Here is a 144179-nt window from a genome sequence, read left to right on the forward strand (position 1 = left end):
AATATATTAATATCTAGCATGATCATGTTAACTATGACCAACTACTTTCTTTTAAAGTTCAGAAAACCCAAATTCAGTTTGTTATACATACATACATATATATATATGAATATTTATACATATGTGAGGTAGTACATACATCTATCTATACGTGTACATATATATTTATACATTATTTCTGAAGAAGAAATGTGGTATAGAACTTCAATGGACAATAAACTATTACTATTGGAAACCCACTAATCTCCATATAAACATTGTGGCAGAAATTGTTTTTAAGTCATATTGTGTACTGTACTTTGCAGGGCTCAGTGTTGTTATTTTGCTCAGGAGTTTCCTTATGCTGAATAATGCATATAGTATTGTCAGAAAATGTATGTATTTTGTAGGAAAATTTACTATTACAGAAGAATATGTATTATTCTAGAATCTATGTACTTGTATGTCAGTGATAGAAAAGATTAAACTTTTGTGAGTACAAATGCATTCACCACTTTGTTCATAAACAATAATCTCACAAAGTTTCATCTACAACTATAAATCTGAAAATATATGTTGTATATTCTGTATTGTTAATAATAATTATCTACTCTGTTTATCAGTTATTGAATTATTGCTATATTCAAAGCCAACTCTGGACATAATATTTTTGAATAATGTTTGCAATTTTCATGAGTTACTTCATGATAACCCTAACACCTTTCTATAAGATTTTTAAACATGGCTAGAAGAATCAGTCAACATTTCTTTTCCTCCCTAAGCATCTGGTTTAGTTCATTTTACCCAATGTATACTCACACTGATAAAAATTTGTTAAATAAAAAATAGTAAAAATGAAACTTCTTAGTTCATCACAAAAAATCCTATAATTACAAAAAATAAAGAAATAAATCTCACCTCTTTACAGCTCATATAATTCAAAATTGCAAGATTCACATCAATGTGAAAGTGTAGGAGCCCCATAATAATGTCATCTCTGGTTTGCCTTACACTCATGTCAAAGATCTCTATATAGGTTAAATGTATGTTAATTACAGCAAGTGAAGCATTAACCCCCTGAAATCTCACAGTATTAGAAGCCAAACATAGAGGACTGAACGGTTTCTTTGAGAGATAGAACCTATACTCATAACTGGTAGAGAATCTAAATGGAAAAAAAACACCTATGCAAAACATGATGGGCTGATCTCGCCATGGGTATTCACAGAGGAATATCCAAGGCTGAGTGTAAACTTGAGTCAGCAAATAAAACTCAACATTTTTATAGCAATTGACCATCTACCCTTCCCCCCAACCCCAGAAGTATCTATTTTCATGTCATGGATACCCTAGATCTTTATAAGGAACCTTATACCTCTAATAGAAAGCAACAGAAAAATGGAGATGCTGTTTTCGTGGTGATTAAAAATATTCTAGGGCTGGAGAGATGGCTCAGAGGTTAGGAACACTCACTGTTCTTTCAAAGGTCCTGAGTTCAATTCCCAGCAACCACATGGTGGCTCATAACCATCTATAGTAAGATCCGGTGTGCAGGCAGAATGTTGTATAAATAATAAATAAATTTTAAAAAAAGATGTCTAAAAGGTGCCAAAACCAGAGAAATACCAGTCATTTGTGACTTTATAAAAGAGATTTTCAGACTCTTTCCAGAGCAAATTAGAATCAACAGAAAGCAGCATGAAAAACTTCAACGCCTATATTCAAATTACAGGGTGGAAAACAAAGGAAGTCAGATTACACTGCTTTACTAATATTATTCTGCCAAATAAATATGTCAGGTGGAGTTCTGAAATGAAAATATAAGTTCAAGTAAAAGTTAAAAAAGAAAAACTTCACATAATGCGCTGCATACCTTTAATCGCATAGTGAACATAAAACAAAGCAGATTCTTCTATGTTGCCATTATTTATTACTGTTAAGATTTCATGTCATTAAAATGGGACACTATGAAAATGCTATTCATTTGTATTTGAAAGAATGTGGTTATGGATGCAAGATACAGGCGAGTTTAAAACTTTTTTTATGACTAATTAAATCTGAGATTTCTTTAAATGTAAAATCCTCCTAAAATTATGATACACTTGTCAATCGTAGACTGCTCTAGATGATGCAAGTTATCAGGTTTTCCTGTTTCCCTCAGTTGCCCTTCTGTATGACCCATGATAAAGTGGACACTTTAGAACAGAACAGTGATTAGATGCTGATCACAGGGCTGGGGTCTTCCCTAGTTTAAGGAATTAGCAAGATGATACATGTCGTGTGGGATCACTGAAACTCTCAAGTTTTCATGAAGGTGAAACATGATGCATGTCCTTAAGTCCTTAAGTAAAAACAAAAAGTTCACAAATTACTAATCAGCAAACTTGATTAAATGAAACTACTTGCAATTTCTGAGTATTCTTTGCTTTCTACCTTAGAAAACGGCTGCTGCAAGTAGCTTAAGCCTGAATCTCAGAAGCTCAGTAAATTTTGATTTGTTAGCAAAATAAACCCACACTATCCAAAGGAAGCAACATTTCCAAGAGGACAGAGCTAGCGTGGCTTGTAAATGAGGAGCCACATGCACTGTTTGTGAGCGCTCAAGAAAAATGGAGATCATTTTGCATTTTCTTTCAAAATCAGTTTCTTACAAGCTCTTAAATGCACTGCCCTTCTCCACAGCCATGAAAAACAGCAGTGTTTCTAACTTTTCACCTTTCAACCAACTTGTCCCTGCAGTATTCACAGTACTAATGAAAGAGATTCTTGACAATGTCACTACAGACCACCCCAGAAGTGGAGTTCTGCCAATGTAAACCATCATTACAGTCCTGACTGCTGGTCTCCCACTGTGAGGTCATTCAGAAACTTCCTCTGCTTCCCCGTGGCTCACTGTGTCTCTGAAGAGTGACATCCCTGTTGAACCTCAGACATTGAGGCAAGCCCCCTGCTACTGATTCCCATCCAGATCTCCGCGGACAGCATCCACTTTGATGCTACTGAATGAACTTTTCTTTCAGGAAGAACCAAAAAATATTCAAAGGAAAAACAACTTAGTGATGGCACAGAAAAGCCCTTAACAGGCCTCACTTTCAAGTTCCCTCACATCCCAAACTTACAAAAAGAAGTGGTATTCTTGAGTGTTAGTTAATAATAAGTGTTCAAATAATATAAGATGTATTCTTTTTGCCTCATTCATGTTTAACTTCTGGAGAAGAAAATTATCTAGATACAAATTCAGTTCTAGTTTCTGACCTAGTTTTCTGACTTCAGAAAAACAGACTTGTAAGAGGGTTATTCTATACTAAGTAACTCTGACATGCCCCAACAATTTCTAGGGAGTACACAGTATTTAATTTATTTTAAGACATCTCAAAACACAGTCAGAGGCTGTGAATAAGAATTCTGTGTTGATAGGACACAATCGGTCTCATCATTTATTCCTTAAAATTACTGAGAAGCATCAGATATTTACATATAGTTTTCCCAGATCTTGCCTGCTTACCTTTATGAAGATAGGAACATGCTTAGCATGTTTAATAATGATGTCTTTAATAACGATGTCTTCTCCCTTTTCTGGCCCCTAAGTTTTTATTTTATTCATTGCATTTCCATTTCCTAAAGCTATTAGTTTAAGCTATTTCTGAGTTCAAGGATTTTCTACCTTACTCATAATATATTGCAAGCAGGAAAGACAGATGAATCTTCTTCCTACAATGCCATAGGGGAGAAATATATGTAATTTGCTTGAAAACGAGGCAATGATACATTGGTAAAAAATTTGATAAGTAGCTTGTTAGTGATCAGAACAACAAAATCACCTTCATGGGCACAAAGGTCACATAGCACTGGGCATCAGGGACCAACAGGGTGAGTTTAACACATAGCTGCCAACTAATTCTAGTTTCAGTTGTGAAAGTGCCTGTGTGTGTGCTTATGTGTGTGTGTATAAGGTGTGCTTATGTGTGTGTGTATAAGTGTGTTTTGATGTCTCCAACCACCAGTGTGCATGATGAGTTTACCATTGACTACTGTGCTTATATTTAACAATATCTTTGCTTGTGGCTAATAAAAATGTAACCAGGATTGTTAGAATAAAATGTCAGGTTAAAGTTACTAAGGCAAAGTTCGTGAACTACTGTTGACTTAAAGGGTTGAGTCAGAACAGATATTACCCAGACATGAGATTACAGTGCATGCACAGAAATATTTTAAGGAAGACCATTTTTTTTTTCTGGAAAAAAAAACCTGAAAGTGACAATCCTAGCAAAATATTCATATTTTATTGATAGTAAGACAAAGTTGTAAATAGTGATAACTGAAGTGGAAGTTTCTGGTTTCTTTGAAGATTCAGTTGAGTCATGTTTTTTTGCTAGAAGCTTTCTTGTCAGAGGGCATGTGATGTTTTGTTGGAGGCTGGGTTGTGAGAGGGCATGTGATGTCTGTCTTCAGTGAGAGGTATGACTTCGGTCAGCTGAGAACATCCATCAGTGGACAATGAGGAGAGAAGTTATATAGAAGCCCAGAGATAGTGAGACATCATTTTTTGGGCTGACATCCCTGCACTGGTATTTGTGCTTCAACACTTGACTTTGTAGAAAGAAACATTCCAGAGAACTTCTCTGGGCAATCCAACTGAGTCTTGCAGCTTTCGCTGACTTGCCCCTAACTTCTGAGTCATGTTGATTCAGGTTGTTGTTTTGTGTTGGCTTTTGGACTGGACTGTGGTATCTGGACAGCAAAGAGTGGACTCATCCCAAAGAACTACTTCTAAAAAGTTCTACAGCCCCCTTTACCTAATAACCTTCTTTATCCCCTACCTCTGGTCAGGAGATGGAAGGGAGGTAGAAGCGTTTAGGAACCCTAAGTAGGTTAGGATAAATATCTAAGCCTACAGCTAACTCATTAAAGAAAAATTCTTGAGCACAAGTAAAAAGTAATACAAATAAAATCAGATGGCAGCGAGGAGCCAGTACTCCGGCCTTACTCTTATGAAATGGGGTATTATTTTATGAGCTTGGACTTTTGTGTCAAATTTTCTGATTCTCAGAGTTTAGCAACGAATTCAGATTTTAAATGTACAGTGTTGGCCAAACACAACATGTTAGCAAGCAAGGTATTGCCCATTAGCCATGACCTTTATTTCCATTCATTTTAAATAGTACAACGTGGCTTGTATTATGTTGGGTTAGCAGGTGGGCGTTATGAGTGACAAACATTCCTAGATTTGTTTTATTTATTAATTAATTTTTATCCTGCCTCTTCCCCATATGTATTTGAGATAATTTGTTAAAAAATATAATATGGTGGAATACTGATTTGAAAGGGAAGAACTATTTTATAAGAAGTCTTGGAGAAAGGTAATAAAAGAATGAAAGGACACAAAGTACAGTGAAATTACTTAAAAATAGAAATATTCTAATCTTGCATATATACCACAGGCAAACCAAGGAGACCAACACCAGAAGGCCTGCTAACACTCCCATGCCCGCCCATTCCTTCAGATGATTCATGGCTGCAGCAATCCATGATGATAATCCTGTGGCTAGTCCTGCGTCCACTCTGGTAGAATTTACTGTGACAATGGCCACTCTCAGCTGCTCCATCAGAGTATCGAATTCCCCAGTCCAATTACCTAAAATATAGCTCGACAATTGTTTAGACAGATTTGCAGCACAGGAAAAATTCTCATGTTGTATGCTAGTGACTCAAAGTCCAGCATATTTTCATTGACAGCCAAGTTGAGCGATTTGCCATAGGGTATCAATTTGCTCCTGCACGAGGTCAATCCTCTGATTGAACACCATCAAGCTTCCTTTTAGTTGAGCATTAATTCCTTTATGTACAACTAAGGCATGAGCTACATTGGCTAAATGATTATTCAGGGTCTGAGCAGTCTGCCCAGTATGACTCATGGCTACTGCCCCGGTGGTAGCTCCAACAGCCGCCAATGAGATGGAAGTAACAATGGTGGCTGTAGTTCCAAGATCCCTTTTCTGTCTGAAGAGAGTCATAGCGTGAGGGGCATCAACGGGCACAGGCACGCAGTGAGGCATGCGAGTAACCAGGGCATACCTAAATTTACTAGCATTCCAGCATTGGGCAAAAAAGCAAGTATCATCACCACAATTACTTGGCTCTATCTGGCTAATAATGAATAAAAATGGGGGATATAGACAAACAGGTGTGGGCTTATAGGAAATATTATGAGAAGCCTTAACCCCCTCGTTGGAACATCCTGCGTCAGTTCTAGAACTAGCAGTTGGTGGTGTCCGAGGTCTGAGTAGGTTCAGGAGACCATTGCCCCCAGGGGCGAGACGTGCTCCATGCCAATTGACTAACTCCATGTTTTCCTCCACTTTTGAAAGTCATTTAAGGTTCTTAAATTATTTTCCCCCCTTTTTTTAAATTTTTCATCAATTACACTTTATTCATTCTGCATCCCCCCATAAGCCCCTCCCTCCTCCCCTCCCAATCACACCCTCCCTCCTCCCTCTGCTTGCATGCCACTCCCCAAGTCCACTAATAGGGGAGGAAATATTCACTGAATTCAGTAACTTCCAAGCAAAGAATAAAAAAATAAAAATCCCTTACAAAATTTTTATATACCATATGTGGGACAAAATATACTAGGTGTTTATGGAAAGATGGGAATTTAATAATAATGTCTACACAGGGTCTTTATGGCTTTCAACAATCAAGTAACTTGACCCTATACAAATAGTAAAGGATATCATATTCATTAATTGAGGGCCATGAAGCAGTATCAGAAGTACAATATTCACAGATTCTTGCAAGGTATAGTCGTCAAAGTGCACTAATTTTTCTCTGTATCTAAACAGATACCTAAATGAAGGAAACTGCTCATGTTCCCAATAATACTTCCATTTCTGTATAGTGTGAGTAAAGTTTGTGGCCAGAATTTGTAGTTAGAACAAGCAATCTATCAGAGGTAAATCTTATTTTACATTTCTTAAATATTTACATGTCAAAGTGTGAAGTACTTAGCAATGTGTAAAATACAATAAAAAATCTAAAATACTAGTAGCATGCCTTTGGTGAACCTCTCTTCGAATACGGAAAAAAAATCATTCAGAATCTTGCAAGATGAGGTAAGTGTTAAATCATATTGAAAATACATTCAAAAGCACAAAGGTAAACCAGAGAAGTAATGAAAATATATTTAGAAATATGAGGGGAAAATACTTGTTGTTTCTGTATGTATGCTGTGTTTTGTGTGTTCTGTGTGTGTGAGAGAGAGAGAGAGAGTGAGAGAAAGAGAGAGTGTGAGGAGGAGGAAGAAAAGGGGAAAAGAGGGGAATTCAAGAGAGAGAAGGAGGGAGAAAGAGAAACAGAGACAGAAAAAGAGAAGAGAGAAAATTCCCAAGTTACTGTATGAAAAGATGAATCTTGTTCACATACCTGTATTAAAGAATTGATTGCTCTCCTTTGATTTTATGAATCAATAATCCACATGATTTTTCCTTGTTTCACAATTCTGTTCTTTCGACTATCCTCACACCTATTCTTATTTCTACATACATTTACGTACAAGAGACCTACTATTTTCTCTTCTGATTTTAAGTCTTGATAGCTTCAGTGTATACAGCATATATGGAAAGCGTCCACATTCTAGCCATGAAAAATTTCCTTAGGAACTTATACTCACTGAAACCTTCAACTTACTGTTTTGTTGCTGAGTTTTCCAGGGTGATTATATCATGCTCAATGACTTGATTGTTTGTTTTTTGGTACTTTTTCTGCTACTTATAGTGGCATCCCTCCCATATAAGTAAGCAAGAGCTCCTGATTCTTTTTCAAAGCTTATAACTTTGAAATATCCCACTACTTCTTTGAACCCTCCTAGTTTGCCTAGTGAGATGAACTTTACTCTTCTTCAGGAAATATTTTAACTTTTCCTCATGAATCTGACAGTTTCTCAAAAAAGCCCTGCCTGACCCAATGTTACTGGCTCCAGATAGCCTGACTATTGTTTTTTAATACTTCTACTCTCCCCATGAATTCTTTTCTAGTATAAAATATTGTAATGGAGAGAAGTTTGATCAGAAAGAACCAGTATTTTAACTACAAATTTTAATGCATGGTTTATTTATCATAAGTCAAGGAAGAGCAGATTAAGCAAAAGTAGATTAAGAAAAAAAAATCTGTGATGATTTCTTTCTCAAATGTTTTCAAATTGATAAATAGGCCAAAGAGACTTTAGGAGATTACAAATTAATCCAAGTGGTCTGAATTGGCAAGTAAATACAAAGTTTAATGAAGTCCATAATGTTTAACTGAAAACTCAAAAAGCCACCTTCAAAGACCATATGGTTTTATAAACTCCATTTTGGGACTTTGTGCATAAACATGGTTTGCATTTTGAACTTTGGTTATGACCTATGTTCTTAGCAAGGTATACACAATCTCTGTTTTAAAAGAAAGAAAATCTGTTCTTTTCGGAAGGAGCATGAACCTCTTAAGAACAGCGAATGCTTCAACTTAGAGAAAATAATGTGTCAGAGATTTACCCAAATTTTAGCATGAAGCACCATGGTCTAATGAATACAAGTACTTATGTTATAAAATTGGTAGTCTTATAGCTATGGTGGTACACATAAGTAATCCCAGAATTTAGAGATACAGTCAAATAATATCTCCATATTCACAAGTTTGAGGTCACCTTGAACTAACTATTGAGTCCCGACCCACCCACTGCTATATAGTAAGACTCTGTCTCAGAAAAATAAAAATCAAGTGAGCCAACAAAGCACAGATAAACAAACATCAAACTACAATAGCCACATTACTTAAAAATCTAGTATGTTTTGATTTGAATTTTTATTAATTGTCTTGTTCTCCTGCCACACATTAAATCTGTGACATCTTCCTAGAACATGTTTCTGGGGACAACACAGGCTATCAAAAGTAACAAGAGCTCCACTGAAGGAGGTTCAATAGGTCAGAGTGTGAGCGCACAGCAATAAAAGCTGCATGCAGTACTCGCCACTTCTTTGTACTTTGACCAGGTGATATTATCATCATTACCTCTTCCACATCATTCCTTTCCACCAAAATCAATACCAATAATTTCAGTGGAGAGAAAATACCTGTGATAGTTTGAATAAAAATGGCCCCCATGGGTCTATAGAGAATGGCACAAGGAGTTGTGGCCTTGTTGGAGTAGATGTGGCCTTTTTCTGGAGAAAGTGTGTCACTTTCTCTTCCTGCTGCCTGTAGATCCAGATGTAGCACTTCTAACTATTTCTACAGAAACATGTCTGCCTGCTGATTGCCGTGCTTCCCAGAACGATGACAATAGACTAAATCTCTGAACTGTAAGTCAGCACCAATTAAATATTTTATAGGAGTTGCCTTGGTCATGGCGCACCTTCACAAGAAGAGAAAGCCTAAGGCAGCACCTGAGAAGAACTAGGGTCACTGATACCACAGAGAGATCCTGTGCAGCAACTCCCCTAGCTACCATGTCGGCCTCACTCTCAGATACACTGGCATCTGGAAGGGCTGGTATTCCTCCAGCTTTAAGGAATCAAGGGCGAAAGCTTCCTCAATCAAGAAAAACATGGAAGAGGCTTTCATTCACCTGACATTGGCTTTAACTAAAACAAACAAACAAAAAAGTTTAAACAAAATCCATTAATTAAGGCCCATAACAACTCTTTTAAGAACATCTTGGGTCTTTCCTTCCTTAATCACAGAGTTTGCAAAGCTGCCATGAAAGACACCAGAAGAAATGAACTCAGTTTTTCGTTTAGGATACAATTATCATATTATTAAATGTAAATGTAATTCTATTGGAGACACATCATTTTTATTGTAACCAAAAGTATTATAAGCATGTTGAAACCTTCTAATTAAATCAGGTGGCTCTATTTTAATAAAGAGAGAATTTGGAGGCAATACTGATTGCAACAACAAGCTGATTGTTTCGTTTTAAAAGTCAACATATCATTAGCTTTTGGACACCAGAAAAAGTAATTATTTTTAAGTAAACTTTAAAATTAAAGAGTATCAAACTTTTTGGTTCTGCTGCTCTCCTTGTGGAGCACCTGTACCCTCCAGGTCTTTCTATCTCCCCCTTCTTTCATAAGATTCCCTGCACTCTGCCCAAAGTTTGGTTATGAGTCTCAGCATCTGCTTTGATACTCTGCAGGGCAGAGTCTTTCAGAGGCCTTCTGTGGTAGGCTCCAGTCTTGTTCCCTGTTTTCTCCCCTTTCTGATGTCTATCCTCTTTGCCATTCTGAATGAGGATTGAACATCTTACCCAGAGTCCTCCTTCTTACTAAGCTTCTTTAGGTGTACAGATTTTAGTGTGTTTATCGTATATTATATGTCTAATATCCACTTATAAGTGAAAATCTGAACACAGGGGTATTTTCTGAAACTGATACTCCAACCATGGACCATTCACGGAGATAACCTAGAACCCCTGCACAGATATAACCCGTGGCACCTCTGTGTCCAAGTGGGTTCCATAGTAATGTGAACAGAGACTGTCTCTGACTTAAACTAATTGGCTGGCTCTTTGATCACCTCCCCCTAAGGGTGTGTGTGTGCAGCTTTTACCGGGTCACAGAGAAAGACAATTCAGCCACTCCTGATGAGACCTGATAGACTAGGGTCAGATGGAAGGGGAGGAGGACCTCCCCTGTCAGTGGACTGGGGGAGGGTCATGGGTGGAGAACAGAAAGGGAGGGTGGGATCGGTAGGAGAATAGGGAGGGAGCTACAGGTGGGATAAAAAGTGAATAAACTGTACTTAATAAAAATAAAAATAAATTGTTATAATAAAAAAGTAAAGAGTATCTACATATAATATACCACCCCTAAAAAAAAAATATATATATATATATGTATATATTTTTTAATAGCTATTTGAGGGAAATGTAGACTAAACAAATTATAATGTGTAAGAGCACACCTGGTCCTTTTTTGACCAACAGCTAAACGTTGGGATAAGAGCTTCATAAACGTAGCAGCCACTTCCCTGGGGTAGTTAGTGTTGTCCTCTGGTTTATTTTTTAAGTGTCAGGTTATTCTTGGTAACCACTGAGATGTTTGAGAGTTTGTTCTGGCATTTATGGAATAAAATATAAATTGTTTACTGCATCAGGGTATGAAGAAAAGAGCTAAATTATCTCACTTGTAATATTTCTATTTGAAATCTGTCCTCCTGGACAGAAATTTCAAGCAACAGTTCTCTGCAAGCATATGCGGAGGCCCACTGGAAGCACTGTAAGGTAAATTAAGAATGTCAGATGTTGCATGTCTGGATGGTGTTTATGCCGAGGAGTCCCGCATTCTTTGTGTTTTAAAATTATTCTGTTGTAACCATTTTCAGATTCGTTTACTTTGGCAATGTATTCTGCTCTCCAAAGGTGTCTGCATTTATTTGACTACAGCAAATATTTACTTTAGTAAAGGGCAGCTTAACCTTTGTTTAAATTTGAGGTGAGTTAAAGGTCATTGTAATTATTTGCTGTATTATTTGTGTCAGATTTGAATTACTATGAATACAGCACATGCATTGCCCTTTATTATGAAATAAGCTAAAAGAAACTCAACTGCTGCGTCCAGCCAGCATATTTTATGGAACCAATCAGCATTGCAGAACACTGTCAAGGTTCTCGCTTGGACTGTGATTGACTGAAAGTACTTGAGGTCAAGGTCCTTTCCCAGAGGGAGGGAAGGAGGCGATTTAACATGGCAGTCAACTCCTGCACCCCACCTCCAGCTATGTTTTTGATGGCTAGCAGCCAGCATCCGGACGGGGTTCAAGGCTATTAGTGAAACACTGCAAGCAGTTACATTAGAAAAATAATACATACTCAGAGAGGATAAGAGAGGTGGGGTGCAGAATAGAGGGCACTTTCAGCAGAGACACATGGGGATCCTCAGATGAGATACTGAAAGCTAAAGCAAGAATCGTTAGACGTGAAAAGTCAATGGAAAGTAAGAAGATATTGGGAAAGTTTTCGACCAATATGGGTTAGTGCATCAAAGTGAGTGAACCTTCGTTCTTGCTCTTTAGTCCTTAATTATGGAGAGACAATATGCACCACAACAAATCCCCACTTTTAAACATATACACACGTGACGACCATGGACATTTATACATGGTTCTGATGATATGAAAATATCAAGGTCCAGTTAGCTACTGAGCCACACTAACAGTGCAGGCTTGCTTAACTGGGAAGATGCTACAAATGTGAAACACAAACTGCGTTTATTCATGGAAACGGAGTATCAACCTTCCTCGTGCATTATGTGTATAAACAGAAATGCTGTGTTTAAATACTTAGAAAACAAATGATATGGGTTGGCATTCATTAAAGACTAGCCATAAAATATTATTGCTCTACTATTAAAAAAACTGAAAGCATATAAAAAACAGGCTTCTGCAGCAAGGTAAGGCATATATAAAATGGATCTTCTCTTTATGGTGTAGAAGTTGAGAAGGAGCAAGATTTGCTAGTCTTGTCCTGCAATGGAATGTGGTCCTGTTATGATTAATGTGGCTGCAAAAACCAGATATTCCCATGCAGGAAAGAGAAATCAAAACCATCTGGAAATGTTGGTGCTAATGATGATTACTGTGATCTGAGAGCTAACAAGCATTTTGGTTCAACTACCAAGTAGTTCCTCGGCATTTGGGTATAGCCATAATTTTCTTTCCAAAAACTCTTCAGATATCATTCTCTACCCCAATAAATAAATTACCTGGTGGCAAATGAACTATTATTAATAGTTAACCTACTGTTAAGGTCAGGGTTTTGAAGTTTTATATTTATCATAATTTATATACCAATACACCCACTTATTCTAAATATGTAGTAATTTGTCCTTTCAATCAGCGAATCTTAATGGCTTTGGTAATATGTACTCTACCTACCCTATAGTTCCATCTATACAGTCTAGAAGTCAATGACTTTCTTCACTCAGTCATGCAGACATTGCAATGGAATTCTAAGCATCTTCATCACTCAAAAAAGGAACCATTTACTCAGTAGGCATTCCATTCCCCAGCCAGCCTTGCATGCAGTACCATGATCCACCTTCTTACTTACAGGTCTGCAATAAGAACAGTTTATATATTTTGAATATATATACAGCATTCATAGTATTTATATATGAAATTCTCCAAACTAAAAAAAAAAATGTTAGAAGTAGGCATTGATCCCGGCTTTGAGAAGAAGGCCAATATTCTGTTTCCCACAGGGATATATTCGAATAAGCTGTGATTGGAATTTGAAGGAAAAGGACCCCATGTTCTCATATGCACCTGCTCAGAATAGTATTCCCATGATGGTATGGGACAAGAGAAAATGATCTGCTCTTGCTTGAAAACCACCAAATCTTATTCTATTAAAAATATGGAAAAAAATGGTAAGATTTTTTTATTATTTAAATTCATTTTCTTTTAACTTATTCAATTTACATCTCAATTGTAGTCTTCTCCCTCATCTTCTCTTGGTCCCACCTTCATTTTTGTTCATTCTTCTGTCTCTTACCCCTAATCCTCAGAATTGGGATTCCTCCTCCTCTACCAACCCACACCAGAGTCTCATCAGGACTGCCCGCATCCTCTTCTTCTGCGACCTTGAAATACTGCCTCACCAGAGGGAAAGTGATCGAGAGGCAGGTAACAGAGTCCATATAAGTAAAACAGCCCCTGCTCCCCATATTAGGGGCCCACTTGGAGAACAAGCTGCCTATCACCTACATAGGCAGGGGACCTAGGTCTTTTTCATGCATGGTCTTTGGTTGGTGCATCAATATCTGCAGCCCCACCCTACTCCTGGGCTCAGATTTGTTGCTTTGTTGGTCTTCTTGTGGAGCCCCTGTCCCCTCCTGGACCTTCTATTCTCCCAATCTTCTATTAGACTCCCTGTGCTCTGCCCAAAGTTTGGCTGTGAGTCTCAGCATCTGCTTCGATCCTCTAATGGATGGAGTCTTTCAGAGGACACCTATGGTAGGCTGCAGTTCTGTCCCTTTTCTTCAGCTACTCCCTGGTGTCTATTCTATTTGCCCATATGAATGAGAATTAAGCATCCTCCCTGCTACTTAGCAGTCTGTGGATTGTAGTATGGTTATCCTGTATTGTATGACTAATACTGCTTATGAGTGAGTACATGCCATTCTTGTCTTTCTAGTTCTAGATTACCTTACTCAGGGTGATCCTTTCCATATCAGTCCATTTGCCTGCAAATTTCATGATTTTCTTGTTTTTAATAGCTGAATAGTATACCATTGTGTAGATCTACCACAGTTTCTTTATCCATTTTTTGGTTGAGGGACATCTGGGTTCTTTCCAGTTGAAATGCAAATAGAAACGACTCTGAGATTCTATCTTACACCCATCAGAAGGTCTAAGATCAAAAACTCAACTAATAGCACATTCTGGTGAGGTTGTGGGAAAAGGGGAACACTCCTTCATTGCTGGAGGAGTGTACTCCATTGTACCACCACCTTGAAAATTTATCTGGCACTTTCTTAGAAAATTGGGAACCAACAGCTCTACCTCAAGACGCTACTATACCACGCCTGGGAATATACCAAAAAGATGCTGTACCATATACAACAAGGATATTTGCTCAACTGTTTTCATAACAGCTTTGTTGGTAAGTTTTCTTGATTAAATGTTTTCAATTGTTTTATGTCCTTATTACATTCCACTTGATCTTCATTCTACCACAAACATTACTGCCATAACAGTTCTGGGCTACGGAATAATATTTGCCTCACTTTACTAGAGTGGTAATTGTGGTTTCCATCTGCACTGTCACCCACATGCTCATGGCAGAGACGAAATAGATAAAAGTTTCATTGGTTCAACCTCTCCATCATCCTGAGCATCAGCACAAGATTTATGTAACACATGATTCTCTACTTAGGTGTAGAAGTAAGTTATCTTTCAGGAGAGTGAAAATAAACAATAATCGAAAATATTCTCTTTGACAAAATGAATTGGGATGTGCAGTATGTGGGCAGGTCAAAATGTGTTTTGGTAACTTTATGAAAGTATATGGTGCTCAGATGAGGATGGTTAAGGAGGATGGCATTGGACGGTTATTGAGACAGCATAGGTAAAAATATTTGCCCGGCCCAAGGTAATAAGGCAATTATAAAAGCTAACAGGTGTCTGTGTCTTATTATTTATGATACTGGGTTAAATAATTATAGGGCTAATAAATAATAATGAACATTAAATAGCCCAATATTTTTATTTACAACAACAGATCTCTCTATATAATTTTATGTTTATGTGATTATGAGATTTCAAAATACTTAGGGTGACTCTTCAAATGGCTAACAATGTTACCTTTTAATTTCTTAGCATATGTGTGCTGGGTAGTTTTATGTCAACTTGACACAAACCAGTCATTTGAAAGGAGAAAATCTCAATTAAAAAAAAATGCCTCCATAGAATTGGACTATAGGTTAGCTTATATGGCATTTTCTTCATTGGTGATTGGTGGGGAGGGGGGGCCCAGCACATTGTGAGTGTTGTCACACCTAAATGGTGGTCTTATTATATAAGACAGCAGGCTGAGAAAGCTATAAAGAGCAACCCAGCAAAAAACACTTCTCCATATACTCTTTGTCAGCTGTTGGCTCAAGGTTCTTGCCTTGCTGGAGTTTCTGTCTTGACTTCCTTCAATGATAAACAGGGATATGGTATCATAACCCAAATAAGTTGCTTTTTATCATGTTATTTCATCATAACAATATGAAAATAAAAAGTTCCACCTATTTTCTGTACTCATAGCTGTTCATAATCTATAAAGACTGATCATTCTCTAGATCTGAAGGAGCAGAATTCAGACCTCTGAAACTCTGCAGTTTATTAAACCATACTTCTATTTTCTATATTGCTCTGTTTGCATAAACTGAAAACTTGAGCTTCTAAGTAGAAATAAAACAGTTCTGGACATTTTAGCAGTGAGAGATTTTACATCTGCCATTACATACATTAAGAAATTGGATTCAGTACTATGGGGTCTTAAATAGGGCTGCACTTTAAAATACATCATCTAACAATCTTTTACAGATAGATCATCTCACACCATTGAGAGATCAGTTTCTTTTTTTTCAGAAGGTACCTGGATGATTACATCAATAACAGTCCTGTGGTAGAGTGGGATGTGATACCCAATCAGAAAATGTCTGCATCCTAACAGAGTTGTGCTACGTAAATATGAATTTTAGACAGTGTGTTAGGTTTAATGCAGAATCATAATGCTTTTGTTTCTCTTTCTGTCAGTACTAAAGCATTTGTATCATAATTAAAGGGATGAGAAGGAAAAGTAGAAAAATGTGTTAAAATGCATGATGGCTCTCACATGAGCATATCATATTCATGTGATTTTTTTTTCTTTTAACCCCAATTAAACTCCATTTGTAATACAAAGATTCGTGTGATCTTTTGCTCTGTTAACTTTTTAGGATTAGAAGCAAAGAATAACTTTAGCAGTGCCTTGCTCTTACTGACTCGAAGATTCATACAACTGAAGAGTTTGTTCATCTCTCTCGGTAAGTTCACGGCCTGTCCTGAGACGAGAACATCCTCACTGCAGTGCAGCTGAGCACATGTGTAAGCACAGTGTGGTTTCACATACTGTATATCAGCTTTGTTAAAACAACAATTGGGAAAAGGCAGTAGAGCATTACGGACCAGAACTTTCGGTAAAGAATACCAAATAAACACAATAATAAGCTTTCAGCAGATGGAAGCCCATTTTGAATTTATACGGATGCCCAAATGGTATTAAAGAAGCAAAGATGATAAACTCAAGGTACCCAGATGTTGTTTTATTGCTAATCTAGTGAAGAGAAAACAATACAGCTTACACTGTAATGGGAAATTGCAAGTAGTATGAGTTGCTATTATAGAATTCTTTCAAATTGTTTCTGCGTCACATAGACATGATCATAACAGAGCATAGAGAACACTGAAATCGATTGAATAAGCAAATTATTAGCCACTGGAAAAGTCTCACTTTAGAAGGTCTTGTGAATCAAGAGGGGTCAAAAAGTTACACAGAAGCAAAACTGTGCCTTCAATCCAATATCAAATGTTTACAATGCTATTGGACGACGCTTTTTCCTCTTATCCGCAAAGGTAGCCCATCTGCCAGAGCATACATCAGTTTGGCCAGCCTTTAATAATTAAAATAGAACACAAAGCAAGTCACATAATACCAAATATGTCTTGATTCAGTTTAGCCAGCCCAGCTAAACGCTTTCCTTCAGAAGAGTTGCCATGTTCATGGTGTCTCTTCAGATTAGCAGGAACCCTGAAGAAAACAGCCCACAGGTAGCTTATTGAAAACTTGACTTTCAAAGGTATTTCAGTTTCTGCTTTTAAATAGCATAAAAACCCACTTCTTACTACCATATACTGACCAGTAATATCCTACTTCCTAAATTATTTTAGTCAAATGCTTTTGAAAGTTAAAAAAATAGTTTAATTAATACATTAATTAAAGATAGGATGAGAAGAAGAGAATTTGGTCAGTACAGTCTTTGCCTTGCAAGCATGAGGTCTTGAGTTCAAGCCACAAAATTCCTAAGTAAGTTGATCATGGCACTTCAAACTTTCAATCCAAGTGGTAGGAAAATAGACAGAAGGATCTCTTGAACTCACTGGCTAGTCACTGTAGCCTACTCGGTCAGTTCTAGGTCAGTGAGAAACCCTATCCCAAAAGCAGATAGCACCTAGGAATGACACCCAAGTTTGTCCTCTTATTTGAGCACATGAATGTGCACAGCTTTGCGTTTTGAAAACACGCAGATAACCCTCCACACACACACACAGTTCTAATTCTGTGAATACTGACAAGCCCCTCTAAATTTAAAGAAATAGAATAACAGAAATGCTGAATTAAGTATGCATGCCGGAGTCAACAGTTTTAAAGCAGCTGGAAGCACTTCCCTGGCCAAGGAGTGATTAATTTGGATGCCAGTTATTTTGAAAAAAAAAAAAAAAATAGTAATGTGCAGTCATGATGCACTTCTGTTAGGAATCCAGTTACTTTGAAAATGTCCTTAGTTTAAAAGATGTGGAAATATTTTCAATGGCGTGCTTTCAGTGACTAGACTGGCAAGGTGGGACATAGTTATAGTTACTCTGAAAGAGAAGCAAGGGGATTGCTGTGCAAAGGATCTTTAAGTTTGCCTGGACATCATGGTAAGACTCTGTCCCATAAAGGGAAGCAAAAGAGAGAAAAAACAAGGGACAGGAAGATAAGTCGGTTTAACTGAAACTAAACTTTGCCTTGTCTTTCCTTTATGACATATTCCAAGATCAACGTTAATTAACTATTAACATAAAAAATTTAAAATGGAAGCAGCTATTACAGCATCCTCAGCATGTTTTGTTGTAATAATACTAGTCACTTTTTTGAAACGGGATTTTTTTTTTTTTTTAAGCAAAATGCTTAAGACCAAATGATTGGAAGGACATGACACACTCACATTTCAGTACAATGTGAAGCAGAGGTATCTATCTACAACTAGCTTGATTTTAAGTTTATTTTATCTGAATTAATCATGATGGCAATCTCCTGTCTCTTTTTCAAAGATATAAATTAATGAATTTATATCCTGTTTCATTCACAGATGAATTGAGATCTGGAATTTTAAAATGCTCTTCTTAAAACTATTAGCTGTGTGTCTGCTTTATGGGATGCTCCTACACAAGCTGGCTGTTCATCAATTTGGTGTCCATACATTTCTTTGAAAGCTATATTATAATTAGAGTTTAGGTTAATACTATTCAGTAACCATAAAACAGACATAAAATAATTATAACTCATTTAGTGAAATTAGAAAAAGAGCAATTATTAGACTCCCATTGTGAAGCTTTGCTGTGAGGGATAGATAATCTATCTGCAAGATGTACTTTAAGAACACCATTTTCAAAGATATAAACGAGATAGATTACCACTCTGTTTTTGTGCACTTGAGGCAGAAGGGGTGGGACGGAAAACTTGTATTATATTTATGAGTTGCCTGAACTTTTGTGAGTTTTAGACAAAGAAATGCAATAGCATAGCCTCCTAAAGCATTGCTGCTCGATCTAATGTTTGCAAAGATACAATACTGTGTATCTGAGTTTGCAACGTTACCAAATTGATTACTATTTATACATTATATTTTATCCTTCAAATTAAAATTAATCAGATTGAAAGGAATTCAAATTGTCAGAACTCCTGAAAACCAGCCCTTCATTTCCATCCAGTCCAGAGGAACTGATTTGCATGAGCATCAGGAGAAGTGCACTGGGGTTTAATATTGTTGTCATTATACAAGGGTCTTCCTCCTGGCATAGAGGTGTTCAGAGACAAATGAGGAGAGACAATATTGGACTCAGAAATATAATGTAGTGAAAAGGTTTTTCTTGCATTCCCTTATATAGCACCTTTATTTTGCCCAAATTTTTGTGAGAAGCCTCTAACATTGAAGGAAGAAACAGACACTAAATTAATTTTTAAAACTCCCTCTGTATCTATGTATCCACTGCTCAACCTCTGTGTGTAACTTCCATTCACTTACCTGTTATATAAACAAATATGATAGAAAGACCCAGTCTATTTACACATTTCATTCCTTGTAACAGCATGATGAAAAGCAAATATGCTGAGAAGATTTCATATTACTAGGCTGAGATGGCTTAGTAAACAAATAAACAAGCAAACAAAACAGAAGGTCCTGGAAGCACATCTCCACCAACTTCATGTGGCACAAAGAAGAAAGTAAAATTTCTTCACGTCAACATCCAAGAAAGGAATCAAGGGACTGGAGAGATGGTTCAGTGGTAAGAGTTCCTAGTTTCCTCTTAGAGGATCCATTTTCAGCTCACAGTATCCATACTGGGAAGCTCATAAGCACTTGTAACTCCAACTCCAGAGGCTCGGATACTGTTTTCTAGCCTGTGTGGGCATCTGTACATGCCCACCATACTCACTCAGAGATACTCACACAGACACATAAAAATAAATAACACAAACAGACGAGTATGATGATGTTCGGTTCTTCTTCCTTACTCTCAGTTATCTGTTAGCATTTGCCTGATGCTACATAGTTGTCAAATCTACAATATGATTTCAGAATAACTGGGGGAAAAATGTCAGATATTGGAGCTGGGAAATCCTTGACTGGAAAACAGAAATCAAACTATGGTCAAAAACTGCATGAAAGTTAATCACTTATTTTATTTTTAGAATGATATATAATTTCTATTTTGATTTTTTTTTTTACAATGAAAGCAGCAATATACTCAGAGGATATCACTGACAAATTTAAGCAAAAAAAAAAAAAAAAACAAAGGGTGGGAGGTGGGGTGGGGGGTGGGGAGTGCAGGTTCCCTGCAGATAGTGCTTTTGTGTCACTCAATCTATGCTTTCCTTCATTCTCATGCTTTCTGATCCCATGGGATCCTATATTAACACAGGATCACAAGGAGCCCTAGAGAGACCCTGCTTTATGTAGTCAGGGTGTCAGGACAAGAGATTCCTAAAATGCACAGATAAATTCTCACCAATGCTTACCTGTGACATTTAGAGAGAAGATGAAGCAAGTCACTGATTACTTTCAACATTGTTTCCCTTTCCTCTGAGTGCCTAGCTGCCTTTTTTTTTTTTTTTTTTTTTTTTTTCCCACCTCAACACAGTTATGAGTTAGCAAACCCCAGCACCAGGCCATGTTATTCATTCTGTGAAAGAATTTCAGGCATCATAATTTATTTTGAGCCAAAAGAAATTAAGACTTTTGAGATGAGTTCAGTCTTGCCAGACAAGTAAAGGGAATTAATTGCATGAAAATGCAAAATTAAAAGCAAATGATGAATTTGCCTAATTTCCTCGCTTTCCAATGTTCCAATACATCCCCCTGACCACTCTCCAGGAGCTCTGCTGAACCAACAGCTCTGAATCATAGGTTCCAGAAAACTAGAGAGGGTTTATTTTAATTCCCTTAGAAAAAAAAAAAGGCAACTGATGAACAGTTGTCCTGAAGATTTAGAGGACTCATTCGGGTTTTTAATAATCCCATGTGGCTTTAAAATATTTTAATAGTTTCTCTCAACATGTTTCCAAGTTTGCAGCTGTGAAATTAGTAAGCAAGTGACACAGGAGTGTTTTTATTTATTTTTTTTATTTGTGCCACAAGTATTTTTAGAGACCAGGTAAGAATTTAATAGCAAACAGAATATGTTTATTATTATTTGTTTAATCAATCAAGTTTATCAATTATTTACTTATAATAACTAATCTGATTTTCAAAATTGAAATTACTATATATCTTTAAAATGTCAAGTCAATTACTTAGAAATTATCAAATAAATATATATTGTATTTTATTAAATATAAAAGACATAGCATAGAATAACAAACTAACTCATCGTGAGAAGTTCTTTCATATTTTCTGTGAGTGCCTTTCCTGCCTTATTTCTCTTAAATAAATTAATATACTGGCATTTTGTACTCATAAAAATACTATGTTCACTGGAGAAGTGTTCAAAAGAATGGTTTAAAAGAAGTGCTAAAAGTCTTCAACAATATATTCAAATTACAGTCATCAGAACTCCACAAATATGTGGCGAATACTGACTTAAAAATGCCAATTAAAAACCTAGATGACAATAAGAAAAAAAATTCTGAAAATTTTTAAATAATTTCTGTAACTTCTGGATTTTCTCAGTAACAGTTAAGAAATGGTTGTCTATTCTCTTAAAATTGAAATTTTTACTTAAAGACAGCTATATTTTAGGTAGCTGGCTTTTGAAATTTAATATAAGCTTTTTTCTCCAGTTTAAGTTTCCTCAATTATTAGATAGCAATGTGAAATATAACAAGAAAAACTGATCAGAAGGTTATGGAAAGGTGACTATGAGTTTAATTTTCATATTTTTTTTACCCTTCAATTATCTTGATGTCCTTCCCTCAGCATACCAAATACTTAAAAATATGTTATACATTTTATGTAATACTTATTTTTAAAATTTATAACTTACACAATTTATTTATATATAACTGTTATTCGCTTACAGAACATTATCACAGACATGCATAATACTTATATAGGAATTAATTTTTACATGCACAATAAATATCTAACCTACAAGAATTAAAAACCTGTAACTTAATATGTTCTTAGAATATTTTAAATGTTGGCACCTGTTGTGTAATCTATCTCAAAGATTTTGGTGTAAAATGACACCAGTTTTCACTGAGAATGTGTGAGATATGGTCTGTGTGTATAACAAGAATTGTAACATGACAAAAACATGATCTTACAGCTCTCTTTGTTGTGCATGTATTTAAGAGCCGTGCCTTTGAAATAAATAAAAATGCATATTTTCATAATTTTGATTATTTTTGCTCTCTAAAATAACTCAGTAAAATATTTTGAGCTGGAAAAAGAGCAGACTCACCAGGGCCTCTGCAAAACAATAAGTGCAAAAATCCCAAAGACGTCCTGTAAAAGACTAAGCATATTTTTCAAATACTCTCTTATGTCATTCTTGAAATCACATAGTATACCCATTTGTTTGATATAGAGAAGAACTTCACTCTTTGAAAACAATCACACCTTCGGAATTTACTGCATCAGGACAAAATATGAGATTTAAGTCAAAGCAAATTAAGATATAACTCTGTCATTAGAGCAAACATATGTCCAAATGCCATGCCTTTATGCTTACTTACCAGCATAGAAGATCAAAACTTTCTATTTTAGAATAAATTTCACCTATAGAATGGATATCAACATGAAGATTTTAAAATTGGCTAAGGTAATTAACATTTAAAACTGCCAATAAAAACAATGTTCAGAAACATCTAGAATTTGTTTACCCTTGGGACCATATGAATAACATTGGAAAAATATAGCTAGGTTTTCTTTAAGGTACAGTAGTATAATCTTAGTTGTTTACATTTATATTAGATCCAAAGAAAATTAAATAAAACATAGTGTGTGAGAAGGCATAGGAAGAAAGAAAAGAAAGAGGAAAATTTGAAAGAGACAAATAACAGAAAATTAAAAAACACATAAGTACTCCTCTTATGTATTTACATAAATATATATACACATACATGTATAAGTATATATGTATAAATATATATATATGTGTAACAAAAGTGCTTGATTTATGTTTGAAGCAAAACCGAATCAATTAAAAATTGGTAAAAAAAAAATTGGTGTAGTATCAATTCGCTTTAAAATATCAAGCTCAAGATCCTCTTTGTTCAGCTGTTGTGGTCCTGGGCTTACTCATGTGAGCCACCCTGCCTGCCTCCATCTTTGTGTTGAAGTAAATATTTCACCTGACATACTGCCAAAACCAATTTTGTCATTAGCTCAGAACATTAAAATAGGTTCCTTTGTATTTATGGAGCAGAAGATAAATATCTTGGAATTCATCAGTGCTACCTGATAAATAATATACACTCGCAGGCAGACACTGACAGAAACACACACACACACATACACACACACACACACACATACACACACACACACTTTAATTTTATCTTTAAATCCCCTCAAAATAAAAAAAAAAAACATTAATTCATGGTGCGTTTTACAATCAGAAACTTATATAATATTTGAAGCAGTGAATAGCTTTTCTGTGTCAGGAATATATCCTTGGGTTATTATTTAGAGCACTGAATTTCTGTCCTAACATTATTCACCTTTCATTTGAAACGCTTGGTCCAATCTGTAGTATCTCTTACCTTTGCCTATTAACATCAATAGCTGTTCTTTTTATTAGTCTCCCGGCGCTTGCTGATGTTGCATGCATAGCAATGCTTACATTTAATTGAGCTGTAAGTTTCAGTTTAATTATGAGGCTCAGTGTACCTTCAGCACTCACTGGTTTTCTTCTGTGATTACTGCAATGTTTTCTCCATTACCTCTCCAAAATTCTTTTAATAGGCTCTTTTAGAAAAAAAAATCAGTAGAATATTGTGGATATTCTAATATACCTTAGTAATGTTTCATTAACTCTCTGAGAATTTCATACAATGTATTTTGATCGTATTCATTTGCCTCTCACCCAACTCTCCCCAGATCCACTATGTGTGCCAACCCACCACAAAACTTCTCAATATCTTGCTGTCTTTATTTGTAGCCCACTGAGTTCTGTTTCTGTTGTTCAAATACTCTGAGAGTATATCACCTCATTGGTTAACCATATTCTAGGGCTGGCCCCACCCCAAAAGAAACTGACTCTCCCACAGCCAGCAGCTCTGTATTGTCAGTATCTTCTCAGCTAGGTGTAGAATACCCCTTACCCTGCCCTTTCCCTGTGCCGGGTTTCATCTGGATTGAGAAGTGTGCATGCTGTCACGATTGCTAGGAACTCATAAGTGCTACTACCCTGCCATGTCTGAAAAACACTACTTCTATGAAGTCATTTTAAAAGAATATCTTGTAGAATAATTTAAACGTTGGCAGTGTGATGAACTAGATTTTACTAAGAATAACAATACCCTTCAGTTTGAAAATCACAGTGTATGTATACACAAAAAGAAAGTATCGAAAAGGATGCTCAGAATTTTTCCTGATTTCTGTTTCAGTATGAGAGAGCTGATATGACATCTCAGAGGGATGTAGTTTGCAGCTGTGATAGCTATTCATTAACCACCTAGAAATCTGCAGAATATCCAGGTACCTTTACAGCAGGATGGCTGCGTTACATACAGTGTTATAACCTGAACTCTGTATACAAGCACTTTAACATTCACTGTGCTTTCCACGCTTGTGGACACCCTGGAAAACTCAGAACTTCTGAGGGAATGGTGCTTTCTGTCTTCTTTCATCCTAAGACACTATTCAAATTTTATTCATGTATATTCAGTCTAAACTTGGACACTTTTGTCTAAATGGTGGCGTACCTGTAGAATAGGTAATTCCATAGGAAAAAAAATAGATAAACATAACTAGACATTGTTGCATAAGATCTAATTCCATATAAATTGTATATCTTTAGATAAAACTTCAGAAATAAATAAATAATGGTGATTCTCATGTTCAAAGTGGAAAAGAGTTGTTTGGCCACACTGATTTCAAGCCTGCTAATTAGAAATGTAGGTAGTTACTTTTACTTTAGATTTTGAATTGTGTGCTGGTACCTCCTTAGCACTACCTCATTTCCTGTCCTCTGCTTTGTTTTAATTTTTTAAGAAACTATATATAATCAGGATATAAATTGTAAAAATATAAAATAATAATAATGATAATAATAATAAAACAGATTATTTCAGAGTAGGTATTCTGGTCCTCTGGCTCTCATGATCTTTCTGCCCCATTTTCTGCCATGTTCCCTAAATCTTAAATTAGGGGTTTTGTTAAAAATGTATTAACTGGTGGCAGGAATCCCTATGGTTAATTCATCTCTGCAATTTGACTAGACTGGACTTTTTGTAATTGCCTTAATTAAAGTTACATTGCTGTGATAACACACTTGACCAAAGCAACTTAGAAAGGAAAGGTTGTTTGGCTTAGATTTCCACATCACTGTTCCTCATCTAAGGAAGTCAGTGTAAGCACTCAAACTGTGAAAAGCCTGGAGGGAGAGCTGATGCAGAGGCCAAGCAGGAATGGTGCTTACTGCCTTGCTCAGTATGCATTACTCTGCCTCTGGTTTCTTTATAGAATCCAGGACTATCCGCTCAGGGATGATGCCACCAATGGGACCTGCCCCATCAATCGCTAGTTAAGAAATTATTAAAAAGAAATGATTTATTATTTGTAATAAAAAGTATATAATAATTGTTATTATTAAAAGAAATAAAAAATCACTAGTTCAGGCTTGCCTACTGTTCCATATTTTAATCTCTTTTGTCATGTTGACAACAAACTATGCAGAACACTTGATCCTTTGTCAGCTTGATACACAAACATATCACTGTTAAGCTACACCCTTTCTGTTTTGGTCATCCCCTAGGTCACATAAAATCAACATCACAATAGAAGGCATTCTCCAAATGTAAAAAGTCTCACAGTCTTTACAGATGAAAACAATTTAAAATTCACTCCCTTTAAAAATCTAAAGTCTCTAGTCGAACTAGCCCTGGTGGCAGGGCCTGTGGAGAGTTGGCCCAGGTGGCGTGAGATCTGTAGAGCTGTCCCCAGCAATCGAGGAGCGTTTTCTTTGCTCCACCTCCTCACCAGCGTGAGTACCTGTGCATTTGATCTTAGCTATTCTGACAGGTGTAGTATGCAAATCTCAGCGTCGTTTTAATTTGCTTCCCTGATGGCTAAGGATACTGGGCATTTCTCTAGGTGCTTCTTGGACACTCGAGAGTCCTCTGCTGATAATTCTCCATTTAGATCTGTACCATGCTTTTTAATTGTGTTGTTTAGCTTGTGAATGTCTAAGTTTTGAGTTCTTTACAGTGGGAGCAGTAGCTGTCTCTGAGTCTGCTGCCTGCCTTTAAGAAGCTTTCCCCCTACTGAGCTACCTTACCTAACCTTAATAGAAGAGGAGGTACCTAGTCTTATTGCAATTTAATATAACATGGCTGGCTCACATCCATCAATGCATTAAAACAAAAAACAAAATATTAGAACTTAGAAAGCCTTTGCTTACTGTAGTGAACTAAAATTTTGCTAACGGACATACGAATAATATTGAATAATTTATTAATAAAATATCCTTAAATATTAATACTGGTTACCTATGCATTAGCACTAACTTTTTGTTTGAAATAGAGTCATCCTATGCAAGTGTGGCTGGCCTAGAACTCACTCTGCATACCAAATTGCTTCCGGTTCACAGAGATCTTCCTCCTGAGCATCATGATTAAAAGTCTGTACTACTAAACCTGCCTTCAGTAACATGAAAGGAAAAGTTAAGCAATCACAAAGTAACTAAAGACTCAAAGAAACGATAATAATAATCCTTCACTTCCATAATTTTATGTCTTGGTAGGTTCTAGACATATAGTGTTTTTTTTTTAATTCCAACTGTTTTTAACATGTAGAATTATGAATTACTCCGTAGATTACTCCATAGATTGCAACATGTTTTTATAAAAGAATCATTTTAATTTGGTTTTGTTATACTGTTGTTAACCAACTTGTTTGTGCTGGGAATCTCACCTGGGCCCGCTAGAAAAGCAGTTGGTATATTTAAACACAGAGTCACATCTTCAGCTCAATTAAGTTTATGTATGTATGCATTATCTATCTATCTATCTATCTATCTATCTATCTATCTATCTATCTATCTAGAGACAAGGTCTTGCCATATCACCTCTGGCTTTTTTTTCTTTCTTTCTTTGTTGCTTGCTTGCTTTTTTTTCTTTTTCTTATTTATTTATTATTTTTTATTTATTTATTTTATTCACTTTATATCCTTGTAGCCTCTTATCTCTTCTTCCAGTTCTACCCTTTCTCTCTTCCCCCTTTTTCCTCCCCTTTTCCTCAGAAAAGGGGAGCTCTCTTTCTCATCTACCCCAGCTAATCAATTTCATAAGGGATGAACATACCCTCTTCCTCTGTGACATGTCAAGGCAGTTGCACCAGGAGAAAGTGATGTAAAACATGGCAAGTGAGTCCATGCCCAGTGCAGTCTCCACATCCCTTACTAAAGTACCTACTTGAAGCCTAAGCTGCCCATCTGCTACATCTTTGTAGGGGGCCTAAGTCTAGTTCATGCATAGTTCTTGGTTGGAGTATCTATCTTTGTGGCCCCCATGGACCCAGGTTTTTTTGTTCTGTTGTTTTCTTGTGGAGTTCCTGTTACTCTGGACCTAACTTTTTATCTAGACATGTACATAAATATAGATAATAACAGTAGACTTAGTTTTTTAAAGCTTAAATGAAACTTTAATTTGTAAAACTTTACATATGTAAAGTTTTTAGAATTATCCTTGGTAAACAAGAAAGGTTACAAAATAGTGTTATTAAAAATAAATGATAAGCTATATGTTAACATTAGCAGCTTAATTCCTTACTCTTTCGCACAAATCCTAACCTTTCAGTAATATATTAAAAATTACTTCAATATGAGCATTTAAAAAGAAGTTTCATCATATGATGTTTTAATATCAAATCTAGTTTAAATAAAATTTCATAAATATACATTATAAATAATTAATCAAATAAAGGATGGTATAAAACACATAGATAATTGCCATGAGACACCTGAATGGGTTAAGATATATTTGCAGACACAAATGACGGGAGATGAGATAAACCTCACATAAAGCACGATGCTGCTTTTTAAAGTATTAGCGGTTTTTGTTTATATTTTATCCAAACAGTACAGATACATTTATGATTATACATTTTGCCAAAACATTAAATAAAAGAGAGAAAGAAAGAAAGAAAACAAAAGAAAAAAAAGGACACCCTTGTAATTTATCTATATGGATCCTGCCCTTTCTGACAACTTAAAAGCTTCTGGCAATTTTTTCTACTGCACATTCCTTGGTGATGTTGCAATAGAACAATTTGGTTTTGTAGCTTTGATGGTCAATATTTTACCCTAGTTCTCTTTAGGTCAAGGGTAGTTTGGAGGATGAGCTAACCACATTGAAGAACACCATCAGAAAGTGAAAAGAGTTAAGAAGCTGCGTTACAAATAAATTGTGCTTGCTATTAAAATGCTCAAGAAAAATTGGGTGGACAGCCAATAAACCATTAGCGGGAAGTGTTAGAAGACAGGAGGTGAAAAGGGAAGGAACGTTTCTTATGACTCAGAAGAGTGGTTGTGTTCTCATGCTGAGATACGCATTCTCATCATGTCTGTGACAGAGAGTAAAGAAAACATATTTACTACATGCTTTAAGAAGTATAAAATGTGAAAAGAGTTTAGACAAATGTCTTATAATGGTAACTACATGATGGCCCTAGGATGAAATTTTCACTTTCTGTTCTAGACAAACAACCCCTTACGTGCTTGAGCCACAGGACTCATTCTTGATTTTAATTTGTTTTCTTCCAAGCTGCCCTGAGACAAATGAAATCGCTTCTTATAACGCTGACCCATTTGATTTACCATCTCAGTGGAATTGCTCTCATTGTTCCCTTATATTTACTCTATGCTTTAAAAAGTGTAAAAGGTGAAGAGAGTTCAGACAAGTCTGATTTTCCTGTATGATTCTTTCACAGCCCAGTATCTTTGCTAGTTTAGGCTTACAGTGTCTGCACTAACTATGTGAGTTGTGATTCTTCTTTGCCTCTTGTGTTTGTATTACAGGATACAGACCAAAGAACTAGCTCAGTTTTAGAACATACTGTTCATTCGCCAGGAAAAAAGACAATGGCTGAGCCATTTAGTAAATTATGGATTTCTCTGCAGATGGCACAACACTTCCACTCTGTTCCCTGGGCCAAATTAATTCCCATGGCATACTTTGTGTTGCCAAGACATAAAGGCAAAGGCCTACTTAATGGAGTACATACTTTGAGTATCTAGGATTAGGAAGATGTGAGGATTAACGTTATATGGACTTGAATGGGTTAAGGAATGTTTAAATTAATAATACAACTATTTCTTTGGTGTCTATTCTTGAAAGAAAAATCACTTGAACTGATCAACTGAGGGAGAAGATTATGCTCAAGAACATGAGTAGATAGATATATTGTCCACTGAGAACCTGAAAGTAGACAAGAGTGAAGGATGGGTACTTTTTTGAGCTGGAATGTAGACTCTGACTGTGGGTATTAGAGCTCCTGGCTCCAGGTCTCTGCCACACATGGTAGTAGCTTCCCAATTCATAGCCCCCTGTGGCAGCACTGAGTTACACTACTCTCTTTCCTTCTTTTACAACTCGCAGAGAGAATAGGAAGCAGGATTTCATAGGCCTCTATAACAAAATGACCTAAATAATGTAATAAATTATTCACACACACAACATGTATGCACCATTTTCTTGAGATTCTTAATACAGGTCCTGCTCTAATGAAGGGAGAAGAATGATTGGAAAAAACGTAATTCACCAGAATCAACCATTTTGGATATATATGTACATTTTTTTTCTATGTACATAAAGAAGAATAATAAATTTTTTTTTCTTCCCAAAAGGAGGTTTAAAATATCTTAGTCAAGATTACCGACCTGTGCCACCATGTAGGTGCAGGTCTGTAATCCCAGCACCTAAAAAGCAGAAGCAGGATGGCGGCAAGTTTGAGGACAACCTGTGTTACAGAGGATGTCCCTGTCCAAAAACACAGATATCCACGAGCCATTACCTGGAACTCAAGTCTGATCTCTAGTGTTTATAGCAGATTAAGGTTTGTTGTTATTTCATGTTAGGGAGAGGATTGGCATAAATCTATTAAATCCTCAAAACAAACCAGTGCAAAACAAGAGAGCATCCTAAATGAACACAAAGTTCAGAATTCAGACTTGATAACAAATAATGCCTGATTTTGCATGCGTGCATATTTAGAAATTAAATGATACAGATGAAATACTAGGACCTTACTAAGCACCTTGTTATGATAGTTTTACGAAACTGAAACTGTTTATCACATTTAAAAGTTCATATATATTTGTGCCACCCAAAGAGATGTGCCATAGAGATAGAACATTCATATTTAGACTCAATTAAGCTTCTCCCTAGAACAGCAATGTTTTCTCCATGCACCAGGTGGCTGAACGGCAACAATGCCCACAACTAATGGAAAAAGTGACTTGGGAGCCTGATTCCAGTGGAACCACCTGTGGGGCTTGTTCTACTCTTGCTAAACTAACGATAGTCTTCAGAGTTCTGAGCACAGGCTACTGAAACCCCAACAAGAAATCACAGCAATTATAGAGAATCAGCATCTGAGTCTGGACAATCGTGGATTGGAGATCAGAGTGATCAGACTGTCCTTTGTAGTAATTTGACAATGATAGAAAATGAGCCTTGGGTAAACCATAAGGGATTTCAGTGCATGATAGCATCCTGTGTTGCGTGTGAATGCTAATACTGGAGTAGTATAGAATTTTTCACATTATACAAGACTGAAAGAAAATTTAGGCTTCAACATTTCCAAAGGACTTTCTGTTCAATTCAAATTTTGTCATATGACAAAACTAGTGTTTTTATGGTGCTTCAGATTCAGAGTAGTGAATGTAAGAGTATGGGATATAGAAACAATATTTGCCCTGGGAAATGATACAATATGTACCCATAAAAGACACCGAAGTTAAATTCATAACCCATCCCAGTCCTTCGCATAAGCCAGAGGTGGACAGGACCAATAGATGAGCTTCTGTATAAATGTAGACAAGAACAGATGGAATCTAGAAGTTTGAATTGCTGCTGCAACCAGAATTCTTTAAATGCATAGCCACTATCCTTACATGACGTTTACATGGCAGCCTGCCACAATTCTCACTGGATAGGTTCAATGTTAGCCAATTTAAAGGCAAGGAGAACTAGTGACTCCTCTTTCACTACCTTTGATGCTGAAAGAAAAATGCAGGTCAGAGGCCAGGCAGTCCAACCCGACATCCTGTTGCGAATACTGCTGCATTTCTTCTGTTGCTATAATGCAGCTTCGTAATATGTTGCCATCCTTTGACATAGGGAGCTAATCATTACACAACCACTGAAAGGTAGAGAAGGCCAAGGAACCAAAGAGGCCTGGTTTTGAATTCTGGTTCTTCCCACTTTCACCTGTGCCTTTTTTAGTTCTATCATTCACAGGCAAGGTGTAAAGTTGTGCTGGATGACTTTTTTTTTTTTTTTTTTACTGACCCTTCTTGCAACCCTTCTCTACTGGCCTTTTGAGGTGTCCATAACTGGAGTACTTAAATGACCTCCGACTCCTCATGGTTTCAACTAACATTTGACTAGTTAGGCTTTGTATATACAAGTGGAAGTGAGAGTGCCAAAGAGCACAGAGTACAGATGTCTTTTAACTGCTGTGAAATGCCTACTCCAGGAAGGCCATTCTCTATCTCACCAGATTTTTTAAAATCTAGGTGTGACAGCAATCCTCACTCTCATTCCTAACTTCCAGTTAGGCATTGTCCCTTGGGGATTCCTGAAACTCTGCTTAGTCATTTGGATTAATCTGTTTATCAATTAATTGAATAGTCTTAATTTGCATGTGGCATCTGTCTCCTTGGAAGATGATAATGGCTAGAGAAGGTATTTCTTCCTAGCTTTTTCAAAGCATGCCAACTCTTGGTGTATAAATTTTATTCTTAATGCATAGGGTGAGTAGTTTTACATTATACTCTCATCATATTTTCAATGAATCAATTAATTAATCAATTAAGCTAGAAATAGAACTGTAGCTATTTCAGAACTATCATACAGGACATATTCTATGCTCTAGCATATTCATCTGCTATAACCAATTCATGAGTTTCACATCAAGAGGATCATTTACTCTTAGATGATCCATAAAATTCAGTGCCTTCTGCTCATTTTTGTTTGATAAATTAATCCAAAATTATTAGTGCAAATTTGATCATGAGTGCCCTGCCTTTACTTTTTTTTTTTCAGTGAGCTTAACGGAATTAAGGGAATTCCATAAAAATGTTCTGTCAGTGTAGAGCGACAAATCTGAACCTCTCTGCCAGTGTCTCTACATTTGCACATCTGTGGAACAGCATTTCACTACGATGTGCCGCAGGAACCTGCTACTGTCCTGTGATGCCACCAGATTAAAAACCTTTTCTCAGTGTTAAAATAGAGCTGCAGTTAAGCAATTGCCATTTATGATTTTGTTATTCTCCCAAGTAATCAGAGACATTATGCAACTTCTTGATAATGTTAATACGTAGAAGACTATACTCTCATTTCACATCAAACAGTCAAGTGTAAAAAAATCAGTTCTTAATGATAATCTGTATATTACAAAATGGATTTGTCAAAAATTTGTGTTTTCACAGTAGTTTCTCACATATTCTATGCCACAGCTTACTTCAAACCAAATTGAACATGCATTACAGAAAGAAATTAATGAAGCCATCTTTAAAAAAAAAAAAAACAACAAAAAAGAAACAAAAAACTACCTACTTATCTGAATTTCCTGCAAAATATTTACAAGTAACAAACACGAAGTGCTCCAAATGATTGTAAAAATATTACTTAAGTTAATTATGAGAGGGATGAAAATTCATAAGCTATAATATGTCAGCTTGGGTCATTTCAACAAAGTCACAATTTCTGTGACAAACATCATTAATGGAACAGTCATCAACACATATGACTTGAGTATGAAACAGTGAAATATACTTAACAGTAAAGCTATACCTTTCATTTGTGACTTAAAAATATTTTTACTGATATGATCTAATGAGGATATGTCCATCCCATTTGTCTTTCTAAGTAAGGATTGATCACCTTACCACAGAACCTCTTGTTGTTTAGCTTCTTTAGGTGTACAGATTTTAGTATGTTTGTCCTATCTTATAGGTCTAGTATCCACTTATAAGGGAGTATAAACTGTATGTGTCTTTCTGCTCTTGGGATACCTCACTCAGAATGATCTTTTCTAGATCCTACCATTTGCGAGAACTTATTGGAACAGAAGACAACTTCCTGAAAAGAATTTCAACAGCACAGGCTCTAAGATCAACTATCAATAAATGGGACCTCATGAAACTGAAAAACTTCTGTAAAGCAAAGGACACTGTAGTCAGAACAAAACTTCAGCCTACAGACTAGGAAAGGATCTTTACCAACTCTATATCTGACAGAGAGCTAATATCCAGAATTTATAAAGGACTAAAGAAGTTAAAAAGCAACAAATCAAGCAATCCAATTTAAAAAATGGGATATAGAGCTAAACAGAGAATTCTCAGTAGAGGAATATCGAATGGCAGAGAAACATGTAAAGAAATGTTCAACATCCTTAGCCATCAGGGAAATGCAAATCAAAATGACCCTGAGATTTCACCTTATATTCATCAGAATGGCTAAGATCAAAATCTCAAGTGACAGCACGTGCTGGAGAGGTTGTGGAGAAAGGGGAACCCTCCTCCACTGCTGGTGGGAATGTAAATTTGTACAACCACTTTGGAAATGAATCTGGTGCTTTCTCAGACAACTAGGAATAGTGCTTCCTCAAGATCCAGCCATACCACTTCTAGGCATATATCTAAAATATGCAACAAGGACATTTGTTCAACCACATTCGGAATAGCCAGAACCCAGAAATAATCCAGATGTCCCTCAACTGAGGAATGGGTACAGAAACTGGTACATTTACACAATGGAACACTACTCAGCAATTAAAAACAAACAAACAAAAAATCATGATATGATCTCCATTCTTAATGGAGTAACATGTACTGTCAATGCTCCTGTTTACAGTTCTGTCATGGCTAGAATTTCTTACATTTTTTTCTATGTTTTTTTTTTTTTTTTTTTTTAGCTTTTGTATGTGCTCTGCTGTTTACTCGATGCAAAATCACTTGTTAGGTCATCCTACTATTTGTTCGGCTATTGGAGTCCTATTCAGAAAGTCAATGCCTGTCTTTACATTTTGACCTACTTCTTTTATGCTTACCACCCTGAAGTTCAAGTTTCTACGGTTACTTTATGAAAAAGAAAACTGTTTTCGGTAATTTTTGTACTAAATGTGAAACAGGGATCTCATTTCATTCCTTCTTGTGTGGATGTTTGATTTCCTGATGAAATCAATGAATCTACCTTCTATAGTTGTTTAGGTTTGGTGCTCATGTTTTGTTCTAGTTCCTCAAGTATACCTCACTGACTATGAAAGACCCAATTCTTTCTGAAAGTCAATACTATGCTGAGAATACTCAGTCAGATAAGAAATCATTCTACTGGTTCCTCTTGCCAGGCCACAGAGGAGGACATTGCAACCAGTTCTGATAAGACCTGATAAAGTAGGGTCAGATGGAAGGGGAGAAGGACCTCCCCTATCAGTGGACTTAAGGAATGGCATGGGAGAAGAGGGAGGGTGGGATTGGGAGGGAATGGGAAGGCTACAGCTGGGATACAAAGGGAATAAAATGTAACTAATATAAAAAAAATAATCAAAAATGACATAAAAGTGAAAAAAATACATGAATGACTACAGGAAATCACACATGCTATGATATAGGATACATACTAATAGTTATGCTTAAAAGCATTTTTCTTTTAGAGGAAACAATTGTTAATGTCTAGGTTGTGAGAGCTGTGTCTTCAGCAGATGCTCAGACATGAAGAATCAATAAGTATTCAAAGCAGATGTCATACTAAAAAGTTAAAGAGGTTAATAAATGCCACAGAAGCAAAAATGTCAAATGTTAGAGAAATTCCACAAGCTTCATTGTTTATAGGTATATATATATATATATATATATATATATATATATATATATACATATATGTGTGTGTATTTATATATAGGTTGTTTATAGGTTATGTAACAGGTAAGTAGCAGAAATATACCACATATGAAAGATATAGTGGGGCTTTGTAAACTTTATTCTGTAGGTAATAGAAATCCACTGAAGACTTTTGAAAAGAAAAGCAAAAGCCAGCACGATTTTGTAAACTAAGAAGGAAATTTAAGAAAATGAGACTATGGTGGTAAATAATTCCATGCAAGAGTGACAGAAATGAATGGAATGCTCTTTTGTGTTCCAGGGCCTCCTGCTACTTTCATAGACACAACTGAGCTTAGAGCATCTACCACCAACAGGTGGGTTTCCGAGATAGGAAAAGCACTGGATATCTTTCTTTAAGTATTCTGAGATTAAAATATCCTTACATCTGTTCTCTCTTTTCTCCCTCCATTTATCCCCTGTACAACACTCTTTCAAACTGATGGCATCCTTTCCTTTAATTGTTTTTGTTGTTGTTGTTCTTGGTGGTGGTGGTGATAGTAGCAGTGGTGTGCGTTTTTTTTTGTGTGTGTGTGTGTAACTCCATACATAAATACTACCTTCTCAGTCTGTGTAATCTAACTTCTATGCACATGTTTTCAGGGCAAATAATTTGGAAATCATAAAGGCAAAAGGTAGAGCGAACATACCTGGGAGCTTGCACGAAAGTGTAACATCCAACAGCAGAGATCAGTCCTGTCTGGATTCAGTGGACTGGACATGGACCTATCTGGCAGAGTGGTTCCTAGTAAAATGAGCACCACAAAGGGGTTCAGAGTATCCTGATGGCCAACAGGCTACTACCTTTCATGTCTTCTCTCTTTCCAGCAGGTTTACTTTGAAAATATGAATCTGAAAACAATTCTTTGAGGTTTCCACTTATTCTGTTAATGATATCATAAGCACGGGTTTGCATTTCCAGCAAGGCTGCTTGCTGTTTCACCTGCTCACACCCTATCTGTGGAAAAGTTAAAACTGTTGATAAAAATGCAACTTAAAACTAACAAGAAACAGTTTTGTTCCTTTACGAGTCAAAAGTCTATAGTTCTCATGGCTTGGTTTTGGTTTTCAGACATTTCTCTCTGTGTATCCCCAAATCACTGGAACTTCCTCTGTTGAAACCTCTGCTTCCCCTGTGCTCAGTTTAAAAGCATGTGCCACAATGCTTAACCATAGAATTCTATAATTTCACTTACCCAAATCATGTACTGTATTACTGCGTTCACACTATCCCAATGTCTATATAAGTTAATACATTTTCCCTCTTTCTGCAGGGACAGGGACTACAGGTTCTTTCTGTAAGTTGCACGTCATGTGGTGAGAAGTATGGGTATCAGTGTGATGGATACTTTTTACTGCAGCACAACCAAGCAAATCTTGAAGATCATTCTGAAAATATATCCTGGTTTCCCAAAATTTCTTTAAATCCCGAAATGTTAATATTCCCAAAGACATAAACAACAAATTCTTAAGATATGGCCTCTGATGTACAAGTTGAACAGTGAGACAACGTAAAGGCTGTGAAAATGCTGACAAAAGTGAAAATGCTGACAAAAGCAGAAGGAGAAATTTTCAAGGAAAGTAAATTCCTTTCATTTATGGTTAAATCACAACAATATTCTCAACGTTTCTGTATGTGTTAAAGTTCCATCATCCCGAAAATCAGCAAATATATGAACACACTCTATCCTCATTACCTACACATCTAGTCTAACTATCGTTTATTTTTATTACCTGGAATTGAAATGTAAGAATTTAAATTTACACCTTTCTGTGTCATTCTTCCTATTGCTTGTATTTTTTTTCCTTCTCATTCTAAACATATTTGTATAACACAAACTGTTCTGATCTTTTTTCCTTTTTCAAATATGGGATACCTTTACATCATTCTGTTGCTTTTCTGTGAAATTTCGTTCTCATCATATAGTTTCTATGATAACGAACAGTATGGTAGCTATATTTCAATCTTTGCAGTCTTCTCATGAACTTCCTATGAAACAATTTAATTGACTATCTACTGGAGATTTCTTATCACTGCATCATTTTGCATTACTTGGATTAAACTCATAAAGCAATGGAGACTATGTTCTACCTCTAGATAATATGGATTACCAGTGTAGTTCCTACTATGAATAGCTGTTGATTTTTAAAGAATATGAATGTTACTTCTTTGGCCTACTGGGAAAAAATTCTGAATACATCAGAAAATGTTTAAAGTCATTAGTATACCAGAACAATATAACTAACATGTACAAATAAGGAGTTATTGAATAAATCACCTGCAGAAAATATTGAAATGAGGTTTACTACGCAAGCTTAATATCTTATTGAAACCTCTTTACATTTAATTAATCTAATTTCTAATGATCCTGAGGTTTCATTGAGTTAAATTCTCTATGCTTCCTGTTTAGCCACACTTTACTGATCTGTAGCTCATTTGCTGAATGTGTCAAAGAACAATAGTGTCATAATTCTCAAAAGACATATTTCTTTTCTGTTATATACAAAATTTAAAAATATAAGATATTTTGGGTATGTGTATATATGTATTCTTATATAGAATGATGGGTTAGTGTAAATAAAAATTCCGAAAATAGCTATGCTTATGTTATAGATACAATTTTATATTTGCTTCACTTTTCCTATACTTGGTAACTGAACAATTTATGTATACACAGAATTAGTATTTATGACTTCGTGGTAATACAGTTTTGCATTGCATCAGCTGACAATTATTATGCTAGATTTTGCTGTTTTGAAATTATCTTTCATATACTTTTTATTCATGTTATCTTACTCTATAGATGTTAAAACCAATTGCTACAGAAAAATTAGTTCAACAAATGTTAAAGTAAAAAAAAACAACAAAATTGAGTAGGATAGAAATGATGGTGACCTTTTTCTTTTATTTAACTCATTAAGATTTTTTTTCTGTCTGAGTTATGCAAAGAATACTAGAGGAGTTGACAAGTTTTGAAGCAGAAATTTAGAAAAAAAATATAGTTGGCCAAGATAACATTTATTCTATAAACTATATGTTCTATTCATAAATAACAAATTAGATACTAAAGAAATCATCCCTTTTGTATAGAGTTCTTTATTATTGATGTCCAGTGATTACTTGTGTTCTTTTATGAATCAACACTTTTCTAGAGCTTTCAATAAAGCTCCATGCTTTAGTTACACATTTTTCAATATCTGAGATGCCCAAAACATGTCATAAATGTACTTGATGCTTATTTGTCTTAAATTTCACATTTAAAATAAGCTTTAATTTGGCTCCAATGTTTATCCAGAACAAGTAAGTTATTCTGGGTGCAGCAGTTCCCTTGCTTTCCTGATGTGCGTGTTCTCTCCTCAAATCGCTAATCTAAAGGAATAAGGGCTTTCTGTAGGCATGATATATACCCATTGGATAGGAGTGAGTTAAGTTTTATTTACTCTTTGCAATGATAGATTTCCTTGAGAACACAACAGCACCCACACTCCTGTCTCCCCAATTCCATGCAATAAAAAGAACACATCTGAAAACCTCATCCAATAATAAACTTTCCTAATACTTTTCTGCTAAAGATTAATAAACTTCTCTTGAAACTTATATCTAATTTATGTGACTTTAAGGGTCATGCTTTAATAACAATGATGAAACACGATTATTACTTCCTAATGCTGAAATTACAGTTTTTACATTGTAAATTTTTCCTGCTATGCGCCCTGTGGCACTAACATCTTTATCACTCCATGTGTTTCTAGTTTTAAAACCTTTACCCCTGCTGTTTGAAAAATATTTCTCATTTTCGTCCCCTATGGAGTACAGAAATCCCTAAAGGCAAAGCCATTAGTGATCTCTCTGCCTTTTCCCAAACACGTATTATGATCACCAGTGCTGTTCCCCTGCCTCATTGGCTTTTGGTAAAGTATGCAAATGAGATGTTCAAAATACACACTTTTTGCAACCGTGCAAGTTCATACTGATTTATAAAATGGGAAGGCTATTAAAGTGACTGAAAATGTCAGCAAGATTTATGCATGGGTGACAAATTGTATTGGAAATGTTCATTTTTAACAGACTGCCCTAGGTTTTTTTTTTTTTTTTTTTTTCCTTTTCTAAAACAACCTAGATATGTCTTGGAGATACATTTGTTTTAGGACTGTTTTGCCCTTCCCAAACACACTTTTGACAGTGACTTTTTGACTGGAAAAATAAACAATGCTACTTCACAATCATACAAATTGTATTTTATCACTGAAGGGAGTATTGAGAAGATAAAATTTCCCCTTTGACACCCATTTTTTCTGTGTGTCATTAGTCCGTAAACAATTGAAATTTCCCTTTATAACAGATAATTCAAATTTTCCACATAAATAAAGGCTTCATCACTAAGATACGAATTTACTTAACAATCATAACAATTACCCAGTCACCCTTGAAGGAAATATTCATTCATATAAAAAAATGTACAATTTAGGAAACAAAAGATAAGAGTGCTGGGTGACATATTATGTAGAGTTTTTTTTTTAATCCATCTTTTAAAAATGTTACAGAAAAGAAATTTGGCCTCAGACACACGATTGCATTTCTTTATTTCTTGTGAATTTGTTTCAGTGTCTCCAACATTGTCTGTGATTCAAGCAAGCAGTGTGGTTCTTTTGCTGGTCCAAATGTGGTGTCTGGGCAGAGGCCATAGTATGTATGTCTGGATGGCAGCCATTCATTTAGTGAATGAAACAAAAAGAGACATGATCCTGGAGCCTGTGTTTGCCATGTCATTTCAGACATCCTGGCCAGCACCAAACATACATATAGATAGACACAACAGAAATGGCTTAAGAAGAACAGCATGGCATGTTACTTGCACAAATAAATAGATTACAGAAATCAGATGCTGTGAAAGAAGAACCACTTATGACTAATTTTTCAAAGAGCATATCTTGAAATGGCATTATTACATAGCTTGTTTAGTTGGAAAACTTTGGTAGTAGAATTCTAATTCTACTTTTTATATTCAGATCAGTTTGTACCAATACTATTATTGCAACTGATTTTCCTAATTAGTTCATTAAGTTGCATAACAATTGGTTTACAAGTAACAACTCTTCTTGATGTTAAAACCATGAAGATAAAATTGATTTAAAGCCCACTTCTGATCATTCAGTCTTCCACATTCATATGCCCTGGTGTTTGATAAAGTTCTCCATAAGCTGGTGCCAGCCTCTCCCTGTTTTCACTTAAGTGCCATGACAACATTCTTGATTATTAAAGAGGCTTAGCATTATTCATTGTACTGAAAAAACCCAAATACTGTGAAAGGGCAAAAGAAACAAAAGCATACGCTTTTCATCAAGAGGTGCCATCTTATAGCTTATGGGAGAATGAAGGTTTTTTTATGAGAAGGCAATAGGAGTTATGAATAGGAAAGATTTTTATAAGTGACAACAGAGAAACAACTGGAAGAAATAATTTTATCATTTTTATTGATCATTTCTATCTAAAATATTGCTTTCACTTAAACAGAACAAAAGCTAAATTAGTAAGATGTTGAAGTATTTAACTATTTTCTAAAACAAATTACCATAGTAGATTATTTTAACACTGAAAAACTTCATAGTTCTCTTTCTCTCTACATTTTTAATATTGCTTTCACGATTATAAGGCATTTCCCATCTATTCTCAATGATAATAGCTTGCCTTAAATTTATTTCCAAGAAACACGCTTTCCTTATTTAAACTTATTTTATTTTATTTTTACTGTATGTGTCTTCTGTCTATGAAAGCCAAAATAAGGCAACAGCTTCTATAGAACTGGAGTTTTAGGTGCTTTTGAGATTCCATGTGATGTAGAGAACTGAACCCAAGTCTTGGAAGAGCAGTTATTGCTTTTAATAGCTGAGCCATCACTCTGGCCCTAAAAAACATGCAGTCTTGTCTTACTATCCTTCTCATATTTCATATTTTAACCCATATTATACAATAGACATTGAAAAAAAGGAGATTAACAGAAAATAAATTTCACAGCTGTTGTAATATTAAAAAAAAATCGTCTTTTTCTTGACCTCTGTATCCAGATTCTCTGGAGGAATAATCTCTAAAAATGTTACATTTTAATATCCAAACCCTGAAGCTTAAAGGAAATATAATAAAGCACATGAGACTGGGCACGTAAGCATGTACTTTACATAAATTGTAAATATGTGGACAAAGTATTTTAAAATATAACTGTAAAATCAATCTTTATTTTCCACACAAAAAATATTACATTTAAAACAATCAAGACTGCATTCTGCATGTTAAGTATAAGCACACTCTTTACATTCCTCTGCTCAGCTGGAAATACCCTCCCTCTGGAAGCTGCAATGCCTCTGTTGACGAGGCTTCCTCTCAGAGCTGTATGGTTCTTGGGCCCTGTGTCTCAGGGTGCCCTTCCATAGGGACATTGACCCATTTCAGAGCTGTGTGGCTCCTGGGCTTCTGAATCCTAGGACACCATATATTAGAGCAGGAAAGCCAACATTCAGGAGGCAGATACAAGTGGATGATGGAGTTCAAGGCCAGTCAGGCTACACAGAGGAACCCTGTCTCAAAAAACAAACAACAATGAAAACTAAAAACAAAAAAACAAAAACAAAAACAACAAACAAACAAACAAAAAACAAAATAAAAAAGACCAACTGTTAGTTTAATTCAGGTTGTAGTGGTGGATGCCTTTAATCCCAGCACTTAGGAGGCAGAGTTCTGAGATCCAGGCCAGCAAGGGTATCAAAACAAAACAGAACAACCCTGCCGCTTTCTGCTTAATCCACTTACATTTAAAGTAGTTAACAAATGACAGAAGTGTGCCTTTGAGATTTTAAGCAGACAGGAGCTGTCCTGTGCCATATGACCTTGATGAAGGCACTATCCTCAAGAAGCTATGTGTTAGTATGGCTGCTATCTCTGAGGTTAAAGAAATGAAGGAAGAATTTTTCTTTTGTGTTTTATTCTTCTCACAATGCAAGGCAGTCTCTTGCATCAGTCAGTATATCTTTAATGAGATCACTTGTTGATTTTTAATCATTTAATATATACAACTTTTGTATGGCTCATTCTCCAAAAATATGGGTAAGTTTCTATTTTTTTTCTCAAAACATATCATAAAAAATATACTATCTAATTAACTTTCACACTCCTTGCAGCATGCTCATTTGTTTTTGGAAAACTCAGCCTTGCTGTTATTGGACAGTAAAGACACTGCCGTGGGACCCTGTCAAAAGACAATTTTCTTCCTTGAGTGATAAGCAATGAGACATGTAAGAATAAAAAGGCAACTGATTAATTGCATGCAATCCATCTACAATTATCTTGCCCATGTTACACTGTCATTGTATAGATTGGACTAGATCATTAAATTATGTGACAGCAATCAGCTATCTACCGTTAAAAGAGGTGGGAAGAGCCAATTTAAAAACTTAATATCTCAGGATGATACAGTAGCCTGAGCAAAGGAGCCAATTTAGAGAGAATTACCATATGTACCAAACGGAGTGATAGATGTGAGACTTCGCCAAGCATTTGTTCTTGTGCTGACAATGTTTGAGAACAAGTGAAGAGCACCACTTCAAACGTGTTTGAGAATGGTGGCCATCCATGAAGTCTAACACTTAGAAAAGTAGAATAGAGACTCTCGGAGGAAATGTGTTCTCATGATAGCAGGCTGCATGCTTTGCTTCCCCCTCATAGAACAAGTATTATAACCCACACAACCCCAGTGACAAATGCCATTATGTTAAGGGTTTGGATTTCAGTGCAAATACTCATGTCATAAAACAGACCTCTAGTTTGTATTCTATGATGATTTCATTGTACCTTATTTTAAAAGAATATTTTTATTTCATATGTACAAATGAGCTTATATTGAATACTTCCCTTTAATCATTTACATTTTATTAATGATATCAAGCATGTTTATAAATGCTACCTTGCAGCAAGGTAGCATTTAATCTCTCATAGTTTGTTCAAGATAATCTAGAGTAGTTTTTTTGTGACCGTTTTCTTCTGAAAAATAACAACTTGTCACCTGGCTCTGTTATGCAGATGTGATTATTGGGATTATAACAAATACAACTTAAGAAATATAATTATGTTTTAATAGTTTTGACAATCAGAAGGATAAAATCATATCATATTATTTCTTTATCTTGAAACTGAAAATATTTTTTGTTGAGTCCAAGTAGTTGACCACTGGCTGACAATATTTTTCCTAAGATTGAGAAGCTCTAGGGAAAAATATAGATACTGGACAATTCTCCCAAATTGCTGTACAATAAAAAGCTCTTGAGGTAACATTCTTACTTCTCAAATGTCATTAAAACATGCTTTACAAGGCTTTCAAAGTAATCTTACTGGTATTTGAAATTGCGATTCTCACAAATTACCTATTATACCTGTTCACTTTTATTGAATTATATTACTTATATTTTGGTTTAACACTATTAATAGTAGTATTACTCGGGCCTTCCTGAGGTTTTATTTGCCAGCTGTTCTATGAGTTATAATGCAGTAATTACCTCACTTAATCCTGACAACACTCTTACTGACTCCAGTGAAGCAAGAAAAAGAGGTAAGCCTCTGCAAGCCATAAGGGCAAAAGGAAAATAAGCCAAACTGCCATCACATATCGATAATGTTGGCTGACTCAAAAACCATAGCACTCACTTAGAAGAAAGACCAAGCACAGTGCGCCCATGACCTTAGACAATTCTGGATGGCGCTCATAAAATCATACTACGCCTTGGACTTCACAGTATTGGTAGACCTCGTTGTGAAGACTTAGGCAACATTATGGAAATGCGAATACTCATTTAAGTTTAGAGCACTCAAATATCATTCATATTAATATGATGAACAACATGAAATCTTTTTTTTTAAATTACCTTTCCCCCAATTTTTGGTTTGTGTTTTCATTGATAGTCTCTTTATGGAGTCAGACTGATTCTGATTTTGAATACAGTAAAGTGATGAATAAATATTTACTCTAGAATGGTTGGCCTTTAATTTGGGATTTGGAATTTAGAAAAGTTCTTCCCCAAGTCATTATTTGCTTGTCTGTTTTGTTTCGTTTAGTTTGTGGATTTTATCTTGTTTTTAAGAAATAACATGTGAATTTTAGGGATTGTTTTCAAATACTGGAACATTTCTAACTGCTGGGTTTATTACTTTGTTTCATTTTTTAAGAGCTGTAAGACTAAGAAAGTCTTCTCCAGGTAAGTTTCTGCTTTTGGAAGTACTGAATCTTGTTTCTCCCTCGAATTGCTTTCCAGTGCCAGGCACTGTAGGCTATAGTCATTTTGTGTATTAACCTCTGAAACTGCACCATTGGATTGGTCTTATTGTATGGAAAGAAAGCAAATTCCTGCATCCGTATAAGTGGCAGGACAAGAGAAAGAGAAATGTATGCTTCTGCTCAAGACACTTCCTCTAGTTTGTGTGTTCCAGAGCCTCAAGCTGTGAATGCTTTCTAAACTTTCTTAACTACCCTTTCTAAACTGATAAGGACCTCCACAAATATGCACAGATGTTTGTCACCTAGATGATTCCAACTATCATAAAGATGACAGTTAAAATTACTCATCACAAACTGAGCTCTTGTCAGCTTGAAAACAAATATGTCCTCTTTTAGCCATAACATTTAATGTCCTGTGCCAATGGTCTCATGATCATCTCATCATTTAAAACAGACTTCAGCATCAAAGATCCCTACAGTCTTTAACAGCTCCAGCATTTAAAAGTCCAGAGTCCATACCTCATCCATAATCTACCGTTTGTGAGTTACAATAAAAAAAAAATCAACATTTCTAACAAACACATAGGACAAATATCCCCATTCTAAATTGGAATAATTGATAATTTAACAAAACACAAAACAAAACCAACAAACCAAACACAAAGCTTGGCATCTCCATTTGTGATATCTGGGACTTGTGATGAAACTGGCTAGACTCCTAGGATTAGGTGGTTCCTCCCTCTTGCAACTGCAGCAAATAGCCTTTCTCTTAGACAAGCTCTACTCCACACTTGCCAAATTCCTCATCACATTATGTGATGGTCCTGGCTTCTATAACGTAATGAGACATCCATTACAATTTAGGTTTAACCGTCAGATCCTCAAACAATGGCTTCTCGGTGTCTCTCTACAGGGACACAGTCCCTCATTAACTGGCTTCTGCTGTTCTCTGAATCCATGGAACCAAATTCCATGACACCCTCCATCTTGCAGCTGCCATACCTACAAAACCAGTATCCTGTGAATGACATTACCAAATAAGATGCCAGCTTGGAAGGTAACCTATCCTGTATAAACTATAGTTTCACTGCCCTCTAAGTTTTGATGCAGCAGAAACAGTTTCCTAGGCAATTCCCTTTGAGGTGCAGCAGATTCCTTGAGTTCAGGTATTTTTATTGCAAGTGAATGGGATCTTTACAAAGGTAGCCTCAGAGACACTGGGTTTGCCCTCAGGACTCAGTTCCTTTCGTCTGAAGCACAGGAAGTTTCTCTTCAGTGGTGTTCAACTCTTTAATAAAAACATTGCTCAACGTCTGCCTAAGGGGCCCTGTGTTGAAACCTGCTCTGCAAGTAAATAAACAAGTAAATACAAAAATAAAAATAAATAAATACTTTGCTCATTACCTTTAAAGTCAACTTCACTGATATTTTTAAGACAGTAGCAGAGTGCAACTAGATTCCTGGCCAACCTATCACATGCATTGTCCCTGTCTCTGTTCCTCAGAGTCCTCTTTCCCCTCAGAAACCCTCATCAGTCATGCATCTAATGACATTTCTCTCAGGATTCTTATCTTCTAAGATCTCCCAAGAATCACCCGTTAAGTTCTGCTTCCAGAATTTAAGGGCTTTATAAGCCAGAACTGTCCACATTCTTCCAACAAGCATGTTCCAGAAACATACACAAGAGCCTACTCAGGTTTTGTGCAGCTGTGGCTCTACTTCTTGCCCACTGACCCCCTTTTCTTTTCCTACTTACTTTCTTGTTGCTTTCACAATATGCTCTGGCAAGAGAAGTTTAAGGAAGGAAGGTTTTATTCTGGCTCCCAGTTCAAGGGTAAAATCTGGAAGGTAAGTAATGGTGGCAGGAGCCTAAAGCATCTGGTCACTTTATGCCTGTAGCCCAGGCAGCAGATGGAGGTGAATGTTGTGCTCTTCGTACTTTCTCCTTTTTATATTGTCCAGGAGCTCAGTCCAAGGAGTGCTGCTAACCATGGTGTGAGGGTCTCCCTATCTCAACTTAATCAATATCCTTCCTGCCACACATGCTTAGAGGTCTGTCTCTGCTGATTTTAGATATCATTTGGTATGTAATTCAAATTTACCCATTATACAGACTTAAAGGTTAGATGGCCTGAGTTGGCAGAATTAGACCATTGGGGGTGTGTTTTGAGGATGATTATCACATCTGTCTCCAGTTCCATCTTTGTGCTTCCTGATGTATGTTCACCTGATGTGTGATCTACTGTATGTCATGATTTGGAAAGCTCACAGCAGGTACTATGTAATCCACAACTATAATCTATCATTCTCACATCACTATAACACAAATCTTAATTCTACTTACTTCCAAGGGAAAAAAAAATCCCTGAACTTCTTGAGTTCGATCCAACATGAACTGACCAGAGGAAAAAAGCAATGAAGAACAAAATGGAAGAAAAAACAGAGGTAGCATCAATCTATTAGTGTAAAAAATACTTACTTTTGTAACATTATGACCATATGTGCATCTAAATGACTTCAGAAAAACAGAAGCAAGAGAACAAGATGGACCAGGCAGGCATCCATCCAAGGAAAGAAGCATAAAGCTTAGTTTGGTTGCCTTGAAGTTCATCGCCATAATGCACATTTATAAAAGACACACTTTGCTCATATCAAAGTGCTGTAACTACCCACTTAAAAAGGCTTTGTAAGTCAGCTTCTGGATTCTAAATCTTTTACTCTTTATGAGTTCACCTACTCAGATTCTCTTTCATTAACTCATGGTTATTAATTCTTCATATATATTTACTGCATTTAGTGCGTTTTTCACATCATGGTTTACGTTCCTCAAGATATTGGGAAACATTTCCTAGTTCCCCTCCACTCGATTTTTAGGGTTACCTCAAAAAGATCCGAAGAGCAGAAAGGCACACAAAATTTAGAATTCATGTCTGCTAAGGTCTAAATATATCATCAAAAGGTAGTCTCAACAGAGTTTGTCTTAAGACAGGTAGAAACTAATATGTCGGGGGTACTTCTTGCAAAGAGACTGCTCTGGTTTTGGAGTATGATCCAATAAAATTAAAGTGTTGTAAAGAGCAAAGTACTTCCAGAAACTTGCCCAAGCTTCTTCTCTGCCTTCTTGTCCATGCTCCCACTATGATGCTTTCAATTATCAGGCTCCATTAGAGGCTAAAGTGATGGCAGTGCCTGATCTTAGATTTTTCAGTTACTAAAAATGTTCTCTTAGTTTATCTCTCACACTTACTAAGTACACCACCTCAGGTTTTTGGTTGTAGCAGTAGAAAATGGATTAATACAAGTGTATGGGTATTTTTGTAGTTGTTAGATATGTACTTACACCATAAGACATTGATTTTCACTTGGGCAATTTTCTAAAAGTGTTTGTTGTTATTCAACACAGTCGATCAGCTGTCACTTGTTAAGAAAGAGAAGAATACACATTCTGGGTGATTCTGAATAACTGCAATATAAGAGGGGGGAAATGTTTTTCCAGGTAGACCAGCCTGAAAAGGTAAGGGAAGCAGAAGTTAAATAAATGACAGAGTATAAACTGAGAAAAGTTTCACATGAAGAAACTAGAGTTTTATACATTTGCAAGACATTAGTAACTATATACTGATCAAGATAGAGAATGATTAAAAGATATCTAGGTAAGCAAATATTTAGTATAAAATTTCAATATTTCTTTTCTCAAGGAAATTAAAAAATCTTAAATAAATAGTCAATATTTTTCAGCCCTTTCTTTTCTAGTACATCCAATAAATCTGGTCTAGTATCACTTTGGAAGAACAAAACAGAATAATTAATCTATTGTAAGACAAGATAGACTATGGAAACAGATGGTCTAATTTAACTGGAAAGTAGCTGCCTTCTCAAAACAGTCTCAATTTTATGTGGGCAGGATGACCATAAAGGCCTGTTGAGATCAATAAGAAAATTGATTGAAACCCATAGACACAGAGAAACACACACACACACACAAAGTTTATCTAAAACTGTAGTTTTAAATATTCTTTTTTGTTTGTTTACTTGTTTTTATTTTTCCCAGGCAGGGTTTCTCTGTTGTAGCCTTGGCTGTCCTGGACTAGCTTTGTAGACCAGGCTGGCTTCTGCCTCAGTGAATGCTGGGATTAAAGTCATGCTACAGCCATCTGTTTGTATGAAAAGGAAACTGAAAACACAGAAGACATATAGACATTAAGACATGAAAAGGCTATGTTCATCGGCATATCAACTGTCTGTTCTCTATTCTCTTTTACTCCTTCCTATTACTTGGTTTTGTCCTTTTTCTATCATCTAACAGTCACTTGAGTGAAAAGTCAAGGTGTTTCCTAGCCCAGTATCTTCCTTTATGCTGGACCATCTTGAATATGTTCTGTTTCCTTTCTGCATCTTACTTACAGAACTCACAGGGTTGATACAGGTAAAATGTCAAATCCTATATATCTGATTTCCTAGCATGTTGGCCAGAAGATAGTAGAGTGAGTGCTTTCAATTCATCATGTGCCCTGAGTGCTCAGCTGTTTCTGTGATCAGTGTGAATGGCCTTCCCCCAAAAGATTGGAGCAAAATGGCAAAACTATAAAATGAAGAGGCCACATTGAGTAGACCTCGCAGCCCTAAAACTCTGTGTGGCAATGACTTCCCTCTACAAGTAAATGTTCAGCTCAGCACAGAGGTCACAGGCCTGACCTAGCTGTGCCTAATATTAAGGGCAACGCCAAGTGGCAGTTTTCACAACTCATGAATAAATATTTGTCAACCCAAGCTCGAATTTATTTTAAAATATAACATTTCTCAGAGAAGTCACAAAAGGAAAGTCTATCATGACTCTTTGTTGAACAAATATGGACTGAAATACAGGAGATTTTATGCAAGAGAGTCTTAAAAGCTTTATTTAACATGTAGTGAAAAGGAGCTTCAAAAGATATTCTTAAGGGTAGTTTTATATTTATTGCACTTAATTTAACAAATTATTGCAGGAAACACATAGACAGCACTTTCCCAGTAAAATTATTATAGTTAAATGAACTTTTGACAATGTATTAATTACAAGGACATGACCACATTTATTCTGCTGATCCAGTAATTACACACATTAAAGAAATATTTATCCACAAACCGTGCAATGTACTTCGAAAACAGCATTTATTGCCAAATTACATTTCCTGGATCTCTGTGTCCTATTTCCAGTTACTGGTAATTTTTTTCTTAACTTTAAGCAAATGAGGGAGATGATGAGAAAACATGAAAAGTACTGTATGAATAAATGCTTATTGGTGTGAAAATAATTGAAATGTTGATCTTTACAACAGTAGACCACTTTTACTTGGAAAAATAATCCTGTGACACCTAAATCCAAGTTGTTCAGGTAGAAAGAAAAATGAAAAATCCCTCCAGCTCTTTCTTCTTTCCTGCCAAGTTTTTAGCTTTTATAACAATTTAAAAACTCCAAATTTTAAATAATATTACAACACCACATTAGGTAATAATAGTGAAGTCTAAAGATGTGCAGATAATCCCAGAAAGCATAAAAAATTCAGAAAATGTTAGAAATGGTTCATAGCAGTATGTGGAAAATTCTGCCACAGCAATTCATAAATACAACTATCTTCTCTGTGGATATTGTAGCACGTTATTAAAGAAAGAAAGAAAGAATGTCTCTCTTTGAATGCACAGATAGAGGGGTAGAGCAAATTGTGAAACAGAGTACTAAGACATTGAAATTAACCAAAAGAATCATTTGTTTCCCAAGGTCATAGCTTACTAAGCTTAACAAACATACTGAATTTCTTTTCTCCATTAAAACATGTGAAGGCTGACACTTAATTGACTTCTTTGGAAGAATTCTTTCTTAATTGAAACCCTGAGAATATCACTTAAGGTTTATTTTAAGCCCATGAGCAATCTGGAAAAAAAGTGTATGATACATTGATTTTCAGTTTAATTTAGAACAAAATTCACAAATTTTAAACGTCTTATTACAGGTGAAAAAGGAAGCAATGTTATTAATAGGTCATCACTTAATTAACAAAGATGATAACAGCAAACCTAGAAATAATAAAGGAAACATTTATTAAGTAGTTTTGGAACTAGAATTTTACAATTAATTTGACTATATGAACTTTATAATTTTTGAACATTGACGATAAGTTTAAAAAACTGCCTATGTATAAAGCTTTAAAAAAAAGCATATGTCATGATCTGACCTAATCTGAGTGTCTCTTAAGAATGACAAAACCCCAGCTTATTTTTCTATGATTCAGTTTTTTATACATTAATATAGACATCATCAAACTTATGTTTATATTGAATGTGGCAGTGTATTTATTCCTCAGACAGTCCCTTGTCTATTCCCAAAATAGTCTGAGCATTTTAGTGTCAGTAGAGTTTCATGTAACGGGAAGAGACCAAAATACAGATGTTAATGATCATTATTAGAAAACACTAACTTTTACCTGGTGTCTCAGACCCTATTGAATAATTTGTTTCTACTGGGTCTATATGCGAATCAGGATTTTAGCTTAACAAGATTATTGTAAGGTTTTCACTACAGAAAGAATTTCTAATCTTGTTTTTTGTTTTCATTGTGAGAATGAAAATAATTTTGAGCAAAATAAAATTAGATACCGCCTAAATTACAACACACACACACATGTAAAGTTGCACAATCAACCTGTGATACAGTGTAAAGCACAGGGAGCCTCTCCTCTATTAGGTTTCCCTGTTGACTAAAGCAATAGTGGAAAGAAATAGAAAAAATTGTGTTTAACATGGGTAGACCTTTCATTCCTCATATCTTAAAGAGTAGATGTTAGCAACTGCTTGCATAGTTACCATGTGGTTTTCACATTGCATGTAGTCTAGAGATAGATACCAGACAGATTGCGCACAGAAGCATGTACAGAAGTTGTGCACAAATAATAAACTATTTTATGTAAGGCTCAAGCAGGCATGGGTTTTGACATCAGCAGGGGTTTTAGTACTAATATTGTCTGAATATACCGAAAGATGATACTACTTTTCTTACCAAAACAAAACATAACCTGTTATTAAAACCATGCTTAAAATTAATTTAAGCTAAAGGGTCAGAAAGATGGCTCTTGCTAGGAGACAAAGTGTAGAAATAAAAGAAAAATAAAATAGTGCTCTTGTGTCCAGAATTATAATTATTAAGGTTAGAACATGCCCCCTCCCCAAAGCAAACTTTAATAGCACATGTTCATTTTAGTTCTGTCTGGTTATGTCTAATTTGGTTTTACTGCTTTCAGTGATTGAAAAATAATATACATTAAACTCCATTAGATCAAACAGATAAATGTGTATGTAACCAAAGGGAAAATTAAAATATTAATTTGAATTTTATTTATTTATTTTAAATGTATCTGATGATTTACCTCTCTTTACCATTAAACACTGAAAAGCAGACAGGAGGAAATGCAGCTCAGTATCCAAGCGTGGTCCCTAGTAAGGGGAACAAGGACTTTCTCTGACATGAACTCAGTGGCTGACTCTTTGACCACCCCCACCCTGCTGAGGGAGAAGCAGCCTTGCTAGGCCACAGAGGAGGACATTGCAGCCAGTTCTGATGAGACCTGATAAATTAGGGTCAGATGGAAGGGGAGGAGGACCTCCCCTATCAATGGACTTAGAGAGGGGCAGGGAAGAGATGAGGGAAGGAGGGTATGATTGGAAGAAAATGAGGGAGAGGGCTATAGCTGGGATACAAAGTACATAAACTGTAATTAATATAAAAATAAAAATTTAATTATAAAACTAAAATGTATTTTATCATAAAAAGTATTTTAGATATATATTCTTGATGAAATTGTTAACTGCTCTTGACTTGTAAGTACTGACATTTTTGTATTCCAGAACACTTTGAAAAGTTCAAAGATTAATGCTATGCTTTGAGTTCATACACTAAAACCTTTAATTCCTGTTCAAAAGCCTGTCTTTGTAGGTGTCTGGCTATGAAAACTAAGCTTCTCTGTCTGCCTGTGTTCTAGGAGTAAGAGAGCGCTCTGGAAAACAGAAAGTCCACCTTGTAGGACAGAGTATCCGACTCTGCGCAACTAATTGAAAGACACACTTACATTCTAAACCAATGATGTCATCGCAAAGACCTCTCTATCTACAGCTTTCCTTTGTCATCATCTATCACAGCAGAGGTAAGTGCATTCTACGGAAACTGGACTTTTTTGTTTGTTTTTGTTTTTTTGAGACAACGTTTCTCTGTGTAGCCTTGGCTGTCCTGCACACACTTTGTAGACCAGGCTGGCCTCAAACTCGCAGTGATCTGCCTGTCTCTGCCTCCTTAAGTGCTGGGGTTACAGGTGTTCACCACCATGTCTGGAGAAAATAGGACTTTAAAAATAAGCAGTTGAATACTAATTCTATATATGAGCACACACACACATGTGCAATGCACACACACAAACACACACACACACACCCCTCACTCACAAACCAAAAGGTGTACCTATTTTTTCTCAGTCCAGAGTATATATTATCTCCATAGCGGTTTGGCTCCATTATCTTTAGAGGATAAGATTCTGCTTCTGAAGACACTATACCCCACTTACAAGACCTACAACAAGCATGCTAGCGCTACGTAGGACACTTTCTCCTTGCTGGCTGGCTTTCCACGTGACAAAAGATGGCCGATAATTCAGTTTGCTAGTGAAATAAGTCATCAACATTCTTACCCATTGTTTACCCTCAGGACTATGTGTTTTTATCTATACAACAGTGGTGGTACTGCTTTTATCCCCAACATAATATTTCTATTGATTCTTTGGTGATTTCACATCGTATACCAATTGCTTCTCAGTTCTTCCCTGTTGCCCCAACCTCCAACCTCCACACCAGAACATCCGCATGTAGTCAGGTGACAACACTGTTCTAAGACTTCAGGCCGGACCTCGGCCACTTCAGGGTCGTCTACCCACACGCGTTCCTCAGCAGCGTTGCTGGACGCAGTGATCCATCGCATAGGCGTCATCTAGAAAGTGGACCATTCCTCACAATGGGTCTCCATCATTGCCAAGACGTGCGATGATTCTGCATCTGGGCAGCTTGTTCAGAGGCTGAGTCTGCATCTCCTCTAGCTCAGTCTGTTGCACATCATCCGTTCAACTCCTGGCAAGGACATGATCCACTATTGACCTCTTTCTGATGACCCTGTCAGGTTCCAGTGAATATTCTGAAGCCCGTGGTCACGCAGACTCTCTCATTCATCAGCGCTGTCATGCCACCAGATCTGCATCTGCGGACACAAAGCTCTGTTCCTGCATCACGCCCATCTCTCCTCCAAGTGGCACCCCTGAGGCAAGCTGACCAACCCTGTCAGGTTCCAGTGAATATTCTGAAGCCCGTGGTCACGCAGACTCTCTCATTCATCAGCGCTGTCATGCCACCAGATCTGCACAGCGGACACAAAGCTCTGTTCCTGCATCACGCCCATCTCTCCTCCAAGTGGCACCCCTGAGGCAAGCTGACCAAGAGCAAGTGTGAGCTCTGGTGGGTAGCATGTCTTCCTGTCCCAGTCCGCTTCTGCTGGCATAAGTGCTTTATGGTAACCAGCTATCCCTGATTAAATTTAGAACCTAATTCACAGGAGGTAATCCGTGGTTAAACCCACAGGATCACAAAACAAAACAACCAGACATGAATGTGAGAAATTTGTAGAGAAAAGGGGGGCATTCGGGGATAAGAGGGAGACAATAAGAGGTTGGAGCAAGAATAATTATCATATATGATGTAGATATATGAAACTGGCGAAGAACAAACAAATTTCTGAGGAGCATAAAAGAAGAATGAAAGACAAAGTAAAGTTTAATAACCCGTCTTGAAAAAGTAAAGTCCGCTACAAAATAGTAGGTCTATTTTACTTTTTGCTTACTTACTAAGCAATTCTTGTGAAAGATTGAACTTGAACACACTTTTATGTGAATATAATTTTCAATATTTCTTTGGAAATTTTTGTCATATGGAAAAATCATGAAAAATAAAGAAAATCAGAGATAGAAGAAATTATGGTAAAGTATTTCTCCCATAAGTGTTCTCCACAATAAAAATGACAGTTTGGCAATAATGTAAGAAACATTACCTAAAATAGAAAATTTTCAAGATAAACAGATAAGATTATCTTACCAACATTCATAAAAATGTTTATATACAACCAAATTATGACTTTGAAAAGACTACCATAAAATGTAATGTGTAGATTTTAGTAGGCAGAAATCAGAATGTGCTTCTTTAGGAAAAAAAATAAATGTACAAACTCAAAATACTTTCTAAAATTGTAAAGTAAAGTATCATAGAAATATTTTTATGGGACTGTATTGTGACTATTAACAAAACAGTTCTAAAAGGAATTAGGAAAAAAGTAAAGTGTGTTTGTAATGTGCCAGGACGTGTTTCAACACAAAAGAGATACTTATCTAAATCAAAATAATTGAGACTAAGTGATCTGTCAGGAACCCAACGACAAATTATTTGTCTTTGGAATAAAAGAACACAGAAGCCAGAATTTTGCTGCAGATGAAATATTAGGGACTGATGGAAAAATGCCAGGAAATTTCAGTCATATAGCAAAGCACTTTTGCTCAACTCCTCTGTCACTGGTAACTTGGAATTACCTACAGACGGTTTTATAAAAAATAAAAACTAATGTTGACACGACTGAGAAAGAAATCAGATCATCATGTTACTGCTTGCTTTCCCCAATAAGTAGGAATATGAACAAATTTAAATTCATAAAGACACTTTTGACTCTTCTAACAATCCCAGTAATTTTTAGAAAGTATTTTGAGTTTGCACATTTATTTATTTTTTCCTAAAGAAGCACATTCTGATTTCTGCCTACTAAAATCTACACATTACACTTTATGGAAGTCTTTTCAAAGTCATAATTGATGGTATATAAATATTTTTATGAGTGTTAGTAAGATAATCTTATCTGAAAATTTTCTATTTTAGGTAATGTTTCTTATATTATTGCCAAACTGTCATTTTTTTTTTATTATTATTATTGTGGGGAACACTTATGGGAGAAATACTTTACCGTAATTTCTTCTGTCTCTGGTTTCCTTTATTTTCATGATTTTTCCATATGACAGAAATTTCCAAAGATATTTTAAAAATTACATTCACATAAAAGTGTGTTCAAGTTCAGCCTTTCACAAGAATTGCTTAGTGTGCTAGTATTTCACACATTCAATAATTTAGACTGTTGTACAGGTTGGAACACTGAGGAGGCCATCTAAGCACTACCAGAGCATGGTCTAGCTACAGGTTGCTGGGTACTGCTCAGGAGCAAGCCTTGCTTGGTTTTACTTTCAATATCGAAAGTTTTAACCTTTAATTTATATAACTTCATTTATAGCTTTTTTTTTAATATAAATTCACTGTTTGCTATGTTTTCCTGAAACATAGCAAACAGGAAACATTGTAAATAGTACCAGTTAGGCACATCTGAAAAACTGAGTTGAACTGATTACCTAAATTACTTAAATTCCAAAGTAAGTCACAAAACAGTCCCTACTTGCAAGGAATAATTTGTTTGTATTTATAGACCTTATATTTTTCATTTTTTATATGCTATAGACAAGATCTAGATTACAGTCTTGGTAAGAAAAGTGCTTACACTGAGAGAAAAATTAATACATTAAATAATTCTCCCATTGTGACTTAAAGATGAAATCTTAGGCCATATCAGTGTGCATTTATTTGTATATCAACAGGGTACATAGCAGCTACACTACCTAGCTCATACTCCACCTTGGGCAACTACACACAGTGAGAGTCCAGTTAATTAACTACTTTAACTAAAAGTAACAATCAGCCTAAAAGCTGACATGATCAGGTGTGTAGCATTGATCAGTAACACTATATTGAAAACTTGTTGGGGTGACTTTTTGCTTACTGTGTAAAGATTGTCTTTGTATCATCCAAATGTTGATTTCTGTACCGGCAGAGAGCTGAGTACAAGCCAGCTTTGTGTTATTATTCTTATGGCTGCGTCATATTTTGTAAGCACACACTCCAACACCTTCTGATTGGTTCAGTAAAGAGCAAAATGGCCAATGGCTGGGGCAGGAGAGAAAGGCAGGATGTCTGGCAGGGATATGAACACTGGGAAAGAATAGGGCCCAGGAAGAGTCGCCAGCCAGACACAGAGGAATAAATGGTGTTGGGACTGAGACTCAAGAAAGGTAACAAGCCATATTGCAGAATGTAGATTTATATAAATGGTTAATTTGAATCAAGAGCTAGTTGGCAATCAAGCCTAAGCAAGGCCAAACTTTCAAAAATAATAAAAAGCCTCCATGTCATTATTCGGTAGCTGGAACGCCAAAGGAAGTCGTATTGTAATTATTGTAATTGGTACTCAATGTGGGCCACATATACCCAAGCTTAAGACCTGAGAAAAGTTCCAGAAACAAATACTTCCCAGAGCCAGATATCAGTTCCTACTCCGGTCCCTTTCATCCCCCCTGGGAGATGCAGCCTTGTCGAGCCACAGAGGAAGATGGTGCAGCCAGCCTTGATGGGACCTGATAAGCTAGGGTTAGATAGAAGGAGAGGAGGTCCTCCCCTATCAGGTGACTAGGGAAAGGGCATAGATGGAGAAGTGGGAGGGTGAGTGGGACTGGGAGGAGACAAGGGAGGTAGATACAGAGGGATACAAAGTGAACAAATTGTAATAAATAAATATATAAATAATTTTAAAAAAAGAAAGGAAGAAATAGGTCTCTTTAAGAAAGAACGAGAACCTGAGCCTCAGGCAAGGCCCCCAAAGCAAGAAACTTTCCAGAGCTGGGACAAATGGAGTGGTTGAGGTCAGCCCACACTACTCGGCAGGAGACTAAGTGACAGCATAGGACGGCTGCAACACAAACCCAACAACTAACTACCCAGACCTGAAGCTGGACAGGGCAGAGAGTTATAGGCAGAGTCAGGCAGAGGCCTGGACCGGACCAACACAAGGGGGCAGAGCCAGCGGCTACCATGAGATGCTAAGCTGAACAGCAGCAAAAGAAGCACCAAGGAACAGCATGGAGAAGAAATCCAAGCCCATACTGAAGAACTGAGAAGTCATTAGACTTGTAACATACCTGGGAAGTCCTTAAAGAATAAATAATAATTTAAAAAATAAGCTACAAAAGGATGAGAAAGAGCTTAGTAAAAATCAATTAAATGCAGAAAAATATATTAACTTAGAAAGCATTAAAAGAAAAATAAATAAATGAACATAGAAAGTAAAGAAGAGAAAAAGAAATTGGTTATACATGTTTCGAAAGGTCCATAGATGCTAAAGAAAGTAAAGAAACTGAACATAGACAGTCATAAAATACTGTGTTTGAATATAAAAAGTAAAGTCTCTGAAGGAAGGAGAAAGAAAAATAAATATAAACTTTTCAAAGGAAGGAAAGAGAAATATTAAGTTTCCAAAGAAAAGAGAGAAAAACAGAAATAAGAAAAATGTTCTGCAAATCTGCATAATAAAACAGTCACCAAAGGAAGGAGAGAGAGAAATTTAAAAAAAATATATTTGTTTTTAAAAATGGAGAACACAAGAACAGTGGGCACTTTGACCTTGTATAATTTTTGTTTCAATTATCAGAACAGAAATAATTATATTTTTGTAATGATTGAAATTTTATATAGTCTTTTTAAGATAGATCAGAATAAAGCAGACTGAAAATAAAAAAAAAGAGCTGAAGAAAATCCATGCTAAGTTACAAACAATAGAACAAAAATTAGGCAATCTTTTGAATCATAAAGTATTTTCTAATAAATCCAGCCTGAAGCCTATAATGACACACTATGATGAGATTACAGAATGGCAGCTCATAGAGATGTTAGATGAAAAAGAGAATGACTTTGGCAATGGACCAAAATAATCAGACTAGATATTGTATTAATATTGTCAAGGATCAATTACTACACGCAGGCCTATATGTCGATTTAAAATACAGATTCTGTTTAATGATGCTACCTTAGAGCAAACTCATACAATAGCTTACGTGTTTCATTTTGTAGAGTTTTAAAAGTAATGTACACATGTTAATACATTGCATAATTGATACATCTTCAGAATTCTAATGGGCTTTTTCCTTGAATTCTGAAAAGACTAATTCTGAATTTGTACATTTGTTATAGGTGATGGGTATATTAAAGATGCTTTTACAGACTGAAGCTAATAATGCTCCTTTTTCTGTATCTAGTAAAGTATAATTTTTTAGACATTACGACATAAGACAAGGAACAGCTATATTTTACAATTCTAGAAGGCAAATAATTGACCATATATCTAACAGGGCTTAAAAGAAAATAGTCATAAAACAGAAGGGAGATATGGGATCTCCCAGAGATTAATTAAATAATGCTCTATTGCATACAAAACAAATGTATAAAACTACATCATTATATACATCATTGAAAATTTAAAATAGGACCAAGACCCTATTAATACTACCAACAATGTCATAAGCTTTGCAGAGCTAATATAAGAGAAAATTAATATAAATTATGTTTGACTTTATTGTACTAAGAATTACATAAATATGCTCAAATTTGCTGTACATCTTCATGAGAAGACTTAATACTCTAAAGACTTGATAAGGTTAAATAAAATCTAGTTCTTGAAAAACAATAATGTTCTATTGAATTTAACTTTTTAGATGTCAATGAGAAAGGTCGAACAGCTGAAAAAGACCCACTGGAGTTTAGAAAGGACTGCTGAATTAGATCAACCTGTAGATTTGCCAACTTCAGAATGGAAATCAGGAAATTGTTGCACTGGCAGAGAGGTTATACATTTCTTTCCACAGGAGAATAAAAGCTGTGGATTCTTTCAAAATTAATAAAGATTAGATCGCAACAGGGGAGACCATTTGAAAGTTTTGGCTGAAGATATGAAGGAAGAAACCAAGAAAAAAAAAAACATTTGATAAATCTGCTGAATTTTCTACATGGAACAGCTCTGAGACTGGCTGGGGACATGAATGTCTACCTGGAGTCAATAAATCTTGTTTGCTACAGAGTCCTCAGAACTTATTGTTACATGCCAGCCCTTCATATGACATGGAGATTTACATAACAGATGGTTATACAGTCCAAACCAAAATATAAAGTTTGGTGTCTTTCCTGTTCAAAGAGCAGAGAATCATCTTCAGCTGATTTGTGCACACCATATTCTCTATATCTGTGTTAATGCAGAAATATATATTGCCTTTAAAAAACTTATGTGTTTTCAGAACAAAAGGACCAGACACCAATGAAGAAGAGACAAGTATCCCAAATGATGCAGCCTAACAGACTGCCTCAGTAGCTGTTTCCTCAAACATCTGTATCCAGAACAACTTCAAAATGGCTATCTATGATGGTCAAGCCTCAACTATTCCAGCCAGGACTTTAGTTAAGCTCTGGACTTTCCTATCACACAAATACTGGATAACAAATGATACAGCTAGCTCTTCTATGACTTGAAAAATATCTAAATTTTCTCTAGGGTCCCCAAAAGATGTTGTCACCCCACCAAACATCAGGGAGTAATTTTAAGAGACTGATGCCCCATTCACAAATGTGGGGTAAGTGGTGTTGATTCATTCAGTGGGTGATGGATGTTTGTCATAATTTAAAGGAGGCTGGTCACAAACTGTTAATGATCTTACTCAGGCAACAAACAACCAAACAAACAATGTTAAGGAGGTTAGATTCAAGGATTACTTCCTCTCTTTTTTAATATCCTATTTTAGGGGGAAGTGGGAAAGAGGAAATGAAAGGGGTAAAGAGAGACATAGGAATGACAATAAAAGAGTACTATTGAATCTACTTTTAAATGAAAGAGCATCAACAAGTCAAATATTTTACATTGGTATTGATTTTTGTATATTGATACAAATTTGAGGTTATACTTGTATATATGTTTCAAATCTTGTTTAAGGAATTGTACCAATGCAACTCGTTTAAAAGTGCAATGTCAAGTTCTAGTCTGTTAGAAAGCTGCTGTTATAAACTGCTTATGATAATTAAGAAATGCAAGTTAATAGTCAGCCAATTAAACTGGTGATCTTGTTAGCTTTTAGTTTAGATAATTAGAGAAGTAAATTTTATACAGCCTCTTATAGATGTTTTCAAAATTAGGAATAGAAATAGCTAGAAGCAAGCAACATTTGCCTATTCGTCTATACTGAGATAGGTAGATGGTCTTCAAAAACCTCAGAGATCTACAGAATATGGCATTTAAAGATGTTTTAATAATAAAAGGCTTTTCATGACAGTGAGACTTGTCTGAACCTTGATAGTGTCCCCATATTCCTTCAAAGAAGAAGATGGGCATTGATGAACTTCCATGTGGAGTTTGCTTCAGATGTGGCAAAGGCGGGCAGCAAACTGCTCTTGCCTCAAGTGATGACACAATGTTGCCCAAGATGTGGACAAGCCAGAATAAGTTAAGCCAGTCCTGTATTATTCCTGATTCTCAGAAAAGTCTCTCAGATATTCTGGGCCTGAAGTCCGAAGATATGGATGCTGTAACATTGCAGAGGAACTTTGGGGGACTGTTCAGGCAGCCAACAATCTCTGTCATTTCTATAGTTTTGGAAGCTTCTTGCTCTGTACTTCCTGTTTACTTGGGTAATGTTTATTTTTCTGAGGTCTCTGATTGGGTTAAAGACTAGAGGGTTATAGTTTTCCTTGTTACCAAATTCAGAAAACAAACAAACAAACAAACAAACAAACAAACAAAAAGATGTAAATTTTATAATGGCTGAGAAACAAAACAAGGTTGTTGTATGAAAATGTTTTAATATCTAAAATGATGTTTTGGATCTAAAAGTACAAATTATGAAAGATGGAAGGTAAAGAGCTTAAATAGCGACAGAAATTGACTTAGATTCAGAACTTTGGGCTCACCTAGCTAGTATAGATAGTAGAGAACTTTAACCCAAAGTTTCCAAACACAAATGGACATTGTGAATGTAATTCTTAACAGATGGTTTATAGTTTACTGATATTTGCAAAAGAGTCTTTTATTGGATTAAAAGAAAAGATGCTGGGGTATTACTTTTGTGTGCTGTGTGAAGATTGTCTTTGTGTCATCCAAATGTTGATTTCTGTACCAGCAGAGAGATGAGTAGAAGCCAGACTTTGTATTTTCATTCCCACGGCTGCAACATATTTCATAAGCACACACGCCACACCTTCTGATTGGTTTAAATAGCTGAGGCAGGAGAGAAAGGCAGGATGTCTGGCAGGGATATGAATGCTGGGAAGGAATCGGACACAGGAAAAGTCACCACCCAAACTGGGAGGAAGAAGCAATTGCTAAGAGTGAGAAACTCAGAAAAGCCAAGAAGTCACGTGACATAACAGGGATTACTATAAACAGGTTAATTAGTTAAGAGCTAGTTGGGGAATAAGCCTAAGCTCAGGCCAAAGTTTCATAATTAATGAAAGCTTCTGTATCATTATTGGTAAGCTGGTGCTCAAAAAAAAAAAAAAAAAAAAAAAAAAAAAAAAAAAAAAAAAAAGAAGAAGAAGAAGAAAAAGAAAAAGCCCCTTTTAAAGAACCTTCTGAATTTTGAATTTCATGGAAGAAAAGTAGTTTCGTTCAAAAGCCAAAGTTGCATAGGTTAGTTGGCCCTTTTGGTCTTGTGGAGCTCAGGTTCCCTCCAGGTCCTTCTGTCCTTCCCCCTTTTCTTCCACGAGGCTTCCTGTGCTACAGCCAGTGTTTGGCTGTGCCTCTCAGAGGACAAGCATGCTAGGTTCCCTTCTGCAAGCATAGCAGAGGGCCCTTACTAGTGTCCAGGGTTGGCTCTCTGCCACGGGGTGGTCTCAGGTTGGGCCAGGCATTGGTTGACCATTCCCTCCAACTCAGCTCTGTCTTTATCCCTGTGAATATGCACCAACCAAGGACCTTGCATGGACTGTACCTAGGCCTCCTACACATATGTGCCCGATGGGCAGCTTGGTCTTTATTTGAGTCACCTCCCGTGTAAGAGGAGTGGGTGCTGTCTCTGACATGGGTGCTGTTGCGTGCTTTTTGATCACTTCTCCCAAGTGGGGCTAGCTTGCCAGGCCACTGTGGAAGAGGAAGTGTTTAGTCCTGATGTGACCTGATGGGTTGGGTTAGTGGAGAAGGCTCCCCTTTTCTAAAGGGGAGGGAAGGGGAATAGCAGGAAGAGGGAGGGAAAGAAGGAAGGAGGGACTGTGTGGAGATGAGGGAAGGGGCTATGATGGGATGTATACTGAATAACTAAATTTTTAAGTGAAAAAATAAAAGCTGCCTATTGAGGCTTTGAGGATTTGGTTTCCTGGACCAAATTCCTTTACAAGTTTATAAGCATTTAACTTATTAGAAATCAAGCTGAAAATTATTAAAATATATATCCATAGAATATTTTATAGATACATTGTGAATATTTGCCTAGTTATATAAATATAATATATATATATATATATATATATATAAATTTGACCTCTCAGACCATAAGTGAATTATTGTCCTCAAGTGAAATGCCACTTTGCTATACACTGGGTGGAGCTTAATCTTAGAGAAAACATGGAGAGCACATACATTTTCTTTAATTCATCCTGGCATATAGGGCATAAATCTATAAAGTCCTAAAACGTTAAAACTTTGGTAAAATTCATGTAATTTTAATATAGGCCTTATTCCTTGGTTATGGATTAATTCCTTCAACTACAGCATGGGTGTTATTCTTTGTCAGCTTTATCTAGACTCTTTAGAAGCCAAGTATTGCATTCTATCAAAATATTTTTCCATTTTATTTTAAATGAATAATCATTTTGACAGTTGGGAAAAACAATTCTTTCTTTGTAAATGTAGTATATTTACAGCTCTTCACTGTTACACCACTTTTAAATATTCTCTTGTCATTTAGGCTTAATATGGCTTAGAGGATACAAAACCTTTACTTCTTTGTCAGTTATCCTACATGCCCCCAAACATGTTGAGATTTTCCTTCCCAAATCAGATATTGACTCTGGAATAGCGTAAGTTATTTTGACACCAGTATTGCTTTGACACCTTATAAAAAGTATATCATCTCTGAGATGTATGCAATAGCACAGTAGAAAGCAATAATGTGTTTGTTCCTTTACATGACAAACCAGAAGAAAAATTAAATTTTACAGCTGATTTTCTTTAACTCCAAGGTCCAGAACTTCTCATTAAATATTTATTTTGTTTCTGTTTATAAATCAGTTTTTCTCTCTGATTTATTAGTTAAATGCTTTTGGGGGGACTTTTTAAATCTGTCTAATATTTGAACCATATAGTCATTTTGTTAAGGTTCAGTAATAACCTCCACTGTTCTCCATCCACTGACCAAGGGGTAACTAATCAGGGTGTGAAGTATGAAATAAAGTTCTTTCCGGGAGTATACTTGATAATTACTTGATCATTTGAACTAGGATAAGATCATTTTAAAGCTGGTTTATTGAATCCAGTGGCAGGAAATTAATCCCAAAAGAGAGCTGGGATGTGGCTTGCCATCCCCCACTTCTTATGGAGATTAAGGATTACTTTTATGACCTGCTAGGAATGTCTGAAGGTTAAAGGGAACTGTGTGGATGCTGTCCCTGGCAATGAGGCCTCGCTGTCAGTTTTCAGAGAGCAACCTTTTGTCCTATTATCAGCCTGGGTTGTTTAGAGAACGCTACAGGACACACTTGGCCAACAGCTCAAAGGAGTGTAACCCAGGCCCAGCACTGAAAGTTTTGCCTGGCTACAGAAGGCAGCCAGTTCAGACTCCATCTCCACTGTGTCCCTTTCCTTGGAGAGCTGGGAACCCAGAAGAAAAGAGGGAGGAAAGATTTTAAGAGTCAAAGGAGATGGAGGATACCTGGGGAACTTGGCCCACAGAATCAACTAAGCCAGAATCACATGGGTTCACAGATATTAAAACTGCAAGTACCAGGCCTACAGGGGTCTGTACCAGGTCATCTGTGTGTATATTATTGTTGTTAGTCTGGAGTTTTTGTGAGACCCTTAACAGTGGGAATTGGTGGGTCTTTAACCCTTTTTTTAATTATTTTTTTAATATTTATGTGTTTTTTTATTTTTCATCAATTACACTTTATTCATTCTGCATCCCCCCATAAGCCCCTCCCTCCTCCCCTCCCAATCCCACCCTCCCTCCTCCCTCTGCATGCATGCCACTCCCCAAGTCCATTGATAGGGGAGGTTCTCCTCTCCTTTCTGATCTTAGTCTATCAGTTCACATCAAAAGTGGCTGCATTGTCCTCTACTATGGCCTGGTAAGGCTGCTCCCCCAGAGGGGGAGGTGATCAAAGAGCAGGCCAATCAGATTATGTCAGAAGCAGTCCCTCTTCACATTACTATGTAACCCAACTGAACTGCCCTGGGCTACATCTGTGCAGGGGTTCTGGGTTATCTCTATGAATAGTCCTTGGTTGGAGTATGAGTCTCTGGGAAATTCCCTGTGTTCAAATTTTCTGGTTCTGTTGCTCTCCTTGTGGAGACCCTGTCCTCTCCAGCTCTTACTATTTCCCAGTTCTTACATAAAATTCCCTTCACTCTGCCCAACAGTTGCCCATCAGGCTCAGCATCTGTATTGATAGTCTGTAGGGCAGAGGCTTTCAGAGGCCCTCTGTGGTAGGTTCCTAGGTTGTTTCCTGTTTTCTTCTTCTTCTGATGTCCATCCTCTTTGCCTTTCTGGATGGGGATTGGACATTTTAGTTAGGGTCCTCTCTCTTGCTTAGTTTCTTTAGATGCACAGGTTTTAGTGGGTTTGTCCTATGTTGTATGTCTATATGAGTGAGTATATACCATGTGTGTCTTTTTGCTTCTGGGACAACTCACTCAGGATGATCCTTTCCAGATCCCACCATTTACCTGCAAATTTCATGATTTCCTTATTTTTCATTGCTGAGTAATATTCCATTGTGTAGATGTACCACAATTTCTGCATCCATTCTTCAGTTGAGGGGCATCTGGGTTGTTTCTAGCTTCTGGCTATTACAAATAAAGCTGCTACAAACTTGGTTGAGCAAATGTCCTTTTTGTGTACTTGAGCCTCTTTTGGATATATGCCCAGGAGTGGTATGGTTGGATCTTGAGGAAGCGCTATTCCTAGTTGTCTGAGAAAGCGCCAGATTGATTTCCAGAGTGGTTGTACAAGTTTACATTCCCACCAGCAGTGGAGAAGGGTTCCCCTTTCTCCACAACCTCTCCAGCATGTGTTGTCACTTGAGTTTTTGATCTTGGCCATTCTGATGGGTGTAAGGTGAAATCTCAGGGTTGTTTTGATTTGCATTTCCCTAATGGCTAGTGAGGTTGAGCATTTCTTTAAGTGCTTCTCTGCCATTCGGTATTCCTCTACAGAGAATTCTCTGTTTAGCTCTGTTCCCCATTTTTTAAGTGGATTACTTGAAGTCCAAGTGGATCAAAGACCTCAACATAAAACCAGACACATTAAATTGGCTTGAAAAAAAGTGGGAAATACCCTAGAACTCATTGGTACAGGAGAAAACTTCCTGAACACAACACCAACAGCACAGGCTCTAAGAGCAACAATCAATAAATGGGACCTCATGAAACTGAAGAGCTTCTGCAAAGCAAAGGACACCGTCATCAAAACAAAGCGACCGCCTACAGATTGGGAAAGAATCTTCACCAACCCTTTATCTGATAGAGGACTCATATCCAGTATATATAAAGAACTAAAGAAGCTGAAAAGCAGCAAACCAAGTAATCCACTTAAAAAAATGGGGTCTTTAACCCTTTTGACTGCTCTTGAGACTCTTTTCCTCCTACTATCCTACTAGATTATCTTGTCCAACCAGCAAAGGAGAGTTTATGTATCTTGTTTTGTCTTTCATGTCTTGGAGACCTGTTTTTTGTTTGTTTGTTTGTTTTGGTGTTGTTGTTTTCCTGAAGAATAAACAGAAGGGAATTGGATCTAGAAGAGAGGGGAGGCGAGACAGAGCTGTAAGGGCTAAAAGAAGGGAAAATTGTAGTTAGGTTGGATTTTATGAAGGGAGAATCTATTTTCAATAAAAATAAAAGTTAAAAAATAAAGTTAAAGGGGCAACATATTGAGGAACTTGACTAAAGCATACAAACCAGCTTGTAAAATATGTTGGGGTTTGTAGGGCTTAGTTTCTTTGCATTAAAAGAACAAATTTCCAAGCTTAAATAAGTTCAAATGTGAGATTCTTAAAGACAGTTCCAGAAAATAAAACTTATTTTTACTTTCCAATACCGTTATATTATTTTTGAAAGCTTGTCTTTGAGATTCTTACATTTATAATGAGGAGTTGCTCAGGAAAAATTGGTGAAACATTGAAAGAGTTTTAAAAGGTTATTAAATGTCATGACTGGAGCACCCTTCACTGTTGTCTATTCCTGCCTGTCGAAGGAGTCTTCTATACCATAGCAAATTGAGGAAAACCTGTAATCATAACAAGACTCTTGCCCATAGGCACATAAAGATTCTGTCCATTACAATAAAAATTCTCTCTATGTTTGGATACTGATAAGTTTTAAACACAATTGGAATTTCATTTCAGTGGCTCTCATTAGCACACTCTGCCTTTCCATTCACACTTATATCATATATAATTTTTAATATATATGTGAGTGACATGCTTTAGATTCTTTAACTTTCATATTTTCACATATATGTGCAGTGTTTGAAATTCTTTTCGTTCTTGTAGCACTATTTTAACAATTCTGTTGTTTACTTATTACCCAAATACTCAAACAAAAAAAATTAACATTCATTCAATATGTATTTACAATCACATATCTGTCATAGGGGCAGTACCTAGAATGTCCAAATAAATCAAAAGACTAAGCATCAGGAAAACAAACCACCCAATGAAATATAGGAAATGGAACTAAAAACAGAATTTTCAAAGAAAAATATAGAAATGCCTGAGAAACATTTTTTTCCCAAAACATCTACCAGGACAATGCAAATTAAAACCACTATAAATGTTCATCTGATTCCAATCAGAATGACTAATAAAATAAAATAAAAGCATCAATAAAACAACAACAAAAACCTAATGACTATTGACATGCTTTGCATTTATTTCTGTAATAGACACCGTTATCACACTCAGCTTGTGGGTGAAGAGTTTGTTTAACTAACATATCCCAATCTCAGCCCCTCACTGAGGGATGCAGGAAAAGCAGGAACAGAAGCAGGGGTAAAAATTGAGAAAAGATAGTAACTGGTGAGTTCTCCATGTATTGCTTAGCTTGCTTTCTTGTACAATTTAGCACCCCAGGGTTGACACTGTCATGCTGAGCTGGGCCTTTCCTCATAACTCGTGAGTCAAGAAAATGCCCCACAGGCATGCCTACATCAAAATCTGACGGAGGCCACTCCTACATTGAGATTTCTTGTTGTCACCTGACTTTAATTTGTTTCAAGTTGACAAAAACTAACCTGAAAAAAGAAAAATGCTGCTATAGATATGGAGAGAAGGACATGTTTATTCTCTGAAGATGGGAATACAAACTCCTGTAGTCGCTATAAAATTAAATGTGGTAGTTCCTCAAAAAGCTAGAGCTAGTGCCACTGAAACCACTGAAACAAGCTATATCATACTTCTATCTATATCTACAGGACTTTACACCTGACTATAGAAATATCTGCTCATGCATGTCCATTGCTGCTCTCCTTGCAGTGTAAGGAAAGAGAAAAAGGCTAGATTCCCATCAACTGACAAATGGGGGTCATTTATACAATGAAAATAGCATTCATCTGTTAAAAAAGTAAAATTCTTAGGTAAATGAATGAAGTTGGAGACAATCCTTTTGAATGAGGTAGCCCAGGCCCAGGAAATCAGTTTGAGGCGATGGGGAAGGTTCTTTAAGAGAGAGGCAACATAAAGCACTTTCCATCATTGGTGGAAACTAAGGAGAATAGCAAAAGGCTATAATGTTTTGGTAGTCTCTTGTTGGTGGTCTTTGACTCTTGAAAGCTTTGTCAACCCAGATATAAAAAAAAATCATTTATATTATATAGTCATACGTATAAACCAACTTTCATGTAGTATAAAATTTTAAGTAGTTCATAGTAAATTTCATTATGACTATTGCAAATATTGTTAGTTTATCCTCCTCACTTTGTGTTTATCTCACCAGCTCACCAATTAGCAGCCCTCATTTTTTTCCATTTCTCCCTTGTACCCTGTTATCCTTTTTATTGATCCTTCACAAACAAAAAGCTCTCTTTTTATTTTTTTTAAATTCTGTGGTTACTTCAGGATATGTAATCCCATCCAAAGATGTGGATATAGGAACCTTAAAAAACAACGAATTTGTGACATTTGTAAATGTCATGATTTAATATTAATGACACTCTGCTATGCTTGCAGACAGAAGCCTAGCATAATAACAATCTTCTGAGAGGCTTCACCAAGCAGCTGATGTAAACAGAGGCAGAGACCCACAGGCAAACAATAGGCCAAACTCGGGGAGTTCTTTGGAAGAGTTGGAGGAAGGATTGAGGAAACCAGAGGTGTCAAAGACACCACAGGAAGACCTACAGAGTCAACTAAACTTGGGCCCATGGGGGGTCCCAGAGACTGAACCTCCAACCAAAAAGCATGCATGGGATGGACCTAGATCCCTACACATATGTAGCAAATGGGTAGCATGGTCATCAGGTGGGCCCCCTAAAAAGGGGTGTGGGGGCTGTCTCTGACTTTGTTGCTTTCCTTTCCCGTAGCTGGGCTGCCTTGTCTGGCCTCAGTGGGGGAGGATGAACTTAGTCTTGCTGTGACTTGTCAGGGTGGGCTGTTTGCATGTCCTGTTTTGTTCAATTGACCTACATATCTATTTTGTGTGTTGGTACTTTGTGTGTCAGTACCCAGCTTTAAGATTCATTGACTCTTTGTATTCTTTATTCTGTTTTTATTTCATTAATTTATGTTCTGACTTTTATTCCTTCATGTCATTGACTTAGTTTGGATTTTGTTTGTTCTTGTGTTTCTAAAATTCATTCATGCTTTTTCTGATTTTTCAATTTGTGTCCTGATCCAAACCTGTAATTTGAGGCTAGATCTCAGGGTTGGGGATGGGGTGGTAGAAAAGAGTATCAGGCAGATATACAAGACTGCACACTGGACAAGGGTGCATCTTGTTTGCAGAGGTTGGAAGTGGCACATGAGGAAACTTTTGGTTAGAGGGTACCAGCATGGTTCCTAGAGGGACCAAGTGGTTAGCTGCAGTGCTAACAAGGGAGGCCAGACTGTCTAGGAGTTTGGTTGTGTCACCACTTCTAGGTCTAAGTGTAAAATGGTTGCCTACAAGGTAGACTCATCTGGCTTGAATATGATGAAGGATCTGTATAGAGAAACTGTGAGGCATTATTTCTCATTGGCATGTCTTCATGGATTCATTATTCTTCCTACTGAGCATATTTGTGCTTCTAATTTTTACTTCCTAGTTATTCCATAAAATGTTGGTGTAAATACATCATTAAGAATAATGGAAGGCACATGTAATGCATATTGTATAGGTTTTTTTTGTAAACGCTTGTACAATACTATCATAAATTAATAATGAATTGTATTTTCCATACAATTTAGCAACATTTTTAGGATAAGGTAAATTCTGCTTCTATTTTAATTTTTTGTGATTATAACTTTTATTTTAACATTCAAGGCTACACATAATACACACACTTGGAAACAAAGTACACAGCATAAGTAACTGAATGAATAAATAAAACAACATATAAAGTCACTAAGAGAAAGTTAAGCAACAAAGCAAAAGCAATGATTTTCTTGTTCCTCTAAAAAACAAATCAGTAACTTAAATTAAAAAAAAAATAAACCAGTTATAGATGATGCCTAAGACATAGATTACTATTTTAGTGATAATTTACATATAAGAAGCTATGAGTTTTCTATAGAAGTGTGTACTATATTTTCACCATTTCACATATCTTATATCTTTAATTGTGTTTTGTAGTTTACAAACATTTTTCATATTGTTTCTACATTCCTAAGTATTTTAGATTTATTTGTTATAGAACTACTTTTTAATACATATTTATATGTGTGTATATGTAATATTGATGCTTACAAAAATATTAGTTTTTACTTTTATTTGTACTAAGCATTTTATTGTACTCTCTTATTCCTTTAAGTTGTTCTGCAATTTATCTTAAACAATCTAAAAAAAAACTTGCAGGGCTTCTTTATTGATTAAAATTGAATAACCAATAATATGTTCAAAAGTTGCAGTAAAAAATGGATTTTATAGTCAACATCATTCAATGCATTTATTTATAATCATTTCATTTTCCCCTAAAATGTAAGAAAATCAGTTTTTTTAAATTTCTTTATTCATTGCCTATTGTATAATTCAAATAAAAATTTTCATTAGGCTGTCATTGAGTATATCCTTCATTTAAATTATATGTTTACTCTTCTTAATAGTTTTTCTTAACTTTTCCCTGGGTGCTTTCTACTTTCTTTTCTGAATAGAAAAAGAATCCTTGCTACACCAATTGTAGAATTTCTTGCAAGTACAGAGATAAGTAATTTTTTTATAACTATTATTTGTCCTGACCAATTATGTAATGCAATTTTGACTGTATATGTGATCCTAACCTAAAATCCCTGTTCTCTGGATTTTGTAGATATTAGCCATCCTGACTGTTGCTCTCTTATATATTACATGTATGCAGTGTCTTGGAAAAAAAGTAGTCATATTTTCATGCAGATATTTTTATTATTCTTTTTAAGTATTATTGAAATATTAGTAGTATCTCTTTACATACTTAAAAATCTGTTTTGATCTTAAATATTTTCAAATTATTTTCATTCTCTTTTAATATACATTGTATTATAACTGATATTTTATAACAATATAAAAACGATGGAAAATTAAAATCATATGTAGTACATCATCTAAAAATAGGCTCGGTAGTATTTTGGTAGAAACGTATTCTTTCCTTTGAGCATAACTGTACAAAGGCTTGAAGCATGGGAGCCTATTTTACTTTTTGCAGCCTGTCCTCACACTACACTTGAATAAAAATTTCCCATCTTCTGTTTCCTGAAACTTAATCTTAGATTTAGTCTAATAGGATGCAGAAAACATAATATGTTTATCATTAATCTGATTTTCACAAGAAATCTAAAGGTTTATATTTCTTCTTAGCTTCACTGCTTGAATACTTTCCATCTTAGAGTTCTTCTCTGTTGAGGTGATAAACAAGCAAACAAACAACAAAAAAGCAACTTTGTGGAAAAGGCTTTATGTGGGCCCACAGGGAAAACAAAGCAGTCATAGCTCTAGGAAGTATGTCACAGTGCAGCCATAATCAGGAACAGAGGGCACAGATTAGGTGTACGCTTACTGCCAACTCCATCTCAGGTTCAAGGTCAGGCCCATTTAATGAATTGGCTCACATTCAGGATAAATCTCCTTAATGCAATTAACCAAGTAAAAAGAAAAAGAAAAAAATCTCCCCAAACCTTTACAACCAATACACCAATTTCCATCTGTCCTTAAAATTTTCAGCCCCAGGAGTCCCTCTCTTTGATTTTGTATCATCTATTTATGATTATCTCTCTTCACTTGACAAATGCCCTCACAGTGGCACTTTTTCCATTTCCTGGCTTTTAAGGGTACCCGAGGCTAAACACACAAAACTAACAATAGGAATCTAGGGTCATATGTGAAAGAGAACATGTATTCTATTTGAGGTCTGAGTCACTCGACTTGTATGTTTTCCAGTTCCATCCGTTTGCGTGGAAATTTCATAATATAATTTTTAACAGCAGAATAAAATTACACTGAGTATAAGTATTATGTCTTCATTAGCCATTTTTCAGTGGATGGCCATAGAGATTAAATCTAATTCCGAGATACTCTGAAGAGTGCAGCAATGAACATAGTTTTGCAAGTATCTCTGTGATAGCAAACATTTGGGACTATATCCAGAAGTGGTACAACCGGGCTTTACAGTAGTTATATTTGTAATGTTCTGAGGACACCACACTAATTTGCATAGTTGCTACAACAGTATACAATCCCAGAGTATTTGTTATTTAATTTTTTTTGATGGTAGTCATTCTGAATATGTTGAGATAGACTCACCAATCACTTTCAAATTTCATTTCAGTGATCACTATGATGTCTAATGTTGGTTGTCAACTTGACACACTTAGGACAGAGCCTCAATTTAGCAATTGCCTCCATTAAAGGTATGTCTACAGGACATTTTCTTCCTTCCTAATTGAGGTAGGAGAGCCTAGCTCACTGGGTGTAGGAACATTCCTAGGCAGCTGGGCTGAGGCTGCAAAAGAAATACCCTGAGACCTCATCCTGGATCCTGGGTTGATATCCTACCTGGTTTCCTTCAGTGATGGACGCTTACCTATAAGACAAATAAGCTGCTACCCACGAGTTGATTTTGCTAAGTGTTTTATCAGAGTAATAGAAGAGCAAGCTGGTAATGTAACAATTTAGTATGTTCATTTTCCATTATTGTAATTATATTTTTGAGAATCTATATCTCATTATCTGATGGGGTTCATTTTTTGGTCTAGTTTATACGTTTATTGTATTTTATAGATATTAAGCCACTACCAGATGTTCAGCTAGAAAGAAAGGTTAATTTTCTCACTCTGTAGGCTGTCTCTTCTATTGATTGGCTTGGTTTGCTGTGTAGAAGCCTTTTAGCTCCATGAGGTTCTGTTTGTTAATAGTTGACAATATGTCCTGAGCAATAATAAAACAGTTTGGAAAGTTTTAACCTATGATTATATCTTAGAGCATACCTCTCCCATTCCTCCATAAATGTCTGTGCACCACTTACATGCTTGGTAGCCAAGGAAGACAGAAGGAAATATCAACTTCCCTGAAACTAGAGTTACAGGGATGTGAGTGAACATGTGGGTCCTGGACTCATGAGGGTCCTCTGCAAGAGCAGGTGGTGTGCTTTAACCACCCCAGCCCTTAGTTTTAAGCTTTAGATGGATATTTTTGATCCATTAGGAGTTGATTTTTGTTCAAAGTGAGATATAAAGAGCTAGATTCATCTTAGACATATGGCTTTCTGTAAGTCATCTGTTGAAGATGTTGCATTTTCTCTAGCATATACTCTTTTGGATCATTGTCAGAAATAAGATGGTTATAATCATGTGGACTTAGATAAGGCTTTTATTATATTCCACTGATCTATGGATCTGTTTTTGTTGTTCTTATTTCTTCTTTTCTTTCTTGCTTTTGCCAGTACCATGTTTCTTTTATTACTATGGCTACGTAGTGTAACTTCAAGACAGGTATAGTAATGCCTCTGGCTTTCTTCTATTTACTCAGAATTACTTTGACTGCTCAAGGTATTTTATGATTTCATACTTTCTCAGTTTCTGTATAGATGAGCATAGGAATATTTTGTTTGATTAAGGTGTTTACCATACGAAGCATTTGGTCATGTTTGTCTCCCACCTGTCTTCTGCCACATGTTCCCTAGCGTCTGGCACAGCTAACATGATCCCCTCCCACCTTCCTCTGCTTCACCGAAAAAGAAACCAATAAGACAAATGAAAATGCCAAAGAACAAAAATCCCATACGCACACACTCACACATCTCAAAACAAACAGACATGAAGTACATTTTTTTTTGATATACTGAATGACACTTAATTTTAGAAAATTAATTTTTCATTTGCCAGTGTGTAGGAATTGAAAAAGGATTTTGGTTGTGGATGGGAACCATGCCTACTTCCTTGTCTGAGCACTGAGATTTTGTCTGGTTTGAACTCATGCTGTGCTATAATATCTTCGCATGATGTCACAGTCTCTGAGAGTTCATATATTCACATATGAACCAGCCCTATTTTTTCTGGGAGGCAATGCTTTCTTCCAGTTATCTATAAACTATGGCTCTTAAAATCTGTATTCCTCCACTTCCATGTTAATCCCTGATTGTTAAAGGGAGGGTTTTGATGAAGACACAAATTTGGGATTGAGTACCCTAAAGTCTCTTACTCTATGCATTTTGTCCATTTGTCAGTACCTGGGTTAACTACAATATATTGCAAGAAGATGCTTCTCTGAAGTAGGCTGAATGAGGCCCTGATACATGAGTACAACAGTATGTCATTGGGAATCATTTTATTGTTACATTCCTTTAGCTGGTAATAATAGTAAGTTTTTCTCTTGGCCTATTACCTATGTAGTCAAAGTTCTTTTCCACTTTATCAATGTCAGTATGGATCCCATACCATGAAATCTGATTAAACCTTTTTAGTTAGAGATAGAGGCATGAGGGTTGGGTTTCACTTCCCTTACCCCTGCTTCTTTTTTCCGTATAAACCCGCTACTTCAGCCATGTACTATTTGTCCTGGCCACCTTTCTTGGTCTTCTTGCCCTGTCCTTTTTACTCTCTTCTCTTTCCTTCTTCCTCTCCTACTTTCTCTCCTCTCTGGTACCTATTCAGACTGGCCCCTTCCAGATGTCAATGGCATTACCCATCCTCATATATAGGATAAACCTTCTTCTCCTCAACCTTACCTTGGAGTGGTCACATCCTCATTTTTATTCAGCAAGCATTCAGGAAGATTTCAGACAAAAAGAAGATGGTTCAGACACACAGCTAATGACCTTTGATTTTAACATAACCTGTTTATGGTGAGAAACAGAAGGTGAAAGACAAAGATGTTTCTGGTACTAGAGATGTTAGCATGAGGCAGAAAGGTAACCCAGCACTGGCATGGGGGAACAAAACACAAAACATGTTCACAGTCTTCCACTAGGATTTAGCAAGTTTGTCCTTCAGAATACGGGTGGCATGTTTGGGGTTCCAAAGGGTTATAAGGATTTAAGTGTGAGTCAGGAGTCAGGTTTGGGGCACCGCTACAAAAAGAATTTTTATAAGTAAGTATTAATAATTTTCAGAACATCTATCTTGAATCAATTCTAAGACAAAAGTTTACATCCAGACCAAGTACTTCAAAACTAGTCTTAATGACAGTTTATAGGGATTTATATAGACAATGACCAATACAAAAGATTCCCAGCTAGCACTGAAAATTCCTAATTAGAATATCTCATAATAAAAGTAAAAATGTTACATTCATTTTATATGTTCACTAACTCTGTATTGCTGGTGTACTGGTGAAGACTGAGAACTGCTTTTGTTGGGTAAAATAGTTCATGATATAAATCTAACTGTAGTTAATTCTTCCACAATGTTTTCAGTATAAAATTGGAAAATCTCTTCCCCTGAAAAATAATGTCAGAGAGAGAGAGAGAGAGAGAGAGAGAGAGAGACAGAGAGAGACAGAGAGAGAGAGACAGAGAGAGACAGAGAGAGACAGAGAGAGATAGATAGAGAGAGAGAGAGAGAGAGAGAGAGAGGTGTCATGAAAAGAAAGAAAAGCTGACGTGCTGTGACTCTGGGTGAGTATATTAGTTATATTTATGTTCTTATAAAAATAGTAAATTAAAGAGAGGAGATGTTATTTTAGCTAATAGTTGGATACACAGTCCATCATGACAGTAAAGTCATAGAAATAGGATCTCAGAACATTTTATATTTTTATGCTGCTTCTGACATTAAGAAGCATAAGCAGATTAGTGCTGGTGCCTTCTTTCTCCTACTCCTCCTCTTCCTTCTCCTCTTCCTCTTTTACTTTTCATTCAGTTCAAGATCCCAGAAAATATGACAGTTTCACCCACCTTGAGAACAGGTCTTCTTTTCTTAAACTTTTCTATAACCTCTATTTTAGACACACCCAGGATTGTGTTTTATCAGTGATGTGAATCCAGTCAAGCTGATAATGAAGAGCAAGCATCAGTTAGACTAAAAGCAATTACATGGACAACAGGTATGTGGATATTTCTATCAGAAAAAAAAAATGAAAACACATGAAAGGCATTGTCACATTTATTGACAGAGACAATCACCATTTTTGTATCTCACAATGTCCAGTTTATGGTATGGCTATTAGTTGTAATTGTGTGCTTCCTAAAACATAGAATAATCTAAAAAGAGAAACTCGGTAATATCTTAGATGAGATGGCCTTTGGACATGTTGGGGGGGGCGATTGTCTTGAGAGATAATTTAGATGAGAGGACCCACCTTGGATCCATTTCGTGGATTGGGTCCTATGTTAGATGAGTGAGGAATGTTTACTAAGCAACATTGAGCAAATAGTAAGGATTGGTGCATTTATTCTCTCTGCTAAAGACTGTGGATGTGATGCTGCAAGTTCAAGCCTTTACCTGAAATAATCAACTAACTGCAACATGGAGTTGTAAACCAAATATAGTCTTTCTATCTTAGGTTGCCTTTGATGAGGCTATTTTATCACAGCAACATAAATGAAATTAGAACACATGTTGTTATATTTTTATTTCTATTACTGTGATAAAACACCATGACGAGAGGGCTAGAGAAATGGCTCAGAGGTTAAGAGCACTGGCTGCTCTTCCAGAGGTCCAGAGTTCAACTCCCAGCAACCACATGGTGGCTCATAACCATCTAGAATGAGATCCAATGTTGTCTTCTGGCCTGCAGATGTACACAGAGGCAGAACACTGTATATACAATAACTAAAAAAATCAATCTTTAAAAAAAGAACATTAAAAAAACCCACCATGACCGAACTTGAAGGGGAAAGGGTTTATTTTATGTTAGAGTTGTTGTTTATTGTGAAGAGGAATCACGTCAGAAACTCGTCATACCTGGAGACAATAACTGAAATAAAGGTCATGGAGGAGTGCTGCTTACTGGTTTGCTTGGATGGCTCACTCAGTCTGATTTCTTTTACCGTTGAAGACCACCTGCCCAAGGGCGACACTGCCCACAGTAGTTGCACCTCCCATATCAACCATTAATGAAGAAAATGCCCCAACTGAGTTGTATGGAGGCTAACCCAACAAGGACTTCTCCTAATTGAAATTCCCATTTCCCAGATGAACCTAGAATTGTTGACAAAAATGTGTAATCAGTGTAAATATATATACACATATATAGTCATATAAACATATGAATATAACCTAGAATTGTAAGCCAAAAGACTTTTATGATTAACAAGTAATAAGCATACACATGCATATAAGTGCATATATACGTACATACATATGTGTGCACGCACATGTGTATTTAAATGAATAGGATATTTGAACAATACTATGAAGACACTTCAGGACATATTCTCTATAGTTCTTTAACAAGAACTATGAATAATTAAAGTTTCCTACTAAAAAATATACTAACAACCTAATGAACATGCCTAATTTTAATGTCTTCCTACATCCCCAAACTATGTCGAGATCACCTGATTTTCACCCACATCCTAAGCTCTCTTGCTGGGCGAATAGAGAGCACAGTGTGGAACATGTCTGGCGGGAGTAGTTAAATAAGATTTCTTCTGTGGCGTCTCTCCTTACCCAGTTGCCTGACTGACACGTTCGGGAGTTAATGTTTCATGGAATCCTACCACTGGACACACTGCCTCTTCATTTTTGATACCTGGAGTTCACGTCTCATCCCCATCTCAAACCAAAGACTTGGCAAGATCGTAAAAAAAAAATGGAACCTAGAACATTTTAGACAGCCTCAGAAAATGCAAAACAGCACGCCAACTTGAGTGTCTCCTGCCACTCAAATATTTAAAATTTAATTCCAGTTTCAATTTGAGAGAACTAACAACAAACATTTTCTATTCACAGAGTAGTTTAGGTTTGACTTTAATTTTCTAAAAATGCAGATTTGGGAAATGAAATTAGCAATGCAAGGTGAACCTAGAGTGAATTTTACTGAAGATTATGCAAATGAAGGAAATTATAATTCTATCAGGATGTCATTACATGTGTCTACTTAGACACACATTTTCTGCTATGTTTAAGTTAAACAAAACACTAAATGACTATGTAGTATGACATCTCATTAATATGTTTCCATTCACATCTGTGCCTTTAGTATAAAAAAAGACTGCTTCAGTGATAAGAGATTAGGTCCTTTAATTAGAAACAAATGACAAATCACTGTTAACCCCATGTGATGCTTTCTAAAACTTCCATCAAATATTCCTCTTAAAACACTATTAACACAAGTTCCCCAGATCTACTTCCTAGAAAGGGCCATTTAACAAAACCCAGGCAGGATGTTAATACTGGGGCCGAATTACAGGTTGCCAAAGCGTTTCCTGTGAGGGGATTGACAGGGGATCATTTCGTTATGAGGCCACCTCCAGTGTGTTGTGACAACCACTCATTACACCTCTGAGCAGAGCACTCAGCTGTAGGTTTCTACCAGACGCAAATAGCTCCAAATGGGTTCAATTTAGAGTGAGTGGATAATGTATCACGCACTTCTTTAAGGTAGAAGCTTTTAATTTCTCAAGAAGAGGGGAAAGAACCTTTCGGGTTTGGGAAATATTTAGTTAACCAAGTATGCCTGAGAAATGGAGGCATGGTAGCGACATCTGTCCCGTTAGAAATAAAAACAGTTCACCTGCCTTGTTCCTCTGTGGCCTGAGGGAGAACTCAAAGTGGCCAAGTGAGCATCACCTCTCAATAAATATAATTAACCACTTAAAAGCTCAGTGTCAAAAACTAGTAACCTCTAAGTGATGGTAGGTTTTTCTCTTACAAAAGGAAATACTTACAAAGCTGCTATAGTTAATTACAATAATACTCAAAAAGTGCATACAACTCATTTTTCTATGGAATAAAAATGTCATGGAAAGCTTTTCACAGTTGGACTTTAATACTTCTGTGTGCTGGTGCTTCTAACCCTCTGTGAGTTTCTTCTCAGTGTTCTATTACTGATTTTAGTTAAGTGTTGCTAACAGTGGAATGCAGTAGTCTCTACCACAAGCCATTTAGAAGAACAGTGTGCTGGTGTGGGTAGGAAAAAGTCAATAAGCCCATTTATAATTCTTGTGTTAACAAAGCTGCAGGGGAAGCCAGCAAACTGCAGAAGTGCCTGTGTGAAAAGAGAGTTGTTGTTTTATTTTTTTTTTCTAGGAGTCCATTAATGCACAGAACACTCTTTTCTATAACTCACCAGCAACATTTTCCACCAGACCTCAAATCCTCAGTATATTAATATCCTTTTGTTTAGGACACTTTGCTAAGAAATTAATTATCCACTAGAAATTCTCAGAGATGGGCCTGTTCTTGACATATTATAAAAAAATAAGTCTGTCTGAAATAGATTTCAACCAAGAGGAGGAAAGGGGTGTTTCCTTAAATCTGCAGTGGACTTGGGGAGGGGCATGCGTGAGGAAGGGGGAGGGAGGGTGTGATCAGGAGGGGAGGGAAAGGGGCTTATGGGGGGATACAAAGTGAATAAAGTGTAAAAAAATTAATATTTATGTAAAAAAATAAAAATAAAAAACAAAAAATGTGGAAATATGAAGTAGTCATAATTCTCAAAGTTTGCTATTTAGTTTCTATAATTAGGCTTTAAAATTATTTCATGATAATTACATCTCACATCTTTTTTTTAAGATTTATCTATTTATTATGTTTACAGTGTTCTGCCTGCATGTATGCCCAAAGGCCAGAAGGGAGCACCAGATCTCATTATAGATGGTTGTGAGCCACCATCTGGTTGCTGGGAATTGAACTTAGGACCTTTGGAAGAGCAGACAGTGCTCTTAACCACTGAGCCATCTCTACATTTCACATCTTATAGATATTATATACATTTTTCATATAAATATAAAAACATTTTTTTCTGAATGTGTATACATATTGGGAAGTAATCTCAGAGCACAGTAGCAGGAGACAGCAAACTGTTACAGAAAATAAAATCAGTGATTAAAATGAGTTTAGAAATGAGTTGTTCAATTATCCTTAAGTTCTCAAGAGTTTGGTGTTATGAGCCATTTTGTCCAGTCTAGAAACAAAGATAAAGGTAGGTGCAAATTACACTCATCTTCATCAGTCATTGGGGAGTTGGGTGTAATAATTCCCCAACACATTGCTAATTCACTTAAATGAAAAGTCAAGGAACAAGACTACTGGTTGCATGTCATTATCTTTCTTTCTTTTGTAACATAGTTAATAATTTTGAGACAATCCACTGGCTACTTGGACCAAGGTAATATTTTGCAGCTACACTCCACCATGTTTTATTTAATGATAAATGGCAAATGATACCCTAAAGTATATATACACTCAGAAAACTTTGAACTGAAATATATTGCAGAGGCAGGTAGTTCACCGACTTCTGTCCTGGTTATCTTTCTTCCCCAAGGTACATACAAAGCAGAAATCCTTGTCTTCAAGATGCCATAGGATCCCGTATAACATTCTCCCTAGTTAACATTAAAGTCTGGAAGTATTTTATCTAACTTCTCTCACCCTTCTAAGAGTTATTCACAGAAAATTATTTAACCTGCCTAATATTACAGTAGATCATAAAATTCACATTTCAGAAAAGGCCCTGACTCATATTAGGGTAAGGAATTCTCTGCAGAAAGGCTAAGATAAATCTGAAGAGGCAGGCATTGTTACATTTTTCCATCTAGCCTATTTCCATTATTACATCATATGCCTTCTGTCCAATCACATTTCTCCACGCTTGTACATTTTACATTGATTCTAAGTATACAAATGGACAATTTTCCATTTTGTCATTGGGTTTTAATTTTTAAGGCTCTACTATTATGTATGACTTAATTTATGAACCCATTTGTGTTTTGCTTTTGATATATGGTAGTTGGCTGAGACCCTTATGATGGGTGAAAAAGTCACCAATTTCTTTCTTTATTAATTAATTCAATTTCCATCTCAGTCATAGACCTCTCCCTCTTCTTTTCCAAGTCCCCCCATTCTCTCTCCCTTTTTCATCAGAATAGGAGAATTCCCCACCCTGACACTCCAGCTCATCTATTTCCATGAGGACTGAGTTCATCTTCCTCCCCTGTGGGCTGATAGAGAAGTTTCATATCACCAACTTCTATAGCTATAGGACATGAGCATTGTCATGCCTGTACAGAGTTCTTAATAGGAGGAGTTTTTCTTAATTAAATATGGATCACTTTGTACAGGTTGGAATGTAGTTTTAAAAGATATAACAGTCCTCTTTGACCAGTAGTATAAAGATCTTGCCATAAGCAATCAAACTTCAGGAACATATTGCCAGGTATTATTCAAATTAGAAAAAAAATAGTTTTATACCTTTTGTAAAGTACCATACAACTGAACAAAGTATCAACTAAAATAATTACTATTTATAAAAATCCATTTGTACACCTAAATTTTACAGAAGATCTCACATACCCATATGTTGAAAGTAATAATAATAACAATAACAATATATGTAATTACAGTGTGTGAGGCAGGAGGCATCATTTCTCAAAACAAATCACTAAGTCCAACCTGGTGGATTATGCCTGAAATCTGAGTCCTTAGGTTATAATATAATAGGGAATCAGAAGGTAAAGGCCAGACTCCAAGAATGGCACCAACCACAATGGGCTGGGCCTTCCTACATCAACCACTAATAAAGAAAACCCCCTACAGATGTATCATATAGCGGCATTTTACTCAGTTAAGGTTCCTTCCTTTCAGATAACTCAGGCTTGTATCTAGGTGACCTAAAACTAACCAGCACAAGCCTGGTCAACAAGAAGTATACCAGACCTGTACAAGACACCTAGCTTACAGATTAGCTTTAGGGAAATCATGGATATTGGGAAAAAACCTATTACTATTAACTTACTAGAGCAGTATAATCTTTAACAACAATCTATAAACTTTTTTTCTTTTATCCACAGATAAATATAGTCTTCCCCACTCACCTAGGTAACTTTGTTTTACAACAGAGGCCACTACAGAGAACCACAGCCTATCAATATGCAGAATTGTGGGGCCAAGTCACAGTGTATAAACCACATCTATAAAGCAGGCCCACATAAAAGGCTCAGAGAATGTTTAGAAGACGGGTATGGAAAAATTGTAAGAGCCGAGGGATCAATGAGTTTCTGGGAGACTGTGTCTCACAGTCTCATCACCTGTAAAGTCACCAACCTGAGCTGAACAAGGAGGACAACAATGAACACAACATTCCGAGGAAAAGCCCATGAAGTCTCAGACCTACACAATGAACTACAGAAATCTGAGTAAATTTGAGAGTGGGAGTGGGAGAGTGCTCCAGGGAAGAGCATGGTAGGTGGTTATCCAGTGCCAAATGGTCAGTTTGGGAAGCATATATACACATAACATTATATAGACTCAACAGGTTATATTTAAAAGTACACACACAGGTATATACCAATACATTTATGCCTGCAATGACAATGATAAAAGAGGCCATGACTTTGAAGGATAACAAGGAAGACTTCAAGAAAGGATAGCATGGGAGGCTTTAGAAGAAGAAAATGAAATGGAGAAATTTTAAAATTAAAGTACAAGTCCAAAAATAAGCAAGAAAATAAACAAAGAAGATCTTGCCAATTGTGAAATAGTAGTACGTACACTTCAGGGTGACTGAAACCGTCTAATTGGACTGAAGGCTTACTTAATAAGTTGAAACACATTCCTAATACTGTCACAACTAAGCAATGACTATTGCTGTTTGGGTCGTGAACCCTAGAGTAGAACCTACTATTACAAGTTTCCCAAATCAGTATAATTTGTAATTGGTAAGTATTTATCCTTATACCCAAAGAAAAGAATAGCTCTTATCCCTCATCAGTGAAATTTCTCAGAGCAGATGAAGAGTATTATAGTATTCAACAACAAAGAATAAAGTTCTATGTGGCTTCCAACTTCAGTTGGTACATTTAGAATATAATTCCTACACTCTACTGCTCAAAAACCTTCGCAGAAGCCAAAGGGGAAAGATGATAAGAACCAGAAAATCAAGACATTTGCTAGGAGAATGTTGTCAATATATGACAGAGTATTTACACCTATGAAATCTCAGTGGTTTTCTTGACTAAACAAGACCTACATGACAATAGCAATTAAGGAACTCTCTTAAGATCCCAACCCTAGAAGAAGTGCCTTGTACAATTCATAGCTTCTGAGAGGAAGAATCAATCCTGCCCAGTAGGAAACTTCCTTATAGGTTATCCAATCCCAAATGGTCATTCTTAAAGACATACACATATAAGCAACACGAAATGGATTAGCAGCATACTTAGACATACAGACAGACTGACAGAAAGACAGAGGGATAGACAGACAGAAGATATCATGAATTTGACAGACTGTGTGGGTTCATGTAAAGACCTGGCATGAGGAAGGGGGGGTGTTAAATAATGAAAATGCAGTACTCATTTGAAATTCTTTACAAAATAAAAACCCTAATTGAAACATATATGCAAATATTACTGGTGTATTTTAAGTTGAAGAGATGTATAAATTAAAACTGGAATAATAAACCATTTGAATTAGGTTCATATCAAACATGCAAAAATCTAGCCAATCAAAAATAACGGAAAAGAAAGTATAAATCAAGACTATCACTTTAAATCAATTTTGAGATAACCTGTACAGTAAAGGTGGTTTGAATGAAAAAGCTCTGATAAGCTCATATGCTTGAATGCTTAATCAGTAGTTGGTAGAACTGTATGGGAGGATTAGGAGATGTGTTCTTTTAAGGAGGCATGACACTGAAGTGGAATTTAAGGTTTCAAAAGACCACAGCACACCTAGTTAATGGCTCTCTGCTTGCTGTTGCAGATAAGGATATTACCTTCTAGCTACTGTTCCAAAACCATGCAAGCCTGTCTCTAGCCATACTCCTGCCATGATGGTCATAGACTTACTTTTTAAACCCAAAATGAATTCCTTCCTCTATAAGGTTCCTTCGTCATGCCATCTCTTCATGACAACAGAAAAATAACTAAGGCAGTAGTTATACTTGGCTGTGGCCTCATACAAAAGAAATTCCCCAGAAAGAAAAAGGAGCAGATTTCCCCAGTTTCCTGCAGAGCTTCCATTTCCAGACCATACCTCAGCAGAAAGACACAGAAAGAACCTACTTGTCTCAGTGTCCAGGAACAACTGCGGGAAATTGGGGAGGCTGACTCAAATTGGGGAGGTTGTGACATATATTGAAAAGGATGGAAGTAATGGAAAGTAAAGCGAGGGACGTTAAAGTGTTTACATATGTGGCGAGAGATGACACAAACTCTCACAAGTTTTGTTTAGTCATAATGATTCCCAGCAGAACCCAAAGCCTGGAACTGTTAGAGTTACCCATATCCTGAGCAACCTCATTTGAAATAAACAAATATTAGAGACTGGAGGTTGATTTGCCAGGATGTCTAAAACTGTCAGAATAAATGCTGCCCTGCCTTTTCCTTAGTTTTCATTTTAAAAGTTTCCAAAGCATATAACTGGTCCTCTTTATAATCTAAGTGTATGGCAAACCAAAGCGTCTAAAGAATGTTACAAAACAGCATCGATAGCATAAATTTCTGAATGTCTATCATCCTAACACATGACTAAGGCTATAAAACACAAGAAAGAAAATAATAGACACGAGAGATTACAAAAGAAAAAAATTATGAGAGAAAAACCTTAAAATATTGAGAAGGCAAATACTCTTTCTACAAATAGAATAAAGATACAAAACTCTCAGCTGGAACTTCTATAAATAAAAATAACAATATAAGATAAAAAAAGACTTTTCAAAGGTATCAATAGGAGGTTAAATGAATTTTAACTTTAATACATACTGTTAGAAAACTTCCAGCATAAAGCACAGTAGAATGTAAATATTGTCAGAAGTCAATGCATCAGTGACCTGTGAAACTGAAGTCATATTCTATTGACACCATGCAAACTGTCTCAAGTTCTATAAACTAAATGGTGCCAAGTTATTACTTTGTAGGTCTGTGAGTTCAATAAGCAGGCTACATCTTCTCTTAAATCAGCAACAGATTCTGTGTGCTTCACTTTCCCATTTCCAGTGTCGATTCCTTCTGAGGCTCCTACATCTTTCTTGCATTTTTATCCTGGTTTGCTGATGTTGTATTTTTGATAATATCCTCCAAGTCATTTATTACACCATAAAGAAACATACTCACAAGTTCGGTGGTTTAAGAGGTATCCGGGAAGGCATTATTCCAGTACTCCAGCAATAAAATGAAGTAATTTACTGTGCTTATTAATGGAATCTCAGAAGTGATAATTGGAGACAGAAAAGATTTTTGAAGATATGTAATTCTAGATTTGACAAGTTTATATTTTCTGTTCATGAGTGATGCCGTGTGTGTGTGTGTGTGTAAAAAACCCCAGACATGTATAATGCCAAGAGAGGCCAGAAAAAGACAACATATCCTCTGGAATTGGAGTTAAGTCATTGAGCTGAAGGTCAAGTGAATAAATACACATGAGAGAAAAAAAAATATTAAACGTGTCAAGGACATACTTAATACAGAAGCAAAGTACCAGACTATTGAATGATGCAGGTGTATTTAAGGAGGAAAACTGGAATGAGGAAGCAACCAAAAACCAACCAAAGCCCATAGTTTCCAAACTGTGTCTCAAAAGGGAATAAAATTATTTTTTACACAAAATAAAAACCAAGATGTTATCACAAGCTCACAGAATTATAAGTAATATTAATTAATTTAGATGAGTAAAATAAGATGGTATGAGACCAAACTTTGGAACTATTGAAAGAAATGGAACCAATGTCTGTCTCAAAACAAATCAAAAGCAAAAATGCACACCGATTGTTCATTTTAATTGATCTGGAAGATAATTGAAAAGTTTAAAATAATAATAAATGACTACTGTTTATAGTAATATGGAGTCGCAATAGCTTTGGAAAACTGTGCACTGACTAGGAGAAGTCTACTGTTGAAAGTTCTCAAATACAGTGTGAAGTAGGAAACAGCACACCATAACAAAAAAGTCAATGTTTATTCATTTTTCAGTTGAGAGACCCTTTTCTCTTACTGGGTTGCCATATTTAGCCTTAATAGGAGAGGAGAAATTAATATGCCATGACTACTTGATATCCATGGGGGGGGCTTGCCTTTTTCTGAAAAAAAAAAAAAATGAAGTAAGGGGAAGTGGAGACAGGAGGGAGAGAGACTGGGAGAAGATGAGAGAGCGGAAACTGAAGTCTGAATTGTTTAAAAAGAAACAAAGAAAGTTAATTTAAAAAAATTAACTTCCTAATTGAAATGTATAGCTATACATTATAAATGTAGCCATAGAATTTTCCAATAACATTTCAAGAGCAGAAAAGTAAGGAAAAAGTAGAAAAAACACATTTTCATGTTAAAAAAAGAAAGAAAATATATATTTAAGCACAGTCATATCAACAATTGTAAGAAATTAAAGCCAGCTCAGTATTATATTAAATTGTATAACAAATGAGTAATTCAAAGGGAAATATAATATTTTAAGTTAAAAGAAAAGCATAAAATTCTTCTACTTGAATGAAAATAGTATAACAAACTTCAGATTTTAAAAATAGATATGTTTATGCATATGTGTGATGTGTATGTGTAAAAGTACACAGACAATAAATATATAAAAATTAATAGATATGTTTAAATATAATTGGGTGGGTTTATCAAAGTAAAAGTTTAGAAAGATGTCACACAACCTCCGGTGAAAGAATGTTGAAAATAGAAATATAATCATAGAAATAGTAAAGCCTTAGGCAAAATCTAAATTAACTAAGGTAAAAAGAAAATATTCTTAATTTATCACAGAGATATGGCAACTCTGCATGTGTATAACATACATGATCTTGATGTTGAGAGTAGAAGAATAACTAGAATAGCCAGGGAGAGTCGGAGATAGACAGGAGGGATATTTGTCAAGTTCTATGTCACAATCCAGAGCAAGAAGTTCTGAAGTACTATTATGTAGCCAAGAAACAATGTCACTCCAAAATATGATTGCATGCTTCAAAACCTAAAAGAAAGTAATTTAAATATTTTCATACAGAAAATGTTTTGAAAAAAGCAGATATTTTTAACCTGCTGAAAACATTATACAATGTATGTATGTATTAAAATGCCACATTTTTTATCCCTGTATCTGAGCTAAATTATTTTAAACTTTTAATTGATGCTTAGTGAGCGACACATCATGCACCCCAGTCTCCCTATGTCCCCATACCTTCATGTCCACTCTTTAACTTGTGAAATCCCCACGCCCTTCAAATAAAACACAATTACAAACTACCACAAAAACAAACAAACAAAACAAAAGCCTAGAAAACATCTCACTGTGGAAGCTGTAGTATGTCACAGTATCTTTCACAGTGTATTCCTCTGTCCTATATCTTCACTTGTAATGTTCACTGGGATGAGTCATTGGTCTGGTTCTAGATCTCTGGTTTCAGTGACACCAACAATGCTGGATTCTTATCAGTACTCCTCCTGGTTACCCTGTTGTTGGCGATCTTGGTATTCTGACATCATGATTGTAGTATGACATCACAATGGAACTATGACATCACAATGGTGTTATGAGATCACAATGGAATTATGACAATAAAATGGTCTTATGACATCAGAATAGAATTATGGCTTCATGATGGTATCATGAAAACATGATGGCATTATGACATCACAATGGTTTAGTGACATCACAATGGAATTATAACTTCACAAAGAAATTATAACATCATAATGATATTATGACATTACAAAGAAATTATGATATCAAAATTGTGTTATGAGAGCAGAATGGTATTATGATATCAGAATGGTTTTATGACACCACAGTGGTTTTGTGACATCACTATGGTTTTATGATATCGCAATGGAATCATGATATCATAATGGTATTAAGATATCACAGTGGAACTATGACACAGTAATGGGATTATGACATCACAATGGAATTACAACACAAAGGAATTATGACATCATGATGGTATTATGACATCAGAATAAAATTATAACATCACAATGGTATTATGAAATCAGAATGGAATTATGACATCACAGTAGCATTATGACATCATGATGGACCTTTGACATCACAATGGCATTGTGACATTACAATGTTATTATGACATCAAAATAGAATTATGATATCACAGAGGTATGGTGACACCATGATGGACCTATGGCATCATGGGGTATTATGACATCATAGTGGTACTATGACATCAGAATGGAATTATGACATCACAGGGGTATTGTGACATCATGATGGACCTATGACATAATTTTGGAATTATGACGTCATGATGAAACTAAGACACCACAATAAAATTATGACATCACAATGTTATTATAACAGCATAATGATTTTGTGACATCACAGTGGAATTATGACATCATAATGGCATTATGACATCACATTGGATTCATGACACAATAATGGAATTGTGACATCAGAATGGAATTATGAGAACACAAAGGTATTATGCCATCATGATAGAATTGTGACATCACAATGGAATTAGGACATCACAATGACATTTTGATATCACAGTGTTTTACTGACATCGCAATAGAATTATAACTTCTCAAAGGAATTATAACATCATAATGGTATAATGACATCACAATGGAATTATGACGTCAAAATGGTATTATGACAGCAGAATGGTATATCATCAGAATGGTATGACATCACAGTGGTTTTGTGACATCACTATGATTTTATGACAGCACAGTGGTACTATGACATCACAATTGAATCATGACATTATAATGGAATTATGACATCACATTGGAATTATGACAACAAAAAGCAATTATGACATCACAATGTTTTTATGACATAATAATAAAATTATAACCTCAAAATGGTATTATGACATAACAATGATATTATGACATCAGAATGGAATTATGACCTCACAGTGGTATTATGACATGGTGGACCTAAGACATTACAATGGCATTATGACATCACAGTGGTATTATGACAGCACAATGGTTTTGTTACAGCACAATGGTTTTGTTACAGCACAATGGAATTATGACATCATAATGGTATTAGGACCTCACAGTAGAATTATGAAACAATTATGGAATTATGACTAAACAAAGGAATTATGACATCATGATAGTTTTATGACATCAGAATAGAATTATAATATCACATTGGAATTATGACATCATGATGGAATTATGATATCACAGTGGTATTACGACATCATAATAATATGACATAACAATGGAGTTGTGACATCACATTGGAATTATGACATCAAATGGAATTATGACATCACCATTTATAATGATATCACAGTGGTATTATGACATTAAAATGGTATTATTACATCATAATAGTATTATGACATAACAATGGAATTGTGACATCTCATTAGAATTATGACATCATGATGGCATTATGACATCAGAATGGAATTATGACATCACAGTTTATTATATCACAATGGTATTATGACATTACAATTGTTTTGTGACATCACAATGGAATTATGACATCACAATGAGTTCTGAAATACTATTACATTGTCAAGAAACAATGTCACTTCAAAATATGTTTGCATGCTTCAAAAATAAGGAAATCATGAAATTTGCAGGTAAATGGTGGGACCTGGAAAGGATCATCCTGAGTGAGCTGTCCCAGAAGCAGAAAGACACACATGGTGTATACTCACTCATATAGACTTATAGGATAAACCTAAAATCTGTCCATATAAAGAAACTAATCAAGAGAGAGGACCCTGACTAAAACACCCAAACCCCATCCTGAAAGGCAAAGAGGATGGACATCAGAAGAAGAAGAAAGCAGGAAACAACCTAGGAACCTGCCACAGAGGGCCTCTGAAAAAGCAGACGCTGAGACTTTATGGCCAACTCTTGGGCAGAGTGCATGGAATCTTTTATAAGAAGTGGGAAATAGTAGGTTATGGAGAGGACAGGAACCCCACAAGGAGAACAACAGAACCAGAAGATTTGACCACAGGTGTCTTCCCAGAGACCCATACTCCAACCAAGTACCAGGCATGGAGATAACCTAAAACCCCTGCACAGATGTAGTCCATGGAAGTTTAGTGTCTAAGTGGGTTACATAGTAATGGGAAGAGGGGCTGCCTCTGACAAAATCTGATTGGCCTGCTCTTTGATCACCTCCCCCTGAGGAGAGAGAGCAGCCTTACCAGGCCACAGAAGATGACAATGCAGCCACTCTGATGTGATCTGATAGACTAAGATCAGAAGGAAGGAGAGGAGGACCTCCCCTATCAGTGGTCTTGGGGAGGGGCATGCGTGAAGAAGGGGGAGGGAGGGTGGGATCGGGAGGGGAGGAGGGAGGGGCTTATGGGGGGATACAAAGTGAATAAAGTGTAAAAAAAAATAAAAACTAAAACAAACAAACAAAAACCTAAAAGAAAGTAATTTAAATGTTTTCATACAGAAAATGTTTTGAAAAAAGCAGATATTTTAACCTGCTTAAAACATTATACAATGTATATATGTATTGAAATGCCAAATTTTATATCCCTGTATCTGAGCTAAATTATTTTAAACTTTTAATTGATTCTTAGTGAGCGACACATCATGCACCCCAGTCTCCCTATGTCCCCATGCCTTCATGTCCACTCTTTACCTTGCAATATCCCCACGCCCTTCAAATAAAACACACATACAAACAACCACAAAAACAAACAAACAAAAAACCACAAAATCCTAGAAAGCATCTCTTTGTAGAAGCTGTAGTATGTCACAGTGTCTTTCACAGTGTATCACTCTGTCCTATATCTTCACTTGTAATGTTCACTGGGATGAGTCATTGGTCTTTTTCAAGATCTCTGGCTTCGGTGATGCCATCAATGCTGGATTCTCATCAGTACTCCTCCTGGTTATCCTGTTGTTGGCCTGTATCATGGAGATCTTGCAGTTTTGGAACAGTAGAATTGGCCCTTTCACATGTTCCAATTGTTTGAAGATGATTGATAGACAGACAGACAGACAGACAGATAGATAGATAGATAGATAGATAGATTTTTGGGTGGGCCAATTCAGAGCCCTGGATCTTGCCCTGGGTGGCAGCTGAACTGATCACTCCCCTGATCTCTCTTATTCACACCACCAGAACATGCCCTCTAGCACTGTCTAGGGTAGGACACTGAATGCTGCCATTGGCAAGAGCCATAGAGCTGGTTAGTCTCATGCCATAGAGCTGGTTCAGCAGCTTCACAGTCCAGAGCAAGCTTCACTGTGCTGCCCAGTCAAGAATGGAGCCCACTTTCCGAAGTGCTGCCTTCACCATTAAGGCCAACTCCACTGTACTGCCCATGCAAGGTACAGGGCCCTGACTCCCAAGTGCTATAGCCAGACAAGTAGCAGGGCAAGTTCTCTGCTCGCATAACCTCAGGGTCAGTTCTCCCAACTGCCACAGGTGGTAAGGGCAAGGAGACAGGGCAGAGGACAGAGTGGAAGTTAAGAAAGCTTCAAACTGTCCATTAGGAATCCTCTACTTTGTTGTATGAGTGGGTCCAATTGATTATTATTTATTACTTGGTGGAAAAAATGAGGCTAACATCTGGACTGAGTAGAGATATGAATGTGAGTGGAGGTACCAGCATACCCCTGCCTCTTGACTATGAGTGCAATATATATTTATATTCCTACCACCATGCCTCCCTTGCTAAGGTATACCCTTCATCTTTGAGCCAGAATACTTCATCTCATTAATGCAAAAGTAACTAACACACACATACTTAGTTTTGTAGAGAACATTTACAATTCATGCCACAGCAATTTTTAAGGATGCAGATAATTTTTGTTAAAGTTTGTCATCATATTGGACAATATCAACCTTTATATTATATTTCAACATAATCTGTAATCCAGTCTGGCTAGGAACTCACTATGTAGCTCAGGAAATATTTGAACTTATGGCAGTCCTCTTCCATTAGCCTCCTAAGTACTAGCTTTATAGGTGTGATTCACCATGCTGGTAGTAACAATTACTTATTGGACTAGTTGGATTTTGGATAGAAAAGTTTGAAATGACCTGCCTTTGAGATGTGAAGCCTAGAGTTGCTGTGGTGAGACAACACTCAGCTGAATCAGCCCATGCAACAGAAAAACCCATCTGCAAAAAAGGATATTCAGAAGAAAAAATCAGGAGCTAGCATAGGGAATAATCGAGTAAGGCCATGCAAATGACATCAGTGTGGAAAGCAGAAAATATGCTGGCCAGAAGGGGCAGCTCCCTGCAGGTGTCAGGAAGGAAAAAAACTCATAGACCTGAGGATGGTACAGGAGGGCACTGTTAAAGAGATTTTTATCAGGGAAATGTGGCAGAGTACGTCAGCCAAATATAACATATTCTGGAGCTCTATAAATATTAGATTTTAATGTGGATTATTTCCTTAGATTTAAATGAGAGGAACTCTGTACTCTTTGAAAACACATAGAACGTCTAGAAAGAAAATATGATATGTTTTTGTCTCACTGCCATTTTCAGGATAAAATTCTAAAACATTTTTATTTGACTTTGAAATGAAACAAATTTTAAAATTAAAATCAATAAAAATATGGTAATAAATCATTACTATCATAATAAAAAGATAAGAATACGTTAACTCTGAGCACAGAACAATGTTCCACAGATACTTGGAGCCAAGTATAGAAATAAACTTCAGAACTCCAGTCTAGTGCTCTCTGATATAGTTTACCAGTCAAGCAAATGGGCATATGAAAATGTATAATCCATTTCTCCAGAATCACTTGGTAACATTTTTTTCTCATTATGATTTACAAAGAGATTGAAATCTCCACTGGAGTTCCGAATGTAAGGGGGTGGGTCATTAGGTTTTTGCCTCAAGGAAATAAGTCTCAGCATGCCACCAGCAGAGCTCAAAGAGCAGTAATAAGGTCATCAATTATCTTGGCCCGGATATAGTTTGAAACCCTGGGAGGTAAAATTTATACCCAGCAAAAGATAAATTATTTTCCTGTGGGATTAAGCAGCATCATTGTGGGAGACAGGTGGGTTAAAGTCACTACAACACGGACTCAGAAAACCCTCAAAAGGACTGAGACTGGAACCAGCTTTGTTTGATCTAACAACTGGGATCGTGAAAATGCCGAAGCTTAGTCTTTTTGATTGGATGCCTGACAAGATCGATACTTCTAGACAGATAGCCCCCACATCAAAAAAGAAAGAGAAAGAAGAAGAGGAAGAAAAAGAAGAGGAAGAAGATAGAAGTGGGGTTATTTGCTTATGTTTATTGGTATAATTAATGACAATAGCAAATAAAATTTTCATCATAAACACTGCCTTGGTTGGGGTATCATTCTCTTCAGTGTCCCCAGGGCTCAGTTTTTATAACTCTGTTGCTATCCTTTCAGAGCTCCTTCTTTCATAAGATTCCCTGCTAAAACCCGGTTCAGATGTAGCCCACAAACAGTCTCCAAGTGGGTTTCCTAGTAAGGGGAGCAGGGACTTTTCTCTGGCATGAACTTAGTGGCAGTCTCGCTGTTCACCTCTGCCCTGGGATGCAACCTTGCCAGGCCACAGAGGAAGCCAATGCAACCAGTCCTGATGAGACCTGATAGGCTAGGGTCAAAGAGAAGGGAAGGAGGACCTCCTCTATCAGTGGAAAAGGGAAGGGGTACAGGGGGAGAAGGCTGGGATTGGGAGGAGATGAGGGAGGGGACCACTACCGGGATACAAATTGAATAAATTGTAATTAATAATAATAATAATAGTAATAATAAAGAAACACTGCCTAAGAATATTCTCTTTGGGGTGGGACCAAGTTAAATCAGTGGATTCTACCATCAGGGTGATTACGAAATGCTCTAAGAGTGTTGTTATAAAGGCTAGGCCCCTGGGGTTCTGTGCTGGCCAGTGGGGTCTACTCTCAATTAGTTAGCTTAGAAGAGATGATTTCTCTGGGATCTCAGTGTATCTCCATTCAAGCCCGCCGTATAAGTAGTCAGCACCATGACACTCCCACATGCTTCAGCATTTGCACATGTTACACGTGAAGTGCTTAGGTGGCTGCTGGCTTGGGTCAGTGTACCCTGTCCTGAGATGGCTGTGTGGCCATAATCTTCTTTCACATTGCTAGCTACAAAAGATCAAGTATTCCTCTCCTGGAGGATCCTGCTGCTAATGGTTTGTTAGAGCAGAGACTAAATTCTAGGAACTTTTTAAGTCAGTTTTTTAGTACGATCATTAAAAAAGTTAAAATGCACACGTTTGTTTAGCTTAGTGCTATACTAGACATAAAGGTATAAATATAATTTATTAGCTCTGGAATATTTTATTATATCTGGCTATTACATAAGCTTCTAAGGTCCTCTGTAAGTTTGCTTGCATCATGGGAAAAGTGTAATGCAAAAGTGTAATGTAAAAGTGCATCTTTTACCAGTGGACGGTCAGAAATGTCATATTAATAACATGAAATTTACATGGTAGTTGTGTTTGTACCATAAAAAACAATAGATGTTTCAAATCATGGCCTCTAGACCTCTTCCCATAGTCAATCTGTAAAGATTTACCAAAGTATCATGTCAAGTATGCACGGCATGGTAAATTAACTAAGAAAGGGCATCCAGTGACCTTAAACACTGCCTCTGTGATTTCCAGTAAAAGGCAGCTGAAACTTCTACTGAGAAGTTGTGGACACAAAGTTGGTGACTCAGTGATCTAGTATGTTCAAAGATCTTGCCACCTGTTTGAGGGTCCTCCCATGAGGCTCACACACATTATACAAGTAACAGCCTCAATTTTCAAATTTACAAACTCAAGCTTAAAAGAGTTTACAATACATAAATTTACTAAGTATAATGTATACAAAAGGTTGCAGAGCACAAATCCTCAACAAGAGCATGAGTCCTGGTCACTTCTTTACAAAGAAGTTTAACTATCTAACATAACTGAGTCCTAAGCCTCGACAATCAGTAACTTAACAATTTTCAGCCCATGACCAGAGAATTCTGTTTATCCAAAAAATTAAGCAATGGTGGAAATCATGAGATTTTTCAAGTAAAACAAACAAACAAATATCACATATATATGAATTATATACATGTATATGAAGTAATAAACACAAAATGCACCTGAAGAATTTCAATATATGAGAAATTAAAAAATCCTCTCACCTTCAACTATAGTCTAATAACTCAGTGAATGAAATATTAGCAGAAAGGACAACGGAGGTCTTTCCTGCCAAAGGATTTGATAAAAACTTAACATGCATTTGTAATTTTTTGTTTTTCTCTTAGAGTTGTATTATACCTGTCATAAAGAAAATGATTTTGTTCATACTAAAATAATGCTGAAACACTATTCCCCAGGAGCTGGGTTGTAATGCCTATCTTTTAAGCTTTACAGAATAAATAAGTAGCAAGCATTCATGCTAAATGCCAATGTGCTTAGAAACTGACATGTTGATTATCATGTTTGGATATTATTCATTTTATTTATCTTTGAAAATACAAACACGTAGGCCCATTCTGCAAATATTATCTCCACTGGAAAGCTACTAATAAAATATCTTTATCTTTTTGGCTACCAAATCCTCTGAAACTCATTGTAAACATACAGTATTCATTATAATAACATATTTTTGTCAGTACACACAAAAGACTGTTGGGAAGAAAGGCAAGGCGGGTGAGAAGGGGGGATGGGTAGTTTAAGCCAGTGGAAAGATGCAATTAGAGTGTTGTGGGCTTGGCAAAGCCCCACTGAACAGCAAGCTTGAGATTTCTTTTTTGCCAAACCAGTCCAGGCTCCTTGGGGTTCTCATGTCTGTTAAGAAGGCTCCATTCCAGTGAGTATCTTCTACACTAAGAGGAAAATAAAGACGTAAAAAGAATTGTCACACACATACACCCACAAACTCACACACACACGGACATTCACAGACAGGCAGGCAGGCAAATAGACAGACGGACGAATACACACACACACACACACACACACACATTCTCAATGGGAAACATACTCTGTGGGAAATATGTGACCCTATGGAACTTTGTATTTCCTGTATGTAGGTAGAAATTAAGAAGCCGCAAAAATGTAGTGACCTGCAAAGAGGTGTGATGCAGAAACCTTAGCAATAAAACATCCAATACTTATCTAATAACTTGTTCTTCCAACTTTATTTAAATAGAAAGAGTGTATATATTTTCAGTTGTAGTTTTTCTTTGGTTTATGGAGATACTCTGAGCTAGAGAAGGGTTTCTACTATCAACTATAATATAATATGTTAAGCATATTATAAGCTGCTCATCGAGTAAAGTTTAATGATCTTCCCCAACCCCAGGAAAAGAAGAAAATGTTAGATTTTATAGCAGAATATTAATATTGTAGTTATTATAATTTCCATAATTAAGAAGAACAGCAGCAAAACCATTCCCACCACCATCATCGCCATCATCATCATCACCATCACCATCATCATCACACCACCCTCAGTAGCAATTGCTCAGTTTTACACAGGAGACCAGCAGACCTAGGTGTGAGAATATACTTGATATTGTTTGTTTAGCTGTTAGGAATGGAGCCACACTTAACCAAGTGCTCACGGTAGTCTCATTTCTGCCTATACATAACTATTACTTGATGAAACCTACAAAAATATCTCTTGAATAGTAAACATAGACTGTGGTTTTTAGTTATAATATGCAAGAAGAGTAAAGGGGAGAAACTTTTTCCAAAAGAAAATAATTTCTTAATATAATATTTGAAATGTGTTCTTTCAGCATTTCACACATGCACTCAATGTAATTCAATCACAGTCCCCCCATCTCTTCTTCCTACTGACTTTGAATATACCTTTGTCTTCCTTCCAACTTCACTCCATACATTTTTTTTATAACTCATGAGTCCAATTAGTGCTATCCACGTGTGCATGTCTTTGAGGAAGTTTGTTGGAGCACAGTCAAAATACCATGGACCACACTTCTGAAATAAGAGGGGGCTTTTATCTCCCAACAGCCACCGTGAATATCTTCAAAGCCTGGTTTGAGAGCTTGTGTGTTCCTTCCAGACCAGTGCCAGAATTGTTTACTGGCTTGATCTTGTGCAAGAAGCCCTACCTGCAAGGAGTTCATGAGGACATAGTCTTGTCATGTTTAGAAGACACTGTTATGTTTCAGTCCTCCCTGACCTCTGGAACTTATTGTCTTTCTAGACCCTCTTCTTCAGGGTTTCCAATCCTTTGCCGGGAAAGGGCATGATGTGCATGTCCATTTCTGGCTGTGTTCTGCACAGTCACTCATTCTGCATTTTGACCAGTATGATATGTATTAACTCTGCTCATACTGTAGCTCAAGTGGAGATGCTGAAACTTTCTTGAAGATAATCATATAGGTATATGAACAAAGAAACTGCTGCTCTATTCAGAGAGAAAAGACTGAGAGCTGGATTAAAGATATGCATTTAGTGCGGTTTTGAATTCTTCCTTGTGTTGCTACCAATGAATATAAAAACACTGTATTGTTTGCTCTTTCTTACTGAAGGGGCCTTACTCCTGGGTTGTGGGACTTCTCTTCTTAACCAGAGTCATATAAAGTAAGAGGTAATATTATTTTCATATATTCTAGCAGGTAAGTGAACCATTAAAAGGGAAAGTCTAATAAAGAGATAATGGCATTTTAATGCAATTTTATTTCATTTTACGAAATGTAATAGTTATTGTGATTGAGATAACAAAGCTTATGTTTCCTAAATCTTTATTATAGTTGTTAAATTCTATTAGTAGTGATAATTATTTGTTATTTTTAAGAAATAGAGACTATGTAATAACATTAATTTAAATAATTAACCATAAAGCATTAACACATAAGGACTGCAGTTGAATAGAAGCAGAATTACTCAGAACTTGTTCTGGGAAATAAAAAGTAGCCCTTCATTTCATGTCTTTGTAACAAAATGAACATTGGTTTCAACGAGTGTATACTATCTTGAATTCAGTAATAGCTTTAACTAGTCTTGAAATTCTTAAAACTATTCCAACATGGTATTTTAAGCTGCGAAATTGATATAGTTAATTAAAATTTCCTTCTTTTGTAATCTTATTATAAACTCTTTCACTGAACCTCTCTTGTCAGTGGGTACAATGAATCCATGTACTTCACTGTGGACATATGAATGAATCACTTGTAATGACATATGCACATTAGAAGTCTGAAAACCTCACTCTCAGCGCCTCTAATAGCCTTTTCCCAATCAACAGAATAGCAGGTTCTTGGTTGAATTACCTATATGGTTACCACCAGGAAAGCTACATGATCTGTATTTGAGATACATTTAAAAAAAAAAAAAAACTAACCATACTCACTCCTTACTGTTTGTAAATGTTTAAAACACATATATTCGGTTGATATTTTTATCCTTTGTTCTATGTTAATTTCCTCTTCCATTTCTCCTGCCTACATCTGGTCAGTTAACTGCGGTATTTCCCAGCTACAAACATATCAGCTGCATACCCAGAAAAATGGCAAGGGTATGGTTGAAAGAAGTCACACCTGGTCACAGCTCCCACTGCATGGGTGAGTTTTGCATGGAACACAAAGAGGATGCTTGGAGCTCTCACTCCGGAAATGAATATGTAACAAATTGTAGTTCCACAAAAAATTGTTTTTGTTCATTTCTTTTGCTCGTAAAAGCAGCTGCACTAATTATTTTTCATTATGTTTAAATAATGAGAATCAAAAATAATAAATAAAATGATAAGACATTACATTTAGCCTTTGCATTTTGTAGCTGAGGTCTGACAAAATGAGACTACTTGTCCAAAGACACTGTATGAAGGAAATAGGTATGAACCCTAGATTTCTTAATTTTACACTAAATATTATTTTAAAGTGTTTAAATATTTTCAGATGAATTATAAACAAATATCTATGTTGCTGCAATCAAATAATCTCAATTTACCCTGTCTTATTTCTGCCAGAAACATTTGATGGAAGAGGTCAGGGTTTGGAATGGAAACCAACATGTTCTTCTCCACAACATATTTCTCAGGGAATAAGTCTCTGTATCTACAACTTTCTGGGATGCCTTATTTTGCTTCAACAAGTTTGATCACAAATAGACACTTAAGTTAAAACATAATTCTAAAGCAAAACAAATTACTTTTTTTTTCTTCAATTGATAATTTAAACCAAGATGACAGTTTGTAGAATTCTGGGCTTGTGATGATCCACTGAGTTTAATTATGTCACTTCCTCACCTACTCTCCAAACCTTGTCATATGGGTTAAGTACTCTTCTAATATAGCAGCAAATCGAAGGAATAAAGATCCACGCTTCCCAATTTTTACAAACTCTTGGATAATTTTAAAAAATAGTCCTAATGCACAGGATGCTGAATGCCTAACATAGAGTACTGAATCTGAGGAAATAGAGAAAGTCCAAACTGTGTAAGAGGATTCGGGCAGGTTAAGGTGGGATAGGGCATATTAGTGTGGGAGGATGATATTTATCAGAGACTTTTAAGGCCAGAAGAAAGTCTTAAATATGCAACTGCATAGCGGGAAAAAGATTCCAGGCAGAGGGAATGCCTAACAAGGGAGTCAGTGAGTCAAGTTCTTGGAACAGTAGTAAACAGCTGAGGACAGCAGAAATAAACTAGACAAGAAGAGAAACAGCAAGGTTAGATTAGAAAGACAGTGGAGGCTAGGATCATGAAAGGCATTGTATCCATGGCTATGCCAAAGAGTTCTCCATATAGACAGAATATTAAGGCAACAAAGAAATGTATTAAGAAATAATAAAATTGATATTCAAAAAGGCAGATAGGAAGGTGCTATGAGTATAGTATCCTTTACTTTATTTGTTTTATTTTTCTGTGCTTTTAAGAAACCCTGTTTACTAGGATTTTCTAGAGAGAGTTTTCAACAAGAGAACCAGGATACTGTAAAACAGATGATGATTTTTACTTGCTTGGGCGGTGGGTGTTTCACATTTAGAAAGCAAAGATCAAATGGCAGCTGGACTATCAGAACAGATCAAGATAATGTTGATACAAATATTTCTTGAATGTACTTGAAGACTATGATATAGTGAACACATTATTCTTCTAATTAGGAAGCTTAAATTTCATTCTTGAGTCCTAAAATAAAATAAAGAGAGTTTTTAATTATATTAAGTAAATATTTGAAAAGAAAATATTTTCTACACAAATATTACAAAAAAAAAAAAAATTTCGATCCAGAATGGAATTGACACATGGACTAACATAGACTTTTAACCTGATGAAGAGCAGCCTTTGATGCTGCTAGTGAGGAAGAAATGTACCTCAGTCACTTTTTTATTCCCATGATGAGACACTGTGACCAATACAACTCTAAAATAAAGCATATATTGGAGCCTTGCTTAGGGTTTTAGAAGTTTAGTCCATTATCATCATGGTGGTGAGAGACCAAAAGATAAAGTAGCAGCAATCGTTAAGAGGTAGAGTAGGCGCGGTATAGTAGTAAATTCCCTGAGGGGAGAGCTACCTCGCTGCGTTCTTTCCCCACCCACTAGAGATACAGTTGCTAGGAAACTGGACCCTCCCCCTAGGGAGAGACACCTGGTCATTAATGGTCTGGGAACCTTCCTATAGCCAATCCATTCAAAATGTAGCATCTTGACCAATAGATGCTTGCCAGGCAGGAATTGCCCCTGCCTTGGGCATGCTGGGATGGACCAGAATCTATAAATCACCCAACTAACCTGGGGCAGAGCGCTCAGCTCCCACCGCTTTGGCGGTGGGGCTGTGTAGGCCCAAGCTGTAGCTTGTAATTTACAATAAACAGACCCTCATGTGTTTTGCAATGGAGTTGATTCCTGGAGATCTTTTGGATATAACAGTGGCATGCATGAGAGCATTAGCTGAGAGCTACATCGTGATGGACATAGCCAAGGGAAAGAAAATCAAAACACTGGGCAGGATGCTGACTTTTATGGACCTCAAAGCTCAGCTCCAGTGACATGATTCCTCCAACAAGGTCACACCTCCTAATCCTTGAGCATTCCTAGAGAATATTAAGGAGTTCTACTCTCTGGTGACTAAGATTTCAAACATACCAAATACATAAGCCTGTGGGGCCATTCTTATTCATACCACCACAGCATGACAGCAGAACAAGCTGATATAGGATCTGTATTTAGGCTGAAAATAACAGGAAATTAACTGTGGAGAGCATGTAACATTCCAAAAGAAACATGAACACTATAGAAAGTTTTCTTCCTGGGAAAGAACAAGTCAAACAAACAAAGAAACAACAACAACAACAAAACCAAGGACAATTAACTGGTTAACCAGAATTTTGTTAATATGTCAATAAAATTGGATTCTTCTATGACTTTTTAAATGTCCTATTATTTCCATTAGAGGTAATGTCATCTACAAAGTGATGTGTAAACTTTATATAAAGGCTCCTTAGAGTAGAAAAACAAGCATTATGAACCAAACTAGTGGAGACCTGAAACAGAGGCTATAGTTTGCCTCCAAGGTCAAGAGGTGATGTGCTATTAAGGAACATCTGAAATGTTCACAAAGTCTAAGTACCTGGTGAGGTTGGAACCTGACCCCTTATAAGGTGGTTGTACCACAAAGGAATCTCTACACTCTGTAGCTGAAGGATGAGTATGTGAAAGTGTGACCTTCAGTCTTGAAGTTCCAGATGTTTTATATTATAAATGAAAGGAAGTTGACAAAGCAGAATACAACCACCAAGTCCCCCTTTCTGGGTAAGAACACTGCAGCTGGGAATGGCTGTCATAGAACTAGCAACAGAATTAGACTGTGATCATGGTCTTTGGACACTCATTGAAGAGTTCCTTAAGCTCTCAAAGGAAGTCACTACTGAACTTGACAATAGAGATTATTCAAATCCTCCTTACCAACCACGTAGTATTGTCTCTTATCGGTGTCTCAGCTTCTACAGATGGATCCCCCCACCCCCCACAGGAGATAAAGTAACAGCTTAAGATTTCTGGGGAGGGGGAATTACACTTGAGAAACTAAAAGATAAATATAAGCTGGAAAGCCATTGTGAGTAGCTCTAGAATTTCCACAGAAATTTAGAGAGCGATCTGGGACCGAGTTTTTAAATATCCTATTTCTCCAGTCAGAGGAATTTACATATGCAGCTCCTATATTTTCATTAATAATTGTTATTTTAAAACACATTGAACAATGGACAGAAAGGTGGCCCTTTCAAATATTGGCATGAGTATCTAATCATCGTGCATGATACTTGAGTCAGAGTTGTGGTCCATTTTGAGGTAGTCTGAACATATCCAGTCTGGATGCCAAAAGGAGAATTGATTTATGCCATTGTACATGAAATACTGGATTTTGAGTAAGTACTTAAGAAGGCAGTAAAGTCTGCGGGGAAGGCATTCTGGGCTTTAACTAATTGGATTAGCTGTGGTGTTTTCCGTGCATCTGAAGGAATTCATAAGCTACAGATTAAAATCATCAAACAACTCTGGTCACAGAGGTGAGAAGGCTTTTTTCTTGTGCTAATAAACATTTAGTCCCATGGACTCGAATTGTATTCTCACACCTAACTCCTGTCACTCAGATAGAATGTATTTATAACGTGCCACTTTACTTCTGGGTTTGTAAACAAAAACCCAGTTGGGGAAATCAAACCTGAACTTTGAATCCTTCTCTCACAATTGTGTGATTTCTTCTCGGCAGGAAACAATGGAAAATTCCCTTGGCCCAGTGAAACCCTTCATAAGCCATTTCCTTTGGCTATGTAAAAATAAGAGTTTGATTATTCGACACAACCGAAATATACCAATGATTGCAGATCTGTAGCTCACTTAGATTATGGGAACCAAGCATAGATTCAGTCAAGCATTCTGTAGGCTTGTCTCCAATATACCTACTCCTAACAACCCTCAAATTCCAGTGTGGAGAAATTAAGTTGTAATTTTCAATCATCACACTATCTAGATGGTTGAGGGGAGGGATTCTATTAAAACCACGAGCACACATTTCATCAATAAAATTGTTAAAAGTGGAAAGAGAAAAACTGGTTGGTATCTGAATACCACCTACATTTGAAATTCTCAGTGTATCATATGAATACCTTTCAGTAATAAATTTCATAAGCATCTTAGGATCTGTCCTTCTGGAGTACAAAGTTACAGTTCTCAGATGAGAATTCAAAAGAATTTTATTGTACCCATTATGAAATCCTATTCATGTAGATTCTGTAATTAGACAGAGCTTCAAACAAATTTTTTTTCCTAATTGCAAATGCTACCTAATTTATCTCAGAAAATTACAAAAACTAAGCATTTCAAGGAATTGGTACTATCTCTAGTCCCCTTTTGAAAATTAAAGATTAGTGAAATATGTGAAAGCTTGTCATGGCTTCCTTTTATAGTTCATATACAACTCAAAAGTTTTGCCATAGCTCTATGGTTTACCTCAATTCTCTGTTTCCATTTGAGAGACTTCTTTGATATAAGTAGGCTTCCTGTGTCTATATCCTGCTTACCACCACATTTAGTTCTAAGCTTAGCTGCACTAAGGCATTATGGTATGCTCTAAAGAAACCAGAAAAAATACTCAGAAAAGGTGGACAAAACAAAGGTAGATTAAAGTTTACATGTTTATGGGGGAGAAATTAGGAGAGAAGAGAGGCCAAGCCATGCAAGGCCATGCAAGGCAGGAAAGGAAAAAGCAAGGGAGAGGGCGGGGAAGGGAGAGGGGAAAGGAAAGGGGAGAGAGAGAGAGAGAGGGAGAAAGAAAGAGAGAGAGAGAGAGAATGTGTGATGTGAGCAGGCAACTGGATAAGAATCCTCAGTAGAAGACCTTCTAGCTACATCTTGGTCAAAGAGTCTGTCTTTAATAATGCACTGTGTTCCCATACTAAGTTTTGTCAGCTAAGCTGGCTAGTTACCTTGATGTGTCTTTGATGAGTTTTCCTTTGAATGCTAGCTTATGCACAGGAAGCTGATTTTCTTTGTAGATGATGCTGCCTTATACAATTCTAGTGTACCTGGGAAAATATGCACATTATATTCCTGGACTGCTTTGACAATTCCCATTAGCTTTGGGAACACAAAAGCCGTGCCTCAGGAGCAGTTTATGATGTCTCAGTATTGTATTCTGAAGTCATGATGTAGCTACTTGGTGCTCTACAGTTTTATTTCTTCTTTCTTTTCTTTTCTTCTTCTTTTTTTTTCTCTTTATCTCAATGTACTAGAAGGGAAGTTACATGGTTACATGGGTGAAGAAATGCTTTTTTTTTCTCATCACCTTGAAGACTTATGAGCTGCTCTGTGAATTTTTCCTTGTCCAGTGATTTAGTGAGCATCTTTTATAGGCCAAGTATATTTGTAACTATTGTATACCTAATCTTCTAGCACCTCTACGAGGAAAATACTGGCAAAGGTGACAACCGATATGTTCAAAATCTTGTTTCAACTGCTGTAAGCAGTAAGTGTGTGTGTGGGGTCTGGGTTTTGTTCAGACATACATTCAAGTCTGTACTGTTTATGGTATCCTTAAATATGTCATTTATTTTAAAACATCCTTAAATAAAAAAAATATAGTGTGACTAGATATTAGCTATCCATTCCTAAAAGGAATTTTCTCCACTTCAAATGACCTATTCAAAAAAAAAAAAAAAGAATAATAAAGTAAATGTTTCACAAGAATAAAATTTAAAGCTTTTATGTAAATTTTCTTTGATTTGCTAAAATTGATAAACCAGGACTCTTTCCCAGAATGTGGTTACAATCAAAATATGTTCTTTCAAAACATGAAGACCAAGGGAAAAATTGATCTTCCTGAGAAGCTTAGAGTTGAGTGTTTTTGAGACTGTATTTTAATTGCAGCATTTATCTTTCCTTTCTTCTCTCCTTATCCTGTTATATACCACTCCTTGCCTCCCTTCAAATCCATGCCCTTTTTCCACTAATTGTTATTGCATGCTTGTATGTTACATATTACACATATAAATTCCTTGTTCAATCTACATAACGTTACCTGTATGTATGTTTTCAGGAAGGAACATTTGGCACTGGATCCAAGTCTCAATGAATAAATCTACAAAACACTCCCACTAAGGCTCAGGAAACATTTCAGGTGAAGAAGTGGAAAGAATTAAAAAGCCAGAGGATCAGGGAGTTTCCTGTGCAGTTTGGTCTCATAGTAATGTCAGAAGCTACACACATAAGGTCTCACTAAAAGGACTACTCAGACTGAAGCTGAACAAGAATGACACCAACAGACATCTCAAACTGGATGGAGAAAAGCACACAAGCCCAATCAAAGAACTTTAGGCAACTGAGGAAATCGGAGAGTAGGAAAGGTGGTCTTTCCAAGGAAGACTACAACAGGTGCTTGTATAGTTGAGACTTTTAAAAGAACACTCTACTAAAATTATATTAATGCATGAGTTCTTTATTTCCATGATGAATTTCTACTAAAATTAGATGCTGTCTTTTAAGAGCTACAGTATTTCCCTCTGCTCAAAAGCATATTGTTGCCAAGAACATGTAATCTTCAAATTGTTCCAATATTGAAAGGAAGGTAGACAGCATATAAAACTTTACTTCTTCTTAGAACTCAGTATGCTAAAATAAACTACCAAAACACAAATCAGTCTGTCCCTTTAGTGTTAATTAGAATCTTGTGTATGGAAATTCACAAAATTCAATATAGTTCCTGATATTATGTGAAGTACAGAACAAAGTTTTTGAAACTAAATTGGAAGCAATTATTGATTTTTAAAAAGCTCATTCTACAAAACAGTTCTCTCTCTCTCTTTTGCTCATTTCCTTATGTAAAAGAATTTAACCAAAGAAAGCCAGCATTCTAATTCAATTTCTCCTCCAAAGTGTATAATTTTATTTCATCATAATGGCTGCTTTTATTTCCAGGGTCAGATTTTATTTAAATTTCAGTCCATTAGGAACAAAAACTTGCCATTTTCTGATAAACAAAATCAGCAGGGGAGCCTCTTCAAAGGAGAAATGTATTCCCACCGACCTTTGTTTTATTTGATCTAAATGACAGGTATACACCACTTTTCCTGTGTTTACTTTTAAAGATTTTGGAGGAAAAAAAAAGAGTGTGACATTTTTAACAACAAAACTAGCAATCACCCTAGTAGTCCTGTGACAGGCAGATGGAAGAAATGATAAAAAGATGTAATCCATTGCTTTAGACCACCAAAGAGGCCTAATATGAGTCATTAGCAGAAAACCGTTAATTTTCTTTTTTCCCCATTCTGACTGTTGTTTGTAGAAGTGCTAAACCTCTTAGGAATTGGAACATTTAACCGTTTCTTGCTATTTTGTAAGAGGGAGGTCAAAGCATTAACAGAAAGGAATTAAATAATGTGTCATTACATACTTTGAGAAAGTGGAGTAATATAGGTAATATTTTAGATCCTTTTGAGTTGAGTTTAATAATTGCTAAGAAGAAGCATTATTGGTCCTCAAGCACTTTAATGCATAGAGAGGTGATTATAAACAGTATCTCATGGATGGGACTGCCTCACAAATCTCTCAGCCACAGGTAGTCTACCTCGGATATATTGAGAACCTAAAACAAGACATTCTGGTCTAAACAGAAGATTGCAATGTTCTGTGAGAGTAATAGTACAAATGAAGACTCTTCAGTCTAATTAGGATATAAGCAGGCAGCTCCTCAGGTATGTTTGGCAAAAATCTCAATGGTGCTTAAGGGTGTCAATTAAGATGGGAAAATTTTTCATAGGTATCTATAGCTCCACAATATATTAAAATAAACACACCCTTTTACAGGGATAATATGCACTCAAGGCCATGAACAATTTGGTGTGGCATGTAGTCCTCCAGCGTACAATTATCAAATATTGTATTTGATAAGAATAATGTCTCACTGGAAGCTGTTGCTTTACAGATAATTAATGGTTAATAAAGATTAATGTAAAGTAAAAGCCTTGTTAATTTTGAAACAGAGTAGTCTACTCATATAACATACATTCATATTTCTTGTCTCTCTATCTATCTCTTTCCTCAGTCCTTCCCTTTCAACATAAATAGTAGAGAAACTGTCAAAAGCTGGCCTCTGAGATGACCTTGTTGGTAAAGTGAACCTGAGTTCAGATTCCTAGCATCCACTAAAAAAGCCAGGCATCTATAATCTTAGCAATGGTAAATCAGAGAAAGCATGGAGCTCACTAACTCACTGGCAAACTAGCCTAGCCAAGTTGGTGATGTTCAGTGAGAGATTCTTTCTCAAAAGAGGATATATTCACCATATACATATGTGCATATACTTACTTACAGGTTGTGTATCTATTTCTTTTAAGATTGAAATATTTCATACTGCAGGGAAGGTCGCTGAAACAGAAGGTAGGTAACTAGAAATAGCTTCATTAAGTTTCCTCTTCCCAAGAGTATGCAAGCCAAATTGCAAAGAAAACTCTTCGGCAAATCAAGCTATAAGGAAGACTGACATGAGATCAGTTGCCTAGGGAAAGCAGAAACTAGCCGAGCTGTCTAGAAGAGGGTTTAGACTAATCAAGTAATTTGGAAAGTGACTTGTTGAGGTGCACACAAGCTGTACATCTTTTTAAACTGTCACCCGTGCTAGGGTGGGCTTTGGTGATGCAGCTATCTGAGTCATATCTGTCCCTGTAGGAAACCCTCCACCATAACCCTGTAAGTAACCCCATTAAAACTCACTGGGTCACCAAGTTGGACTTTGAATGTATGTGTATTTATCTGCTGTAGGCTCTCTATCAAAAGATGAAAATATGCAAAAATGGTGTTTCCCTAGTGATGTTCTTGTCACACAACAAACAACAATTAAAGAAAAAGAGTCAATAAGTTTGAAGGGGAGCATGAGTATGGTGGCACATGAGGGGAGCTGGAAGAAGGAAAAGGGCAAAATGATGTGATTATATTAGTATCTAAAATGTTATGTGAAGGTGCCAGGGCCAATCTGGGTAGCACACAGCTTTAATCCTAACACTGAGGAGGCAGATGCAGGTAGATTTCTGTGAGTTTGAGGCCATCTAGTCTATGTGGGAATTCTCGGATCAGTCAGGACTGCAACGAAGACTGACACAGAAACAAAACTTCTGATCAAAGTAATGCTCATCAACATGGCACCTCTGTTACATGCCTAACCCTGCAAAGAACTGCTGATTTCGTCTGGATAAAACCTCCAGGACTGTGTAATTATAGGGTTTTTTTTTAATTTAATAAGCAAAAATATAAATGAAATTAGAACAGTGCTTTTAAGTTCAAACAAACAACAAAAAGATGGAGAGAGGTCAAGGAAAACACTTCCCATAGATCGTAATCTTTCACATGCTTGCAAGCACACATGTGCATATTATGTGTGTGCAAACACACACAATTTGAGAACACACACACACATGAAGACACAGAACTACATCCATACGTACACACAGACAGAAACACACACACACATATATATACATATATATAGTAATAAGTCACATGTATAAGCATAAATATGTACAAACATTAGCATACATGTAAGTATTTTATCTGCATACACTGGCACACATACACATTCTATGATTTTTTACTTTTTGAGATTACATTTCTCCCTTTCATTTTTTTTCTAAAAGCCCTCCCAGATGACGCTCCCCCTCTTCTTCAAATTCATGCGCTCTTTTCTTAGTAATTGTTATTACTTGTAGATTTGTATGTAGTTCTAAATATGACCCCTTCCTTCTGAATTGCTATGTGTATGCATGCTTTCAAGCCTAGTCAGCCCTGAAATTTGGCAGTGGAAATTTTATAGTTTTATGTGTATACTGAAGTATTTGGGTTTTTTTTTATTAATAAAATCCATTTGTTCATTCTATACTAGATAATTTCACAAAATTTTTGAAACGGAAATATGTCCCAATCATTATAATTTCACATCTAATTTATTTTATGCTTCAAAACATTATAAATTTTAATTCTTTTTCAGTCAAAAAGTTGAGTTGGTGCATTGCTGGAAGGTACTCTGCACACTACCAGAATAGAAAGGTAAACACGAACCCAGCTGCAATGGTGACATGCCTATGTGATATGTTTGTATAAAGTTAAGTTGTTGGACTGTCTCATGTACTGTTCTGTTGCTATGTAGGTACACTGTGACTAAGATAACTTACAGAGGAAAGCATTTAACTGTAGGATTGTTCACTGCTTCGAAGAGTTAGTCCATTATCATTATGCTGGGAAGCATGGCCTCAGACAGGCAGGTACAGTGTTGGAAAAGTATCTGAAGGATATATCCTGTTCCACTGGCAATGAGAGACTGGGCCTGGCATGGGGTTTTGAAGTGTAATTTACTGTCAATGTTTGCTTTAGACATGTTTGTTTTAAGTCTCTAGGGTGGTTAACCAGTTTTATTCATAGCTACGTAAATATGACTTAAACTTGTGTTTAACTATGAACATCAAATATTCTGAACTGCTGGACCATTTCTCTGGCTCGTAATGTTCTTGTTTGTTTGGTGCATTATTGATATGCACAGTATACGCGATTCATTTAATTTCCAAACCTCTTCTTCTCCCATCATCTGACCCATTATATAAAAACTACACTAAGCAAGCAAATTTTACTTTCTATTATTCCTCCCAGGATATCCAGGTATCCACTGCACATATATAAAGTGATGGAACAGAGGATAAAGTGATGGGTCAGCAGCTAACAGCACTTACTGCTCTTTCAGAGGATCGAGATTTGGTCTCCAGAATTCCCATACTGTCTTTCACGTGTTTAATAATCTAGTTCCAGAAGATATAATTGGCGGTTCTGTCCTCCTTGAGCGCCCATCCAGTATGTGGTACATAAATACCAATCCCAGGAAAACATACACACTCATAAACTAAAACAAATATAGCAGTAGTGTTTAGTGTGAGAGAAGATTGAAGCCATGAATTTTTCCTTTTTGGTCTATTCTGCTCATATTATTTGTAAAATACATCCCAATATTTGATAATTCTTGCCATTGCAGGTTTTAGTGGTAAAAATGCTTCCGGCAAGCAACTTGTTAATAATAATAAAAAAAACCTGTAACTTTCTCTTAAAAGTTTATATGATGTGAATAAAAAAGTGCTATCCTTAATATGGGAGCTTAGTACATTAGGGTAAATAATGAATTAATTAAAAAAATTATCAGGTACCACACAGTCTAGGAATCTAGAGAGTTTATGGAAATCTGCTTAGTTTTACCTTAATATGACAAAATAAAAGTATTTTTGGTTAGATCGTATCTTAATTAGGTTAAACAACAAATGCCAATTACATCTGAAATCCACATTTTCCTGCTAGTCTATGAAAGATAGATCTTATATTAGCGATAGAAACTTTTTAAAACCGTGTATATTTCTCAATATCTTGAAAGAAAACAGTATATGTAGCCTTTCTACATTCGTGTAAAACAGTTAAACATGAATAACTTTACCAGAGTCGTTAAATACAGACAAAGCTAAGTCAAACTGGTTTTCCTAATATTTTCCATAACATGAATACATTAGAATTGATCTAATCTAGTGGTTTCCAGTATACTCAGTTTTTCTAGTGTTCACTGCCATGTATCTTTCAATTAATGTTGTTTGCCTTAGTAGGGACAGTAATAAGTCCTAGCAGGTACAGGGAATATATGTACTCAAAACATCTGTCTCAACTACGCCTTCCGAAGCCTAAAATATTGTGAGTGCTGAAGTTGACAGATTCTATTCTACACATAGACTATTATACTAACCTCTCCCTCAAAGTGGTCAGTTAAACATTGGAAAGAAGGAAACAATGGGTTAGAGCACACACATGCATCACAGAAGATAAAATATTAATGCAAATTTAAAAAAAAATGAAGCCAAAAGGGAAGAATGATTGAAGAGCAAAGCATGGACTGAAACTTGGAAAAGGCATTGAGCCTAAGCAACTATGAAAATACCTCAGTCTAAGTCAAAATTAGGGCAACCAAATGGTCCCTGTTTGGAAGAGTCTGCCACACACGTGTGCAGTTTCAGCCCCAGGAAGCCCACAGGGAGTTCCCTGGGACATGCCTTGCACACTTGCTGCACTAGTTACTGCCGTGCACGCGTTAGTGCTGTGATTCAATAAGAGATTTATTTTAAAGGCTTCCAGGTTGCTTCTCAATGTAATGATTTGTTAGATTATTTTCAGACTAATACGGTGAATCCATGCAAGATTAATTGCATGGTCTTTTAGAACACACGATAAATCATTAGAAAGTGATGAAACCAGGCAACTGAAAAACAAGTGGCTTGTTACATGGCTGTAACCCCAGTGCCATTTATTAGTGCACATTTCCATGATATGTTACCAGATCTAATATAATGCCAACTCAGAATTAAACATGGAATTTTTGCAATATTTGAAAGTATGTTATCTGGATAATTCAACAGACCTGAGAAGAGCATGTATTTACCATTGTAAGCAAACGATTATGGCAAACAACTCAAAGTAATATTTAACTGTCATAATTATTTTAAGGAATAATACTTTTTTATTTTAGTTTCCCAAAATAGAAAACTTTGGTTATCAATTGCACATGTTCTTATTTCCTAAAAACTACAATCATACAAATTTATTTTTGCAAGACAGAGAAGAATCTCAAATACAGAACAAACTGATTTATATATGCTGCATAGTAAAATAACATTTTTATAACAAAATAAAGATGAAAAGAAGAAGAAGGAAAGGAGGGACGGAGAGAGTGGGATGGAGGGAGAAGGAAAGCAATGAAATGAGAAGAAAAGAAAGAACTAAATAATTACAAAGAAAGAAAATGAACCAGAATAAACATGAAGATTTATAAAATACAAATGATTGTAATTATAATTCTCTTTTCTCAATAATCATTCATGTCTCTTTTCTCAATAATTATTCATGTCACCCCTTTAAACTACATATGATACTCAAATATCTTTTCTTTACCAAATTTTAATGTCAAGAATATTTTTTTAATTTTTTATTAATTACACTTTATTCATTTTGTATCCCCCCATAAGCTCCTCCCTCCTCCCCTGCCTATCCTACCCACCCTCCCCTTTTTGCATGCATGCCACTCCCCAAGTCCACTGATAGGGGAGGTTCTCCTCTCCTTTCTGATCTTAGTCTATCAGTTTTCATCAAAAGTGGCTGCATTATCCTCTACTGTAGCCTGGTAAGGCTGCTCCCCCCTCAGGGGGAGGTGATCAAAGAGCAGGCCAATCAGATTATGTCAGAGGCAGTCCTTCTTCCCATTACTATGTAACCCGCTTGGGCACTGAACTGCCATGGGCTACATCTGTGCAGGGGTTCTAGGTTATCTCCATGAATAGTCGTTGGTTGGAGTATGAGTCTCTGGGAAGTTCCCTGTGTTCAAATTTTCTTGTTCTTTTGCTCTCTTTGTGGAGACCCTGTCCTCTCCAACTCTTACTATTTCCCACTTCTTACATAACATTCCAATTATACAATATACACTGTGGCCTTTGTACTTTAAGTAATTTCGTGTGAGTTGTTGAGGATAAAATGATGACATATTCTTTTGGAAAAACGTACCCAAAATCAAAATATTAAAGTTATATGGATCAATACTATACTCTTTTAAACATACCCATTGTATGATGTTAAAACTTATCTATCTAGGCACTGGTATCAGGCACATGTAACTAAGCTAGTATTATCATTAAGAATACCAAGATTCATGCACCTGCAAGCACACATAAGTATTCATAATAATGAAGAAACCTAAATGAAATAGAAAATATAATTATCGGTACCTTGATTGTGATGCTGCAAATTTTAAGACTTCATCATGGGTACAACTATACTTGGAACACATGGATCACTATTAATTCATTTACTGCATATAAATCTATAATTATCTATAAATATTTTATAAGAAAGTAGTATTACTACATTATGTTCAATCATACAGATATATGTTTTTTTCAGGTAATGGATTTTTTTGCTGTAAAACAACATAGAAGGCTTTCATGGAAGGCTGTGACTTGTAGCATGTGTTAGGAACCATGCAAACTCAGATCTACTGTGAAAGCATAGACACAATTTTAAATTGAGAAAAAGGAAAACATTGCCCTCGTTATTTATATTGATCTGAGCTCAAATTAATCTTCTCAGGGTATTCACATCTAGCAGGGAATCAACGGATTTTGGAAATTTTTTATCAAATACCATACTATTGGCTCAAATTATCTTCTCAATTTTAAATTATGTGTATTATGCACTCTAACCCTATTTACACCTTTGTACTTTTTACATCTCTCTTGCCAGTCACTTTCTAGACTGTTTTTGTTTTTCTTCTAAAATTGTCCCACTTCTAAGCCCGTGTAAGTCTAAAATTCTAGAATCTAGATATGAGAAAAAACTTGTTATATTTGTCTTTCTGATTCTAGTATATTTCCCTTAATACAATGATCTCTTTTCCCACATATTTTCCTACAATGACAATTATTCTTTGTGACCGAATAAAACTCCACTAGACAATAGCATTATACATATACCCGTATACACATTTTACTGTGGCACCATTCACAATGGTCACACTATAGAATCAGCATCAGTGCCCATCAACAGAAGAATGAATTCTTATCTTTATAAGTACTAAGTTTTCTTCATGTGGAGAATAAACATCTTTTTTTTTTAAAGAATAGAACCTGGGAACATGAATAATGAATGAATTAGTATGGAAGACAGAGGTGGTAGATATCATTCACAGGAAAATAAGTTTCTTCATCCATTTATTCATCAATTATTAACTGAATACTTACTACTACCTGGCATAGGAAGAGGAGATACAGACAAGTATTGCTAAAATATAATTTCTGACTTCTGAATCTAAATGATAAATATTGCATGCCTGCTGTGTGCCAGCATTACTATAGTGCCTGAAGATACAGTCATGTAGAGGCAGAGATTCTCTTCACCTTTAAATTTTATTTTGTAAATCCTAATATGGGTTACTTTTTTAAAAAAAGAATAATTTATTATTATTATTATTATTAAAATTATAGTTTATTCATATTATGTCTGATTGCAGCCCCCCTCCTCGACTCCTCCCACTCCTCCCCTCCCTTCCTTCACCTCCATCCCCTTTCTGTAGTTCAGTGAAAGGGGAAGACCTACTCCCCTGCCATCTGCCTTTAGATTATCAAGTCTCATCAGGACTGCCGGGATCCTCTTTTTCTGTCACTGGCAAGGCCATACCACAAGGGGGAGGTGATCTAAGCGCAGTCAACTGAGTTCATGACAGAGGCAAAAAAACCTGTTTTCCTTACTTGGGAGTTATTTCTTTTTTAATTTATTTTTATTTATGTATTTAGTTATTATAGTTTATTCACTTTGTATCCCTGCTGCAGCACCCTCCCCTGTCTCCTCCCAGTCCCACCCTCTCTCCCTCTTCTCCCCCTATGCCCTTTCCCTAGTCCCATGATAGGGGAAGACCTCCTCCACTTCTATCTGACCCTAGTGTATCAGATCGCATCAAAGCTGGCTGCATTGTCTTCCTCTGTGGCTTGGTAAGGCTGCTCCCCCGTCGGGGGGAGGTGATCAAAGAGACGGCCACTGAGTTCATGTCAGAGACAGTCCATGTTACCACTACTAGGAAACCCACTGGAGCAGGGATACTAAGAGACTAAATTATTATGAACAGATAAATAAATTCAAATTTAAAAAATGGGCAGAACATGATTAAGAAGTTGACCAATGATGATGAGTAATATGTATAGACAAAGTAAACCAATGAGTTACAAACAGTGTAGCATGTAAAGTGTCACCTAGCATCTCTCTTTTTTTTTGCCTTATTATCTTGTATGAGAACTCCTATTATTCAATAATACTATGTACTGGAGTAATATCTAAGCTCTGTCTATTGTCTTATTTGAAATTCATAATTGTAAAGCCTTATATTATTTTTTCTTTTTTTATTTTATTGAATAGATTCTTTTCTCACATAATGCATCTTGATTATAGTTTCTCCCCCTTCTAACTTCTTCCAGTTTCTCTCCACCTCTGCTCCCATCCAGATCCACTCTCTGTCACTCATTAGAAAAGAACAGGCTTCTAAGAGATAATAATAAAATATAACTTTGTTGGTCTCCTTATGGGGCTCCTGTACCCTCCATGCCCTTTTATCGCTACCCCCCTTTTCTTCCATAAGATTCCTTGAGCTTTGCCCAAAGTTCAACTGTGAGTCTCAGAATCTGCTTCAATCCTGTTAGGTGGAGGCTGTCAGAGAAACCTCTGTAGTAAAAAATTGAGCACAGTGGGTTCTGCAGAGACTGATGCACCAAACAAGGACCATGCATGGAAGTGACTTCGACCCTGGATCAGATGTGACCAATTGGCAGCTTAGCCTCCATGTGAGCTCCTGCGTAAGGGGAATGGGCTGCCTCTGTCATGAACTCCATTGCCTGCTCTTTGACCATGTGTCCCTGGTGAAGCAGCCTTACCAGTCCACAGAGGAAGAGCATCCAGGCAGTCCTGATGAGACTTGATAAGCTATGGGCAGATGGCAAAGGAAGAGAACTTCTCCTTTCAGTGGACTAGGAGGAGGGGATGGGGGAAAGAGGGAGGGAGGGTAAGATTGGGGGGAGTTGATGGAGGGGGCTTCAATCAGGATAAATTGTGAAAAGAAATAAAAACAAAACAAAATAATAAAATATAACAAAATAGAGGAATCAAAGATGGCAGACCAACCATTCTGGGTATCTGAAGAGCAGCTCAGCAGTTAGAGCAGGGTGACCAGCAGACAGTGCTGTGGACCCTAAAGAACCGACATCTCTGTTTCTCAGGTGAGAGGAGAATCCACAGGGATACACAAAGGCCCATCTTCAGCCCACCCAGCTAATACCAGGAAAATGTCCACAGGGGCGCCCAACACTGCCTCATCCCTAGGGCATTCACCCAAGCCCATCATCTGTGGATACTTTCCTGTTATCTCCCTTGGACACATTCTTGGTACCAGGGGTTTCTGGTTCCAAACTATTCCACAAAATAAAAACAGAAGGAACATTACCAAACTCATTCTATGAAGCCACCGTCACCTTGATATCTAAACCAAGAAAAGACCCAACTAAGAGAGAGAACTTCAGACTACTCTCGCTTATGAACATTGATGCAAAATGCTCACAATCCAAATCCAAGAACAAATTAAAGATATCATTCACGTAAATTGACTAACTCCATGTTTCCCTCCACTTTTGAAAGTCATTTAAGGTTCTTAAATTATCTTTTCTTTTTTTTTCTTTTTTTTAAATTTTTCATCAATTATACTTTATTCATTCTGCATCCCTCCATAAGCCCCTCCCTCCTCCCTTCCCAATCCCATCCTCCCACTCCTTTCTGCATGCATGCCACTCCCCAAGTCCACTGATAGGGGAGGTTCTCTTCTCCTTTCTGATCTGAGTCCATCAGTTCACACCAAAAGTGGCTGCATTGTCCTCTACTATGGCCTGGTAAGGCTGCTCCCCCCCAGGGGGAGGTGATCAAAGAGCAGGCCAGTCAGATTATGTCAGAGGCAGTCCCTCTTTCCATTACTATGTAATCCACTTGGAGACTGAGCTGCCATGGGCTACATCTGTGCAGGGGTTCTAGGTTATCTCCATGAATAGTCCTTGGTTGGAGTATGAGTCTCTGGGAAGTTCCCTTTTTTCAAATTTTCTTGTTCTGTTGCTCTCTTTGTGGAGGCCCTGTCCTCTCCAGCTCTTACTATTTCCCAGTTCTTACATAAGATTCCATTCACTCTGCCCAACAGTTGCCCATCAGGCTCAGCATCTGCTTTGATAGTCTGTAGGGCAGAGGCTTTCAAAGGCCCTCTGTGGTAGGTTCCTAGGTTGTTTCCTGCTTTCTTCTTTTTCTGATGTCCATCCTCTATGTCTTTCAGGATGGGGATTGACCGTTTTAGGTAGGGTCCTCTCTCTTGCTTAGTTTCTTTAGATGCACAGATTTTAGTGGGTTTGTCCTATGTTGTATGTCTATATGAATGAGTATATACCGTGTGTGTCTTTTTGCTTCTGGGACAACTCACTCAGTATGATCCTTTCCAGGTCCCACCATTTACCTGCAAAATTCATGATTTCTTTATTTTTCATTGCTGAGTAATATTCCATTGTATAAATGTACCACAATTTCTGCATCCATTCTTCAGTTGAGGGGCATATCGGACGGGTCTGATGCTCTTTGGGTGGATGACACCTCAATGAACATTGGTACAAAGTCCCAATTTATTTCTAATATCAGAGATCAGACCTCTACTCTTGCCTGATGCGTCTAAAACAAAAAGGGGGAACTGTAGAGAGCTGCGTAATGCTGTGCCTTAAAGATGGAGCTGGTTTCCACCTTCCACCTCCCCGATGGTGAGTGCTCTCTGTCACAAACAACTCCATATTTGGCTAAGGCTGAGGATCTGGCTTGCTTCCGTGTATGTGGACCTATCTGCATTGCCCACGTGGCACTCTGGGGTTGGCTACCCAGAGGCTATTTTAAGCTGTGGGCTGGCTTTCCCCAGGGTCAGATGATTGTTCAAGGTTCCTGAATAAACTGCATTGAGAAGAACAAAAAACAACAACAACAACAAAAAAAAGATCAGAAAGAAGGAGAGGAGGACCTCCCCTATCAGTGTACTTGGGGAGAGGCATGCATGCAGAAAGGGGGGGAAGGTGGGACCAGGAGGGGAGGAGGGAGGGGCTTATGGGGGGATACAAAAGGAATAAAATGTAATTAATAAAAGTTAAATAAAAAATTAAAAAATCAGCATCTGCATTGATAGCATCTGCATTCACCACAACCAAATAGGCTTCATACTAGGCATGCAAGTGTGTTTCAATATACAGAAATCTATCAATGTAATCTACCATATAAACAAACTGAAAGATAAAAACAAAACAATAGAACAACAACAACAAAAACACATGATCATCTCCTTAGATGCCAAAAAATAATTTAACAAAATACAACACCCATTCATGTTTTCAGTTTTAGAGAGATCAGGGATATGTGGCACATACTGAAACAGAGTAAAAGCAACAAACAGCAAGCCTATAGCCTACATCAAACTAATTGGAGAGATACTTAAATCAATCCCACTGAAATCAGTGACAAGGCAAGGCTGCTGACTCTCTTCATATCTCTTTAACAAAGGAAATCCTACATAGAGTAATAAGACAACTAAAGGACATCAGGGGATACAAATCAAATCATAAAGGAAGAAGAAAAAGTATCATTATTCACAGACAATATGATAGCATACATGAGTGATCCAAAAAAATTGTAATAGAGAACTGCTTCATTTGATAAACACCTTCAGCAAAGTGGCGTGATACAAAATTAACTGAAAATCATCTGAAGTCCTCCTGTATACAAAAGACAAAAGGGCTGAGAAAGAAATTACAGAAACAACAACCCACACAATAGCTACAAATAATATAAATTACATTCATGTTACTCTAACCAAGCAAGTAAAATATGTATTTGAAAAACAAAACAAAACAAACAAACAAACAAAAAAAACAACTTTAAGCCTCAGAAGAAAGAAATTAAAGAAGATATCAGAAGATTGAAAGATCTCCCATGCTCATGAACCTGCAGGATTAACATAGTGAAAATGGCCATCCTACCAAAAGCAATCTACAGATTTACTGCAATTCCAATCAAAATACCAACACAATTCTTTTTTAAAATTCTTTATTAATTACAATTTGTTCACTTTGTATTCCCCCTATGGTTCCCTCCCACCTCCCATCCTAATCCCTCCCTTCCTCCACTCTCTGCATGCATGCCCCTCCCCAAGTCCATTGATAGGGGAGGTCTTCTTTTCCTTCCTTCTGATCCTACTCAATTAGGTCTCATCAGGAGTGGCTGCAATGTCATCTTCTGTAGCCTGGTAAGGCTGCTTCCCCCTCAGGGGGAGGTAATTAAAGAGCAGGCCAATCAGTTCATGTGAGAGACAGTCCCTGTTCCTATTACAATGGAATCCACTTGGATACTGAACTGCCATGGGCTACGTCTGTACAGGGGTCTTAGGTTATCTCCATGCATAGTCCTTGGTAGGAGTATCAGTTTCAGGAAAGACCCCTTGGTTCTGTTGCTCTCCTTGTAGAGCTCCTGACCTCTCCAGATCTTACTGTTTCCCACTTCTTTCCTAAGATTCCCTGCACTGTGCCCAAAGGTTGCCCATAAGTCTCAGCATCTGCATTGATAGTCTGCAGGGCAGAGCTTTTCAGAGGTCCTCTGTGTCAGGCTCCTGACTTGTCCCTTGTTTTCTCCTTCTTCTGATGTCCATCTTCTTTGCTTTTCTGGGTAGGAATTGAGCATTTTAGCAAGAGTACTCCCTCTTGATTAGTTTCTTTCTTTCTTTTTTCTTTTTTTTTTTAATTATTCAGGAACCTTGAACAATCTTCTGACCCTGGGGAAAACCAGCCCACAGCTTAAATAGCCTCTGGGTAGCCAACCCAGGCGTGCCACGTGGGCAATGCAGATAGGTCCACCTACACGGAAGCAAGCCAGATCCTCAGCCTTAGCCAAATATGGAGTTGTTTGTGACAGAGAGCACTCACCATCGGGAAGGTGGAAGGTGGAAACCAGCTCCATCTTTAAGGCACAGCATTACGCAGCTCTCTACAGTTCCCCCTTTTTGTTTTAGACGCATCAGGCAAGAGTAGAGGTCTGATCTCTGATATTAGAAATAAATTGGGACTTTGTACCAATGTTCATTGAGGTGTCATCCACCCAAAGAGCATCAGACCCCGACCGATACCTTTTCCTCAGAGGCGGGACCTGGGGCATCAACCCTCATGCAATCAGACATGCTCTTCTCTGGGTCGAAAGCGGCTGACTCTGAGTGCAGTGCTTAGCCTCGCATCCTGAGCGTAACATTTTAGCTCCCATGCTTGGGGAGACTGTCCTGCTTCAATGGCTATATTTTAGGTAATTGGACTGGAGAATTTGATACTACGATGGAGCAGCTGAGAGTGGCCATTGTCACAGTAAATTCTACCAGAGTGGACGCAGGACTAGCCACAGGATTATCATCATGGATTGCTGCAGCCATGAGTCATCTGAAGGAATGGGTGGGCATGGGAGCGTTAGCAGGCCTTCTGGTGTTGGTCTCCTTGGTTTGCCTGTGGTGTGTATGCAAGATTAGAGTCTCACAACAGTGTAATGCAGCCATGACCATTCAGGCCTTTACAGCCATTGATTAGTTTCTTTAGGTGTACAGATTTTAGCAGGTTTATCCTATATTATATGTCTATATGAGTGAGTATATACCGTTTACATCTTTTTGCTTCTGGGATAGCTCACTCAGGATGATCTTTTTCAGATCCCACCATTTACCTGCAAATTTCCTGATTTCCTTGTTTTTTATTGCTGAGTAATATTCCACTGCGTGCATGTACCACAATTTCTGTATCCATTCCTCCACTGAGGGGCATCTGGGCTGTTTCCAGCTTCTGGCTCTTACAATAAGGCTGTTACAAAAACATGGTTGAGCAAATGTCCTTTTTGTGTACTTGAGCCTCTTTTGGGTATATGCCTAGGAGTGGTATAGCTAGATTTTGAGGAAGCACTGTTCCTAGTTGTTTGAGAAAGCACCAGATTGAGTTCCAAAGTGGTTGTACAACTTTACATTCCCACCAGCACTAGAGGAGGGTTCCCCTTTCTCCACAACCTCTCCAGCATGTGTTGTCACTTGAGTTTTTGATCTTATCCATTCTGATGGGTGTAAGGTGAAACCTTAGGTTTGTTTTGATTTGCATTTCCCTGATGACTAAGGACATTGAACATTTCTTTAAGTGTTTTTCTGCCATTCGATATTCGTCTATTGAGAATTCTCTATTTAGCTCTGTACCCCATTTATTAATTTGGATTACTTGATTTGTTGCTGTTTAACTTCTTAAGTTTTTTATATATACCAGATATTAGTCCTCTATCAGATATAGGGTTGGTGAAGATCCTTTCCCAATCTGTAGGCAGTCATTTTGTTCTGACAACAGTATCCTTTGCTTTACAGAAGCTTTTCAGATTCATGAGGTCCCATTTATTGATTGTTGCTCTTAGAGCCTGTGCTGTTTACAGGCCTTGAAAGACCAATTCTCAATTTCATATGGGGGGAACATAACAGAATAACTAAAACAATCCTGTACAGTAAAAGATCACCTGGAGGTATCTCCATCCCTGTTCTCAAGTTGTAATAAAGAGCAACTGTAATAAAAACTGCACAGTACTGGCATAGAAACAGCTGGAAGATCAATGGAATCAAATCAAAGACCCAGAAATAAACCCACACACCTTCAGATACTTGATTTTTGACAAAGAAGCCAAAATCAAACAATGGAAAAAAAGATAGCATCTTCAACAAAATATGCTGGTCTAACTGGATATCTACATGTTGGAAATGCAAATAAATTCATATTAATCACCCTGTACTAAAGTAAAGTCCAAGTGTATCAAAGACCTCAACATAAAACCAGATACACTAAATCTGTTAGAATAAAAAATGGGAAAGAGCCTTAACCTCATTGGCATAGGCGACAACTTCCTGAATAGAAATCCAACAGCACAGGTTCTAAGCAACAATGAATAAATGGGACCTCATGAAACTGAAAAGCTTCTGTAAAGCAAAGGACACTGTCAACAGAACAAAATGACAGCCTACAGACTGGGAAAAGGTCATCACCAATCCTACATCTGACAGAGGAATAATATCAGAATATATGAAGAACTCAAGAAGTTAAACACCAACAAACCAAGTAATCCAGTCAATAAATGGGGTACAGAGGTAAACAGATATTCTCAACAGAGGAATATCAAAAGAGTTAAAGAATTGTTCAACTACCTTAGTCATCAGAAAAATGTAAATTAAAACACCATGAGATTCTACCACATACCCGTCAAAATGGCTAAGATCAAAAACTCAATACAAGATTGGAGGAAAATGGGAACCCTTCACCATTGTTGGTCAGAGCGTGAACTTGTACAACCACGTTGGAAATCCATCTGGAACTTTCTCAGAATATTAGGAATATTGTTACCTCAAGATCCAGCTATACCATCCTAGGCATTTATCTGAAAAATGCTCAAACATACAATACAAAGACATTTACACAACTGTGTTCACAGTAGCTTAATTCACAGCCACCAGAATCTGGAAATAACCTAGATGTCCCTCAACTGAAGAATGAATACATTTACGTAATGGAATACTACTCAGCAATTGAAAACAAGGAAATCATGAAATTTGCATGCAAATAGTGGGAACTGGAAAAGATCACACTGACTGAGGCAACAAGAAGTGGAAAGACACACAGTGTATATACTCACTTATAAGAGGATATTAGCCATATAATATAGGATAGACATTCTAAAATCTATAGTCCTAAGGAAGCTAAAACACAAAGAGGTCCTTAGGGAAGAGGTTTAATCTTCATTCAGAAGGGCAAAAAGGATAGACATAGGAAGTAGGAGAAGACAGGGAACAGGACAGGAGCCTTCCACAGAGGGCCTCTGTTAAACTTTAACAAGCAGGGTATCGAAGCTGAGGCTGAAACTCAGCCAAACTTTGGGCAGAGTGCAGGAAATTTTATAGAAGAAGGGGGAGATAGGAAGAAATAGAAGGGAGAGGAGCCCCACAAAGATCCACAAATTTCGACTCAGAAGGTCTTATGGAGATTGATGAATCAACCAAAGACCATGTCTGGAGAAGACCTAGAGCCCTGCTCAGATATAGCACATGGACATCTCAGTCTCCATGTGGGTTCCCTAGTAAGAGGAGTAGGGGATGTCTTTGACATGAAATCAGTGGTCAGCTCTTTGATCATCCTCCTCTGGCAAGGTGGCCTAACTAGGCCACAGAGAAAGAGAATCCAGACAGTCCTGATGAGAACTGGTAGGCTAGGGTCAGATAGTAGAGGAAGAGGACCTCTCCTATCAGTGGACTAGAGGAGGGATATGGGGATAGGGGGAATAGTTAGAGGGTGGGGCCAGGAGGAGATGAGGGGGGGTTCTACAGCTGGGATACAAAAATGAATAAATTGTAATACATGATAATAATAAAGAAAAATATTTTTTTAAAAAGCAAAATATAATTAGCAGTCATTATATCAGTACTTTTTTTTTTACTTTTTAGACAAGTAATATTTGGTTTTATTCTTGTTCTTTGGGCTATTTTTATCTAGTCTTTGGTTTTTGGTCAACCAAGAAGTGTTAGGTATGTGTTCCATCTCATGATGTGGATTCTACTCAGTATAGGCTGGTTATTCCAAGTTTTGTGCCACTATTGCCCTAGAATTTCTTGTAGTCAGCACACCATTATAGATCAAAAGGTTTTAGCTGGTTTGCTTTATGTTTCTTTTTTTTGGTGGTATGCAGACTACCTTCCTGTACAAAGATACTAGAATATGGATGTGAAAGTTCTATGTAGGCATCAGCTCTTCTTCTTCACGTTTGAGGAGTTGTATAGCTATTGATTTCAGCAATGGTGCTGGCTTACATTTTGTGGAGAGCAACCTGTTATTTTGGAAACAGCCTGGGTTGTTTGGGAATTTCCATGAGACACTTTTGGCCAACAGCTCAATCATGAGTAACCTAACCCCAGTACTTTGGTGACAAGAAGTGACTATTTGGAATTCTTTCTCCCCCATTATTTGCCAATTCCATTTAGATGACCTTTATATATGTTTGTATTTTAGGAACTTTCTGTACTATTAGGTTTTCATACTACCCTTCACATTCCCCTTCATTTTAGTTCTTTCTCTCCATATCCTTTCTTCAACTTTTTCATCCTGCCTGGCCCCATTTGATCCTCTCAATCAGCCCCTAACTCCCCATTTATCCATAATTATCTGTTCTATTTCCCTTTCCTAGTGACATTTATCTTTATCATCTAGTCCTTTGTTCTATACCTACCTTCTGGAATTTTACAGTTTGTAGCTTGGTTGTCATTGACTTAATAGCTTTGGTGAATTAAGTAGGGGTGCTCCCCATCTACTCATGTGTTTGAATGTGTGGCCCATAGGAAGTGGCACTATCAAAAGGTGTGGTTTTGTGGGAGTTCCTGTAGTCTTGTTGGAGAAAGTGTGTCACTCTGGGGTTGGGCTTTAAAGTCTACTTACTATGTTCAAGCTCTGCCCAGTGTGACTCACAGTCTCTTTCTGCTCCCTGCAAGATCAAGATGTAGAACTCTCAGCTCCTTCTCCAGCACTATGTCTGCCTGGACATTGCCATGCTTCCCACCATGATGATAATAGACTAAACTTCTGAAACTGTATGTCAGCCCCAATTAAATGTTCTCCTTTTTATGAATTGACATGGTCATAGCTTCTCTTCATAGCACTGGAAACCTACTAAAACTGGCCAGGGACTCAGGTATTGCTGTGATAGGCTTAACCATGTTTTTGTTTGTATGAATGTGGATTTTTTTTTGGGGGGAGGGCTTTGTAATAAGAAAGCATTAGACACCTAAAGAAGTTAAGCAAGAAGGGGAACATGGGTAAAATGATCAATCCTCATTCAGAAAGGCAAATGGAACAGACATTGGAAGAGAGAGAAAACAGGAAACAGGACAGAAGCCTACCACAGAGGGCCTCTGAAAGAATCTACCCAGGAGGGTATTAAAGCAGATGCTGAGACTCTTACCCAAACTTTGGGCAGACTTCCTGGAATCCTATGAAATAAGGGGGAGATAGTGGGACCTGGAGAGAACAGAATCTCCACAAGGAGAGCAGCACAACCAAAATATCTGGGCACTAGGGGTCTTTTCTGAGACTGATCATCCAACCAAGGACCATGCATGGAAATAACCTAGAACCCCTGCTCAGATGTAGCCCATGGAAACTCAGTCTGCATGTGAGTTCTGTAGAAATGAGAACAGGGAATGTCTCTGACATGAATTCATGGGCTTGATCTTTGATCACCTCCCCCTGAGGAGTGGGAGCCTTACCATGCCACAGAGGAAGACAATGCAGCCAGTCCTGATGAAATCTGATAGGCTAGCATCAGAGGGAAGGGGAGTAAGACCTCCCCTATCAGTAGACTTGGGGAGGGGCATGGGAGGAGATGAGGGAGGAAGGGTGGTGCTGGGAGGGAATGCAGGAGGGGGCTACAGCTTGGATACAAAGTGGATAAATTATAATTAATAAAAATAAATTAATTAAGAAAGCATTGGGAAGTTTTAAGTGTTGCTTAATGTGCTGTATTAGTAAAAACCTGGAAGACAGCGGTGGTGAGGGTGATTTGAACTATGGCACCCACTGACTCAAGAGGTTTTAGATTAGATGAATTTTAGTATGTTGCCTAGAGCTAAGTCTTGTGAAGTTTTGGTAAAGAATGTGGCTGTTTTTGCCCTTATCTCAAGAGTCTTCTTGAGGCTAAGGTGAAAAATATTCAGATTAATTTTATTGGCAAAGGAAATCTCAAAGGAGCCTAGCATAGACTCTGTCCTGTGATTCACCCTTACGAAGAGGAAAAATATTTTGATGAAACACGGCAAGCTGTGCAAATGAAAATACAAAATGTACGGCTTAAGGATTAAAAGGGTACCAGTATGTGGAATGAAGCTAAATCCTGTTTTCAAGGAGATAAACAGATTGAAGATATTAAATGGAATTAAGGGAGTGGTGAGCTCCAGTCAGATCCCAGACAGCTAAGCACCCCTCTTGTGAAAAGGAATTAAAAAAAAAAGCTTAAGTCCAGGCAAAGTTGTACAAGCCTTTAATCCCAGCAGACAGAGCCTTTAATCCCAGCATTCAAAAAACAAAGGAATGTAGATCTCTGAGTTCAAGATCAACCTTGGTCTACAGAGAAAGTTCTAGGACAACCAAGTTTAGGTAGTGAAAGAAACCAGCAAAAATAGGAAGCTGATGAACATGTAATTGAACTAGAGAACATGTTTCAGCTCTAGCAAGAGGCAGAACTTGGGCAGCTTTGGCTACCTGGTTCTGGCAGTAGAGTACAGAAAGGGATCGTAAAATCCCTCTGTGACTAAAGAAAGCTGCTGAGGTCAGGTGTATGGCAAAGGTGTCCCTGCATGGAGGCTTGGAGAAAGCATTGTGTAAAGCTGTAAAGATAAAGCCTGAATTGCCTTGTAGATGGCAAGATTATAGAGGTACCAGAGCCATGGGATACTTGCCAAGGAAAACTGCTAACAGGGAGTGAAACCAGCCCAGGAGAAGGAAATGTGTTGCAGTCAACTAAGCTTAATGAGTTGGAGATCTGAAGAGCCTTTTGACATCAGACATGGAGATGCAGAGTTTGGAGTTTGACCAGTTAATTTTTGATCTTGTTTTGGTTTAGGATTTTCTCACTATGTTCCCTTCACTAACCTTTGGAATGGTAATGTATATCCTGTGACATTTTATGTTGGAGGTATGTGATGGGCTCTCATTTTGATCTTACAATTAACCTTACAGTTAAGAGATTGGATGACAGCAATGGTCCCTGTTCCCCTTACTAGGGTACCCACTTGGATACTGAGCTGCCATGGGCTACATCAAAGCAGGGATTCTAGGTTATATCCATACATGGTCCTTGGTTGGAGAAACAGTCTCATAAAAGACCCCTGTGCCCATATAGACTTGGTCTTGTGGAGCTCCTGTCCTCTCCAGGTCATACGAACTCACCCTTCTTTCATATGATTCCCTGCACTCTGCCGAAGGCTTGGTTATGAGTCTCAGTATTTGCTTAGATACACTGCTAGGTAGAGTCTTTCAGAGGTCCTCTGTGGTAGGCTCCAGTCCTGTTACTTGTTTTCTCCTACATCCAATGTCCATCACATTTGTCTTTCTAAGTGAGGATTGATCATCTTACCCCAGGTCCTTTTTCTTGTTTATCTTCTTTAGGGGTACAGATTTTAGTATGTTTATCCTACTATTTCTGACATGAACTCAATGGCTGGCTCTTTAACCCCCCTCGCCCCCACTAAGAAGGAGCAGCCCTGCTAGGCCACAGAGGACATTGCAGTCAGTCCTGAAGATACCTGATAAGCTAGGGTCAAATGGAAGGGGAGGAGGACCTCCCCTATCAGTGGACTTAGACAGAGGCAGGGAGGACATGAGGGAGGGAGGGTGGGCTTGGGAGGGAACAGGGGAAAGGGATACAGCTGGGATACAAAGTAAATAACCTGTGATTAATATAAAAATATAAAAATTATTAAAAAAAGAGATTGGATGAATATCTCAAAGAACAGACTTTTAACTTTTTAACTTTAAACAAGTTTGAGACTGTTACAGACTATGGGGACTTTTGAAGTTGTATTAAATGCATTTTGCATTATCTTATGGTACAAGCTTGTGGTAGCCAGGCAGTGGAGTGTGTTGGTTTGAATTAGTGTGGTACCCACATACTCAGGTGTTTGAATGATTGGCCCATAGGAAGTGGCACTATTAAGAGGTGTGGTTTCTTGAGAGTAGGTGTGGCCTTGTTGAAGGAAGTGTGTCACTGTGGGGGTAGGCTTTCTGTGCTCAAGCTCTGCACAGTGTGACACACAGTCCTTCTGCTGCCTGCAGATCCGAAGTAAAAGTCTCAGCTCCTTCTCCAGCACCATGTCTGCCTGGATGCTGTCACATTTCCCATCATGATGGTATGCACTAAACTTCTGAAACTGTAAGCCAGCCACAGTTAAATGTTTTCCTTTAGAAGAGTTGCCATGGTCACACTGTCTCTTTACAACAATGAGACCGAGACCCTTACGAAAATGTGGAGAGCTGCTTGTTATTCAGGCTGCTTTGTTATTGAGTTTTCAGCAAAAAAACATGTTTTCAGACTGGCCTTCACCTGGAGACAGAGATAAGGTAGGACATTTTGCCAAGTTCCCTTCTTTTGTTTGTGTGAGGGTCACACAGACAAGTGGTCGAGGTAAATAATTTTGACTTCTGGACGAACCCCATCATTGTATTGAGGTGCTTTGCTCTGACTAAAGAAAAGGGATTGTGGAATAAATGAGGGGCTACAGTTTCTACTGACAGCCCTCTTGAGTGGATCCCTTCTGTGTCCTCACTCCCTACTCAGAAACTGTTCAACTTTGCCTGTGGGCTCTGTCACTAGAACAATAGATAATATCTACATATAAAGGAACACATGCTATTTTTTTTCTTTCTTGGACTAGATACCTAACTCAAGATGACTTGTTTTTTCTAGTTCTATCCAATTACCTGAGAATTTCATGATTTTTTTAAATAATTGTGTAATATTTTATTATGTAAATGCACTACATTTTATTTATCCATTCTGTTGAGGGAGATCTAGGTTGTTTCCAGTTCCTGGCTATTATGAATAGAGCAGCAGTTAACATGGTTGATCAAATGTCTTTGTGGTAGGATGAATCATTTTTGGGTATATGTAAACGACAGCTTTAGACAGATCTTGAGGTTAACTGGCTTTTTAAGTTTCAGGTCACATTCTGTTGCTTTCTCTTTATGAAGGTTTAGGTTTAGGTCTTTAGTCCATTTGGAGTGTTTTCAGGGTGATAAGTATGGACTCTTTGGATTTTTCTGCATGCAGCCATCCAGTTTAACCAGTACAATTTGTTGAAAATGCTTTTTTTTTTTTTTTTTTTTTTTTTTTTTTACTCCAGTATGTGTTTCTGGCTTGCTTATAAAAAGAATCAAATATACAAAAGACCATCTTTTAATACTTTACCTACATTTAGTTTTTCATCTGAGCCTAAAGAAGTTGAATGGCTTTTCATATCCATGTTCATCTTAGGTATTTATTTATAAGCTAACAATGACCTATATCATTCTTTATGAAATAAAAGGAATATTAATACTTAAGAAGTAGATTATAATGGAGAATAAAATATATAAATAATATTTCAGTAGCACCTTGTGAAGCCAAGCATAGTTTCAAATCAGACAAGTTCAAAGAAAGGCATGGAAAACTTAGTCACCGCTGTGGCTGGTTTTTGGAGAAAGCAGGTGCTCAGAAGGCGTTCCTTTTAGACACTACATGTACTATCATCTAATCTTTGAAAAGCAGTCCTTGAGACAAAGTCTTAATTCCACAATGTTTTGGTTTGTAATGATAAATAATTGCATGCCTGCTTTGTTTAGTGAAACACCAGCAAATGAATGTTAATGGATCATTATTTAAAGATTTAAAACATTGTGCTTTTAAAAATTCATAAAAATAAAGATATTGTCTCAGTCAATTCTCTTCCCTCTCTTGCCTCTTTCGTCTCACTTTGAGCATTGTATGTGTGCACATTGTAGGGCAGTGTAGAGCAGTGTACTCTCGAGTAGTGTTGTGTATCTGTCACGTCTCAGACGTTCCTTACTGAGCATGGTGCGCTCAGCGGCCCGAGTACTCTACCTGTCCAAAGGGAGAACTGAGATTACTTCTTGACTGCTGAGCACCTAAACTCAGGTCCTTTTGCATGTGAAACAAGTATATTAGTCACTGAGCCATCTGCCCAGCTTCTCTTTTACCATTAACTATTTGGTTAAGGAGTGAGAAGTACAAAAACTGAAAATTTATCTTGTGAATTCATTTCTTTTTTTTCTACATCATACATATCTACACACATATCCTACAGAATCCAGTTAGTGTTGCCCGTATTTGTACATGTTTAGGGCTGAACACTTTCAGTGGGAGGCTTTATCTGAAATATACACAGACACAAACGCAAATACACAAACACACACAGAGAGACACAGAGAGAGAGAGAGAGACAGAGAGAAACAGAGTAGCCAATCAAACAGAAAATCATCCTCCATCTCTCCCTAAGAAGACACTTATTATCTGTAGATCTTTCTCTACAGGTAAAATGCCTCAGAGAATTTCCTTCTATGCACTTTGACAGATTAATGGGTGTGCTCATTACATATCTTTGGCAGCATGTGTTTGGGCAGCCCTATAGCTGAGTGTCCATGGAACCAACATCCTTGTACTGTACAGAAGATACTGTCCTGTAGCACATACCAACACCCTCTGATTCTTACAAACTTTCTCCCCCTTCTTCTGTGATGTTTCCTGAGACTTACCTGTAGGGACTCTGTTAATAGATGTTATGTTTGGAGCAAGGTGCACCATGGTCACTTATTATTACAATTTTATAAGTAGTGGATCTCTCTACCGCTCTTTGTTTGGTACGCACTGAAGCTTGCTTGATAAGATGTGAGAGTTCCACAGTCTGTGGATATAAGAATGGATATTCAAAAGACGGAAGCTGTATTACTTTAGTAATAGTAGGGTCTCCCAGACATAGTAAATCTACTGATTGATTCACACTTATCTGGCTACAAGACAGGGTAGCATTTCGAACTTCTCAGTTGTAGTCATTGAAGGCCATCTTTGGGGAGCAGGTTCCTTTTGAGATGGCACACTGAAGCCACAGCAGGAAGTGCAGTGTGCTCTACCTGGCAGCTCTCTTTTTCTGCATTTCCTTTTGCATAGAGTCATTTGTGTTTTCTGTTTTAAAATGTAGTGAATGACTGTTCTCTATTTAAAAGGTCGGGCTTAGCAATCAAGCTCTGTGGCTTCCAAAGAACTATCATCACAGTTCTAGAAGACTAGTAAGGGTGGAACATTAAAAAAAAATATATGTGTCTTGTTAAAAGGTACCACTCAAGAGATTCAGAATCAGAAGCTGTGGGTAAGCTTCATTGACAGGCCTTATGATTTGGCACAGACACTCTTGTTCGATTTAACGTTTGCATGCAATAACCATCCAACCTCTCTACTTCCAGTTGCTTACTCTTGGTGCCTCTGTTTCAAAACACTATTCTTGTTTTTCACACCATATGTAACTTCGATCAATATTAATTCAGTTACCTGTAGAATCGGTTATTGAATCTTGTTTCGGACTACATCAATAATGGTGATATACAGTTCAGAGACATTTTAGAATGTATGTATTCTCTGTTGCCTTCAAAAACAAATAATGTACAGATACAAATACATCACTTTCTTTTCACATGACAGTAAGTTGAATGGATGTTTCCTACTGCATTCAGCTACAAAATAAAATATATGGGGGCAAAATGATCAAAAGAACCTAACTCATATTGAGACCTGGTTGACAGGAATACTTGCCTAGCATACATCAGGCTAGGATTTCCTTACAGCACATTCCAGGAAACTGTATGTGATGGTGCAAATATTGTATCCTAGCACTTGGGAAGCAGAGATAGAGTGATCTGAAGTTCAAGATCATCCCCAGCTACAAAGCAAGCAAGTGGACAGCTTGACTGCATGAGACACAAATATAACAAAATATGAAACACAACAAAACCCATGACATTGGAACAATGTATGTAGAAGTATATTCCTTTTTATTGTATTGGAAGATCATGAAACTGATTTCTTTTTATTTAACTTGTTTTTTTTTAAATTTATTTTTTAAATTACAGTTTATCCACTTTGTATCCCAGCTGTAGCTCCCTCCCTCATCCCTTCCCAATCCTACCCTCCTTCCCTCATCTCCTCTTATGCCCCTCTCCAAATCTATATAAGTGGAAACCAGACCTATAATATGGACTAAACATACTAAAATCTGTACAACTAAAGAAGCTAAGCAAGAAGGAAGACCCTAGGTAAGATGATCAATCCTAATCCAGAAAGGCAAATGGGACAGACATCGGAAGAGGGAGAAACAGGAAACAGGACAAAACCTACCACAGTGGGCCTCTGAAAGATTCTACCCAGGAGGGTCTCAAAACAGCTGCTGACACTAATAACCAAACTTTGGGCAGAGTTCAGGGAATCTTATGAAAGAAGGGGGAGATAGAAAGACCTAGAGGGGACAGGAGCTCCACAAGGAGAGCAACAGAAACAAAAAATATCTGGGCAAAGGGTCTTTTCTGAGACTGATACTATAACCAGGAACCATGCATGGAGATAACCTAGAATCCCTGCACAAACTGAGCCCATGGCAGCTCAGTTTCTAAGTGGGTTCTTTAATAATGGGAACAGGGACTGTCTCTGACATGAACTCAGTGGTTGGCTCTTTGAACACCTCCCCCAGAAGGAGGAGCGGATTTACTAAGCCACAAAGGAAACTGTTTTCAAGATACACTTCTCTTTGTTTGCCTCAAGTATGTCCCTCATGACACCTGCTTGGAGTCTCACCTATCTCTCTAAAACTTGCTTTCTACTCCAACTCATAGTGATAACCCATCTGTTCTCTGTCTCTAAGATTTTTAACTGATTTCATTTTTAATGAATGCCTGCTTTTTAAATGTAACTTCTAACAAAACTTAACTTCCAAAAAATTGAGATGGTCCTTTCTTGTTCACTGTTTCATCTAAATTACATTATATTTTAGATTTCACAAACCAAAATCAACACCCTAAAAACAGAGTTTTTGTTTTTAAAGAATGGCTTCAACCAAATTACTGTGATACCAATATATTAATAACAGCTCTTTATTATTACGCAGGTTCATTGTCCATTAATAATAGAGGGCAAACTTTGTGTGATGATGCTGATAAATGTATTTTAAAAATTAATTGTAAATGAAACAGAAGTCTGGAGCCAAAATGTCAGTGTGCTGAGGAACTCTTCAGGCTACAGACTTTGGTAAGTGCTGCTTACTGTAAATTGCACACTTTGTGAAGGGTAGTGCAAAATCAGAGTGGATCGGGTTATAGAACATTTATCATCCAGCTTTGTCTCAGAAACAATTGTTCTTAGTGCACTGTCAAGACTTTTATTAGGGCTGCTGACTACATGGTGCAAACCTCCTGAAGTGTTTCATTCAAAGATGCCTCTCCCAAGAGTGCATGACTTCTCGACTTTTACCACTTCCCTTTTATGAATGGTATGCTTTTTTCCTCAATTGTTTACTTTAGAAACATTTACCATTGTTTGGAAAATGATTTGTCTCTTAGCAGCCTCCCTAACTCCTGAGACTTCATATCCTGTTACGTACAGATCCCCCAACATGATGTGTGGGTCTGTAATCATGGCCATCGGAAATTGCAGTGATTGCAACATTGTGTACAGTGAAAAGATGGACAAAGATGATGATTGTGTCTCGCTCCTTAGTAAGTCTATTCCTGAATTATCTTGCATTTACAAAAAATCCTCTAAAACATACTACTACTATTCTATTAAGAACCTTTATTGCCTAGACCTCCACTCAGATGTAGCCTGTGGTAGCTCAGTAACCAATTGGTTTCCCAAAGTGAGGGGAACAGGGACTATTTCTAACAGGAACTCGATGACTGGCTCTTTGGTCTTTCCACCCCCGAAGGGAGGAGCAGTCCTGTTAGGCCACAGAGGAGGGCTTTGCAGCCAGTCCTGAAGATACCTGATAAAACAGGATCAGATGAATGGGGAGGAGGTCCCCCCCCATCAGTGGACTTGGAAAGGGGCACGGTGGAGATGAGGGAGGGAGGGAGGGAGCGACTGGGAGGGAATGAGGGATCGGGACACGGCTGGGATACAGAGTTAATAAAATGTAACTGATAAAAAAAAATAAAAAAAAAAATTCAAAAAAAAAAAAAAGAACCTTTATTGCATTTAAAAAAATCTATGTGAACATACAGAAAGAGAAATCATTATAAGTAAAACACCAGGATTTTTTATCTATCTATCTATCTATCTATCTATCTATCTATCTATCTATCTATCTCTTTCTTTCTTTATTTATTTTTAAGAGCTGATTTATTTATTTATTAAAGTATATTCATATTTATTGTATATATGATATTATAATTTTATATTTTACAAAAAAGAAAGAGGGCAGCATTTGTGGCTAGACTACCTAGAGATTAATGATTTAAAATGTTTTCTATCTATCTATCTATCTATTTATCTATCTATCTATCTGTCTATCTATCTATTTCTCTTTCTCCCCCAATCTCTCTCTTTTACTTTTCTTTTCTTTTCTTTTTTTCTTATTAGTTACATTTTATTAACTCTGTATCCCAGCTGTATCCCACTCCCTCATTCCCTCCCAATCCCACTCTCCCTTCCTCATTTCCACCCTGCACCTTTCCAAGTCCACTGATCGGGGGGACCTCCTCCCCATTCATCTGACCCTGTTTTATCAGGTAACTTCAGGACTGGCTGCAAAGTCCTCCTCTGTGACCTAACAGGACTGTTCTTCCCTTGGGGGGTGGGAAGTCAAAGAGCCTGCCATTGAGTTCCTGTTAGAAGTAGTCCTTGTTCCCCTTACTATGGGAAACTAATTGGTTACTGAGCTACCACAGGTTACATCTGAGTGGAGGTTCTAGGTTATATCCATACATGGTCCTTGGTTGAATGTCAGTCTCATAAAAGACCCTGTGCCCAGGTATATTTGGTCCTTGTGGAGCTCCTATCCTTTCCCCATCATACTAACTCCCCTTCTTTCCTATGATTCCCTGTACTCTGCTGAAGGTTTGGTTATGAGTCTTAGTGTCTGCTTTGAAACACTGCTAGGTAGAGTCTTTCAGATGCCTTCTGTGGTAGACTCCTGTCATATGTTCAATGCACATCCCATCTGTTTTTCTAAATGAGGATTGATCATCTTACCCTGTGTCCACTCTCTTGATTATCTTTTTTAGGTGTATAGATTTCATTATGTTTATCATATCTCATAGGTCTATATGAGCGAGTATATAACATGTTTGTCTTTCTCCTTCTGGGATATTTCACTCAGAATGATCTTTTCTAGATCCCACCATTTGCCTGCAAATTTCATGATTTCCTTCTTTTTGATTGCTGAGTAGTATTCCATTGTGTAAAAACACCACAATTTCTGTATCCACTCCTCTGTTGATGGACATCTGGGTTGTTTCCAGGTTCTGGCTATTACAAATAAAGCTGCTATAAACATGGTTGAGCAAATATCCCTGTTGTGTACTTGAGCAAATTTTGGATATATGCCCAGGAGTGGTATGGCTGGGTCTTGAGGAAGCGCTATTTCTAGTTGTCTGAGAAAGCACCAGATTGATTTCCAGAGTGGTTGTACAAGTTTACATTCCCACCAGCAGTGAAGGAGGGTTCCCCTTTCTCCACAACCTCTCCAGCAAGTGTTGTCACTTGAGTTTTTGATCTTGGCCATTTTGATGGGTGTAAGGTGAAATCTCAGGGTTGTTTTAATTTGCATTTCCCTAATGGCTAATGAGGTTGAGCATTTCTTTAAGTGTTTCTCTGCCATTTGATATTCCTCTGTCGAGAATTCTCTGTTTAGCTCTGTTTCCCATTTTTTAATTGGATTTCTTGGTTTGCTGCTTTTCAGCTTCTTTAGTTCTTTGTATATACTGGATATTAGCCCTCTGTCAGATAACGAAACACCTGGATTTTAAAAATTCTTTTTGAGTTAAAATTTTGCCTTCGCTTTTTCCCTATCCTTTTTGTTTTGTTCCCTTCCACACTCTTCTTTCTTCCTTCTGGATCTATGGGATGAAAATGTCACAACTTTTTGGCTATGAGTCTCAGCATTTGTTTTGAGGCACTTACTGAGGAGAGTATCTCAGAGGGCAACTGTGTCAGGCTCCCATTTGCAAGCTTAGCAGCGTATTGTTCATAGTGTCAGGGGTTGACACTCCCATCCGTTGGGTCTTTGGTTGAGTGAGACATTGGTTGATCATTCCTTCAACCTCTGCTCCGCCTGCTCTATCTTTATCCCTGGTGATCAGATCTGAGGAGACTTGGGGAGAGTGGAGCAGGGAGGATATAAAGCATGTAAAGAAACTAGAGGGAACACTCTAACTAAATGAGTCTCCTAGTAAAGGGAGGGTCAACAAACATTGGGTAATACATAGGGATACATAGGGAATCTTGTGGGAAAGTGGGAGGAAAGAGAAAAGGACCTGGAGGTGACAGGACCTCCATAAGGAGACCAACAGAGACAACTAATCAGATCCCAGAGGGGCTTGCTGAGACTGAAGCATAAATCAAGGACCATGCATGGATTAGACCTAGGCCCCTACACAAATGTAGCCAATGGGCAGCTCAGGCTTCATGTGGGTCCTCCAGTAAGGGAAGTGGGGACTGCATCTGACAAAAATTTGCTTGCTAGCTTTTTGATGATTTCTGCCTGGTGGGACTGTCTTGTCAAGCCATAGGGGAAGAGGGCATACTCAGTCTTGATGAGCTGGGACAGATGGGAAATGGGCTTCCCTTTTCTAAAGGGGAGGAGGAAGGAGGAGAAAGAGGAGTGGAGCTAGCAGGGGAGAAACAATGGGGCTACAGACAGGATGTAAAGTGAATAAAAAAATAAAAGAAGGAAAGAAAGAAAGAAAAAGAAAAGGTCAAAAATTAGTAATATGTTGTTGAAAAATAAATAAATGACTTTCTCTAGAAAAACACATTTTAAAAAACAAGCCCATTTTATAAAAAGAAGAATTATAATATTTATCTTGTACATAGTTCCGTTTATACAATTTCAACAAACTGAAGTGGGAAGAAACAATTTGTTACGCTGCCATAGAAATGATGGCAAGCATCAGGACATGGATCCCATCAAAACGTTATGAAAACAGCAAAATATTAAGTTGGGCTGTGCATAAGTCATACCTTTAAGATACACGGCAAGACAGATTTCATTGTCATTTATTAATCATTTATAATAAAAGTAGGAGCATTATAAAATATGTATTAAACACCATTAGGTAATGTTGCTATTTTCACTTCTTTTGAATACACAATTAAGTCTTAGGAAGATTTATAAGCTTTATTACCATTTCCCAACACATTTCTAATAAAGTCTCACATTTGGTTTTATGATCATTGTTGAAAAATATCTGCAAGGATCCAAAGCTGAGCAAGAATGAGTGAAAAAGACAAAAAAGAATGCTCAATCTGAAAGTGTTTTTAGACTAACACTCAAAGAGAGAACTCTCTTTAATTTTGGAAAAAGTTTTTCACCATGACTTGCCTTAAACTTGAAAATATACAGATAAACTAAAATTTGCCAGAGCATAAATGAGAGATATGGAATTATTAGGCTTGCAGTATAATCACTAATAGACAAACTGATTTTCATTACAAAAAACAGTAAGCATGTTTTTGTAGTCAGTATGTATATAATCAAATAAATATTCAGTCTAATATTTAATAGGTAAGTGATATGGTAAATGTTTTATTTGTGCTGAGTCAAGGATATATTATGAATAAGATATTTAATACTGTCTATAAATGATTAATATTTGGATTATAAGAATATAAATGTATGCATGCAAGACTCTTAGAAAACATCCTCTGCTTTTATTTTTTATAAAAAATACATGTGTAATGTACATGTATGGATATATTATATATGCATATATGTGCATGCATGTATGTATAATATCCACCATTATTTTAATATGCTTTTTTAATTTTGATATTCTTTTCTGCATGATCTCCCTACCTCATTCCTGCAATTAAAATTCTTATTATAAAATTCTCCAACTTATGTTAGTTTCCTTCCAAATACTAATCCCAACTCATCTCCTCCCTTATATACTTCCTTTCGGTTGATTCTGATATCCAGTTACTTATTTTTAGTATTTATGTCTACATATCTTAGGCCAACTCAGTATGATGAATTCCTAAAGTTAATACTATTCAGCTTTGGCTCCAACCATCTCCCAGTTGTTTGTGCCTGTATCACGAAGCCCTCACAAAATTCCCCTGAGCCTTTCATCCCCATGACCACCACTTAGTCCACTCTGACTAACATTTTTTTTCTTTGTCTCATCTATCCCAGTGCCTATTTTTACAGTTGGGATCTTCTCCTTTTGCTGCATTGTCGCATCCTGCCTCTGACTTATAAACTAAGTTTTATTTTCAGTAATGCTCCTTCGTATCCACAGGATAACACTGCAACATAAAAGATGCTAACTCAGCCCTCTTCCCACTGCCTTTGGTGTTCTTCACATGAAGACACCATTTGCTCTATAAATTTCCAGTGACAAAGAGAAGCCTTTATAGAATAACTTCACTATATTTTATGAGCAAAATTCAGTTTACTTTCATCTTCTCTCTAATGCCAATTCCTATAAATTCAGACCGCTGTTTTTTGCCAGGGTGATATACTGATTTATTTGTAAGTTATACAAATTATAGACACCCACATTTCCCCACACATGGATAATTTCTTAGAAATGGAGAACTGAGTTTTATTCACTTTTGTAGACTGTTCTCTGGAAAAATAAGAAACACTCAATAAATCACGCTGATGAATGAATCACATTGCATCCTTTCGGGCTGTCACAAACAGTTTCAAAATAAGTGTTTGTTGAATTAATTGAAGTTGAGATAGTATTGAGATTTAGCTGCACAGTATTATTGTCAACAGTATTTTATAGCTTAGGTATCAATTACCACTTAATTTTTCATAGTAAGTCATACTATGCATTTGCTCAATAAATAATTTACGAAATTTAGACAATCGAGAATGTTTCTCAGAAATATGTTTACAAAATATTTGCAAAATAAGTAATGTGTTTTAAGTAGTGATTGATTTGTAGAAATCTTTCAAACTGTGAGCTACATTTTTGTACATTGTTTCTCAATTCAAACTTTGCATGAAACCAAAGCTTGACTTTAGATTCCTGTATTAAGTGAAAGAGAGTCTCAATAAACTGCTGTAAATTTCCAAGTGCTTTGCATCCTTCTCAGCGGAAGGTGCTTCTCCACATCTGCTCACTGTCCAAAGGCAACACCAAAAACATTTTTCCAGAAACAGGATGATGAGTTTGACTCCAGAGATTAGCTACTCTGTTCTGTTAAAGCCACCATCCCCAGAGATGGGCAACAATGGGCTGTGATGAGGTTGTTCTGCTGTCAACAAGTTTGTATCTTCTTTGCTTCTCATGCAAAGCCACACTCTGTGATGCTGTATCTATAAATTTCAAGCTGCTTTTATTGTCAAGGGGTTGTTTAAAGCATTCCGTTAAAATAAGTGACCTGAAGATACTCATAAAATGCATTGAAACATGCTCTGAAATTTTTATTTTTATTTTTATTACTGAAAAATGCTGAGTGTCGGTTTTCATTCCTGAACCTTATTCCATGTCAAATTTGGGTTGATCACATGAGGAGTGGCAAACAAGGGTAATAAATGCTAGATTAACTAATAGGACGTTAGATAATATGCACAATGAAAACATTTACAAAATACTAACATAAGTTATATAAATTTATCACAATTAATATATATACATATATATACATATAGAGAGAGAGAGAAAAAGAGAGAGAGAGAGAACATTTAAAGTATTTAAATTATCATTAGGATATATATAGCCAATACTGCTATATCTCATAAAAATCTTTTTCTACATATTACTTATATATATTTTGTGGTTCTAAGGGTTTATAGCTTTCTTATCAAAGCAATGTTCTGATAATGACACAAACAAAAAAGACAAAATAGATTAGAATCTCTAATCACAACAATTATATTTTACTGGCAAAACAGACCAGAAGGAAATAGATCAAATGTACAGGATTTCTACTAATATTTAAAGCCTACCTATAAGTTTGTTTCAATAGAGTAAAAATGCTTCTATATTTCCCACCTTAAAGCTAAAACAGTATGTTTTTCACTAATTTTTTTTCTTGTTTCTTAATTTCCACAAACCTTTAAGCTTTTTTTCTAGTTTCTTCTTTCAACTGTGACTCTTCAGCCCCTGAACCCTCTCCTACTTCTCACAATTACTCTCCCTAAATGATTTGTGTTTCGCTGGCAGCTTCACGCTAAGGAAAGTAATATATCCTGAGGAAGCCATTAAGCACTGTACTACAGACATTAAGAGGATGATATAGGCATGATTTCAATCGTGCAGAAGGAAACTACTCTTGCTCTGAGAAGGAGCAATGCCGGGGAGCTTAACCCACTCCAGTCTAGGTCTTTATTTCACTGGACTTAAATCTGAGGTTGTCAGAAGAATTAACGCCTCTCTCCCAACAAAGCAATGGACATAAGGCTTATCATCAGCCTTATGCTTCAGCCCCATAGAGAAAAAGAGTAAGAGTGGAATATGCATCGCATTGCAAAGAAACTACATACAAATCAAGAAGAAACGGCTTGGTGATATGGAAAATGTACTAAAAGAAAGTAGACCTTTCCTTGGCAGCTGAGAGGTGTTTTGAAATCCGTATTACACAAAAGCCATTATGATTTCCAATATTTACTAATATCTCCAATTTGTGTGCTTTGAATACCTGTTTAATTAAAACTACATAAAATATTAAAGGAATTGATCTTCTCTGAAATATGTATGTGATCTGTTTTATCAGATACATTCCTGAATTGCCTATATAAATTCAACATTGGAGGGAGATAAGAGACAAATTACTGTAAGAAATTGTTTGTCAAATATAAAATTATATAGTGTGCTTTAACTGGATATTATTGAGAGACATGCATGAAATACAAGGTTGTTTTAGCTGCATCATACGTATTGTTTGTTTATTAAATTTGGATATTGAAATAAAATTCTAGTCTTGTGTAAGACATATTCATGTATTACATGATATATATTATATTATATATACTTTCATTTTATATGTGTATGCATACATGAGGTGTAAAATCATTAATAAATATTTTTTCAGCAAACAAATATACAGCCTTTCACAATGGAAAATTCTTGATAATGAAATATTTACATTTTAAAATTATAAAACAGAAATTATGATTGAAAATTTAAATAGTATTAAAATATAATTCTTTTAAATGACAGTTTCTACTAGTTACTCAGGAAGATTGTATTCAACACAAAAGCTTCTGAGAGTATTGCATATATTTCAAGCTTTTTCTTTGTAACCTGGGTCCATAATTAATAACAGCAAGTACTTAAGTCAGTTACGTGGACTTGAAGATCCTGGAGCCTGTGGAATTATGAAAGGCCACTTGCTGCTAAATGAAATAACGCTGAGCCCACACAGCTTTAAAGATCTGTTACCCTGAATCGCTCAGCTAGTTTTCCCTCCATTATTGCATACTGTATGAAAAGTTTCTATTTCCCAATGTATTTCTGCAGTCTATAAAGGCAAATCTTTTACTGTGATCATGAACAGGAAGAATTATGGTCTCAGAAAACAGAGGCCAGCCTCATCAGAATTAGTGCTTTTCTGAGACTGACATTCAACCAAGGACCATGTATGGATATAACCTAGAACCTCCACTCAGATGTAGCCTGTGGTAGCTCAGTAACCAATTGGTTTCCCAAAGTGAGGGGAACAGGGACTATTTCTAACAGGAACTCGATGACTGGCTCTTTGGTCTCCCCACCCCCGAAGGGAGGAGCAGTCCTGTTAGGCCACAGAGGAGGGCTTTGCAGCCAGTCCTGAAGATACCTGATAAAACAGGATCAGATGAATGGGGAGGAGGTCCCCCCCATCAGTGGACTTGGAAAGGGGCACGGTGGAGATGAGGGAGTGAGGGAGGGACTGGGAGGGAATGAGGGATCGGGACACGGCTGGGATACAGAGTTAATAAAATGTAACTGATAAAAAAAAATAAAAGAAAAGAAAAGAAAAAAAAAAGAATTAGTGTAAACTGAAAATACACAGACTAAAAGTCCTGGAGTTCTTAAAATGTTTAAAATGGTATTGTGAAAGTGCATTGAACAAATCATTTTATTCTCTTGTTCTCTCTGTGTGTGTATATCTCCATACACAGGTGTGAGAGGTTACTAATTTGACAAATTTTAAACAAAAGTAGACCTAATTCTTTAAACACCACACACACACACACACACACACGAAAACAGTGAAACAGTAGCCATCAGTATTCTAAGGGATTGGTGTGATCAGGATGTTGTTATATTTTTAATTTTGATGTTTTGACATCTGTAAATGAGAGCTATTCTTTTCATGGGAGAGATAGTTTTGATATGTCTTTACCACTAATTTAATGTAGGAGGAGACAAGTATAAGCAACAGGCCTCTCTCAGAGAGAATCTAAAAGCAAAGCAGAAGGGAAGAATGTAAGTGAAATTTGAGAAAAAGCAAGATAACACAGTGAGATGTTAATATCTTGAACGCTAAGCATGGAGTGTTGCTTAACAGTGTCAGATTCCCCTGGGCGAATGGAATCTTAAAATCAAAGATCTAAACGCTCTACTTCACATCTACTAAATTAATGTCTTCGTTTCTACAAACTCACTGTCTAGCCCATGTATGCACTAACATTCGAGAAATGTTTCTGTTTTAGATCATTGTGGGATTATTATGATTATAAATTCTCTTCATTTATACAGAAGGCACTTCCCCATTGTACACACACACACACACACACACACACACACCATCGCACACTCAGAAAGAAATACATGGCATAGGAGTGTATGGACCTAAAATATCCACATAGCCTAATTATATTTTAAGAAACTGAAAATATACACTAGAGATACTGTGGGAAAATGGATAGTCATTCCTCATGCTATACCTTACACTAAATTCTTGATATTTTAATCTCTGCATTCTTTCTTGAATATTATCTTTAGTAAAATAAAATAAACCTAATGAAAGCTCCGTCACTTCTCTAAATTCTACTCTACTTAAAAAGTCAAAGCAATACATTTGGTGATCATTTCTTCATTTAAAGAAAAAAAAAAAAAAGATCTGTTTGGGTCAGTTTTGGAGATAATCATTCTAGGATTGAGCAGCTCCAAACAAGGTTCAGGAAAAGTTGTTTATCAAGTTGGGAGTACACAGTAAAGAAAAACTGTGCAACTCATGGCCAGAGAATAAAAGGGAAGAAAATGGAGTGTTCATAGGTTCTCAGTCTCCTTTAGACTAAACATCTGTTAACATGTGGGCCTCTGAGTGACATTCATGATACAAACCACAGTCAAACTTCTTGAACCAACAGCCACAGCCATCTGATAGTGTATAGCAAGTCATCTTCACAACCTAGACATGAAGGCAACAACTATTTTAAAGATCTCCCATGAGAAGGGAACATACCCAGCATCAGAGGATGTGGGCACATTCAACTGGACGTGCCACAGTGTGGAAGTCCTCTTACTTTATTTATACTTCTGCCTCGAAACTGTAGGAAATTGTAAGAAATAGAGCTGCTGACTTAGTTATGATCTGTGAAAGAATACAAGTTTCAATATAACCATTGCAACTCCCACACTAACCTGTTCCTCTATACATGCCCTATAGTCTCTTACAACAGACTCTCAAATTTTTTCTTGAAATTGTACAGAGGAAAAAGACAGGAAATAGAAAGAGCAGTAGATTTGCCTGGGAACAATAGAAACCATGAAGATGTGATGATTTTTCTATAGGATGATAGAGAAAGGGTGAATATCTACAAGTAGTCTAGCTTAATAGCAGATATAGTTTGAGAAGGAAACAGATGAAGACTATATTTCTCCATAGTAAGAGATCATTCACTTTGCCACTAATATTGATGATATGGAAAAAAAAAAGTATACAGGCTCACAAACGCCATCACCAAGAAGTAACAATATGTTTTAGTGAAAAATTCACCCAACACCTAGTTTGATTTCTGCTGTTCAGAGTTGTGAACACTACAGGGAAACTGTAAAATTGAATGACTGTAGCGTAAGGAACTTGGAGCCATTTGAAGCAGTGTAAATTCTACTCCTTTTAAAGCAATACCTAAAACTCACTGTGAGAATATAAAAATGCAAAATGCTACAAACCAAGTATCAGTCATTCTGATGATATCCAAAATATATCCTAAAAATATACATTTTTGATAGGATCCACTTGCCACTATAATGTGGAGAGTGGGGTGCAAATGCATGATTTAGCTGCCAATATTATTTTTTAAATTTTTGTTTTGCTTTTTGTTTGCATTTAGTTCCTTTATAAGATTGTGCATTTGTCT

This window comes from Meriones unguiculatus, chromosome 8 (genome assembly GCF_030254825.1).
Source record: "Meriones unguiculatus strain TT.TT164.6M chromosome 8, Bangor_MerUng_6.1, whole genome shotgun sequence".
Taxonomy (NCBI): domain Eukaryota; kingdom Metazoa; phylum Chordata; class Mammalia; order Rodentia; family Muridae; genus Meriones; species Meriones unguiculatus.